At 49.2% G+C, this 143,688-nt stretch overlaps 3 protein-coding genes across 10 annotated transcripts in view; 2 read left to right on the forward strand and 1 right to left on the reverse strand.

Moving 5' to 3' along the window:
* The first annotated feature begins 30,424 nt into the window (after window positions 1–30,424).
* Window positions 30,425–74,168, forward strand: ANGPT4 (angiopoietin 4). The gene is given in 9 exon segments (NM_001076483.2): window positions 30,425–31,276; window positions 54,272–54,427; window positions 55,954–56,075; window positions 58,808–59,040; window positions 63,071–63,186; window positions 65,230–65,331; window positions 66,798–66,964; window positions 72,208–72,338; window positions 73,286–74,168. Coding segments are annotated over 9 exon segments (1,497 nt in total). The 5' UTR covers window positions 30,425–30,967; the 3' UTR covers window positions 73,447–74,168.
* A 24,807-nt stretch (window positions 74,169–98,975) lies between these two features.
* On the reverse strand, window positions 98,976–118,467 carry FAM110A (family with sequence similarity 110 member A). Of its 8 annotated transcripts, none has more exons than XM_025000771.2 (2): window positions 118,102–118,467; window positions 98,976–100,439 (listed from the first exon to the last, which is right to left on the reverse strand). In XM_025000771.2, the coding sequence occupies exon 2, from the start codon at window positions 100,400–100,402 to the stop codon at window positions 99,515–99,517; it is 888 nt and encodes a 295-aa protein (XP_024856539.1). In that variant the 5' UTR covers window positions 100,403–100,439; window positions 118,102–118,467; the 3' UTR covers window positions 98,976–99,514.
* An 11,782-nt stretch (window positions 118,468–130,249) lies between these two features.
* Window positions 130,250–143,688, forward strand: part of SLC52A3 (solute carrier family 52 member 3) — a 15,899-nt gene continuing 2,460 nt past the window's right edge. The window contains 3 exon segments of the mRNA NM_001014864.1: window positions 130,250–130,369; window positions 139,835–140,457; window positions 142,088–142,587. Coding sequence (NP_001014864.1) covers window positions 139,891–140,457; window positions 142,088–142,587 — 1,067 coding nt within the window. The 5' untranslated portion in view covers window positions 130,250–130,369; window positions 139,835–139,890.

Below are 143,688 nucleotides of genomic sequence, written 5' to 3' on the forward strand. Positions count from 1 at the left end.
GACAGGAAAGTCCAGCCTCTACAGTGGACGACATCTATCAGAATTACATTGTGCATGTCCCCTGACCTGGCAATTCACTTCTAGTGATTTATCCTCTAATTAGCCTTGTTCACGTGCAAAGGGACAAGCATACACGGTACTTGGCTATTCCTTGCAGGCTATGTGTGATCACAAAATATTGGAAACATCTGAACATATCTAAGAGATCTGTTTACACTACAATCGCATAGCTTGCAATGGAATGAACACTGTGCAGCTAGGAAACTTGAGGAAGCAGGCGATGTGCTGGCCCAGAGTGCTCCCGAGACCCACTGTTACCTGGGAAAGGCTACTTGCACAGCAGAGTGTGGTGTGCTTGGGCTGCGGTTAAAGGGCATGGAAAAGAGATTTGCTTTTCTCTTGTTCCCTTTAACTTTTAAGAGATAGAAATATATTACCAAGTCCAAAAAGTAAAAATGAAATACTTTGGAGACATTTTGCAAACTGGTCATTAAATAATATCCTTAATAAAAATTCAAAAGGCTTTGAAATAAATTCTGAAATGAAGCATTTTTCAGACAGTGTCTTAGAGACACATCCTTGAGTGCAGAGAGTGAGACCCCACCTTTGATCCCCAAGTGTGGGCACCCCAGTTGCCTGCCAAAGAGCAAGAAGCAGCTTCCGAGGTGAGGCCCTGCCGGCCATCCCACAGCGAGCTTCCCTCTCTCTCTGGGGGTTCCATTTCCATTACTTGTGCAAACCTGATGTGAAATTCTGCTAAAGGGTTGTTTGGATGCCAAGATTCAGGGGTAAACTGTGCCTGGGATCACTGGTTTCCTTGATCCACCCCAAAGTGAAAACGATTGAGCATACCAGCCAGTCCCCCAGACTGGGTGTGAATCCTTGGGTGTGTCACCTTGCTCCCTGAGTCTTCCTTTTCACAGCTGTCAGTGAGGCCAAAAGTGTTAACACTCATTCCCAGGGTGTTGGAGGATGAAATATCAGGAGTGTGAAGACGGGCACACAGCATGGCTTAGTCATGGCTGTTGTTCAGTCCATAAGTGGTGTCTGACTCTTTGTGACCCCATGGACTGCAGCACGCCAGGCTTCCCTGTCCTTCACTGTCTCCCGGAGTTTGCTCAAAGTCATGTCCATTGAGTTGCATCGAAAGATCTCATCACCCCCTTTTTTCATTGGAAAAGCATCAGGGTCTTTTCCAATGAGTCAGCTCTTGGCCAAAGGATTGGAGTTTCAGCTTCAACATCAGTCCTTCCAATGAATATTCAAGGTTGATTTCCTTTAGAATTGACTGGTTTGATCTCTTTGCTGTCCAAGGGACTCTCAAGAGTCTTCTCCAGAACCACAGCTCGAAAGCATTAATTCTTGCTTACTCAGCCTTCTTTATGGGCCAGCTCTCACATTCCTACACGAGTACTGGTAAAACAGCTTTGACAGTACAGATCTTTGTCAGCAAAGTAATGTCTCTGCTTTTTAATATGCTGTCTAGGTTTGTCAAAGCTTTCCTTCCAAGGAACAAGTGACTTTTAATTTCATGGCTGCAGTCACTGTCCACAGCGATCAGCTTTTGATAATATATTAATAACTCCACATTTTCTTTCATTAGCTCATCAATATCCCAGACTCCAGATAGTGTCTATCCTTCAGCATAAATGCTCCTCCAGGAAGCCTCACTTGATCCATATCTTTCCCAACCAGAAATCCCCTTCCTCTTATGACTCCATCCTCCTTCCTTCTTTCACACCCTTCATCTGATTCCCTGGTAGTGGCCTGAGTATGCTTTTGAATTTTGATGCTGGAGAAGACTCTTGAGACTCCCTTGGATTGCAATGAGATCAAACCAGTCACTCCTAAAGGAAATCAACCCTGAATATTCACTGGAAGGACTGATGTTGAAGCTGAACCTCCAATACTTTGGCCACCTAATGCGAAGAACTGACTCATTGGAAAAGACTCTGATGCTGGGAAAGATTGAAGGTGGGAGAAGGGGACGACAGAGGATGAGATGGTTGGATGGTATCAGCGACTCAATGGACATGAATTTGAGCAAACTCTGGGAGATAGAGGACAGGGAAACTTGGCATGCTGCAGTCCATGGGCTCTCAGTAAGCCTGGACAAGACTGAGCGATCTTATCACTGTTTTGGCCATGAGAGGGCAGCACTGCCTAGGAAGCTAGAGAAGGAAGACAAGCCACTGGCTGGAAGACTCACACCTCAGAAGCTTGACTGTGTGCCATGTCCGCGCTGAGTACTCTGCCCACTTTGGCTCATTGAGGAAAACATTGCTATGGCCACCCTTCCATCATACCCATTTTATCTTCATTTTGTTTTTACGGAGTGGATGCCAAGAAAGTTTAGTTAATGGTTCTCAGTTCCCATAAACCCCTCTCTTGCTGATTTCCCTCTTAATGTTCCTTGCTCTTCCGCTCTCACCCAGGCACCCACTCTTACGGGTCCAATCTGTGTGCTTGAATACTCGTGATCCTTGTGAACCATGTGGGAATGTTTTGTGGTGTCGTGGTCATTTATTTATAGAAATGGCCTCGTGCTACAGATTTCTATCTTCTTTTATCCCCCCACGCACCTGGTGTTTCTTAACTCCAGTTTGCGTTGCTCCCGCATCCCTGGGGCTCACTTACTGTGACATCAGACGTGGCTTATTGTTGACTGGTCCCTTCTTCACACCTCAGCACAGGCAGAGACCCATTACCTCTTAGGGTCCCCTCCCGGGCCTGCGGAAGAATCTCTCCGGGTTTTACACGCAGGAGAAGGGTGGCTGGATTGGCACCATGTCAGTCCAAACACCAGCAGGATGAAGAGCTCCCATCTCCCACATCCTTGCTAATACTTGGTAGCTCCTGGCTTCCTAATTTTCGCCAGTCCACTGTGTGTGTGTTTTTGCCATTCAGTCATGTGCGACTCTTTGTAACTCCGGGGATGGTAGCCTGGCTGTGCATGGAGTTCTCCAGGCAAGAATACTGGAGTGGGTAGCCATTTTCTTCTCCAAGGGATCTTTCTGACCCAGGGATCCCACACTGCAGGAAGATTTTTATCATCTGAACCACCGGTCCAGTAGGCGTAGGCAGAGGGGTTGTGCCTCTTACTGTATAACCCACATTTCTCCAGTTTCTGCTGAGGTTTACATGCATCTGTTCACACTCTTGTTGGCTACATTCCCTTGCATTTTACAGGTGATACAATTGAGGCTCAGGCCCCCAGGAAGTAGAAGGAGGAATACTCACCTTGGGCCACCTCCCTAACAATGGCAACAATGCATTCATCACCCACTCAGTCAATGAATGTTGCTGATTCCTTGATGATCTCAGGGGATGTGGTAGAGAGCAATGGCAATGTTAACCCAGCATTAAACAAGAGGACTGAGGATCCTATGAGAAGGGGGTTCAGGGAGGGTGGGCCTTACTCTTGGATGAGCCGGGGTGGGTGGAGGGGCACTGGGAGGGATCTAGGGATGGCCAACCTGCCCACTGACCTTGACAAGAACAGAGGAGGAAGCAGGGGGCCAGGAGCCACCAGGAACAAGGATCCGGAGGGCACCTTGCACTATGTCAGGGCTGGTACAAGCTCACGGTGACAACAAGGCCCAATCTAATCGGCCCCCATGCCCCCTCTGACCTTGGCTTCTGTCCTCTTGTCCTTGCCTGTTTCAACCACGCTGGCTTCCTTTGTTCTTAAACACACCAGTCTCATTCTGGCCCCAGGGTCTTTGCATTTGCTAACCTCTCTGCCTGGAATGCGCTCCCTCTAGATTTCACAAGCCTGGCTCCATCTCTTCTTCTGAGTCTCTCAGGTCAAATGCCACTTCTTCAGTGAGTCCTTCCTTTGTAATCTTATCTGAATAGCATGCACCTCCCTACAAGTCATTCTCTGCTTAGTATCTTTGAAATTTTTCTTCACAGCCTTTATCAAGATATAAAGGATCTTGCTTATCCAATTCTTGACCTTTTACATCTTCCCCCTCCCCTGGGTTCTGACCCAGTTTCAAAAGGCTACCACCAGACGTCCCCCTACTCCCCTTCAAGCCCCGAAATGTCCTTCTTCCTCCTCTTCCCCATGGTGCAGACCTAACTGTGCTTTGGTCACCTTACACATTCTCTTGAATCATCTTGCCCACTTTGAGAGGCCGGGTCATGGCACTCTTCCCGAAATGAGGAACTCGACTGCAAGTGAGAGTGAACCACCCGTGGCTGCAGAAGGTATGAACTATGTGACTCCCCTCTCCACCCCATCTTACCCCTCACCTCCTACACACAGCTGTGCTCTCCACCTGGAGCCCTCTCACCCTCCTCTTCACCTGGTTAACTCCATCATCCTGGAGGTTTCTGCTCTGACTCTGCCTCCTCCTGGAAGTCTTCCCCGATAGCCCCCCAGGCAGGACAAGTACTTCTCTCATTTGCTCTGCACCAACTAACTTCCCTGTGAGGTCCTGACTCTATGTGTCTGTCTCACCCCGAAACTGAGAGCCCCAAAAAGATCAGGCCTGGGTCTGACTCAGCTCTGAATCCCCAGAGCCCGTTTCCAGTCTGGTACAAGGGTGGGACCCGGGCACTGCTGAAGGGATGAGTGAATGAAAGTAACTCTGGGCAAGAGTGAGGTCTGGGGTGACCTGACAAGCAGCAGGCACTGCCTGTGCCATCCACAGGCCCCAGAAGATCCGCATCCAGTCATGGCCCTAAAGCCCCAAAACACAGGCTGGTCTGGTCACTGAAGCACCCCCATTCCCTACCCCCTGTGCTGTACTTAGTCATTCAGTCATGTCTGACTCTTTGCGACCCCATGGACTGTAGCTCACCAGACTCTTCTGTCCATTGGGATTCTCCAGGCAAGAATACTGGAGTGAGTGGGTTGCCCTTCTCCAGGGGATCTTCCCAACCCAGGGATTGAACCCAGACCTCTCACACTGCAGACGGATTCTTTACTGTCTGAGCCACCAGGGAAGCCCTGCTACCCTTCAAAGCCCTGCCCTCACTCACTCTAGGAGGGCAAACACACTGCCACAATCTCTATCTCTGTGGGGCATTTGGAAGTAGTTAAGTTTACAAATAAATGTATGGTTTCCTTAAATATTTTCCCATACTAAAATATTCAATATTGAATTTATTACTGTTTTGTTGAAATACAATTTACTCCAGGAAATAAAACAGCTAGTCACGCAGTCAGCACCACAGACATGATCTGGAACAGCTTCATACCCTAGAAAGTTCTTTCCTGCCCCTTTAAATTGATCTCCTCCACCCACCCCTCCTCCCCTACCTGCCCCTGGCAAACACTAATCAGACTGCTCTCTGTCCATTTGGTTTGCCTTTTCCAGAAGGTGGTGGAAGCGAAATCACACAGTATGTAACTTTTTGAGTCTGATTTCTATCACCTCACATCTTGCCTTTGAGATTCATCTGTATTTTTGCTAGGATCCATTCCTTTGTTTTGCCGAGTAGTATTCCATCTTGTATCCATCCACCACTGTTGCAGGACCACGTTGTTTCCAGTTTGGAGTGATTATGAGAAAATCCGCTATAACTGTTTGTGTCTGATTTTTTCGCAATTTTAATTTCTCTTGGATAGACATCAAGGAGTAGTATTGCTGGGTCATATAGTAACTGTAGGTTTAATTTTATAAGAAACTGCCAGATTGTTTTCCCAAGTTACAGTGGCTCTGTACCCTCATCAGCACTTGCATCAGCGTTACTTTTAATTTCAGCCATGCTAATAGGTGTGTAGTGGTATCTCACTTCCCTGGTTCAGTTCAGTTCAGTTCAATCGCTCAGTCGTGTCTGACTTTTTGCGACCCCATGGACTGCAGCATGCCAGGCCTCCCTGTCCATCACCAACTTCCAGAGTTTATTCAAACTCATGTCCATAGAGTCGGTAATGCCATCCAACCATCTCATCCTCTGTCGCCCCCTTCTCCTCCTGCCTTCAATCTTTCCCAGCATCACAGTCTTTTCCAATGAGTCAGTTCTTTGCATCAGGTGGCCAGAGTACTGGTGTTTCAGCTTCAGCATCAGTCCTTCCAATGAACATTCAGGATTGATTTCCTTTAGGATGGACTGGTTGAACCTCCTTGCAGTCCAAGGGACTTTCAAGAGTCTTCTCCAACACCACAGTTCAAAAGCATCAATTCTTCTGCGCTCAGCTTTCTTTATAGTCCAACTCTCACATCTATACATGACTACTGGAAAAACCATAGCCTTGACTAGACAGACATTTGCTGGCAAAGTAATGTCTCTGCTTTTTAATATGCTGTCTAGGTTGGTCATAACTTTTCTTCCAAGGAGCAAGTGGCTTTTAATTTCATGGCTGCAGTCACCATCTGCAGTGATTTGGAAGCCCCCCAAAAATAAAGTCTGTCACTGTTTCCACTGTTTCTCCATCTATTTGCTGTGAAGTGATGGGACCAGATGCCATGATCTTGGTTTTCTGAATGTTAAGCTTTAAGCCAACTTTTTCCACTCTCCTCTTTCACCTTCATCAAGAGGTTCTTTCGTTCTTTGCTTTCTGCCATAAGAGTGATGTCGTCTGCATATCTGAGATTATTGATATTTCTCCCAGCAATCTTGATTCCAGCTTGCGCTTCATCCAGCCCAGTGTTTCTCATGATATACTCTGCATATAAGTTAAATAAGCAGGGTGACAATATACAGCCTTGATGTACTCCTTTCTCTATTTAGAACGAGTCTGTTGTTCCATGTCCAGTTCTAATTTGCTTCCTAACCTGCATACAGATTTCTCATGAGGCAGGTCAGGTGGTCTATTATTCCCATCTCTTTAAGAATAGCTGGTAACTCAGCCGGTAAAGAATCCGCCTGCAGTGCAGGAGACCTGGGTTCAATTCCTGGGTGAATTGATCCCCTGGGGAAGAGATAGGCTACCCACTCCAGTATTCTTGGGCTTCCCTGGTGGCTCAGACTGTAAAAAATCTGTTCGCGATGTGGAAGACCTGGATTTGATCCCTGGGTTGGGAGGATCCCCTGGAGAAGGGCATGGCAACCCACTCCTGTATTCTTGCCTGTAGAATCCCCATGGACAGAGGAGCCTGGTGGGCTACAGTCCATGGGGTCACAAAGTGTCACACATGATTGAGTGACTAAGAACAACACAGCACAGTATCTCATTGTGGCTTTCATTTGCGTTTCACTGATGATTGATAATATTGAGTGTCTTTTCATGTGCTTATTTGCCATCAATATCTACATTTTGGTGAAGTATCTTTCTAAATCTTTTGCCCATTTTTATTGGATTATTTGTTTTCTCATTATTGAATTTTGCAAGCTCTTTTTTTTATTGAGTTGGCCAAAAAGTTCTTTTGGGTTTTTCCATATGATGTTGAGGAAAAATCCAAACAAACTTTTTGGCCAGTCCAATATATTCCAGATAACAAGTTTTTTTTATCAGATATAGTTTTTGCAAATATTTTCTCCCAATCTGTGGATTGTATTTTCACTTTATTAACAGTGTCATTAGAAAAAAAGAAGTTTCTAATTTAGATTAAGTCAAACATAATTTTTTTTTTCTTTTCTGACTCATGATTTTAGTGTCTTCTTGAAAAAATGTTTGTCTAACCCCAGTTGACAAAGATTTTCTCCTACTTTTTATCTGGATATTTTAGGAGATCCAGACCGCCGTGCGCTTGCTGCTACCTGGGGAGCTGGCCAAGCACGCCGTGCCTGAGGGCACTAAGGCTGTCACCAAGTATACCAGCTCCAAGTAAATATAATATGCCTAGCTGCTGTTAACGGAGAAGACAATGGCACCCCACTCCAATACTCTTGCCTGGAAAATCCCATGGACGGAGGGCCTGGTGGGCTGTAGTCCATGGGGTCGCTAAGAGTCGGACACGACTGAGCGACTTCCCTTTCACCTTTGACATTTAGATCTATGACCCATTTCAAGTTAATTCTTGTATATGGTGTGAGGTTAATTCTTGTGTATGCTTTGTAGGTTAAAATAATTTTATTTTACACATTGATGAAGAATGCAATTTCACTTCTAGAAAAATATCCTACTCATACCTTCCCACAAATGTATAAATTAGATACTCAGTGCAGTTGCAACCTAGATTGAAAATGGAAAATATTGGAAACCACTTAAGTGCCCATCACTTGAAGACTGGTTGAGTACATGTTGACACATCCATGCAGTGACAAAACTATGCAGACACAGAGCTGGCATCAGCCAGCTCTGCACAGGGATTGTGCACTGTTGGGATCCATTCTACTTTGTCAATGTCTGTACTGAATATATTTTGACTATCACCTTGGTCAGGCATCAAAAGGAAGGAGATACTCTTCGTGGAACATATAGAAAGATGTGTAAAGGGAGTTTTAGACAACAAAAGGATGGTGCAGAATAGTGTGTGGAGTCTGCCATCACTGGGTAAAAAAATTCCTGTGTATTTCCTTACAAGTGCATAAACATCTCTGGGCAGATTCACAAGAAATTGGTGACAGGGTTGCCTCAGGAAGGAGGGTCTGGGTGTTTGGAGGACGGGGTGGGAAAGAAATTCACTTTTCACTATGTCCCTTTCTTTTTTTACCTTCAAGATCTTGTACTATGGATATGAATTATACATTCAGAAAATGAAAGCCAAACACAAAGTCCCTACTTTTCCAGTGGCGGGTAGCCTGGAAGATTCTGCCCCTGGTGCACAGGCCCCCACGCTTGGGAAACACTCTCATGCTGCTCCTCAAGCTTCCCGGCGCACGACGGCCCTGCCAGGCCAGAGAGAAGGAGAATGCTCATTGCGGGACAATGTCTGCTTCTCAGAGGGGGAAACTAGGCTCTAGGCAGGACCAACATTCCTGAGGCCACCTTGCCCAAACCAAGGTACGCTCTTGGGTATCTACCAGGACCAGCGGGGCTGAGAGCCAGGGAGGAGGTCGGCAGTCTGGCCCCGCAGGGACCCAGACAAAGTCAAGTAAGGTACCGCTCAGAGCCGAGCCCATCTGGAAGCCATCGCCACCCCCATCCAGGGCTGCAGAGGAGGGTGGGCAGGGCCCGGACTCTGTGCATCTGTTCTTCATCAAGGCTTGTGCTCTGAACTGGGCTCCAGCCCTAGAAATCCCATTTCCCAGCTGGGCCAGGCCACCCTCACACCAGCCACCCTCCTCACTAGGACCTGCACAAAGGGAACAGCAGGCGGTGGCTTTCCAGTTCCAGACTGCACATTCCTTTACTTCTCAGAGCTTTGGGTTCCTGTCATTGTAAGGATTAAACAAGCCAGTTCATACACAGATCCCAGCACACCAGCATTCAACACACGGCTGTTGTTCAGTGGCTCAGTGGTGTCCGACTCTTTGCAACCCCATTGAATGCAGCACACCATGCTTCCCTGTCCTTCACCATCTCCCAGAGTTTGCTCAAGCTCATGTCTATTGAGTCAGGGATGCCATCCAGCCATATCATCCCCTGTCACCCCCTTCTCCTCCTGCCCTCAATCTTCCCCAGCATCAGGGTCTTTTCCAGTGAGTCGGTTCTTTTTATCAAGTGGCCAAAGTATTGGAGCTTCAGCTTCAGCATCAGTCCTCCCAATGAATATTCAGTGTTGATTTCCTTTAGGGTTGACTGGTTGGATCTCCTTGCAGTCCACGGGACTCTCGAGCTCTCCACACTGTTCCTGTCTCTGATACCCCTCCACATTTCATTCCTGTACTCTAGGTGCTCAAAGGTCAACAGCTAACATGCCCAGCGTTGTTGTAAGCACCGAGTATGTACTAACTCCTCACAACAACCATCAGAGCTGGATGCTCCTACTAACTTGGCTTTTCTGATGACCCAGCTGAAGCTCAGAGATGTTGAATAATTTTTCCAAAGGCACTCAGCCAGCAAGGGTCAGCCAGGATTCGAACCCCAGGCCTCTGGGCTCCAGAACCTCTACTCCAAAGTGCTCCCCACACCACTTCTGCAGACCCAAACCTCTTCCCCACTGACCTCTGATTCCTGTGGGTGCCTGTGACAGTGTCCCCTGAGATGGTGATGAACACTGGTCTCAAGTTGTGATGGCTGACTGAGAGACGAGCATCAACACACAGCAGGGAGAGGATGCTGGAACTCCAGTCACCTTGAAGCCAGCAAGCAAACCAGAGAGGCAGGGAGGCTGGGGCCTGCCAGGGTGGAGGGGTGGGAGCCACAGGCACCCACTGGGGGAGGGAGTATGCTAGTCTAGAGCAGCCTGCTGGGGAGCCGGGCCTTGATGGTACCCTGGCACGTAAGGAGCATGTCAGCCTCGGGTCCAGGGATCAGCCTTCGAGAAACTGGTGCCCATGTGGATGAAGAAGCACAAATGTGGGCTGACCCTACACCCTGTCACAAATGGAAGGTGCTGGACTGCAGCTCAGGGGTCTGCCTGGGACACTGGCCCCACGGACCGAGGCCCAGCCAGACTGTGGTGAACTATGTGAGGATGGAAAAGCCTGACGCAGGGGCCCTGCACTGCCAGGACACCATGCCCACTCCTCTGTGTGGCGGTCAAAGGGGCTGCAGGGCCGTGGGTGGGTGGAGGGGGCTGGTCTGTGTGCACAGAGGGGATGGTGAAGGGGGCGGAAGGGTGTGCAAGTGGACAGAGGGACGTGGTTTTAACTCTTACACCCTTCCAGAATGTCCTTCACTGAATCATCATCTCTCAGAGAGAGAGCAGCGGGCAGCACTGACCCTAACACATATGGAGCTCAGTTGAAATGGGCGGAGGTGTTCTGAGCCCTTGGCAGCCCCTTCCTGCACTGTGGCTCCAAGTACCTGACTGAGAACTGGATGGATGGAGGTGACAAGACGGTCAAGAGGAGGGGGCAGCGGGAGTCTGAGAACTGAAGTCTTAGGGAGGATTTATCATTGCTTGCAAGGGCTAGGCAAGGTTCTAAGCAAGAAATCTTACATTATCATCCCCATTCTGCAGATGGAGAAACTGAGGCTTGGGGGGTGACCCATGGGCTGCCCACCTCACCTTCCACTCAGGACTCCTCAGCTCACAGCCCTCTACTCAGAACTCTCTGCTCACAGACCTCCCGCCCAGCCTGAGCACTGGGCCAGGAGTCCGAAGCCCAGCTCATGACCCACTCTGGCCTCTGCTCCCTTGTCTATCAGCCCCTTCCAGTGCTGGGTGAGGGCAGCCAGAAGCCAGTGGCTGCTTAGCCAAGAAGGCTGGGAGCCATTAGACCCTAGCCTTATTTTTTGGACAGAAGTGCCTTCTGCATTTTAATCAAGCAGGGCATCAAGAGACCAGCCCAAGTTTCTGCTCTCCAGTGGGACTGAGGCAGGACTTAGGGTAGAGAAGGAGCATCTGCTCAGGAAAGGGGATGGAAGGGTGGGCAGAGAAGCCCAAAGAATGTGAAGCACCTGGTCCACTGGGCCGAGACCAGTCCTCCTAGAGGCAGAACTGGGCTTCACTTCCTCTCTACTCATCCTTGCTCCCTCCAGGCTCTCAAAAATTTTAGGCTTCAGGGCTGATTTGTGTTCCTGATTGCTCCTCAAGTTGGAAGCAATCTTGGGTCCCAGCAGAAGGGAGCTGGGCAAGGCTGGAGCAGGAAGGAAGGGGCTGGGTCCATTTCATGAGAGGAGGTCAAGCCCCTTTCCCCACCTCAACTCCACGCAGGGCATCTGTGAGGTAGGTGAGCGCTGTTCCTTGACACTGGCTGAGAAGAGGAGGCACAGGCAACAGCTGGGTCAGTCTGAAAGCTGGAAGGGGCCTCAGAAAGAGCCCGCATTAATGGTTACAGCAACAATAACAATAGCAATAGAATGGTCAGATGACACTAACTCCTAGCAGTTACTGAGTGCCAGTCACCGTACATTTAATCCTCACCATAACCCCAGGGACTTGGCCATCCCCAGTGCACAGATGAGGAGACTGAGGCACCGGGGGTTAAATAACTCACCCAAGAACAGACAGCCAGGAAAGAGTAGAGCCAGACCAGCCCCCTCTTCAAACAGAAGAGAGAAGGGAGGCCCAGAGACAGGCAGAGACCAGCCCCAGGTCACACAGTCAGAGGCAGAGCAGGGGCTATGAGAGCCGGACTTTCAGGGCTGTCTGAAAGTCAGACGATATAATAGGATGGGTTCAGGATGGTCACAGCCTGGTCCTGAGAGCAGACAGGACACTGTGAACATGGTGTTTGATGCAGTCCTTAAGGCTTGTGCTTTACTCCCAGGGAGACCCCCTATCTGGACAGTTCCCCTGAATTATCCTCCCTCCACCTCCCCAATGAAATGTCTGGAAGATAAATGAGCTGATATCTCCCTCCATGTTCCAGGAAATGATGGAGGGAAACTTGGGCCATTAGCAGGTGTCTATCGTCTCCATGGATCTTGGGGTGTAGGGAGGGCAGCCACCATCTCCCTCCTCTGCTGACAGCCCTCCGCTTGCCCACGGAGGAACCATTCCTGCCCACTATCAGCCTGTGTGGTGAAGGCAGCCACCAGGGCAGTCAGCTGGCATATTCCTTCCCTGAGGGCCTCCACAGTCGGTCCAGCAGTGGGACAGGACCCCGTCGGAGCCAGTGTGATGCCTTCCCAGAGATCTCACAAGGATTGGACAGAGAGGTACAACAGTCAAGAATGCTTTCCGCTCTAAGTAACTGGGAATAATGCAGTGGCTTAAACAGCAGAGGCTTATTTTTCTCTCTTAGGAAGAAGTCTGCAGGTAAGAATTCAGCAGATTAGCAATGTCAGGGCTAATACCATGATGATTTTTTTGGTGTTTCCCTCAAGGTTGCAAGATGGTCCATGGTCCAAGCATCATGCTTGTGTTTGTTGACCTGAAGTAAATAGACAGCCAGATATTTCTCCTGCAAGATGGGTTTATTCAGGATCCACAGAGGATTGTGATTTGGGTTTGGTAACCATGGTTGAGCCATGTGCAAGACCCTGCTTGGTAAGGAAAGGGGAATGCTTTCAGAGAGAAGAAATGAAAGTTGGAAGTTAGAGGGCTATAGTAAACAACGAGCCAATGGCTTTTCATTGGGTGGGTCCTTGCCAGGAGGGAAGCCTTTCTTCTTCCTGTTGCTCGGCTGTCATCGCAGACCGGGAGGCCTCCCTGTTCTGGTTTCTTGCCTCTTATTTAATTGAGGCTTCTGTTTATTAATTTTTTATATGTTCAACACAAGACAAAGTGAAGAAAGGCGGCTCCAGCCACTGCTGCCCTTGTTATCAAAGTAGCAAGAACTCTCTTCCTGCCAGCTGGCTTTGACTTATGTCTCACTGACCAGCACTATGCCGTGTGCACTCACAGCTGTAGAAGAGGCTGAATCGGTGGCTATTTGGCTACACAGCTCTTATGGTGGAAGGAAACTGATAGGAATTGGCACTTGATTAGCCACGTCCAAGGACTGTCTTTAGATATTCTTTCCCTTAAAGCTTGGTTTTTCAGGGACGTGAGGAAGGAATGGGAGGGCTGGCATTGCAGACAGCCTGCCTTCTTGCTATTATGATGTGAGAGGTCATCTGAGAATGGATGAGTCAATTTTGGTAATGCTGTTCAAGATTCTAGATCCAACCATGCCTGAAGACTGCCCCTTGTGAATATACTCATTACATAAGCAAAAATTAATAACAATGACATATTATTATATTTCATTTAATTTTTAAATTTTATTAAAATTTAAAAAATAAAAATATATAATCAAATAGTCTTTATTTTCTATATAATTGTTTTCATATAAAACAGTATGTGTGTGCATGCTCCATCACTTCAGTCATATACGACTCTTTGCCACCCTAAGGGCTGTAGCCCGCCAATCTCCTCTGTTCACGGGATTCTCCAGGCAAGAGTACTGGAGTGGGTTACCATGCCCTTCTCCAGGGGATCTTCCCAACCCAGGGACCGAACTGGAGTCTTTTAAGTCATTGGCCGGCGGGTTCGTTACTGCTAGCGCCACCTAGTGAGTGAAGTCGCTCAGTCGTGTCTTACTCTGTTACCCCAGGTACTGTAGCCTACCAGGCTCCTCCGTCCATGGAATTTTCCAGGCAAGAGTATTGGACTGGGTTGCCATTTCCTTCTCCAGAGGATCTCCCCGATCCTTTGCCTGCCTTTTTCAGTTCAGTTCAGTTCAGTCGCTCAGTCATGTCCAACTTTTTGCGACTCCATGGACTGTAGCACTCCAGGCTTCCCTGTCCATCACCAACTCCCAAAGCTTACTCAAACTCATGTCCATAGAGTCAGTGATGCCATCCAACCATCTCATCCTCTGTTGTCCCCTTCACTCCCACCTTCAATCTTTTGAGTCAGTTCTTTGCATCAGGTGGCCAAAGTACTGGAGTTTCAGCTTCAACATCAGTCTTTCCAATGAATATTCAGGACTGATTTCCTTTAGGATGGACTGGCTGGATTTCCTTGCAATCCAAGGGACTTTCAAGAGTCTTCTCCAACACCACAGTTCAAAAGCATCAATTCTCTGGTGCTCAGCTTTCTTTATAGTCCAACTCTCACATCCATACATGACTACTGGAAAAACCATAGCTTTGAGTAGACAGATCTTTGTTGGCAAAGTAATGTCTCTGCTTTTTAATATGCTGTCTAGGTTGGTCATAACTTTTCTTCCAAAGGAGCAAGTGACTTTTAATTTCATGGCTGCAGTCACCATCTGCAGTGATTTTGGAGCCCCCCGAAAATAAAGTCTGTCACTGTTTCCATGGTTTCCCCATCTATTCGCCATGAAGTGATGGGACTGGATGCCATGATCTTAGCTTTCTGAATGTTGAGTTTTAAGCCAACTTTTTCACTCTCGTCTTTCACTTTCATCAAGAGGCTCTTTAGTTCCTCTTCACTTTCTGCCATAAGGGTGGAGTCATCTGCATATCTGAGGTTATTGATATTTCTCCTGCCAATCTTGATTCCAGCTTGTGCTTTATCCAGCCCAGCATTTCTCATGATGTACTATGCATATAAGTTAAATAAGCAGGGTGACAATATACAGCTTTGACATACTCCTTTCCCGATTTGGAACCAGTCTTTTGTTCCACGTCCAGTTCTAGCTGTTGCTTCTTGACCTGGATACAGATCTTTTTTTCTGTTCTGCAAGAAAGGCCTCATTGGTAGATGAAATAGTATTCAGAGTTTATAGTCAGGCTACCCAGTTTCCAATGCTGGCTCTGCCTTGAGTTTGATTTTGGCCAAATCATTTCACTGGTATGGATTCCCAGTGCTTACACTCTGAAACAGGCTACTGTGTGAATTAAGCCTAACATGGTATGCGAGAGGTTCTGTCACAGGTGGGCCTCAGCCCATAGTAACTGCCTTCCTCCCTCCTATCATTCAGTTTGCAGAAACTGAAGATGAATTTTCTAGCTGTGTTTTGCAGTGGCATTTGTCCAACTTTTTCCTTTTCCTCCAAGTGCCCCTTGAGGCCAAGGACTGTGTCTGATTTATTTTCATATCCACAGCCCAGAGGCTATCAATGATACTCAGGAAATGCCTGGAGACTGCAATATTTCACTTATCCACTCAACGAATGTTTACTGAGCTCCTACTGTGTGCCAGGTGTACCGTGGGAAGACAGAGGTGAATGCCTTAGACACAGTCCATGCTATTGGGAGCCCACATTATAATGGAGGAGACAGACAACAGACAAATAAACTTAAAACATGATGTCAGATGGTTCGAGTACCATGAAGAAACTCCAGTGGGGAAAGGGATAAAGAGTTTGTTTGATAGGGTGCCCAAGGAAGGCTTGTCTATAAAGCTGAGCTCAAAATGATGGCTTCGTGCCATACTCTCTTCTCTCTGGCAGATGCATTTCTTCCCTACCTGAAGCATCCCAGGGGAGGTCATGCCACCAGCTCTCACACTCCCACACCAGTCTATGTTCCTGGTCCAGATCTGAACCCATCCCATACCCTGTCAGGCCTCCCTGAGGTCCCCAGCACCCCGAATACCTTCCTGAATCTGATTCCCCCTGCTCTTGCAGTAGGTGGGGATGGATGGGGAAGTTATTGGACAGAAAACTGGAGGCAGCCTCCCTGCCTGTCCAGATCCCAGCCCTGTGGGAAAATGAAGTGACAGAGGGACCATTCCACTCCCATTTGAAGCCCAGGTCTTCCTGATACACATACGAAGCAGGCCTTCCTTCTTCACACTTTCTTTCTTGTGTTGAGCCTTAGCCCCTACTCTGCCTTCTGCTGGAAGGTGCCCAACCACCCCTGACCACCCCTCCAACCCAGCTCAAATACTTCTTTACCAAAGCAGCATTTCCTAACCCTGACTAGGTTGAGACCCTATTACACTGATTCAGGGTTCCTTGGAGCCGCCTCCTTTCCAGCATTTGTCACAAATGGATTAATTTTCTATTTTTTGCTTGACATCACTTTCTTGCACTAAAATATGAACCAACAAGGATCACATTTCTTCTCATTTGTTCTTGAATCCACAGGGCCAAGCACAGTTCTGCACGTGTAGCAATTGCTCGATAGATATGTATCAGATGGATGTGTAAATGAATGGAGGCATGGATGGATGAATTCTTAGCAGATGCGGAGAATACCTTCACTCATCCTTATGTTGAAAATAAAGTGAAAGTGTTAGTCGCTCAGTCATGTCTGACTCTTTGTGACCCCAGAGACTGTAACCCACTTCATGGAATTCTCCAGGCAAGAATTCTGGAGTGGGTAGCCATTTACTTCTCCAGGGGATCTTCCCGACCCAGGGATCAAACCGGGGTCTCTTGCACTGCGGGCAGATTCTTTACCATCTGATCCACTAGGGAAGCCCACCCTTATGTTTATTAGGAGTAACAGTCATCACCATCACTTACTATGATCTTTCAGTATTGTTTTCTGCCTCATTTCCTGTCCTCACAGGCGATCGCACAATGAGGTGGGTGGTGATTCTCATTTGCTGATGAGGCACAGCGCCTTCTCCTTGGTAGTCCAACACCTTAATGATCACCAAGAGTCATGCTTCTTCTTCCTGACACTACCTGTTACTGTTTTAATCAGCTTCATTAAGGTATAATTTACATACCATAAAAGTCGTGCATTTATGTTTATAGTTCATTATATTTTAAAAATTCATACATCTGTGTGCCTACCACTCTGATCCAGAATAGAGCACCCCCATAACCCTCAAATGTTCCTTTGTTATGTTCTTCTCCAGTCAATCTCTACCTTTCAGTCCCCAGCCCAGGTACCCACTGACCTGCTTCCTGTCACTATAGATGAGCTCTGTCTTTGTTAGGGTTCTGTATGGATAGAATCACTCAGTATGAATTCTTTTGTGGTTTTGTCTTCTTTTACTTAGGATAATGCTTTTGAGATTCATCTTTGTTGTTCTACATGGTTCATTCCTTTTCATGGCTAAGTAGTACTCCATGGCGTGCGCATACCACAATTTATTTATCCAGTCACAAAATGGGACATTTGATTGTTTTCATTTGGGGGTAATTTTCACTTGAGGGCAATTTTTAATTTTGGATAATGCTATTTATAGGAACATATGTATACATATTTGTGGGCATATGTTTTCATTTCCTTTGGATAAATACCTAATAGGAGAATTGCTGAATTTTATGGTAAGTATATGTTTAACTTAAAAAAAAAAAAACAACTGCCAAATTGTTTTCCAAAGTGGCCGTACCATTTTGCCTTCCCACCAGAAATGAACGAGAGCACCATTTGCTCCACATGTTCAGTCTCTTTGACTGGAGTCATTAGGTGAAATATGTGGTAGTCTCTCACTGTGGCTTTAATTTGCATTACCTTAAGGACTAATGGGGTTCCTCCCTGTGGCTCAGACGGTAAAGAATCTGCCTGCAATGCAGGAGACTCAGATTCAATCCCTGGGTGGGGAAGAGCCCCTGGAGAAGGAAATGGCAACCCGTTCCAGGATTCTTGCCTGGAGAATCCAATGGACAGAGGAGCCAGGCAGATTCTTTACCACTGGGGGGTGGGGGGGCGTGGCTAGAATCCATGGGATCACAGAGAGTTGGACATGACTGAGTGACTAACACTTAATGACTAATGCTTCTGAAGACCTTTTCATGTGAGTATTTACCATTTGTATCTTTTCTTTCATTGAGAGTTTGTTCAAAACTTTGGCCATGTTTGTGAGGGGTTGTTTGTTTTCTTGTTCTTAAGTTTTGAGACTTTTTTCTATACTCGGATATTTCTCAGATATATATTTTGCACATATTTTCTCGTAGTCTGTGACTTGATTTCTCATTATTTTCATTGTGTCTTAGAAGCATAAAAACAATTAACTTTGATGACTTTCAGTTTATCAGTCTTTGAGGTATACCTCTGTTTTTTGTGCCAATACCACAGTTTTATCAATTTATCAAACTTTTCTCTTATGAGTCATGCTTTTAGCGTCCTTAGAAATCTTGGCTTAGGTTGCTTTTGTAAATTAATGTATCATGGATCTTTCCAGCAACCTCACTTTTAATAGCTCCTTGGTTTTCAGCCCATGAACTTGCTAAGGCTTCCTATTCCCCTTATGGAAGAAGAGTTCAGGCAAGGGCCCACTAAATCCCAAAAGCTGGACCAGTGGGGTCTCCTTCCCATCTCTACATATGCCACTTCCTCAGAAAATCCACACACACATCCACTTAGTTACCCTACTCAGCATCAACCCGTCTAGTCAGCCAGCTCTTGAGGAGGGGCCATTTTGTTCACAGTGCTTCCCCACTGCCTAGAGAGAAGTGCTGGGCACAGTATGCAAAAGGTAAATAAATAAAAATATAAATGATACAAAAGTGAATGAATGAATACTGTATGTGGAGCATTGAGCCCTGTGCCTGGTACACAGAAAATCTCACTGAACAGACACTATGATGACTACCAGAGGGAACCTTCACTGACTGTTACATTAGCCGGAGTATGTTGGTAGATTCATTTCCAGGGGCTGCCGTAACAAAGTACAGCAAACCACAAGGTTTTAAACACAGAAATGCATTCTCTCACAGCTCTGGAAGCTAGAAATCAAGGTGTCAGCAGGACCATGTTTCCTCAGAGAAATGTGTGGGTCCTTCCCAGCCTCTGGCTTCCAGTGATAGCCACCAATCCTTGGAGTTCCTTGGCTTGCAGCTGCCTTACTCCACAAGTATTCTGCCCTGGTAGTGGAACTGAGTAGGACCCTGTGGGATCTTCCCAGGTACAAAAGCCCCTCAGTGTTCCCCGTTTCTTACTTGTAGAGAAAAAGTTTTAGTCTCCTAGGCCTTCCCTGAGTTCCAAAGAGCAGACTCATACAGTTACTAATTAGGAAAGTGAGGGAACATAGAAACAAAGGAAAAGTAGGCAAGCAAGAAAACTGATGATAATGTGAACAATGGTGCAATGATAAAGCAAGGTCCTAGTTCCTCCCCAAGGGATATACATAACAATTACATATTCCCCAAGGGATATATAATAACAAGTGGAAGATGGTGACTATACACTGACCACAAGCAGGGAGACCCCAGACTGGTTGGAACCAGAAGATTGATGGTTAAGATTCCTGAAACATGACCCTGTTACTTCACCACCAACCAATCAGAAGAAAATACATGAGCTGCAACCCTCACCCCAAATGCTGCCTTTAAAAACCTTCCCTGGGAGCCAGTAGGGATTTCGGGCCTTTTGAGCATGCACTGCCCAGTCTCCTTGCTTTGTGCCCTGCAATAAACAGCGTACTTTCCTAGTAGAACCTAGTGTCAGTAGACTGACTTTGCTGCCTGGGGAGTGAGCGGACCTGAATTCCATTTGGTAACAGTATCTTCACATCATCTTCTTAAGAGGACACCAGGCATATTGGATTAAGGACCCGTTCTACTCCACTATGATCTTATCATAACTAATTACATCCTCAATGATCCCTTTTTCCAAATAAGCTCACATTTGGGAGGGTTAAGACTTCAGTATATATTTCGAGGGACTCAGGTCAGACCAAAATAGCATTTGTTATGCTGACCTAACAAACAGCACAATTCAACAATGGTTTCTTTCTTCTTTCTCATCCTTCTTGTCCCCACTGGGAATCACCAGGTGAGTTCATGGGAACCTCACTGGAACCAAAAATTTTGACCATTCTATGCTACTGCTGTCTCAACACAGGGTTTCAGGTTCTCTGCGGTAAGGAAAGGAAGCAGAGAATCACACAAAGATTCTTTAAAGTGTCCAGTGGTCAAAGCAAGTCACATGGCGATGCCTAACTTCAAGAGGAGTGTCCTGAGGGGAGGCAAGACCTGGAGATGTAGTGGTAGGGATGGGAGGTTAACTTAAGTGAACATTAAATACTTAAATTCTCACGTTTGCTTTTACATTTAAATGGTGATATCCTCCAGAAAACCTGGAAGAATGCAGAAGCTTTGGATAAAGAGCGGAAGCAGGGAGAACCAAGGGGACATGAGAAAATATGCAAGTCTAAGGCTACCGGAACCTGAAAGAGGACCTGCCGGGTACCAATGCCTCTCTGGGTGACACATGTGCCATCTTATTTATCCTCATAGTGACTTGGGGGATAGGTATTATCCCCCGTTCTACTGAGGAGGTACTGAGACTCAGCAACTTGCCTATGATACACAGCCTCAATGAGCTGAACAAAAGGAAGAGCTGACTGGAGCCACATCAGCTCTTGTGCTAATGTGTGCTAAATTGCTTCAGTCGTGTCTGACTCTCCCAAATTTGGTGGCTTAATAAAACAAATATCTACTATTGTCATCGTTCTGTGAGTCACCTGGACAATTTTTCTGGTCTGGACTGTGTTGTCTAGAATGTCTTTAGCTAGGTCTGGGTGGTCAGAAATGTCCTCAGTCATCTGGAGTTCAGTTTAATGTCAGCTGGGGTGATAGGATGACCTGACCACATGTCTCTCATCATCCAGTAGGCTAGCTGGGGCTTGCTCACACCACGGTTCCAGGGTTCCAGGTGAGCAAGAGAGACGGCCCCAGGGCACAACCTCTTTCAAGCCTCACGTTTGAAAGTGTTGCTCTGGCCAAAGCAAGTCACATGGCCAAGGCCAGCTTCAAGGGGTGGAGACATAGGCTCCATCTCTTAAAGGGAGGAGCTGGAAAGACACATTGCAAAGAAACATGCTTACAGGGGTGGAGATCTGTGGTCAGTATTGCAGTCTGCCCCAAAACAAAACCCAGTATCCAACAATAGGGAATGAATTAAGAAAACCTTGGCTGTACAAGTGGAGGCTCATGTCACCATTAAACATGTGCTTTGAGAACTTTCTTCTGCTGTAGAAAGTACTTCATAATACTTCAGTTCAGTTCAGTCACTCAGTCGTCTCTGACTCTCTGCAACCCCGTGGACTGCAGCACGCCTAGAGCATTAAATACATAGGAAGTGCGGGCTATGAAATTACATATACCATTTCATAGCCATCAGATTGCTACAGAAGTAAAGTGTGACAGTACCAAGGGATGGCAGGAGTGTAGAGAATGGAAACTTGTGCAGCCACTCCACTTGGAAGCACAGACTGGAAATCTACCCAGACTGGCCACACATGTCCCCCATGTCCCAGAAGGAGCACCCCTCCATTAATACCCTACATAAGCACTTGCTCATGGCACAAGGGCTAGTGTGTAAGAGCCACAGAAGCCTGGTTAGGAACTACTGAAGAATTGCATTCACCCCATGTCCATCCACGGAGGCTGAATAAATGGAAAGTAGTGTGATTACATGCTGCACAGCTGCACAGCCATGGAAAGACGAGGACTCCAGTCACAGGATCTATATGTGATATTTGTGTAGATCTGGAAAACACAGTGTGCCCGCAGGACACTGCTTACAGTTTAATAGCATACGTTTGAGTTTTGAAAACACAAAAATTGTATCACTATTTACGGATACGTGCATATGGACCTGTGGGCCTGGAGAAGAGAAAACAAGACTGGAGGAGGATGTCGGGGAGGCCGACTTAACCTGTAATAGTATTTCATGTCTTTAAAAAATCTGGGAAAACTTGCAAAATGTTGACAGATGCCCATTTGGAGTGATGGGTATAGGGGGTGGTATTATATTACCTTGTGCATTTTTTTAAGTTCCTGTGTCAAAAAAATAAACCCAGTGTAAGTAAAATGAAATTAAAAATGACTTAGAAAATGTTGCTTTGAGGTTTGGGGGAGGTTTGTTTATGGTTTCGTTTTTTTTTCCTACAAAACCACCCCAAAATATATGCATCTATTTGTAGAATGGTTGGGGGAAAGATACTCCAAAATGTTCGCTATGGTTTTTGCCCCTGGCTTGGGAGAGCTCAGGCACCATGTATTTTTTTCCCTTCTGGCTAGTATGTATCTTCTGATTCTTCTGCGAGGGACATGCTGTGCTTGTTTAATAAAAACAAACAAAATACAGAGGGGCCTGTTGGTTCTCTGGGTCACAGGCTCCCCTGGGCCTCCCGGGGATGCCAGGTTCCAAAATAGATCTGCCCTCCGACCTGGCAGCCTCACTCTTCAAGTCCTGCAGTGAGTGCCAGGCGTGGGCTCAGAGGCAGTGGGGCTCCCCAGGCCTGAGAAAGGACGGATATGGATGGTGGCCCAGCCTGAGCGGCACAGCCACGCGGTGCATGTACTCCATCCTGGTCCCCTCTGGGGTGGCAGAGCCCGCACACTGCCATCGTTCAGAGGGGAAACCAAGGCCCAAATGGAGACTCTGGGGAGAGGCAACTGTTGCTAACAGCAGAGGCAGCCATGTGAAGCTTGTCGGGTGGGCACTGGCCTGGGTGCTGATACGGTGGGTGACTTTGGACAAATCCCAGAGTATTTCTGGGCCAATTTCTCTGGCACTCCCAATGGAAATAATCTCACTTCCTCCTATACCTTTAGCCATCAGAAGGTCTGGAGGACACTTTGGTGCAAAGAGATGCTGGATCTTTCCCATAATAGCAGGGGTAGTAATAACAGCTACCAACGATTAAGCACTTCTGCACTAAACACTTAAATGGCATTTTCTCGTCCTGCCCTTCTGTGGCAGATTATATTTTTCCAAAAAAGGCCACATCTCCCATCCCACATGCTCTTCCAAAACCTGGCCACTCTCCATTAAGAGGTAGTCTGTTGCCCTGCTCCTTGACCTCGGATGGGACTTCGTGACTGCCTCTATGAATAGAGTGGAGAAGAGCTGGCCTTGCATGATTCATGAGGCTAGGTGGCAAAGGTCATGTGCCTTCTGCCTGATTCTCTTGAAATCATCCCCCCGATACCCAGGCCAATCGTGAACCACCCTCACCCCTGTAACATAGGAAGACCATACATAGCCATTAGTGCCGACAGCCCCATTTGAGGTCTCAGTTATATCAACGGATGAGCTTTCAGATGATTCCAGGCTCTAGCCTTCAGCTGCCCCAGCTGATGTTGAATGGAGTCACATCAAGCCATCCCCACTAAATCTGGCTTAAATTGCATGTTTATGAGTAAAATAGGTGTTGCCGTTGCTTTAAATCACCAAGCATTGGGTACTTTATTACATAGCCCTGGTAACCGGAAGCCCCACTCCAACACCTTGTTAATGAGGGACTGTTCTCCCATTATACAGATGAAGAAACCAAGTCTCACCTCCTAAAGCAGAATCAAGATTCAGTGTCATGAGTGGGGAGCTCTTAATCAATAGGTGTGGGTCACAGGAGTGACCTCAATATCCAACCTGGGTCCTTTCTGATCCATTGATTGTATTGTGGCTCTAGGTTTGGGTGGCAGAAAGGAGGGGCAGGAAATAGTTGACAGACTGCTGTCTTGAGGGGAAAGTATCATGGGGACACCATGACTTCTGAGCCACAAGATCCCTCTTGGCCTTCTGAGGACACTGACTGACCATCTCCAATGTGGTCAGTAGCTCTGAGCTTCCTGCCAGAACTTACCCCGTTGCCACCAGAGGCCCTTGGAGATGCCAGGTCAAGTTCTCAGGGAAGTGAAGAGTAGAGAACAAGAGGCTTGGGAAGCTGCAAGTTGCCCACTTGCAACCTTCAATTATCACCTTGGGTGTTGAAATGTAGGGAGCTTGAAAGGGAATGGGGGGGAAGTACTGGATTGTGGAGATGAGGCCAGGAGTGGGAGACTCAGACCTGTGACTTAATCCTCTTCTTTGGATCCAAAATCAGCAAGTGACTCTCCAAGAATGATCCCATTTTCTCTGCCTTTGTTCCCAGGAGCAGGAAGGGCCATGCTTCTAAAAAAATCAGTTCCAGTGTGTGACTTGGGGCAAGTTGCCTCATGAGATAAATGTAAGGTAGGAACTCACGGAATCCCCAGTTATGCTAAGGCTCCACTGGCTTGGTAGCAGGGGGACCAAGAAACCAGCTGATGAATGACTAGGATGGGGAGGCAGTGGGCAGGTGGTCTGCACCCATCAGTATGCATCTCCCTCCTGGTCTCTCTTTCCCAGGTCTCCTTGAGAACCACCATACCTTTCTATCCCTTTGGGTACTATGAGGTTGACCCATGAGAGGCACATAGCCCAGCCTGACCAACCAGAGTATTTCGTCCCTCTGGCTACAATAATTGATTCAGGAATGGCCATGGGACAAGCCAGAACTTTCCCAAGAGCTATCAGGAAAGAGGGACTCCACTTTTGGGGGGGTTGGGGGGTGTTGCTAAGTTGATAGCTTGGAGCTGCTGTCATCAACTGTGGAGGTAATGGTGGTGGGAACTGTCAGAGGATAAGCTAACAGAGAAAAACAAGAGCCTAGAGTTGGAGGAAAAGGGGGAGGGGGGAAGAATTCCTAATATCATTTGAGTACCTGGATCCAGCTATGCCTGAAGCTAAATAAATACACTTTTCAGTTTCATCAGCCAGTAAGTTCTCTTTTGCTCCAAGACATTTGAACAAAAGCCAAATTCTCCAGATGGATATGAGTATTTTCTCCAAACTCTGGCTCCATGGCAACAACAGGCCAGCAAAGGGAAAATCAAGTAGGGGTAGAGGGGTTGTTTTAAGTGTTTGGAGGCAAGATACTTGAAATATCCCAAACAAAGTTCCTGCAGCCCTTGCTCTGGAAAGGGTGATTTCCTGAGTTTCTACCTGGGGACTGCGGCTCCAACTGGCATCCCCAAGTGGAGACTGTAGGGCACAGGAGACCGCTCAACAAGCACTCTTGAGAACCTACTGTGAAGCTGACCTTTGAATAGGCAACACAGAAATCGAAAGTGTGGTTGATACTCTGCAAAGGTTTTCAAACTAGAGGGGGATAAAAGCCTGTAAACAAGGGAGAAAGCTGTGAGAAGCACAGGCAGGGGGCCTCGGGCTCCTAGAGAAAGAGGACCTGTGTGCACCGAAGGAGGGAGGTTGATGGAAAAGGCTTCCCAGAGATGGTGATACCAGAGGTTAAGACCCAGAAGACAGGTAGAAGGGACTCAGTAAATACAGGTGAAGAGGATTATCCAAGCAGAGGTTACTACAAACAAAGGTACTGAGCTGGAGAGAGCAGAGAGAGTGTTGGAAAGTAAAAGCAATACCTCATTATAAAGTACCAAGTCCTAGGATAAGAGCAATGAGGCTGAAGGCCAGATCCTGTGGGGATTTATAAATCATATAAATAATCTGGAGTTTCAAACTGAAGGATTTTAAGCAAAGGAGTTGGGAGCTGCATTTGTGTCTTAGAAAAATCACTGACTGCAGCATCAAAGATGGATTAAAAAGAAGAGTTCAGTTCCGAGGCTGTTATTCTCCCCTTGGCAAGGGATGAAGATGCTGGGCTAAAAGAGTGACGGTGGGGGAATGATGACAACGTTGGCTGCCATTGATTGACCACTTAGTATGTGCCAGGCATCAGTTTTTTAATCCTTTTAACAACCCTACTGGTAATGGCTAACATCAACCCCATTTGACAGAAGAGAAAACTGAGGCACAAACAGATGAAGCACATTGGCCTAGAACATACATTTGGGAGAAGGGAAGTCAGTATTCCAACTCAGACAGGCTGGCTCCGGTACGCCCCAAAGAGTGAAGAGGGGCACAGAGCGGAGAACTATTTAAAGGGTCATGTTGGCAGAACAGGTCTGATTGGATGACAGGCGGGGTGAAGTGGATGGTGGGACCTCAAGTCTCCCTGGCAAGACTGGCTACGTAATTTGAAAGGCCCAGTGCAGAACGAAAAGGGCCAGACCCTGTGTTCAGAACTTACTAAGAATCTTGAGATGATAACAGCAGAGCATTAAACCAAGCCATGGGAGCCTTCTTAAGAGTGGAGCCCTGTGTGACTACAGAGGTCATACACCCATGAAGCCAAGCCTGCTTCCAGGTTTCTGGCCCAGGTGCCTGGTGAGGTTGGGCAATTCCCAGAGATGGAAGAATCCAGAAGAAACTCATTTGGGGTAGAGTCAGAGGAGAAGAAAATGAGGAGTTCTGTTTGAGACCTAAGGGGTTTACCTCCAGAAACTGGGTCTGGTGCTCAGAAGGAAATTCAGGACTGGGAGTCCACAGCACACAGCACGCAGGTCACCAAAGCCCGTTCCAAGTCCAAAGTTCACTGCTGAGCTTGCTAACCGACCCCAGGTGGCATCTTTCCAGTTTCCTCTCCAGGTTCAGCCACTAGCTCCTCCTGCCTGCTGTCACCTAGGTACCTGCTGCTTCTCGTGGGAATGGCTGGCTCCCATTTCCCTGAAGTTCAAGAGGTCACTGTGTAAACCCTCCACCTCCCAGGCAGACCTATGCCCAAACCATCTCCAACACTGGCCCCGAGGCCCTGTGTTCAAAGATCCTGTGGCCTGACAGTGTGCAGACTTCCCCCCAGAGCTCTCCTCTACAAGATCTCAGAAGATGTGGTCAAGCCTGTTTATGTCGTCCGGCCAAGGAAGAGGAAGCTTCAGCCACAAATGCTGATCTGCCCGAGGCTTCCTAGCATCGTGCCAGCTGGGACTTGCCCTGGTGCCACAGCCCCATGGGAGCCCCACAGACTCCTGCCCCTCGTCAGTCTGACACAAAGCGCCCGGTTCAAACATTCATTCATTCATTCATTCGACAGATATTTATTTACTGAGAACATACTGTATATCAAATGCTGGGAACAGAGGGAGATGAGTAATTACACAAGTAATTAACCTCCGAGCACCTTGAGAAGGCTAAAGATAAAGGGGTGGGGCTCCAAGAGGAGCGATTCTGGCTTGGACAGGGATGAGCTGCCTAAGTCAGTTCTCTGACCTGTACTTTTCCCAGAGGCGGCTACTTCAATGCACTTTCCTGTCCTGCAAGCTCATTGTATGACAGTGAAACTCCTCCATTGAGGGATGAGGTCCTGCCCTGAACCTGGGCACACCCTGATCATATGGCAGAGCTTCCACTGAATGACTTCCCAGGCTAGGTCATAAAAGGTGATGTAGGGACTTCCCTGGTGGTTCAGTGGTTAAAACTCCGGGCTCCCAATGCAGGGGGCACAGGTTCAATCTCTGGTCAGCGAACTAGGTTCCACATGCTGTGTTGTGGCCAAAAAAAAAAAAATGATGTAACTTCCACCTGGCTCTCTGGGGACAATGCCTTTGTAGCCTTGAGGGACTAGGAAGGAAGGCCAGTTGCCCAAAGTCACCATGCTGGAGACATCATTGCAGGGAGTGAGGCGGGTGCTCACTCAGGTGCTGACAAGTGAGAGAAGCCTTCAAGATGACCCTGATTCAGCTACCAGTGAAGAACCGACCCATTGGAAAAGACCCTGATGACAGGAAAGATAGAAGGCAAGAGGAGAAGGGGGCGACAGAGGATGAGATGGTTGGATGGCATCATTGACTCAATGGACATGAGCTTGAGCAAGCTCCAGGAGATAGTGAAGGACAGGGAAGCCTGGTGTGCTCATTTCATGGGATTGCAAAGAGCTGGACACGACTGAGCGACAACAGTAGCCACCATCTGACTTCAACCTCATCAGAGACTGGAGCAGACTGCCCAGCTGAGCTGCTCCTGAATTCCTGACACACAGAAACCCCAAGATAATACATGGTTATTTTTTATTTAAACCACTAAAGTGTTGAGGTCCTTTTCTGGCAGCCACAGTAACTGGAATGCTGATGAAAGGTGGAGGAGGTGAGGACATGTGGACAGTCGTTTCTGGACAGAGAAAGCAGCATGTGCAAAGGGCCTGATGTGAGAAGGAGGTGCTGAAATGAAGGTGAGAAGGCTGGCAAGCTTTCCAAAACTCTTCTTTTGATTCTACCTGCATTTCTCCTGTGAGTAGGTAATCCTATTTCCTCTCTGTGCAGAGCGCCATTCTGTGTTCCTGCAATTATGGGGCCCATGTCTACTTAATTAAGTGGGGGGAGGGGGTAGTTAACATTCATTCATTCTTTTAACCAATAAGATTAAATGCATTACGTGTGCCAGGAGCTTCCCTTGTCATGTCGATTCATGTGTGCTAAGTCATTTCAGTCGTGTCCAGCTCTTTGGGACCCTATGGACTACAGCCCGCCAGGCTCCTCTGTCCATGTGATTCTCCAGGTGAGAATACTGGAGTGAGTTGCCATGCCCTCCTCCAGGGGATCTTCACGACCAGGGATCAAACCCACATCTCTTAGGTCTCCTGCAACGGCAGGTGGGTTCTTTACCACTAGCGCCTCCTGGGAAGCCCATCTTCCAGTGTTAACGCTCCCTCCAGTGTTCAGATGAGGAGGCCAAGGCTGAGAGGCGGTGTCCTCACGCACTGCCTTGACAGGTAAGTGGAGGGAAGTGGAATGGGTCCTGGGGCCAGCATGGCTGGCCAGTTCCTAGTTCCTAGTCAAGTCCCTCCAGAGTTTTTTCATTTGTTTTAGGGTTTTGTTGTTTTGTTTTTTGAATTGGGGTATAATTGCTTTACAATATTACATTATTTTCTTCTGTCCAATGAAGTGAATCAGCTATATGTATACATATGTTCCCTCCCTCTTGAATCTCCCCTCTAACCCCCCATCCCACTCCTCTAGGTCAACACAGAGCACTGAGCTCAGCTCCCTGTGCTGTACCGCAGCTTCCCATTAGCTATCTGTTTTACACATGGTAGTGAGTGTATGTCAGTCCTACTCTCTCAATTGCTACTACTCTCTCCTTCTGCTGTTGTGTCTATAAGTAAGTCCACCCTCTACCTCTACGTCTCTATTCCTGCCCTGCAAACAGGTTCATCTGTACCATTTTTCTAGATTCCATGTCTTGTGTGACTTTGGGCAAATCACTTTCTTCTCTGGGTTTCAGTTTTCTCCTCTGTAAAATGGGAAGGATAATACTGCTGGCCTTGCTGAGATTATCTTGAGTCTTAGCCGGCATAATCCTAATAGCAGTTGCCTTTACTCTGGGCTCATCTGTACAGGGCCCTGTGATAAACTCATGAGACTTGAATTAACACACTTCCTTGCAAGGTCGGAGGTGGTGTGGCCCCATTTACAGTGGAGACAGTGGAGGAAGTGGAGGCAGAGGTGGGCGAGCAGGGCCCCGTGAATGCTGGTGGCTGAGGACCAGCTGCCTTGCCTTTTCCTGCCAAAGGAAATCACACACCTGGTTTCATGTTCTTAGTCCCGGATGAGCCCCTAGTTTGCTGCCGTCCCAAGCTAGTCCAGTTCAAAATTTCATCAGGATTTGGGAAAACAAAGGGGGAAAAAAAAAAACAATACCAAACAGCCGGATAGGCCCCTACTCTGGGAAAACAGCAAAGAAAGGCAGCCCACAGAGGAGGGGCCCAACCAACTCCTGGGCATCTTCTGCCCAGCGACCAGGTCTCCCAAGGACAAATCTTTGCCCTCTTGGGGTTTATATTCCAGTAGGTTGGAGAAGGGGAGATAATAGTAACTATGACAACAACCAAAACCTCTGTTCTGCGCTCACCTTGTGCCAGCACTGCTTTGACTCATAATTTTCACACCCAGTGAAGTGGGTGGTTTTAATATTATTTCTCAGTTCACCAAGACGAAACAGAGGCACAGAGAGGTTAAGTGACTTGCCCAAACACACAGCTGATGAGTGGTGGAGCCCGGATTTGAATCAGTAAACATGTCAACAAGTAAATCAAAAATTCCTCTGTCCCCATGCTGAGAACTCATATACATTCCTCATGCACGAGACGAGGTTTCCGTCTCAGGGTATGGAGGTTGAGAGAGGTGAAGCTGCCCGCACAAAGTCTCAGGGTCAGTGGTTGGGGAGTAGGATTTAGAGCCCACTGCCTCTAACTTGGGGGTTGGTCAAGACACTGCTGTACCTCAGGCTCTTCTCCCCAAAATCTACTTGCCCGTTCCAGCCAAAGGCAGCCGCAGCGCTATCTGCCTCAAGACAAGAACACGCTCCCATTTCTATCACAGCACCGGAGCCCATCCAGGCCCCAAGAGAGAAGTGAGGATGGGAGCCTGGCTGGGGCGCCCACTTCCCTAGCCTTGCAAGGATTTTCTCTGTCTCTAGAAACAGATCGAACTGGCTGCCTCCTCCCCAGCCTCACCCCTCTGCCCCCCTCCCCGTTGCTCTGTTTAAGGTCACTCCGCTGTGTTCCAAGGCTAACACGAAATCAGAAGGGGTAGGTGGAGGGGGGAGAAAGAGAAGGCGCTGGGGGCTGAAATTTGAGATCTCAGCCTTGCGAGGAGAGGTTGGAGAGAGAGAGAGACGGAAAGACAGAGACAGAAAGAGAGAATTCAGTTGCCTTTGGTTTCCCGAAGCAGGAAGCTTGCGGGTTTGGTGTGTGTGTGTGTGTGTGCGCGTGTGTGTGTCTTGTTTTCTTTCCTCCCCTCTGGCAGGGAGGCCAGGCCTCCACTGGATCATAAAAGGACTCGGAGACGAGGCAGGCAGAGCAAGCCAGTGCAGGGACATAGAGGCAGCGTGCGGACACGCGCGAGGAGGCAGGAAGGGAAAGAGGGAAGAATAGAGGTGAGGGGGTGTCTGGGGGCGGGAGCGTGAGGCGGTGGGAGGAAGCGGAGCAGCTGTGGTATTTGGAGCAATTATAAATAGCCGCCTGGACAGAGCTTGGCCAAACAGGGCTTTGCAGCTGCGGCGGCTGTGCAGGCAAGCCTGGCCACTGTTGGCCAGCAGCGGGTGCAAACGGCACAGAGATAGGTGGTGGACAGGCCCAGCCCCAAGGCTCTGACTCAACACCCCTCGCCATCACCACATCTCTGGATGCCCTCCCCACCAGCCATGCTGCTGGGTGGCCTCCTTCTCATTGTGGCCTCTACAACTGTGGCCCAGCGGAGGGGGCAGGAGGCCGCTGGGCGCCGCCGGGCCCACCGAGTCCAGCACGGCCAATGCAGCTACACCTTCGTGCTGCCAGAGCCTGAGCCCTGCCCACCTGAGCCCGAGGCCTTTGGGGGCTCTAACAGTCTCCAGAGGGACTCCCCGGCGGCCACACTGAACCTAGGAGACTGGCCAAGCCAGCGGATGCGACAGCTGGAAAAAATGCTGGAGAACAACACGCAGTGGCTGCAGAAGGTAAGGACTGGGTCTGCAGGGGGGTGAGGGCAGCGAACAGCAGGTGGAGCATCTACCCCAGAGCCCTGCCCTGGACACAGATGGCCAGGCTAATAGGGCCCTTGTCTCTGAATTGTACATATTGGAATGATGAGGCCCAAAGAGGGGCAGAGATGAGCCTGAGGCCACACGACAAACTGGGAGAAGACAGAACTGGAAACCTAACTCCCCAACTGCCATTCATTCCTCCAGTGTGGACCAGTCCCGTCCTAGGAGCAGCAAATACAACAGTAAGCAGAAGAGTACATTCCCTTCCGGACCAGGATAGGAAAGAGACAATAAAGGGATGAACAATATGTACTCTGTCAGAGGTAAAGCAAAGTGAGAAAGAAAAAGGCAAGGGGTGGCCAGAGGTGGCTATTTGAAGTCAGATAATCAGAGAGGATTTCTCAGAGGAGGTGACGTTTGAGACCAGAGAACAAGTGAAGTGATGAAGCAACCTGGGAAGGTTTCTAGGGGGAAGCTATTTCCAGGGGGACCAGCAAGTGCAAAGGCTGTGTGGTGGGAATGTAGTTGGGGTGCCTGGGGAACAGCAGCATGGCTGGAGCAGAGAAGGAGGGCAATAGAGGGTTGAGGGACAAAATCCAAGAGGTGAGGGGAGGGCAGACCATGCCGGGCCTTGAGGGCCACCGGAAGAACTTTGGCTCGTCCTCTGAGCTTCACAGGAGCCATTGCAGGGTTTTGAGCAGGTGAGACACACCTGAGTTAGTTTTAACAGAATAGACTATAAGGGACAGATTTGATGCTGGGAGCCCAAGGTAGAGACCAGGCAATAAGTGATGGAGGCGTGACGTGAGACAGGACAGCAGGAGGGGGTGTGGCCAGTCAGATACTAGTATATTCTGAAGGGGAAGTTAATGGGCTCTGCTGATGAACTGGATATGGGGTGGCAGAGATGAGGGGGCTGAGGACCCCATTGCCATTTTGGCCCAATGCCAGGGCCACTCTAGGATCCCCTGCCCTCATTCTTTCAGCAGATATTCTGAGCATCTACTGCGTGCCAGGCTCTAGGCAAGAAACCGAGGTGAACAAAGCAGGTTCAGCCCTGGGTGGGGTGAGGAAAGCATCCTATGATGTCCAAGATGGGGAGCAGTCCCTCTTTATCCCATGGTTCAAATTGTTCAGATTGTTTGCCTGGTCAGCAGACAATGTTTCGCTCCCCCAGTACGTGCATATTTATTTAGTATTTGTGCACCTTATTAATATAATATGTACAAGGTATGACACAAATGAAAACTTTAAGAAGATAACATGAAATCACATAAATTAGAGTTCCAGTGGCTTCCTCCTGTTTTCTAAAGGATGACCTTCTGCATACCCTGGGTTGACCATCTCCCAAGTGGAGAGTTACACTTATCTAACCAAGCTGATTTGTGCACATACTCAAATACACACTTAAACTCCTGTTTCATTCCTGCCCTGACCATCTATCTCCTGAGCCTCCTATTCACCATCTTCTCATAGTCACTGTCTACTTGCCCCTCCTACCTTGCAACACTTACAGCCACCACCATCCCATGCTTAGGTCCCCCCTCAAGGGAGCTCTTGGCCTCATACACTGGATCCCAGAGGGCTCCATGCTGCCTTGAAATCTGTGTGTCTTCAGGCAGCTGTTTCCAGTCCTGTAAGGGTCATGCCAAGCCTCGTCTCCTCCTCAGCCTCCATTTTCACTTTGTGCCCATCCTCTCACCAGACCACGGATCTCCTACTTCAAAGAGACATGGGGCCTACCCCACACTTGCAGATTCACCTATGCACCCACCAGTCCCCAGGGCCTTTCTCTGACTCAGAGGAAGGGTTCCTCCATGGACCAAAGTCACTCTTTCACAACTGTGGGTCGAATCCCCTGCAACCCCTGAACTTCCTCAAACAAACCATTCCTCCAGTGTCTCTAACAACTCCTCCCTTTAGGCTGTTCCTTCCTCTCAGTCTTTAATTGCATTTCCCATGTTAAAGAAAGAAAGAAAGAGGAAGGGGAGAAGGAGGAGGAGACAGAACAAGACCCTTCTCCAGCCTATACCTTCTGACTTCTGGCCTGGCTCTCAGAAGTCTACAAGCTCTGCCTCTACTTCCTCCTTCATCCCATCCTTTTCCTAAGTAGCCTCCCACTTCCCATTTCCTACATCCAGTGGCCACGGCTCAGTCTTCATCTTACTTGACCTCTTGGCAAATTTAGTATCGCTAACCAATATCATCCTTCCAGAAACTGTCTCCATCAACCAGTCCTCATCTACCACTCTGACTGCTTTCCCTACCTCCATCCTGGACCAGCCACCTCCATCTCCTACTTGGATGGTCATCACAACTGCTGTCTTAAGCTCCATTTCCACCCAGACCCCAGTAGTCCATTCTGTATTCAGCAGACAGAGGGGTCCTGTTAAAACCTAAGCTAGGTTAGTTTCTCCTCAAAACCCTCCTGGGGCTCCCATTCTCTTTAGTTATTCTCTTATTGAGTGAAAATCCTTGCTAGCTGCAACACCCCTCACCCAGACATGTATGTGGCTCACTCCTGACGCACCTCAGGTCTGCTACTTAAACGTCACCTCCTCGGAAAGGCCATTCCTGTCCACCACATTTAAAATAGCCACCCTCCTTATGGTCCATTTACCCAGCTTTGGTTTCCTCCCTTAGCACCTACTACCACCTGTTCTTAAAAACATTTCTTTCGGTCTGTGAGCTCCAAGAAGACAGGGGCCAGTCTGTTTTGTTTGCTACTGGGTTCTCAGGGCCTAGAACAGTGCCTGGCACATAGTAGGCATGCAATGCATGTCTGTTGAATGGATGGATGCACAGTGATCCTCCCATCTCTCAGGCCAATCCTGCTCCTCCCCTTTTCCTGAAATGTTGCTGTTTCCCAGGGCAGAGTCTCTGTTTGTTGTTTCCTCTCATACTTTGTGGCACAACCCCCAGGGCTGCCCTCCCAGTACTCCCGCAGCACCATCTCCCCCCACCCCCATGATGATACCAAACCAACGTCTGAGGGGCTCCCGACCTCCCCTCTGAAGGCTCACAGTTTCTCAACTCCAAAGCCGCCTGAAATTGAGATCTTCCCTCCCCACCCCCCACCTATTCTGCTGAAGGTAGTACCACCCAGCCAACAGGTAATCTGTGGCCCTGGGATGTCCTTAACCCCACCCCACTCCCAGGCAGCAGATCCTATCCATCCTATCCCCTCAGCTTCTCAGCTCATCCTCCTGTCTTCCTCACTGCCCTGGCTCTTGTCACCTCTCTCCTGGACACTGCTCTCACCTTGCACCTGCTTTCTCTACCCCAAGCCTCACCTTCTCATCCATTTCAACTCCCCTGGGTGCCTCGTGCTTGAATAACATTGGTTGAGCCAGATGATGGATTTAAACCAGTGGGTTTCAGGTTAGGAGGTCGCTCAGCTCACCTCTTCATCTGGCAGTGGAGTGTCCTCCCCAGATATCTGTCCACATAGCCTGATAATCCCGGGCAGGGCTCACCATGGAGCACTGTGGGGCTAAAGAATTCCCATGTGGGAATCAGGTGGACCTGAGTTTACATCCCAGCCCCAGAACTTACTTGCCACGTGGTTGTGGATGAGCAAGGCTCAGTTTTCCCTTCCTCAAAGTGGATACAACAATAGTATGGTAGAGGGTTGGCTGCGAGGATCAGGGAGACCGCTAACTCACCCTTTCGGCTGCATGGGTAACTCACCTGGGCAGGGGTACAGTAGCTCAACTGGCTATTACTTAATTCAGCATCATCTCTATCGGAGCCCTGCACCGCTGGTCCTGGTCAATCCAAGGGTGGCAGGTAGCTTAGGGCAGGGAGAGTCACTTGTCCACGCTGGTGTTCTCTGCAGTTCCCAGTCTTACCCAGTCTCTATTGGGGTCCAAGCAGAGGTTTGTCCTGCCATCTCCTGAGTATGCTTGGGTTGAATGTTCCCTTCAGGCCCTTTAGTCTTTGGGTTACTTCCAGGTCACCCTGTGCCAGTGGAGCCTGCCCCAAGGTCAGACCCCATCAGCAGTCACTTTTCTCTGGGTCCCGTCCCCTCTTTAGGCAGCAGCACAGCCTGGAAGGTGAGAGCCCCAACTCTGGAGCCCAACTTTTTGAATTCGAGACTCATTCTGCCCTTTTCTAACTGTGTAACCTATGGCAAGTTGCTTCACCTCTCTGAATCTCCGTTTCCTCGCCGATAAAATAGTGACAACATTACCTACCTCTAAGAAGGTTTAATGAGATAACGCATATGAAGTCCTTGGCCCAGCACCTGTCATACAGTAAATTCTCAATCAATGTTGGCTGTTTCCATGAGGAACTCTCCCTGGAAAAAAAGACAAATCCTGAAATTCTTGAGTCCTTCCTTCTGAAATAAGACACAAGGCCCCTGGCTCAGGGGTATGAGGCACCTGGACAGTCATCTCTCTCACTCCAGTCAAGAATACTTGCTACCTTCTGTGACCGTGACCTTCTTCTGGCTCTTCTCTCAGGCATTCTCTTGGTCTGGGCTTATCTCAGGGTCTTTGAAACTTGAGGGCCTTTTTTTGGCTTCTGCTACAATCTCTTAGAAAAAAAAAAATGAGTTTTAAAATAGTCTCATCACCATTGCCATCGGGGATGCCTGGGGAAGACTGGCCTTCCAGACCAAACTCTCAGCAAGTCTCATTCATTTGGGAAGTTGCAGAGAAGAGCCTCCCTCCCTCGTGGCCCCAACCCCTCTCCCTGTTCCCAGTCCAGTGTACAGATGAGCAAACTGAGAGGCCAGAGAGGGGAAGGAACTTGCCAGAATGGCACAGCAGGGAGACCCAAAGTCCACTTCTCCAAAGTCTGTGTTCCTCCTACAACTCTGGAGGGTGTGAAGGAGGTAGGGGAGGCCAGATCTGAGACAATGGGGTGCTCCCTTCCAGAATCCCAAATTCCCTAATACCCACTCTCTTCTTCCAGCTATTCCGCCTGTGCTCAGGGTGCATGGGGATGCCCCATCCCTGCTCCCTTTCCCCCTTCCTCACTCCCTTCCACACACTGCTCCCCTTCCCTTCCTCCCACTGGTCTCCTTTTCCTCCCCCTCCCCCTCCTCCTGGAAGCCTCTGCCCCAGTGACTCATGTCTGGAGCCATCAGCTCGGTGGGCTGCACATCAGCTCTTGGCTCTGCTCCACTCCTTCATCTGGGTGAAGAGCTGCAGCAGGAATGTTGAGGGGAATGGGGGGTGGGGGGCAGAGCCAGCTGGAGAGCAGGCATCCCTTGCTGGGCTGTGCCTTCCAGTGGTTAGCGCCTGGCTCCTGAGTCCACCACAGACTCAGGAATACTTGCTGTGTGTGTGAGACAAGAGAGGGAAAGCACCTACTGACATTTGATGTGGGGTTAAGAGAGGCAGAGCCCGGAAAGCATCCGCCCAGAGCAGGTGCTTAATAAAGACCCTCTCCTGTCCTGTCATCCCCCAGCGGCCAGGGGCCTCTCAACCAGGAAGTGCCACACTTAGCCCTCATTGCATGAGAAGTGTGAGGAAACACAAGTCCCCAGGCTCCTGTCCCACCTTCAGCACCTGAGGGCAGCAGAGCTTCTGCTGGGTCTCCAGGGTCCCAGGAGTGGGGCAGACTCTGAACCCCCAAACCTGGGAGCCCTCTACTTTCTCGTCTGTACCAAGAACAGCTAGCCCTCTCTGCTTGTCTTCCTGTGCATCTCCGCCTCTCTCTCTCTCTCTCTCTCTCTCTCTCTGTCTCTCTGTCTCTTGTCCTGCGGCTCTCACGGTGGCTTGACTCACCTTCTCTAAGTCTGCGGGTGTCTGTCACTCTCATACTCTCTCCTGTCTGGCTGGCATCTCCTCAGCTTTCTCCCTGTCTCGCACTCAGGCTCGCCCTGGTCCGCCCACTCCTATGCCATCCATCTCTCCTGCCTTTACCTCCCAGGGTGTCTGCATGCTCCATCCACACTGGAGGACATACAGGCATTATGGCCAGCACCCCACTCCCAGCTAGGCTCAGCTGGGGCCTCCTTCTCTTCCCCTTCTGTGCCCAAAGCCAATCAGAGAAGGGTCAAGGGCTAGACAGGAGCCCCCCAGCCTCTGCTGTTCTCTCCAGGACCCTGACGTCAAACCTCAGAATAACTCAGCCCCTCGGCCCAGTGGTCGTAAGGCCTTGCCTGGCTGGATGTGGGTCAGAAGCGCATCCAGCGGGAGCACAGCGTGGGGTCCTGGCCCAGCCCAAGATCCTCCCAAACTGGCCAGGACTCCCAACTGCCCTGGCCTCCCCAGGCTGCCCGTAAATTCTTGGCATTTTCGGCCTTTGGTTATCCAAACAAGAAATGGATCTCGGTTGCCGAACAAAATGTCTTGGGGTTTGATTTCCTAACCTCACTGCTGGCTCCTCTAGACAGTTCGGGCCTGGGGAAGGGGGTGGGGAGAACAGCATCTGCTTCTTGGAAGAATGCTTCTCCCTTTTCCAAGAACGGAGCCTAGAAACAGCTGGCACAGATGCCCTGGGCCTAGGGATGATCAGGGAGCAGCGGCAGCACGGCCCCTCACGTGGGATTCCCCAGAGGAACCGGCCGGCCCTATACTTCTGACCCTCTCCTCCCAGTCTCCAGAGCTCAGTCTGGGCTGGAAGATACACAGATCCTCTCTCCCCTTTGCTCCTTGAGCGGGAAATGTGAGAAAACAGGCCCCAGGTCTGCCCTTAAGCCTGAACCTCTGCTTAGACTCTGGCCTCTGAGTGTTTGCTTAGCCCTGGAGTTGGCTCTGAAATGCCTAGTATGGAGCCTGAATCAGGGGCCATGTCCCAGGGGGGCTTGCCAACCAGCTGTGGGCCTGGGGGAAGCCACCTGCTTCAAGTAGTGCCTCTGCAAAGTGGAATTTAAAATGCTGCCTCCCAGCGAGAGGGTAGGATAAAGAAACAGACCAGGAGCTAGGGCTGGCGTTTATGAAGCCCTTCCTGTGTGCCAGACACTGTCCTTCGTGCCTTGTGAGAATGATTGCACTGAATTCTCACAATGAGTCTATAAAGGAAGATTGCTTGCCCATTCGCAGATGAAAAAACTGAGGCACCAAGAGGTGAGGTGACTTGCCCAAGGTCCCATGACCAGGAAAAGTGGGTCATGTTCACACTTAGACTGTCTAATGCCAGAAACCACACTCTCAGCACTTGGACCAGTTCCTGGCTAATTGACGAGACCCATCCATTGTGTCCTGGGTCCCTGGGTACCCAGCCTGGGGAACAGAGGCCCCTGGCCGCCAGAGGGGAAACTCACAGGGGCTAGATTTTCCCCTTCACCCAGGAGGCCCTCAGCCAAGGAGAGCTTCTGCCAGAGAAGATCCCCATAGCACCTCAGTCTTCAAGGACAGCCCTTGAGAACTGAGCGGACTGCAAACCTCCATCTAGGCATCCTCACTGTTACAACCTCTCTCCTTGTACCAGGGTAAATCCAACAGAAACCGAGCATGAGCCTTGGGGTCCCACTGACTCAATCTGAATCCCATCTCCGCTGCCTGCTGGCTGTGTGTTCTCCCTTTGCCAGTTTGTGCCTCAATTTTCTTGTCTGTGAAACAGGGACAATAGTAGAAGCCACTTTGCAGGTTGTCATGGAGATTAAATGAATTAATATACAGGCGGGGCTGAAGACAGTGTCTGACAGAGCCCAGGAAATCCAGCTATTGTAAACACACTGGGGGAACTTCCCCAGCAGTCCAGTGGTTAAGACTTCGCCTTTCAGCTAAGATCCCACATGCCTTGCTGCCAAAACACCACAACATAAAAGAGAAACTATATTGCAACAAGTTCAATAAAGACTAAAAATGGTCCACATTTTTCTTTAATCTTTAAAAAAAAAAAAAAAAGGAAGGAAGAAAGAAAGGAAAACTTACTGAGGATGCTCGGCCCAGGAAAGGAATCCATCTCGGAATCAGCACAGGAATGCCAACTTTTCTGCATCCTGCCTGTGTGATCTTGGGAAAGTCCCTTTTTCTTTTCCCTGGGCCTCGGTTTCCTCTTCTTCAAAGTGGTGGGGCGTGGAACCAAGCACCTCAGGTGAGGACAAAATGAAGTAAAGCATGCAGAGACCTGGTGGGGTAGGCAGGCAGGTGAGGAGATGCCTGGGGCTTGAGGCTGAAAGTGAAACTATGTCCCTTGGACAGAGAAACAGAGCCTCAGAAGCTTAGGATGGCGGAGACTTGTGGCCCTTCGATCCTGACTCCAGTCTAGCACTTGTTGGTCTGCTAAATGAGGCTGAAGGAAGGAAGGTGATTCCCAGGCAGCTGAGGGGAACCCCCACAGGAAATCTCTGCAAAAGCTGTAAGTGGGCCCCCCAGGCTAAGAGATGAGCTGGAGAGAGGCTGCAGATGAGGGGCTGGGGCCTCTTCCTCCAGAGTCACGCTGACCTGGGGTCCAATCCCAGCTCTACCTCTTGCCAACAGCCCTAGTTGTTTTCCTCAGGTTTTGACTAATTTTCAGAGTGCAAAAATTCAGAAATATGGAATTGTGTGAAGACGCAGAGGGAAAAAAAATCATTGTCATCACTATCCCCTGGTTATTTCCTTGCTGCTCATTCTGTGCATTCTAAATGGTTACTGAAATGTTTCAAACGGATGAAAAGGTATAGAGAAAGATCAGATGAAATTTCTTGTCCCTAAAACCCAGCTTAAGTAACAAAACTTTACCAATCCCTTTAAGCCCCCGCCCCACTCCTACCTCCCTCCCTGACCAGAGATAGCTACCGTGAATTCTGTGTTGCTGACCCCTTACTCCAGGTCCCTCTCACATTCTGTATAAGAGGTCACACGGTCCATCTCTTTCTACAATTTGCTTTTGTTCACCCAACCTTGTGTCTGTGAGATTTATAGCTCTGCAAATATGGGAAAAGCCTGAGTCTCAGGTTTTCCATCCGTGAGCTGGGGATGTGGTAAGCACGTGCCTGAGTTTGCTGTGAGGCCCAAATAGCCAGTGCCTGCTGAGTCTGGGAGTGTGTCTGTCACCACATCTGCTTGTAGGGAAATCAGAAATTCTGCTGTCGCTTCTTCTGTCTTCTGGAGCCCCTGCATTGTTGTAGAGACTCCACACACTGTACTGTCTCTGAGCCAGGCACTAGTACACGTGTTTTACAAACATGACTCATTAAATCTCACGACATCCTGAAAGGTGAGGATTGTTATGATCTCCACTTATTGTGGGGAAACTGAGGCCCAAAGAGTTTATACATCTGGGAGGTGAGGGAGGTGGGCTTGAAGCCAGGCAAGCTGGTTCCAGACCTCACACTCTTAATCACTACACAGACTGCCTCTCCCTACTACCCATTTTACAGATGGGTACACTCCCCTGGGCGGGGGGAGTGACTTGACTACATTCACCCTGGGGTCATTGTCAGGGACAACTTTACTTCTCCTCCCTAGTGGTTAGAGGACACACAGTCAGGTAACTCATGAAAAAGCCATGTGTCCTTACAGTTAGGAAACTCTGGGATTGTGTGCACACACTTGTGTGCACCGTTCTGAACTTAATTTGCCAGGTGGAGTGTTCATTCCTCCACGTGCTTAATCACCCGTTCCACTGATGGTAGGGCTTCCCTGGTGGCTCAGACAGTAAAGAATCTGCCTGCAGTGCGGGAGACCTGGGTTCTCTAACCCTGGGTTGGGAAGATCCTCTGGAGGAGGGCATGGCAACCTACTCTAGTATTCTTGCCCCGAGCATCCCATGGACAGAGGAGCCTGACAGGCTACAGTCCATGGGGTCACAAAGAGCCGGACACGACTGAGCGATTAAGCATAAGCAGTAGCCATTGATGTTTACCGTGAGCTTACATGCTAGTCACTTACATGCAGATGATGAAAATTCAACAGTAAGCAAGGAAGACTTGGTCTTTCGCCTCCAGAAGCAGCAGCAAAGACACTAACCTGGTAATTTCTCATGTATACTGATTATTCATGATATTAATACATGCTGTGAAGAAGGGGCTCACCTGTTCAAGGAGTAAGTAATAAGGGGCCCAACCTTGATGGAGGAATGGCTCCAGGAAGAAGAACAGAGCTGAGATCTGAAGAGTAGATTAGGAGTTCTTAGGCAAGGAAAAGAAGGGAAAAACATTTCAAGCACAGGGACCAGCAAGTGCAAAGGCCCTGAGGTAGAACAGAACAAAGGGATTTCGAGGAAGTGGAAAATGTTCACAGTGGCTGGAATGCAGAGAGTTAGGAGAATGTGGCCCAGATGAGACCAACCTCCCCAGATCTTGCCCTGCTCTTGAGGCTCTGGGGTGCCGGAAACTGACATGGCCACTTTTCTGTCCCACCCCCAGTGATGGGCAGTGGCTGTGGACATCTGGACCTGCTCCTCTCCTCCTTGCCTGACCTTGGTCCTATCCCTGTCACCCTGTCTTCAGGGTCAGCCTCGCCCACCAGTGATGAGTGAGCAGAAAGAGCTTAGCCATTGGATTCAGTTCCTTACTTACCAGCTGTGGGTAACGCTCGGCCTCTCTGGGTCTCGGTTTAAACTCATTTGTCAAGTGGAAAGCAATCGCTCTTTTCCTCCAGGCTGCAGAGGAAGATCAGATGAGGGCAGAGTTACCCACCAGAGTTCCTCAGACAGGAAAGTCTGGTGCTACCTGGCGGAGATACTCCAGTAAGGCTTCCCTCCATCTAGAGTGCACTTGACTCCCTTCCCCCAGGGGGAGCTGGGGTGGTGATGGAGGGGAAGTGCTGTCACGTGGTCACTTCAGTCATGCCAGCTTTGAAGTGTAGCCTAAGAGAATCATTCCCAGAGAGCCTGGACTTGCCCTTGGACAAGTTGCTTAACCTCTCTGTGCCTCATCTGTAAAATAGGTTGATAGTATCTCCTATCACAGAGGGTGGCAACAGGGATTTAACACACATAGTGGCTAGGACAGTGACAAGCACATAATAAGCACGAATTAGACATTTGCCAAGCAAAATGGACACACAGTCCCACTCCAGGTAAGGGCTGATGCCCAAGTGGCGGGGAGCAAGCAACTGCAAGAAACGTCACCCTGTTGTTTAAACTCCCGGCTCCTACACTTGGGAGAGTAAGAAGGACTCATGTGCTGGGCCTCACTGTTGACAGTCCTCTCAAGATCAAAGTTTGGACACAGACAACCATAAAGGGACAGCTGAGGCCAAGGCCCTGGCTGCCCCGCCCCAGCTGACGAGAAGCACCCACATCCAGGCGGCAGAGGGGCCCATGCCAGCCCCTCTGCAAGGAGGAATCAGTCAGCCCCATTTTCTGATGAGGCCACTGAGGCTCAGAGAAGCTCTGCCACTGGTCCAGAAAGGACACAGCAACGCAGTGGTGGAACCAGCGCCTGACAGTGCCGTGCGCCAGGCCCACGCCAGACTCAACACTGCAGCTGGAAGCGTGGCGGAGCCAGGCCTGTGCCGGGAATCCGGGAATTACAACTTACGCTAAGAGCTGAAAAGCGCATCCCTCCTCTACAGGCTGTTGGTGCAAGACATTCTCCAGCCCTGGCTCCCTGCCCACTCGCTCCACTGAGCCCTGACCTAGAAGGAAAGCAACAGAATCTTTTGCAGGGAGGAAAACAGCCGAGGAAGGCTGGGCCTGGCTGCTTGAAAAAAACAAGACAAATCCCCTCTGCCTTGAGCCCAGGGGTCAGGGCCTGTGTGGGCCCAAGGGGATGGGAGGGGCTGGAGATGGGCAGAGGAGGGGCCGACCTTGACCGTCAAGTCCACAGATACAACATTAGTTCCACTGGTAAAATGAAACTAGTTAGTTCCATTGGGAAACTATAGCCTGGAGGTGACGGTGGGATGCGATGTGCCCGGCAAGAAGGGTGGGCCGCCTGTGAGCAAGAGTGTCTGACCTCTGTGACCTCTGCGAAAGCAGGACAGTACTTATCTAGAACAAGACACCCTAAGGCATTCAGCAAGCTGGGCTTCCCTGGTGGCTCGGTAAAGAATCTGCCCGCAATGCAGGAGATCCAGGTTAGATCCCTGGGTTGGGAAGATCCCCTGGAGAAGGAAATGACAACCCACTCCAGTATTCTTGCCTGGAGAATCCCATGGACAGAGGAGCCTGGTGGGCTACAGTCCATGGGACCGCAAAGATTCGGACACAAACCAAACAACTAACACTTTCACACTTTCATTCCGCAAGTTAATTGAACCCACAAACATTTATTATCTCTCACGGTTTCTGGGAGTCAGGAATCGGGAGAAGTTTAATAAGGTAGTTCTGACTTGGGCCTTTTTTCTATGCAGTTATACTCGAGTGTCAGCTGAGGCCGTGGTCCCCTGAAGGCTCGACTGGGACTGAAGGATCAGCCTCTAAGGTGGCCCCAGCATAGGGCTGGGAGGGCAGTACTGGCCCGTGGTGGGAGGCCTCTGTTCCTCTCCAGATGGTTCTCAGGGCTGCTTGAGGGTCTTCAGGACATGGTGGTCAACTTCCTCCAGAGCAAGAGATTCAGGAGGGAGAAAGCGGAAGCCACGAAGTGATGTTGCCACAGTGTGATGATGTCAGCCCAGCTCACCACCACCATGTCTACAGTATCCTGTTGTTCACACTGGCCAGTCTGATGACACGGGGGCATGAGAACTGGGAGGGGAGGAGATCACTGGGGCTGCCTTGGAGTCCAGAGGCCACAAGCAGCCCACTGAACTGGTGGCAGCCGTGAAGGCCTGGTCCCCAGCCAGCCTCTGCCACTCACAAACTGTGAGTTTGTTTTTTTTTTTGGGCAACGGGCTCGTCTTCTCTGTGCTCCTTTTCCTTGGCCGTGAAATGGGGGCAATGAGACAGTCAAGATCTAAACAGACCAAATAAGGCCCTCAGGGCAATGCCTGGCACCACCTCTGGAGCAGGAACGAGCCTCCTCTAGTCACAGCTCACCCTCTAGTGCCCCGCATGGGTCCCAGCACTTCTGAATGAGTTAGCTCAACAGACAAATGAGCCCCAAGACTGTGTCAGGTTTCTAGAACTTTCTCCTTCAGATGCCCCAAGCTGGCTCTCTCCCTTGCTGTGAGCCTCCCTCTCTCCTCTCCCCTCCCTCCAGCTTCCCCTTTCCTTCCTGCCCTTGAACTAGTGGTCTCTCCAAACTCTCTGACCCCTCTGGCCATGCCTGTCACAGGGATCCAGGGGGCAGCTGGGCCTGAGTCAGAGTCTCCAAACTTATTTCTAGCCCCTAAACTAATATTCCATGGAAATCTGGTGCCCTTTACATGCTGCTGCTAAGTCACTTCAGTCGTGTCCGACTCTGTGTGACCCCATAGACGGCAGCCCACCAGGCTCCCCCGTCCCTGGGATTCTCCAAGCAAGAACACTGGAGTGGGCTGCCATTTCGTTCTCCAAAGCATGAAAGTGAAAAGTGAAAGTGAAGTCGATCAGTCGTGTCTGACTCTTAGCGACCCCATGGACTGCAGCCTACCAGGCTCCTCCGTCCATGGGATTTTCCAGGCAAGAGTACTGGAGTGGGGTGCCATTGCCTTCTCCATAGAACAGACCTATTTGATTTTTTAAAAAAATAGTTACTGAGCCCCTCTTATTTGTTACTGAGTTGGTATAGCTACTGGCACTGCTTGAGGCACAGAGGGTATAGCTATGAACAGGGCACGCCTGTCCTCCTGCAGCTGACATTCCCATGGGGGGAGAGAGGCGAATAGGAAACGACTGCAGTGATTTCAAACACGTGACATGCTGTGATGAAACCACAGTCATGGCAGGTGTCGTAGGGCTGGGGGTGCACTTACCTTTGATGGGGTGGCCATCAGAGGAGGTGACACTTGTGGGCAGACCTTAAAGTCAGAAGAGAGCTGACAGGAGAAGCTTTGGAAGCTCCTGAGATTGGGGTGTGTGGATGTGTGTTGGAGGATTTGAGTAGATAACACCCTGGCTCCATGGCCAGACCCTGGCATCCCTCTTCCAAACACAGTGTGCGAACCACAGACACAACCCTCTGCCCAGAGCAGTTCGTCCAAATCTCAAGTGTCCTTATCCTTTAAAGCAGCTGCTATGGTTTGAGGGATTTATCCCCAAGCAGCCTTGCAGAGGGATTTAGTGACAAGTGGGCAGGATGTTCCCGGCAGCCCTGATGTGATGGCAAAGGCCTGGAAATGAACCTGCAGACCCAGCGATAGGGGACCAGAGGAGCAAACGGTGGGGCACTTCAAACAGCAAGGCAAGTTCATCTGGATGAACATAGAGCAATCTCCAAATTACATTAAGAAAAAAGATGCAAGGTATGGAATGGTGAGCTGGTATTGGTATAGACTAGAAGCAGGGGAAAAGGAGCCTATTCATTGCTGGTATATGCTTAGAGTTTCTTTCTTGCTCACCGGACCTGACCTCCTGGCCTCTCAAATCAGCAGAACTGGATATGAATCCAGCAACTGCCAACTTGTTGGGTGACCTCAGGGAAGTGACTCTATGTGTCTGAGCCTCCATTTGCTCGGGCCCTTTTCTACGAGGTCCACATCTTCCCTCTTCAACAACCCCACATAGTGGTACTGTTACCACTCCATCTATTGATGGCGAAGTGGAGGCACAAAGGTGAAAAGTGGCAAGCCATGAAGCAGCTCAGGCTGGGGTTCCATGGTTTTATAAAAGCACTTCTCTCCTTTCCTGTTGTTCTGTTTGCCAGTGGCTATACCACAGATCTACATGGGGTGGTTTATTTCAGAGCTAACTCTTTCAGAAGGGGAGATGTCCAATCCATCCATTCATTCAGCTTAACAAATATTCATGGAACACCTAGAAACTGCCAGACATCCTCCAAGCTCCAGAAGAATTGCTAGCAAAGGCCCTGCACCCAGAGTTAGTGGCCCACTGAGTGTCCACTCGTGCAGAGATGTGTGTAGGAGGGGTTTTCAGAGTCTCAGCCTTTCCTGTGCCCTGGGTCCCTCTGGCATCTGATAAAGATCTACAGCCTCTCTCAGAAGAATGTCTTTAAACATATATAATTACATGCTTCAGGATTTCCCTGGTTGTCCAGGTACTAAGAATCCGCCTGCCAATGCCGGGGACTTGGGTTTGACCCTGGTTCAGGAAGATTCCACATGTCTTGGAGCAGCTAAGCCCTCGTGTCATAACTACTGAAGCCTGGGCGCCTAGAGCCTGTGTTGCACAAGAGAAGCCACTGCAATGAGAAGCCCACACACTGCAACTTGAGAGCAGCTCCTACTCACCGCAACTAGAAAAGCCTGCAAGCAGTAATGAAGATAGTGCAGCCAAAAAAAAAAAAAAAAAATTAAGTGTGTATGCGTAGATTTACAAAGGAAACAAATTGCCTTGAGATACAGATATCAAATATTTTTCAGAACAGATGTGTGATGAGAGAGTAGCACACACTACTGTGTGTAAAATAGATAGCTAGTGAGAAGCTGCTATATAGCGCAGGGAGCTCAGCTCGGTGCTCTGTGATGACCTAAAGGGGTGGAATGCAGGGGCGGGAGGAAGAGTAAGGACGGAAGGGATATATACATAGAGCTGATCTACATTGTTGTACAGCAGAAATTAACACAACATTCTAAAGCAATTATACTCCAATTAACAACTAAATTAAAAGAAAAAAGAGCAGATGTGTGATACAGTCATATAGTACTTCTGTATTAGTCTATTAAATAACAAGACCTCTGGTGGATCTAGTACTTGCTGTCTTTTTTTTTTTTTGTGTGGCTCTGCTGGGTCTTGCAGCGTGCAGGCTCTTCATTGCAGCGTTTGGGCTTCTCTAGCTGTGGGTCCAGAGCATGTGAGCTCAGAGGTTACACTGTGTGGGCTCAGTTGTCCCATGACATGTGGGATCTTAGTTCCCTGACCAGGGATCGAATCCACAACCGCTGTCTTAGAAGATGGATTCTTAACCACTGGACTGCCAGGAAGTCCCCCTTCCACCATTCTGAAGTTGTAATAAGTATAAACAGTATGTCATGAATGTCCACAACCCCTGGAGTGAGACAAGGGATTATCTGTGACGTCTGCTGGTAAAGTCACGCGCAGCACCACCGCTGCAGTAATTTGTGGCCTACATTCATCACTGTAGGAAAAGCGCCTTTCAATTAGAGATGAGCAAAATAAAAAAACAAACTGAACACAACTATTTCCCATCCAAGTCCACAGATTCCCTGAATTCTATTCACAGATCCCTCAGGGATCCAGGAATAGCTGTTAAGAATGCCTGGCTGACATACTGGCTTTTCAATATTACAGTAATTATATCTGTACAGGCAGACCTTGAAAATATTGAGAGTTTGGTTCCAAACTGCTGAAAATAAAGTGAATATTGCAATAAAGAGAATCATGAATTTTGTAGTTTCCCAGTGCATTGCAAAAGTTATTTTTACACTATATTGTAGTCCATTAAGTGTACAATAGCATTGTGTCTTTTTTTTTAAGTACAGGCCTTAATTAAAATATATTTCATTGCTAAAAAATGCTAACCATCATCTGAGCCTTCAGCGAGTCGTAATCTTTCATAGTAATTACATCAAAGATGCCTGATCACAGATCACTATAAAAATATAATAGTAATGAAAAAGAAATACTGTGAGAATTACCAAAATATGACACACGGATATGCAGTTAGTTAATGCTGTTGGGAAAATGGAACCAACAAACTTGCTTGGCACAGAGTTGCCACAAACCTTCAATTTGTTAAGAAAAAGAAAAAAGGCAATATCTGCAAAGCATGATAAAATGAAGCATGCCTGTATACAATCTCATTCTGGTTTTTTTAGAATAGAAACAATTTAGAGATACAGAATATAAAAAACCAAAACAAAACATTACCATCACCACCACTGTAATCGCCTTCCCTGAAGCAAAGCACCGCGGTCACCAGTTTGTGTCTCCTAGACCTTTGTCTGAGTTCACGTGGAAACACATCAGCTGGGATTTCTTACATGCAAAGGGGTCCACACTGTAGGTAATGTTCTGTATCCTGCTTTTTTCTCTCAAGAGTGTATCTGGGACATCTTTTCACGTCCACTCCTGATGAAGGTCGACCTCGTTCTTTTCAACAGCTGCTTGGTAACCCCTGATACAGACTTACAGACATACCAGAATTTTTCATGTGTCAATTACGTAATCATGCTCTAGGCCTTTTAAATGGATCATGCCTGGAATCTTCCCTACCGTCTGGAGATAGGAGCTACGATTATCTGCATTCTAGAGAAGTGGCCCAAAGAGGTAGAGGTCACATAGCCAGGTCACATAGCCCAAGGTCACAGAGCCATTAAGCTAAAGAGCTGTGATTCAAACCCAGGCTCACCATATATAAGGCACTACTCTTTCTTTCTGCCTTGGCTTTTATCTGTAGTTGACAAAACGCTTTTCCCCAAATCTGAACCGTTTCTACAAAAGAGACAGGCAGGACATATCGTTGTTATTGATCTTATTGATTCTCTGACACACCAGACACATTCCCACCTTAAGGCCTTTGTACTGCCTTTCCCGCCTGGAATTCCCTTCCTCCTGACTTTCCCATAGTTGGCTTCTTCACGTCGGCTCAGCTCAGATGACCCCCTCTGCTGAGCATTTCCCTGCCATTGTGGCTAAACAAGCCCCTGACCCCACTCACTACCCTGTCTTATTTTCTTTGTAGCGCTCATCACTATTGGAATTTAACTGATATAGTCAATGGAAGTGTCCTGGAATTAGAAAGCTTGCCAGTTTTGTTCATTCCTTATTCTTGAGTACCTAAAACAGGATCTAGCATATAATAGGTACTCAAAAATAATTTCTTGACTACATAAATGAAACTCAGAAGGTGAGGGATTAGTTTGAGGAAACACATTTATAACATACGTTTCCCATGGACTGTATCCTGCCAAGCTCCTCTGTCCATGAGATTCTCCAGACAAGAATACTGGAGTGGGCTGCCCTGCCCTTGTTCAGGGAATCTTTCCAACCTAGGGATCGAACCCAGGTCTCCTGCATTGCGGGCAGATTCTTTACCATCTGAGCCACCAGGGCAGCCCATATTTATATATAATACATATTATAACACATATTTTATATGGGACATTTTATAGAACCTTGTGTTGATGGATTTTATATTGAGATATAGTCTACATACAGTGAAATTCACCCTTTTAATGTACAGCTCTATGAGTCTGACAAATGTATATCATCATGTAACCACTGTCACACAATACAAAATATTGCCAACACCCCCCAAAAGTTCCCCTGTGTCCCTTTGCTGTGAATCCCCACCCCTGGGCCTCAGCCTCTAGCAACAAGTGATTCTGACTTTTCCAGAAAGTCATATGAAAGGAATCCTACAGTCTGTAGCCTTTTAAGTCTGGCTTTTTTCAATGCAGTCTAATTGGAGGTGCCTCCATGCTGTTGAATGCATCAGTAATTCATTCCTTTTTATTGCTGAGTAGAGTTTATTGGATGACTGGGCCACAATTGCTTATCCATTTACCAGATGAAGTCTTTTTCATTTAGATAATGCAGGAAAAAAGCAGACTTCAGCAAATCTCCTTGGCCACTGAGACTCTCCTGCCTATGTGCTCAGCTATATTCTATCCAGAATTCCTTCCTTTCTCCCCCAGGCTCTGCCTATCAAAACTTTTTCCTTTCCTTCAAGGCCCTTTTCAAATGCTCCCTCCCACAAAAGAAGCAGGGTTTACTGTCCCTGTGTCACAGGTTGGTAAAGTGAAGCTCAGGGAAAGGCAGCCTTCAACTGCTAAGAGGCCCACACTTGGGCGTAGCAGAGCCAGAACCAAACTCAGGGCCAAGGCGAGAAGTGGGCAGCTCAAGGGCCAAAGATCAGCCTCTTTGCAGGCCGGGGGTGGTGTGTGTTGGGGTGGGTGGTGTCAGGTGGCTGAGATGCAGGGCCCCTCTTTCCCATCTCAGGCCTGAGAGTTTACCAGCAGGAGGGTGACAGAGAATGGGCAGGTCCAATCCTGAGTGGGGCTGGGGGGCTGGGGCAGATCCCATCTGGGGTTTCCTCTCCATGAGGACTTTTCCCTTCCCACCCTTCCAGTTGGTGCCTGAGCCCTGGGCTGGACCCAACCCCTACACACAGGCTGACATTACTCATCAGAGCTGCAGGCTGGCTGAACTGAGGCCCTTCTTGCCCAGATTACCATCCTAGAGCCCACGAGTGGGCATGCAAGTTCGGTGATGGGTCCCAGCTGTGGGTGGCCTTCGCCCACCCAGCCATTTGTAGCCACAGAACAAATAGGGGACTAATAAGAGTGCTTAGGGGGTTCCCATTACTAGAGAGGACCCCAAGCTACCCTGAGGCCCCAGGCCTGCTGTGCAGACCTGAGAAGCCCCCTGGGGAGGGAGTCTTGGAACCCAGGCCATCAGCTGGTGACCTTAGGCAAGTTTTCTGGGTCTCAGTTTGGGGACTTGGGCTGCTGGTCCTGGGTGGAGCTTATGGATACTTTTTCAGAATATTACTTAAAAAATTTTTTTTAATTTACATACTTTTTGGTTGCACTGTGTCTTTGTGGCTGCCTGCAGGCTTTTCTTCTCTAGTTGTGAAGAGCAGGAGCTCCTTTCTAGTCGCAGTATGTGGGCTTCTCATTGTGGTAGTTTTTCTTGTTGCAGAGCACAGGCTCTAGGCGCACAGGCTTCAGTACTTGCAGCACGAGGGCTCAGTACTTGTGGCTTGTGGACCCTAGAGCTTGCAGGCTCAGTAGCTGGGGAACACGGGCTTAGTTGCTCCGCAGCGTGTGGAATCTTCCTGAGCCAGAGATTGAACCCATGTCCCCTTTAGTGGCAGGCGGATTCTTCCTCTTCCACTCTACCACCAGAGAAGTCCAGAATATTGCTTTCAAATGCATAAAATAAGAACACCTAGTGACATTGTGATTATAATGCGCTGTAGTTGTAACATTACCCAGTGGTGGGTTTGAGAATGTCCAATATTCTGAAGTCATGATTGGTATTTTATGACACTGTAATATCTATGCTGTGATAGGAAATACTTGTGATTTCTGTTGGTAATGAAGTTGCAGGATCAGCTAACAGTGTTATGATTTGGAATCTCTGCTCATAATTAAAAGTGAAAGCCGCTCAATTGTGTCCAACTCTTTGCGACCCCGTGGACTATACAGTCCTTGGAATTCTCCAGGCCAGAATACTGGAGTGGGTAGCCTTTCCTTTCTCCAGGGAATCTTCCCAACCCAGGGATCGAACCCAGGTCTCCCACATTGCAGGTGGACTCTTACCATCTGAGCTACCAGGGAAACCCAAGAATACTGAAATGAGTAGACTATTCCTTCTCCAGCAGATCTTCTCAACCCAGGAATTGAACTGGGGAGATCCTTCATTACAGGCAGATTCTTTACCAACTGAGCTATGGGGAAGCCCAGTTGTAGGATCAGCTAACAGTGTTATGATTTTGGACCTTGGCTTGTAATTGAAGGAAATGCCAAATTTTTATTACAGGTTAGTGAACAAAAAAGAAAAATGTAATTATTCTTTCACCCAAGTTCATGGACCCCCTGAATTCTCTTCACAGGTCCTGTGGTCCCCAGTTAGGCACCTGTGACCTACAGACAGAATACCCAGGATTAGGGCATGAGAGCCCCCCAAGAAGCCTGAAAAAGGAATCAGATAGAGGGTGATGGGAGGGGAAGGGGAAGGAATAGGGAGGGGAGAAGAAAAACTAGGGGAGGGTATACCTGGGAAGTTCTTCCAGAAAAAGGGAGTGGCCATATGGGTGACTGCTGCTGAGACGGAGAGTAAGCTGAGGACACAGAAGTGTCCTCTGACCACCCTTGTCAAAGACAGTTACAACGAGGTGTGTTAAAGAGTCTCTCCAGGGCTGGGGACAGGTCAGTGGTGCACAGGATTCAACCATATGGGTTGTATTTTTTTTCTTGAGTGTAGTAAAAACACAGATTTTATTATACTATTATTTATGCTGTGTGAATGTGTGTGTGTGAAGAACACCATAATAATATTATTTTTTTAAAAGTAAGCATGGAGAAGGCAGTGGCACCCCACTCCAGTACTCTTGCCTGGAGAATCCCATGGACGGAGGAGCCAGGTAGGCTGCAGTCCATGGGGTCACTAAGGGTCGGACACTACTGAGCGACTTCACTTTCACTTTTCACTTTCATGTATTGGAGAAGGAAATGGCAACCCACTCCAGTGTTCTTGCAGGGAGAATCCCAGGGACAGGGGAACCTGGTGGGCTGCCGTCTCTAGGGTCGCACAGAGTCGGACACGACTGAAGCGACTTAGCAGCAGCAAGCATGGAGAGGGAGGGAAAAATGGAGATAATTTGTCCAAGAAGTTATGTTGTTTGGGGGTGAGCAGAGAAATTGGAGACACAGATAGAGGGAATCTGTCAAGTCAAGGATATTTTTTTTCTTTAATTTTTAACTAGGGACCCTTGGACACATTTGCCTGATGCAGAGGCTGGGGCAGGAGAGGAAAGAAGGGGTCAAAGGGACAAAGGCTTGAGAAGTTCAGACACACTTATCTCCCTGGTCCTCAAGTCCCCTTTGTGACCTCTCCACTTGGGCAAGCATCAGTTGGCTGAGTCTCTCCCCAGAATTTCTGATTTTGTAGGTCTGGATCTGGAAACTTGGATTTCTCACAAGCTCCCTGGTGATGCTTGCCCCAAGGACGCACTTTAAGAAGCAAGGCTCTGATCGACACTACTTGCGCCCCCTTCAGGATTTGACATTGCACTACAACGAGCCATGCCCCCTTAGAAAGCACAGAGGTGAGGGAGGTATGGGAGCAGACAGTTGAGATGGAAGAGAGGTGAAGAACTCAGGAAGCAGCTGAAGCCTGACCCCCAGCCAAGGTCACCCCATCTCCCTGGGAAACACCAGTCTTCCCAGGGACCTTGGGAGCTGCCCTGTTGGACCTCCTGGAGGGCTGAGTGACAGGGGGTGGGAAGGAGCCAGAGCTGGGGGATCGAGATGGTGGCGAGAGGCCAGCAAATATGCCCAATGGAGAGCGAGTGGAGGAGAGGCACCGGCTTTCTGTCCTCAGGCACTGAGCCCTGAGAACAGGCCGTTCACCTTTGCAATTTGATCCTGGTCTCATGCCAGCTTCTCCTGCTCTTGGGAAAAAGCAGCCCTGTCAAAGAAATGAACATTAGCTTGTCAGATCCCAAGATATCTGAGCTGGGAGGACCCTTGGAGACTGGCCAGTTCAACTCCATTTCACAGATGGAGGGGGCCAGAAAATAAAAGTCCGGTTTGATGGATGGACTTGCAAACTCCGGTATAGGGAAAGATGCATCCCCTCTTCCCACTCTTGACTCAGTCCTACGAAGCTAAGTCATAGGCATGACGTTGGGGACTATGATGACAATTGTTGCTTCCCCTCTTAGTGACTCATTGAACACATTTTTTTTTTAACACCCACTGTATGTTAAGCACTGTGCTAGACATGGAGATAAAGTGGAGAGCAAGCCCAAGCTCCTGGCTTCATGGCATTGACATGTCAAGGGCAAGTTTTAAAAGGCAACAAACAAAAAATATGTAATACAAAGTTGGGGTGTGATAAGGGGTTGGAAGAGAACTGAAATGACATGAGGGAGTGAGCCTTGTAGATGGTGTGGGGTGGTAGGATCCAGACAAGAGGGAATAGCATGTGTAAAGGCCCTGAGGTGGGTCCATGCTTGCTGTGTTGGAAGGGTGTCACAGAGGCAAGGTGTCTGGAGTGGAGTGAGGGGGACTAGGAGAGGAAACCAGAGTGGTAGCAGGAGACCAGGTCGTAAAACCACCTGCAGTCACGGAGGACTGGCTTTTCCTCCCTGACTTTTCCAAGGAAGACTTTGGTGAGATAGGAACCCTGGGAGGGCTCTGAACGGAGGAGAAGTGTGATCTGACTTCAGTTTAACAGGATCCCTCTGACTGCTGAGTAGAGAATGGGCTGTGTATGGGACAAGGATGGAGGCAGAGAGGTTGAGGAGAAAGCAACAAATAGAGTAAGCAAGAGGTGATGGCAGCCTGACCTGGCATCAGGGCCTCCCCCAGTTGCGCTACATCCTTCCAGGGGACATGTGGAAGGGACAGGAAGCTCCCTTTAACCCTTACCCATGACCCCAGTGCACCGTCTATCTCCTCACAGCTGGAAAGGTACATCCAGATGAACCTGAGGTTGGAGCTGGCACAGGCCCAGCAGCACATGGTCCAGAACCAGACAGCCACCATGCTGGAGCTGGGCACCAGTCTCCTGACCCAGACCACCGCCCAGACCCGCAAGCTGACCGACGTGGAGGCTCAGGTACTAGAGGGTGAGGGGGTGGTACTGGGGGCACCGTGGTTGGCCAGGCTGGCTCATAACCCTGGTCATCTTGCTTTGACCCTTGTCCCTGGGGAAGGTCAGAGCCTCCTCTGACCTTGCAGCCCCCGGGACCCCTCCCTGATGACCCCATCACAGAACTGTCTCCCACCAGGCCACGAGCCCAGAGCAGGAAGTGGGGGACAGCAGACACTGGGTTTGGCTCTTCTGCCTCTGTGAGTCCCGTGTCCGGTCCGAGCTGGGATTCAGCAGCACAAACACACCTGCCCTCAGGGGGCTCACAACGCTTCAGGAAAATGTGGATAATAAATTAGACCTATTTATTAGACCTCAGGGGGACAACAACTCTGGAAGAGGAGGCCACAGGGAGCAGCAGAGAGGGAGGTAGGAAAGGGACAGGAATATAAGTGAGAGAGTGAGTAAATGAATGGCTGAAAAGACAGCTGACAAAGGGCCACGTGTTTCTTAAACCTTACTATGTGCCAAGCCCTGTTGGAGATGCCTGGTTCTAGTTTACAGCAGTAAATAAAATAGGTATGCATCCATACGCCCCTGGAGCTTCCTTCTCATGAGCACCAAGAAAACAAGCAGGATAAATAGCATGTGTATGAGACAGTGATAGTGCTAGGGAGACAACAGCAAGCACGAAATGACCGGTGGAGAGTGTGTGCCAGGAGTGGCGAGAGGGACAAGTTGCAAGCTTAGACAATACAGCCAGGAAGGCACTGCTGGGAAGGTAGGGTTGGGGCCAGGCTTACTAGAACAGCCTTCCCAACAGGGAGAGCAGTATGTGCAAAGGCCTGGAGGTGGAACAGAGCTGGCAAGCTCCAGGAACATCAAGGAGGCCAGTATGGCTGGAATGACCCAGGGAGACTTGTGGGCCAGCATCAGAGGTGATGGGGACAGGTGGCATTACAGGATTTTGCCAGCCACCACCATGTGCGGTGGGAGCCACAGGAGGATTTTGAGCAGAGGGTCCGCATTTTAAAAGTCTACCCCAGACTACCAACCAAACAGAGGCCTATAGAGGACAAGGTCGGGGACAGGGAGCCCTGTGAAGAGGCCAGTACAAGACACAGGGTGAGAGATGGAGGTCAGGGCCAAGCGGGTCATAGAGGAGACCAGGAGAGTGGCCATGTAGCCATTCGGGAGGTGGAGCAAATATCTAACTGCTGATGGATTAGATATTGGGGGGGAGGTCAAGGCTGATTCCTCCCACATACATGGCAGGAGGAATGGAACTCCATGTACAGGGATGGGGAAGAGCAAATTTAAGATAATCACAAGCCTAGCTAGGTGTCATGGTCTGTGCACGGGTTGGGAAAGAATTTCCAGAAACAAGGCAGAAGGAAAGAAAGGACCACGATATTAGGGTCTATGAGTGAGAGGGTGTAAATAGGTCAGCAAGTTTCTGGAATGGCAGGGCTTGAGGTCAAGTGTGTGGCTGCTGGGCAGGGCTCCTAAAGGGCTTACAAAGCCCCCTCTCCCCACCTCCCTTGTCGGGGCAGGTCCTGAACCAGACGTCACGAATGGAGATCCAGCTGCTGGAGACCTCACTGTCCACCAACAAGCTGGAGAAACAGCTGCTGCTGCAGGGCCATGAGCTCCACCGGCTGCAGGGCCACAACAGGTGGGCACTGGCACCCTGACACGGGACACCCTGGCAGGGATCAGGGCTGAGCTCCAGGGCTGGGCTGGGACCCAAGTGGGCTGGGGATCTGGGGTGAGCCCCAGAACCAGCCTGAGCTGGGCTCTGTCAGGGGGCAAAATGAAAAGGTGGACTTGAGCTAGTGCCCAGGATGGGGGCTAGGGCCAGAGGTAGAGGCCTGAAGACTGGAGTGAGGGGGCACTAGGGCTGGGGCTAGAGCTGGCACGTGGCCAGGGCTAGGGCAAGGCCTGAAACCAGGGTAGGAGATCAGACTAAAGTTGAGAGTGAAGGTGGACACTGGGGCTTGGCTGAGGCTGAGGCTAGGGGCTAGGCAGGCATGGGGCCTGACCACCCTGTCCTGAGTGGAGACAGGAGACAGGCATTTTCCTGGGACGTGGGAAACCCTGATTTTTCCTCTCTTCTTTCTCTCTCTCTCTCTTTCTTTCCTTCTTTTCTATCTTCCTTTATTTATTTTATAGATTTTAACAGCTTTTCTGAACCACCATTTGGATAACATACAATTCACCCTGTACATCTTAATTTGATCTACATATCTGTAAATAAATAAATATAATCTCACCTACCAACTCCTCTCCTTCCCAGAAACAACCACAGTGATATGTTTCTTGTCTGTATTAGCAGAGAGTCTCAGCATTTATAAGCAAATAAACACAAAGGGAACACCCTTTAAATTACAAAGAAAGAGTCCTGGGGTACAGATAAGGCAGAGACATGGACCTCTGAAGCTGATTTCATCTCAGTTTCGAGCTGAGTGGAGAAAAAACTGCCAAGCTCAGGCTGGTGGAGAAAGCAAACCCACACAGGTAAGCAGTCACAGGCCTGTGTACAGAATGAGACGTTATTGTTGCTCATATGCTGAGTCAAGATAAGGATACAAGCATCCTCAAGCTCCCTGTGATCTGGGGGCCATTAATGATAGTTTGTATACCTCCTTATTCTTACTCCCCATCCCAAGGGAAGGGGGAAGCACTGGGATACTACCAATGACTCTGAACTGAATTAAAGTGCCTAGAAACCAGTGAGCCACCAGTGGGCTTCCCTGGTGGCTCAAATGGTAAAGAGTTTGCCCACAATGTGGGAGACCCGGGTTCAATCCCTGGGTTGGGAAAATCCCCTGGAGAAGGAAATGTCAACCCACTCCAGTATTCTTGCCTGGAAAATCCCATGGACGGAGAAGCCCGACAGGTTACAGTCCATGGGGTCGCAAAGAGTTGGACACAACTGAGCGACCACCACACACAGAAACCAGTGAAGATGGAGGGTGTCATCAATACACGCTTGGCCCATGGAGACAGCTAAAATTCTAGAGTCCAGGTGGAATTGTCTCTTCCTGAGGCATAATCTGGGGTCCAGAGAAATTCCTCCGGCCCTGGTTGGACTCATTTTCTTAGACTGGAGAATGGTTGGCATAGCCTCATGCATAAGAAAATATCTCCTTCCTGCTTCATCTCTCAGCTACCCACCCACTGGCAGCAGAGGCAAATATGTATGCATAGTCCCCTTTTTAACCCTTTTTAAACCCAAGTGGAACATACTATTCTTTGGAAGATGATATTTTCTTTTTTTTTTCAATTATCCTGGAGATGGTTCCATAGCTACGTGACACACTTGTGAATTCTTTTCTCCAGCTGCATAATGTTCCACTGGACGCCTGTCCCCAGATATATTTCCCAGTGCCCAGTTAATGGGTACTGAGGTTGTTCCAGTCTCTTATGATTCCAACACGTGGTGCTATGAATATTGTTCCCATACCTTATTGAACACACATGTGAACAAATCTGTAGGACAAAATGCCAGAAGTGCAAAAGCTGAGTCAAAAATTTCTTTCTTTTTAAAAAAAACTCATTACAAAAATGCCTCATGCTTATTATATCCTCAGACAATAGACACTTGTACAAAATGAAAGGTAAAGTTGGCCCCCTCCACCCACCCCTTCCTTTTCATTTCCATCTGCTCAAACCTGATCCACAGAAGTACCAGCACTTAGTGGATTTTCTTTCACATTCTCTACAAACTCAGGTACCACAATGTCCTTCCATATGTCTATCCACGCCTCTTCCTATAAGCTCCCGAGTATCCCTCAACAATTTACATTAATACCATTTTCTTTCTCTTTTAATTTCTCACATGTGGGGTTAGACTGGAGGCAGTGATGTGCCACTCCAAGTCCCTGGCCTCTTTCCCTTCTGCACAACTGAGCTCAGCCTCCTTGCTCTTCAGAACTGCTCCAGATCATTTCCAGGGAAACCAGAACAGAAGAGCTTCAGCCACTCCTGGCTGTTGTGCATTTTGGCTGTTTTGTTTTTCCCCATTACAACCAACTCTCCCAAAGGACATTCTTGCCCATGCCCCCTGGAACTTGTCTCTGGTGAGTGGACTGCTATTTCAAAGGACACGCGTATTTGGGATTTGATCACGGCTAGCTGGTTGCTGGTGTGTCCCTCCCACCCCACCTGTTTCCTCTGCTGGACCCCAAGGCATTTTACTCCAGGGCCAAGTCTCTCTTTCCTCCATTCCTCACTCTGCTATCCGTGGGCACGGACCTCCCGGCTGTGGAACCCTAGGCAGGACGCTACCTCTCCGAGCCCCGGTGCGGTCTGAGCCTCACCCGAGGACCCAGGGGAAAGCCTTGAGTGTGACTGCACGGTGGGGGCGGCGGGTTCACTCCTGTGCGCTCCCTCCCCTCCCTGCAGCGCGCTGGAGACGCGGGTGCAAGCCCTGGAGACACAGCAGCAGGCGGAGCTGGCCAGCCTCCGCGGCGAGAAGGAGCGACTGCGGCGCCTGCTGGGCCGCCAGAGCGGCGCCCTCGCCGGCCTCGAGCGCACCCTGCGCGCCGCCAGCAGCAACTCCAGCCTCCTGCAGCGCCAGCAGCACCAGCTGCTCGAGTCGGTGCAGCGCCTGGTGCGCGTCATGGCCCAGGGCCCGGGTGAGCGCCCGGGGCGCCCGGGGTGTGGGAGGAGGGCAGCAGAGGGGAGGGAGACCCTGCTTACCCTCCTGCCCTTTCATGCTTGTTCTGGCAGCCACTGCAGGAAGGACCATCCCCGCCCCCAATCATGAAACAGAAACAACAAAGAGTAGTCATCATGGTGACAACAACCACAGTCCTAAGAGGAACCAATCCAGACTCCTCCTGACTCCCTGAGTGACCTTGAGCATGCCCCATCCCTCCCTTAGTCTCCCTTTCCCCATCTGTTCAATACGGGTGGTGATAAGAAGGACACCACCAGCCCAGACTGACAAGTTGGGGATTCCAGGATCCACCCTCCATCCCCGCTTGCTTGGGCTTGCCCCCTCATCCCCAAGCCTCAGTTTCCCTGTCTACAGAATGGAGAGGTTGGATTCAGCCCCACCCTACCCCCCAAGGACTTCTCTCCCCTCTAACCCAAGAGGACCAAACAGGAGAGGAGAGGCACCTCTGGATCAGTTTCCTAAGAAAGGACAATGGCTGGGCCTGCTCCCCAGCCCCCACTTCTAATGGGGCCGACTTCAATCACTCAGTTCCAGAGTCAGTCATTCAGTCAACAAGCACTTACTGAGCCACCCAGTGCTGGGTGCTGGGGGTACACCAGTGAACAGCATAGTTCCACACCTGTCTCCTGCAAAAAAAAAAAAAAACAAAACAAAAAAACATGGCTAGCCCCTCTCTGTGGGTCTCTGAGGGAAGGAGGAGGAATTGCATATTTGTTAAGTGCCTGGTATGTGCTAGGTGCCCTGCTAGCAGCGTCCCTGAAGTTTCCAGACTTGTTTAGTCGCTCAGCTGTGTCTGACTCTTTGCCACCCCATGGATTGCAGCATATCAGGCTTCCCTGTCCTTCACCATCCCTCAGAGTTTGCTCAAGTGCATATCCATTGGGTCACTGATGCCATCCAACCATCTCATCCTCTGTCATCTCTTCTCCTCCTGCCTTCAATCTTTCCCAGCTTCAGGGTCTTTTCCAGACAATGGAAGGCCTAAAAGGCTGTGTGCAGGAGAGGAGACTTTAATCTGAGGGCTGCAGGAAGGGACTAACTCATTTTCTAGGGACTAACATTTAGGAAGCGTGATTGGAACCAGGGAAGGGAGAATGGCTTGGTGAGAGAAAGACAGGGAAAGGGTTCCTACTGCTGCTGGGTCACCATAGGGGGAAGCTGGAAAGCCTTTAAGGCACAGGAGTCAAACAATAGTGATGGATTCCAGACGCTGTTGGCTGGCAGCATTGTGGAGACAGAGGACAGCACCATAGCGCCATCTAAGCTGGGCACCCCGAGGTGGAGGTTTGAAAAGGTCTGAGGTGGCCACAGGCAAGAGAAGTGGATGTCGTCCGTAATTAACAGTGACCCGAACCCATCACTGGCTTGTGCATAGTGGCAATGAGGCTGCCTAAATTCATCCTGTAGCTCAGCCAAAGGCATGGGGCCTGGGGCCAACACCTCACCCCACCGGCTCACTGCCAACCCAGTCTCCAGTTGTGGCCCAGTGTCTGCTTCCCTTCCCCAGGGACCAGGGGCCTGGCCAGTGAGACCATGGAGATCCTGTCCAGGGAACGTTTTTGCACAGACTGGGATGGATTTGGGGGCTTTTGTCTTTTCATTTGCGATCTGGGAATAATAGCCTCCTTTCAACAGTGCCTCAGCTCCAAGATCCAGGATCCAGGTTCAAGTATGAAGCCAAAAACAGGAAGTCACACACTTGGTAGCTTCCTGGTTTGTCCCTCGTCAGGATACCTATCCATCTGGAACTTTAGCCCTGTCCATGGATACCCACCTTAAACTTAGTGACTCAGACATTAAAGAATCTCCCCACAATGTGGGAGACCTGGGTTAGATCCCTGGGTCAGGAAGATTCCCCTGAGAAGGGAATGGCTACCCACTCCAGTATTCTTGCCTGGAGAATTCCATGGACAGAGGAGCCTGGCAGACTACTTGGGGTCCTTGGGGTGGCAAAGAGTCAGACAAGACTGAGTGACTAACATTATTAGTTATTGGATACCCACCTACCCAAGATTGGATTCTGGTGGATTCATAGCCCAAAGCTCTAATGGATTCCACGAAAGGAGCCAGAGAGGGGATTTGAATAGTTTATTTACCAATAGTCACTTTTTTCTTGCTAAGCCTGGAGGCCCCCAGAGCCCTGGTGGAATTTGGCCATTATATTCATATCCTCTCTTAAGGCCAATGGTCAGCTCCCAGGGAAAGCAGAATGTAGGGGAGGGGCCCACCTAGGAGATGCTGGTAGAGTGGACTGTGGAGGAGACTCTGGGCCACCCACCCCGAGGGAGCTCTAAGGACAGCTCCCCAGTGAGACCCAGAGAGAAGGCAAGCCCCGCTCATCCCTTCCCACCCGACCCAGCCGTGTGTCCTTGAGCCAGTTACCTCACTCCTGGGCCTCAGTTTTCTGGTCTATGAAATGGAGAAGTACCTCAGTGGAGTTGGAGCCCCAGTACCTGTCCTGAAAGACTGTAACAGCCGCATCTCTGGCCTTCCTGCTTTGAGTCTCATCCCTCCCAGTCTCTGTCCTAATCTCTGGCCAGAGCACTCTTCCTTGCCAGAGTCTGCGCTCCTCAGCCCCATGTTCAAGACTGAAATCTCAAGACTCCTCTCTCCTTCCTTGATGACACTTTCTAGTTCATTGAGCAGCTAGAGCTCCCTCTGGCCTCAGGTCTGAGATCAGGGTGTGAGTCATCTCCTCTCCGTGGCCTCAGGCAAATTTCCTGTGTGTGTGTGTGTGTGCGCGCGCGCATGCATGTGCAGGTGCGTGCATGCATGCTAAGTCAGTTCAGTCCTGTCCAACTCTTTGTAACCCCATGGACTGTAGCCTGCCAGGCTTCTCTGTCCATGGGATTCTCCAGGCAATAATACTGGAGATATTCCCACTCAGAGACTGAACTCATGTCTCTTAGATCCCCTGCTTTGGCGGGTGGGTTCTTTACCACTAACACCATCTGGGAAGCCCCAAATTCCCCTCACCATACCCCAACCCCAGCACACATCAGTCCTGTTCCCACGTTGGAGCCTGTGCCTGTGCTGTTCCCTCAGCCTGAGACAATCCTCCCTTCTACACCTGGGCAGTCCCTGCTCCTCGTCCAGGTCCCAACTCACTATCAGCTCCTCTAGGAAACCCTCCCGGGCCTGATACATTCTGTGTCCCCAACATCTCCCAGCCCAGAACCTGGCACAGAGCAGGCAGAAGTGCCCACCTGGCCCTTTCCCTCTCACCTTGTTATTTAGTTGATCAGTCACGTCTGACTCTTTGCAACCCCATGGACTGTAGCCCGCCAGGCTCTTCTGTATGGGATTTTCCAGGCAAGAATACTGGAGTGGGTTACTATTTCCTTCTTTTTTAAAAAAATGTTAATATATATATTTTATTGAAGTATAGTTGACTTACAGTGTTTTAGGTATACAGCAAGATGATTCAGTTATATATATACACATATATAATTTTTCAGATTATTTTCCATTATAGATTATTATAAGATATTGATTATAGTTCCCTGTGCTATACAGTAAACCTTTGTTGCTTGTTGTGTGTCCATTTCCTTTTAAATTAGAAATATACTGTTCTATTCATACTAAGTCAAAGAAGTAGAATCAAAATTTGTCATAAATTTTTAGCTAGGCAAAATTTCATAAGTTTTCTAAAGGGATCTTCCTGACCCAAGGATCGAACCCGCATCTCCTGCATTGGCAGGTGAATTATTTATCACTAAGCCACACCCATCTTCATCAATGTACATTCATGCTCAGTTGGGTCTGACTCTTCGTGACATCGTGGACTAGTCTGTAGGCTCCTCTGCCCATGGGATTTTCCAGGCAAGAATACTGAAGTAGGTTGCCATCCTCCAGGGAATCTTCCCAACCCAGGGGTCGAAACGGAATCTCCTGTGTCTCTGCATTGGCAGGTGGATTCTTTGCTACTGAGCCACCTGGGAAGCGTTTTGCTCTCTGCTAATTGTTTTCACCTTGTCCCATTGCAGCCTCCATGAGGGCAGCTGACCAGCTGTTCCAGGACTGTGCGGAGATCCAGCGCTTTGGGGCCAATGCCAGTGGCATCTACACCATCCATGTGGCCAATGTGACAGAGCCCAGAAAGGTTAGGGGGCTCCTTGGGGACTGAGGCTATCAGACGGTGCTGAGCCAAAGGACCCCTGCTCACCCCCACCTGCTCCCCACATTCACTTCAGGCCTTGTCCAACATCTGAGATCCCAGAGAAGGTAGGGGTGACCCAATCAGGGGTCAGATCATGTGGTTAAAGCAGATATTTTCTAGCTTGTTCCATGTGGGATATTAGGGACTGGGACTGATGGAGACCCTGAACTTTGAGGACCAGTTATCAAATGTGTGGAGGGAGCGCAGTCAAGGCAAAATGTGGATGTCAGGAGGGAGGGTTTGGGGGCCAAACCCAAAAGTGGAAGAGTTTGAGATATCCTTTTTAAGATGCATTCAGTCTGAGTATTTACTTAAGTGAAAAAAGACACCACTTTTAAAGTAAATATTTTATACGAAATTAAGTAAATTCAGCTATGGTGGGATTTTGGAAGTGTGAATAGCTAAAATTTGGGAACACTGATAGAGAGGGAAGAGCTGGCCTGGGAGGTAAGAGATCTGGGCTCAGACTTCAGCTTTACTTTGACCCATTCACCTTGAGCATATACTTTCCCCTTTCTGGACCTCAGTTTCCCTTCCTGCAACCTCTGCTACCCTCACAACATATACCACTGTCTTCTCTCCTGAACAGACCTTTAACATCTCAGAACCTCTATTCCAGCTACTCCCCTCCTCCACTGGAAATGCTATTTCCACTCATCTCTATCTGGCAGGCATGTCAACATCCAAAGCCTTGTTCCAATGCTACTCCCCTGGGAAGCCTTCCCGAGCTGTCCCTGACTCTTTCTTGGGAACTCATCTTGTAGCTGCCCAGATGTTCATATTCAGTAGTCTGCCAGCTGTATCAGACCTTCTAGCCATATCAGTCTGCTAGCTTCCTCCAGATCAAACCAGCCCTGGGGGTTTATTTATCTCTCATTTGTCTCTGATTTGTCTACTAATAATATGGGACTAGATACCAAGTATTTCCTCATCAAACATTGAAATCTACTGAACTGGCTGAAAAATTAATATGTAAACAAAAGTTAAACTGAAAGATGTGATTGCAATGGATGGTAAGCTCTTCAAAAGAATGAACTCTTTGTCTCATCCATATTGGCACTCTCTATGCCTTGGACTGCAAGATCCAACCAGTCCATTCTGAAGGAGATCAGCCCTGGGATTTCTTTGGAAGGAATGATGCTAAAGCTGAAACTCCAGTACTTTGGTCACCTCATGCGAAGGGTTGACTCACTGGAAAAGACTCTGATGCTGGGAGGGATTGGGGGCAAGAGGAGAAGGGGACGACAGAGGATGAGATGGCTGGATGGCATCACTGACTCGATGGACGTGAGTCTCAGTGAACTCCGGGAGTTGGTGATGGACAGGGAGGCCTGGCGTGCTGCGATTCATGGGGTCACAAAGAGTCGGACACGACTGAGCGACTGATCTGATCTGATCTGATCTGATGCCTTGAATGGAGCCTGCTACCTACTAAGTGCTCAGAAAACATTTGTCCACCAGATGTAATAACATTTTTTTTTTTTTTGGTATCTTGTCCCAACCCTGCGGCATGCAGAATAGTTCCCCGACCAGGGATTTAACCCAGGCCTCCATAATAAAAGCACTGAATCCTAACCACTAGGCCACCAGGGAACCCCTGTAATAACATTTCCTGAGTCTACACCATATATCAAGCACTTTACACCTCTTGGCATTTCATTTTTAAAGGAACCCTGCAATAATAGTGAATGAAAAGCCTCCGTTTACTGAGTTCTGTTCTTTAGATGGATGACTCATCTAGTTCTCACGACAATTCCATTGTGCAGATAAGAACCTAAGGCACAAAAAGATGAAGGTATTAGCATCCTTGTTTGACAAATGAAGAAAGGAAGGGTTTGGGCCTGGATCTGTGCGATGCCCTTGACCACCAAGCTCACTGTTTGCTTTGTGATGTTCTGTCAGTCAGATGACCCTCATGCTGGCCCAGACCTGGCTTCTGGCTGCCTCCAGGGGCTTCCAACTCCCCACCTTCTCAATTCTCTCCAGGTGTTCTGTGACATGGAGGCCAGTGGAGGTGGGTGGACCCTCATTCAGCGCCGTGAGAATGGTAGCGTGAATTTCCAACGGAACTGGAAGGATTACAAACAGGTAACATTGCTGCCCTGGGGAGGATCTTGTCAGTCCTGAAACCTGGGGCAGGATGTGGGGTGTGGGCAGGCATCTGGTTTGCCCTCAACCCTTCTCAGAAAAAAAAATCAGCCTGCCTAAACCAACTCCCTTCAAACAGGTTTGGCCAGCGCACATTCACTGTCAAGGACTCCAACACCCAAAATTGAACCTTCTTTTTGCAAGTCCTGACGTATATCCTAAAAATGAAAGTTTAGCTTTCATTTTATTTTAATTTTTGGAAAAGATACATGTTGATGGAAAAATTTTACCAAAAAATGGAACAGAAAAAAGTAACCTCTGCTGCCCACCCCGGGATGCACTGCTTAAATGAATGTCTTTGTCTTAACACACATACATGACTACATCTGTAGGAGAGATTTTTTAATGCAGAATTGCTGGCTCAAAGACCCCATGCATTTTACAAGATGAGGGATAATGCCTGATTGTCTTCCAATTTTTTAATTAAATTTTGAGTAAAGGATTTTTGGCAAGCTGACTTAAAAGCTCTTAAAGTTTTTAAGAGCAAAAGAAATAGAAAAAGATACTCAAACGGAAATATAACAATACTATTTTTTGTGTGTCTGTTTGCTGTCCATTTGATAAATACTTGAAAATAAATAGCAAATTAAGCTATGACTGTTCTTAAACCAATTGGGTTTTAAAGAATTATTCAAATGGCAAAAAGCAAGAGGGTGCTCAAAAGCAGAAATACACAAGAGTGCTGACTATAAACCATTAGGCTGATCAGTGGTACTAAAATGGGGAGTGGGGCTTAGGTGTGCCCTGTCCTTAGTGCTGAATTACTGTCCTGGCTAAGGGTGTTGGATACTTGTCACCCTGGGACACTTTCCACCTCAGTGCTCTTTGTTTTACATTTCTGTTACTGAAATTTTGCAGTGGCTGCCATGTCACTGAACAAAGTTTTCTCAGCCATGTATGCAGCGGATTTAAGTTTTTAGCTAGTTTTTAACTGAGATTTAATATACATGCATTTCTGTGCCCAAATCCTAAGTGTAAGTAAGATTCAGTGACCTTTCAGTGAATATGTATTCACCCATGTGACCACCTTTCAAAGATAGATATGCAACATTCCCAGCACCCCAGAAAACCTCCTTGTGTCTCCTCCAAGTCAAGACACCCCCAAAGTAGTGGTTATTCTGACTTCTACCACCACAGACTTTTTTTGACCTGTTCTTTAACTTCGTAGAAATGTGATTTCAATTGCTTTTAAAAGGTTTTTACATTTACAAAAGTCTTAGTCATTTTACTCTAGAAGTTGGGGAGCTCCACCCTTAGGCCTGCCCACACTATTCTTTATGAATTTGGTCATTTAGCAAAGTGGCTTTGGGTGAATGTCCCCAGAGCCGGGCCCAGCCCAGATCCTTAACCAAAGGCGTAGCCTCTGTCCTCCACATGCAACCCACCCGCATTCTCCCCTTCCCTAGGGCTTTGGCAACCCAGCCGGAGAGCACTGGCTAGGCAATGAAGTGGTGCACCAGCTCACCAGCAGGGCAACCTACTCTCTGCGAGTGGAGCTGCAAGATTGGGAAGGCAACGAGGCCTACGCCCAGTATGAGCACTTCCAGCTGGGCAGCGAGGCGCAGCTGTACAGGTGGTCTCGGGGCCCAGGCTGGTGGGTGGGCGGGGGACCCTGGGCTAGTGGCTACAGAGTCTGCGCCAGGGGTCAGTCCCTGGGCGTCTCCTGTTCCTGCCATCTTTCCCCCATCTGGGTGCGCGTCATGGGCTCTGGAGGCAGCTGGTTAGCACTCAGCACAGCCCGGCCACTGGGTGGGGTGGAAAGAATGCCACTGACGCTGCCATGCCGGGAGCAGGAAGGGGCCTTCCAAGGTCAGTCAGTCATTTTGCAGAGGCCTGGAACCGCGGGAGTGATGTTCCCAGTCTGTCCTATGCTATGAGGGGAAGTGGAAAGGTCTCCGGGCTGGGAAGTGAGAGACCTAGGCTCATTCTCACTCTCTCCAGCTTGCTGTGTGAACTCAGGCGAGTCAAGTCAGCTTCTCCGTAGCTCTGTAACACAGGATGGGCTTAAATATGAGCAACTTATAAAATCACCAAGGTCTCCCACCATCCCCCTCAGCCTGGGTTCTTGGTCCCATTCAGAAAAAGAAATGAGCATTTCTTGAGCACCTACTATGTTCCAGGCACATAGCTTCATTTAATCCTCCCCATAACGTTTTGAGGGCTTCCCTGGTGGCTCAGACGGTAAAGAATCTGCCTGCAATGCAGGAGACCTGGGTTTGATCCCTGGGGTCAGGAAGGTCCCTGGAGGAGGGCATGGCAACCCATTCTAGTATTCTTGCCTAGAGACTCCCCATGGGCAGAGGAGCCTGGCAGGATACAGTCCATAGGGTCACAAAGAGTCGGACACGACTGAGTGACTAAGCACACACACACATAACCTTCTGAGGTAAGTGTTGCTATACCTGCTTTAGTGATGTAGGAACTGCCCAGAGTTACAAGGTAGGGAAGGCATAGTTTTAAACTCATTTTTGCTGCCAAAACTCGTGTTTCTCCCCCATCATTTTATGCCTCTGAGAAACTCGAGGATATTAGGATAAGCTATCTTGGAACCAGGACAGAATTGAATTCACAGATTCATGTTCCAGGGCCACAAGGGACCTCACATGTCATCTGGTTTTTCACATGATGCTAGAACCTCCTCTACAGCCACAGTCAGCATCCAACCATGCTGGAATGCTCCCATTAATGGGAAGGCACTTCCTTCCAAAGAATCGCTCATGACTCTCTGGCTCCTTGCACTGTATGCATAGTTCCCTCTCTGATGGCCTCTCAGGGATGTGCCCCCAGCCCCTCTCTCTGTGAAATGTTCCTGGTTCATCCAGTTGGCTGCTTCTGACATCCCTCTTTATGGGACTCAACCCAATCTGATAATGCTCTTTCATAAAGTGTAAGGTCTAGAGCTAAATGAAACATCCCCAGGTCTGGGCTAGGCTGGCTGAGCTGAATGCCCCCTGACTCCTTGAGCTGACCAGTGAGTAGCCACAACACCTGGCTGACCTCTCTTTAAGCCACTGACCACCAAAGCCAAGACTTAAATCCTGGCTTTATCCTTATCTCCCTGAGGGACCCTGAGCAAGTTGCTCCCTCCACTGTCTCATCTGTGAAATGGGTGCCCAAAGTGTACCCACCTCAAAGTGCTGTGAAGCTTGAATGAAATACTACACATAGAGCATTAACACTAGCACTTAGTAAATATCCAACAAATAATATTATACTATTATATTACAATTACTGTTCCCAAGCCATCCTTTCACACACTTGGCTGGCCTGTTCTGTGCGAATTCACTGCTGTTCCCATCCCCAGTGCCTGGGACATAGTAAGTGCATAACAGGAAGTGGGGGTGCCTCCCTTTCCTACACATGTAACAGTTAAACTTCATTTCATCTCCATGACCCAGTCCTGGGGCAGCAGCTTCTGTGGCCCCAAGTCCATGATCTGCCATTTTTCTTAGGGAAGAAATATCAGGAAAGTATTATATCTCATTGTGCTAAAGAACATGGCCCTAGAGCCAGATTGCCCAGGGTATGAACCCTGACTCTTTGACTTGTTGGATTCATGACCTTAAACAAGTTACTTACCTCTGTGTGCTTCAGTAAAACACACTATCTATGTCATAACTGAGATAACCTGTGGGAAAATGCCTAGCATATGGTTAGTGTTAAGTAAATGTTAGAGATATATAAACAATATATCCAAAGACAGAAATACAATCTCTACATCTATGCACATCTCAGTTATTTATGTCCATTTATACGAACATATGCATTTATGTTAAATTTGGAACCACTTGCTGTGCTCTCCTATGTGAATTTGATGTGCTGCCTCTGACTTTTTATCTGAGATCTGGAGAAGCTCCCTGCCCATTACTCTCAGGTCTCAAAGGGCCCACATCTATTTGACCCTTAGCAGACCCCAAATAATAATAACAATATATTGAACATTTGCCCTGAGCTAAGTGTGGGCTGGCCTTGGTCATTTGGAGAAGAATCAGACCTACGCTCTACCCCTCAAAGTTGTTCACAGTCCAGTGCGTCATGTGTATCTTGGGGTGAGTGTGTCTTCCCACACCCCCAGGAGTACAGGAGTTGCCTAAGGGGACAGCACAGGAGCACAGAGACACTAGTGCTAACAAGGAGGGCTCCCTGGAGGAGGTGATGCCTATGAAGAGTAGGCATTCTCCAGACAAAGAGAGGATAGAGAGGACACCCCAGGCAGAGACAGAAGAGTTGCCATCTAGCTGGCCACGGAAACCCTAAACTTAAGCAACGCTCTTTCAAAGGCTTCTGGGATCCTAAAGAATAGGCCCTGCTCATTCAGGAACAGCTTGGAAGATCCTGGAAAACACAGAGGGGCCTGGAAACTGCCAGAGAAGGGCTAGGGGAAAGTGACAGAAACAGACGCTGGTCCCTGGGCCCCCACTGTCCAGAGTCAGCTGCCTGACAAGATGAGGAGGATCCTTTCAGGGACGCCCAGAGGCAGGGAAGCCTGGCAGTCAGCAGCTGGGGCATGGGCAGGAGGGACACGCTTATATGTCAGATACAATGATGGGGACCCTCTGGAGCCCAGCTGGGGTGCATGCAGAAGCCTGCAGAGAAGTAGCCATGGAGCGGGGTGAGGGAGGCACAGACAAGGCACAGCACACACTGACAGCAGGCACAGGCCTCCCCGAGGTGCCACCCACCCAGACCCGGCACGAGCACCAGATACACACAGAGGCACACAGGGACACGCACAGACACACATGTTCGTGTGGAGGGGCTCACCACACCCCTGGGTATATCGTGGGCCTTCAGAGCACAGAGACGCATACAAGTGCCATAGCTACCCAAACAAGCACAAGCACACAACCGGGCACGTGTGCAAACATGCCTCAGAGAAGCCCTTGCAGATAAACACATGCACAATCCAGCCACAAAGACAGATTGCAGAGCACACACCAGATCCACCATAGATAATGCCACACAAACTCAAAACACACACACACATACACACGCAGGCACAAAGACGCGTACCCAGATGCTCACGACCTCAGACACACAAACTCACACCCCTTCTGTATCTCACCTGGGGACGTCCAAGGACCCGTGTGTTTGTTTGGGTTCCCCAGGCCTCGGCCATGAACATGTTCAAAGTGTGTCTGAAAAATGGGTCAAGTGGGCTTTCCTGGCCCATGACTTGAGGGTCCCCTAGAGACTGCAGATCCCCCTTCTCGCTCCCAGAGGAGCAGGGAAGGGAGGCTGAGGACTTGGGTCCAGTAAGGGGCTGATGCTGCTGAATGACCTCATGAGATCATTTGGCTTTGTCCAACACTGATTTCATGCGGCCCCAGACTAAACATGACCCCCAACCTCAGCCTGAGCCCCAAGCCTGGCCTTGAAGTGACATGTCTGAGCCCTTAAGGGGAGCCGTCAACAGCCACAAGAAGCTGGGACCATATGAGCAAGTGGGCCGGCCAGCCTATTCCCACCCCAGGGAGGCCCTGGCTAGGTGGGCCTCTTGGAAGGGGGTTTGCAACACTAGTCATGCAAGCCCAGGGTGATGTATTTAAGGGCATTGTTGAGGCTTCAGGGCTGTCTGCCCTGAGCTGGCCCTGCCCTCTCCGCAGGCAGAGTCCATGGGTGGGAGGTACCGGGACTGAGCCAGGCCACATGCCCAGGCACCACCTTCCCTCTAGATCCCTCTGGGGGCATCTCATAGGCCCTGCCCTGGGGAACCAGAGCTCCCCTGAACTGCCCTGGCTGTACCTGGTGTCCCCTTGCCTCCACCCGGAAGACCTTGATTGCTCCCAAAGTGGCTCCCGCCGCAGCTGTCAGTGGAGCCCCTCCCCCACTACAAGCCCCCAGCACTGTCTTCAGCCAGGCTCAGTGGAAGCCTGTGCCAGCCGCGCGCCCCGGGCTGGGAACACACGGACAGGACAGGACAGATAACAACAAGCCCTGAACGTGCTGGGCACTTAGCACGCGCCAGCACCACTCCACACTCGTCACATGCTGAGGTCACCCCCTCACAATGACGGTTAATATGCTATCATTACCGTTTTTAAAAAGTGAAGAAACTGAAGCTGAGAGGTGAAGCAATCTGCCCAAGGGCACGCAGCTGGCGAGCAGCAGAGCTGGGATTTGAATCCAGGCATTTTGTCCCCAAAGCTCATGGTTGCAATCACCACACAGGCCTCAAGGTGTCTGCCAGGGTCTTGTAGCCTGATAAATAGAAACCCTCCCCACCTGGCTGCAAGGGTAGAAGTCACAGGTATTGGGGTGCCTCGGGGCCCCATCCATGTGGGCTGATGTGGTCACGGAAGTCTTCCTGGAAGTGGGGGCGGGGGGATGAGTATGAGGAGGAGTGACAGGGCTGGGGTTGCAGGATGGTCAGCTGGGGAGGGAAGGCACACAGCTCTCACACTCGGGGCAGGCTCCTTTGGCTCACAGGAGCTCTGTTTCCTCTTCTGTAAAACAGGAGTTTTAGGGTATGGTGAAGATTAAGCAAGAATGAGTTAACTCACGTTAAGTGCTTTAAACAATGCCTGGCACATAGTCCATGTTCAAAAAGTGTTAGCCATAGTCATTATTATTATTATTATTATCATGATCACTCTCACAACTGTCCAAGACTCAGGTCCAGCTGAGAGGGGCCTGGCACACATGGGGACTCTGTCCCTGGAGGCAGCAGGCAGGGAGGGCAATCCAGGAGGGAAGATGGCCCAGCATCCAGGATGGGGCTCCCTTCCCAGGACAACCAGAGGGGAGCCCCTTCCTCAACCAGCCCCAACCTGACTCTGTGCCTCTCTCCCATCACCACCTCCGGGTGGCCTCCAGGCTTTCTCTGAGTGGGTACAGTGGCTCAGCAGGGCGCCAGAGCAGCCTGGTCCTCCAGGGCACCAACTTCAGCACGCGCGACGCAGACAATGACAACTGCCTCTGCAAGTGCGCCCAGATGCTGTCTGGAGGTGGGTGCAAGATGGGGTGGACCCACGCCTCTGCACAGGCTCACCTGGCTGAACACCTTTATCGCCTCCCCACTTGGGTCTTTGTGCAGCCAGGTGCCATCAAGAAGTGGGTACAAGTCAGGGTCTCACTCACTTGCAGGCTGGCCTGGCTGTACCTCATCCAAACTTCCCTACTTCCACTGAGTCCTTAAGGTCCCCTCCAGGGTCTCACCGCCCCCTAAAGCTGGCACCTCCAGTTCTCCCCTGAGACCTCAGAGCAGCACTGATGCTGGGGACCAGGGTGCACCCTAGGGGGGTAAAATGCCTAATCTGCTCCAACCCCAGATTTGAGACTCCCCCGCAACCCTCCTCCAGGCCAAGCAGGATCAGGAGGAGGGAGACCTGGGTTGGGGGCAGAGGGGCAGCTGCCCACCAACTCTGACTCAGGCAGTGTTTTCTGCAGAGAGCGATGTCAGAGAGTGGGAGATGGGATGTGAGAGACAGAATGAGAGGGACAGAGATCAGAGGGGACCTCAGGAGACACAGAGACAGGGACAGACTGAAATGAGAGAAACACCAGGATGAACAGACAGAGAGGTGGACACAGAGCTGCATGGGGACAGGGGCAGGTACAGAGGGAAAGATGGAGAGAGAATCACAGATCACGTTTCATCCACGAAAGACGGATGGAAACGGGGTGAGAGGCAGAGAGACCCAGAAAGGCAGGGTCATAGGGAGCAAAGAGACAGAGACATCAGAGAGATAGACCCAAGCTCCCAGCCTCTGGAGGCCCCAGGCTGAGGAGAGGGTCTGGGAATCTCCCACCCATTCCCACCCAACCCCATCCTCAGCAAGCTGGCTTCTCTCAGGGGCCAGCAGCCCTGATTCACCTTTGGGGTAGGGGGCTGCCCTCACCCTATTAACTGCATCCCCACTTACCTAAAGCCTCTTTCTCTTGCCTCCACCAGGGTGGTGGTTTGACGCCTGTGGCCTCTCAAACCTCAATGGCATCTACTATCCAGCCCGTCACCATGTGCGCAAGCTCAACGGCATCCGCTGGCACTACTTCCAGGGCCCCAGCTACTCGCTGCGCACCACTCGCATGATGGTGCGCCCCTCGGGCATCTAAGGGGCAGCCACGCCTGGAGGCTGGTCCCAAGGGAGGACATGGCCATGGTATCCCCTGGACAAGCTGGACTCGAACACAGGACACAATGCCAGGACCTTGTCCCGGACAGCCTGGGGGTCCCCTGAGCCAGCCCTCCTTGCCCCAGGAGTCCAGAAGAGTCGCCTCTAGCCCTTTTCCCCTCAAGTTGTGAAATGGTGGACATTTGGGGGTTCCTGCCTCTTCAGTGTCCCTCTTCCTCTTCCCTCCTGCCTCCTGCAGGGGCCTCCTGCCCACCTGAGGGCTGCAGTATCCTGAACAAGCAGAGAGCAGATTTAACTGGGCTCTGCAAAGGAATATGCAGCTAGTGGTGGAATTTCAGGCAAGTGGGAAGGTATTTACAGGAGGAAACCACTCAGGTGGAGGCCCAGATTCTGTCCCCAGGTTGTTGGGAAGGCCATCTCTTATTTCAAGCTTTCTCACATCCTTGAACTTTCTGTTCAAGACTGAAGGAGCTGTGTCCCCCCTATAATGGGAATCGCCATTTGCACCCACACTGTCCATCACTCCTAGGCCCCAGCATCTAAAGCTCAGACATGGTTTCTCAGGGGCTCCAGGAGATCCAAGAGGTACTCCTTTACCCCTAGAATGTTCTAGAATATGTTCCAGAGAGAATAAAGGTACCTGTGGTCTAATGAGGGAGGGAAACACCAGGTTAAATCAATGTAGACGCATTGTCAGAGCCATCACTGTGGTCATGTGCTTTGTGACCACCCATGAAAGGGCTAGAGTGGACCACTTTCCCCAAATTTACTTATTTGAAAATGGGACCTGATTATCTCAGAGCATCTCCTGGGGCTGTGGATGCCCTTGGAGAAAATTGGTTCTCCCGAGTCATGAGTTAAACCCCAGGCCCCATCCCCATCCCCAGCTGTTTTCACCATTTTCAGCAATGAGGGCCACCATGACATTTTCAGACAGCCTCTAAAAACAACTGGAAAGAGGCTTTGGGTTGAAACAGACATGCTGTCACTGAAGAAGAGTCTAGAACTAAGTCTTTGGTCTTAGAACTAAGTACTTCAAGGCTTCTCTGACCCTAGGAAGCCAGTTTTCTGGCTGGGGCTGCCGTCCACCCTTCTTGTGTCCCCAGCTCACACCAGCTCTCAAGTTTAGGGACTCTTGGGGACTGCCCACTCTGTCTTGAGCAGGAAACCAGTCGCTGGGTCCAGATCCTTTCTGCCTCCAAACCAGAACTCCTAGTCTCCTCCTCTCTCAAACAAGAGCGATGCTGCAGTTATCCATGGAGACAGGGCTTTGCTGAGTCTGGGCAACCAGGGGCTCCTCATGAGCTTCTTTCAGAGGAGAGGAGCAGAGAGGGGCCATGGCCACTCTGCCACCCACTCCCATTACTGTGTCACTGGCCTCAATCCTGATGAGGCCACTGAAGCCCTGTCGTCCTCAGCCAACACCTGGGTCCAGCCAGGACCGACCTGCCCTCCCGCCCAGACACCCCTCTATCTTCAGAAGATTTTCTCCTGCATAAGGCTGTGGGGTGGAAACAGGGCACCTTCGTTTCGCCTGGCTCTGCCCCACCTCCTGAGTCCCACCTCTGCCAATCCCCTGAGTCAGTCCAGCACAGATTAGTGCTGATCTCCTTCTGGGAAACCAAAGGGTGTGGTTGCTAATGGTGGCATTTCAGGCAGGAGGGAAAAGTACCTAGGGGCAGGTTGCTGCCCAGAAGGCTGACAGCACCTTATCCAGCATTTGCTAGGCGAGCCTTCATTTAGCATCTAGTGTATGCAGCGTGGTGCCGTGGGCAGGACTTTGGACTCAGACAGACCTGCTGCGGCTCTTGAGCTTGAAACCAGTGGTCCTGCCTCTCAAGGTCGATCGTCTGGTCTGTGAGATGGAGATGGTGATTCTCCCTCCTCACTGTGCCGGGGCAGGAGGAAATGAGACTGTCTTTCAGCCTCTTAGCAGAGCCCAGCAGGAAGCAGGTGCCTAATAAATGTTAGTTCCCAAAGAAGTGAATGGGGTGGAGAAATCGGCCCTAGTAGTACATGCCACCCCTTCTCCTGGACCTAGGGAAGTTAAGTGCTTTATCTTAGTAGCTACAGCATTTTTTTTTTTTCACTGCAAGTGTATAGGAACTGCTGGGAGCCCCAAGAACAGAGCTCCTCTGGGTGGGGCGAAGGCTCCAATCTCTACCTGCATTCCAGTTGTCTAAAAACACCAAGAACCCAATTGGGGTAACCCTCACATATCTCTTCTTGAAAATGTCCATCCTTCCTTTTTAACTTTCCTTCCTTCTCTGTGCCAGGATTCTCAAGTGCAAGGGACAGAAAACTTATCCTGAGGAGTGGACTGACTCACATACAGGGAGTCTAGAGACAGATTCGGGTGTGGTTAGAGCTGGGTGCTCAAATGATGTCGCTCCTCACCTCTCAGGCCTGCCACCCATCATGCTGACCTCATTCTCCATCAGGTTCTCTCCTGACGATGGCTCCAGCAACCGCAGGCTCGTGTTCTGCCTGCTTAACATCCCTCAGCCAGAAAGCTCCCCTGTCCCAGTGATTCCAACAAGAGCAGAATTCTTTCCAGCCAGGACTCGTCCTATGTCCATCCTTGCGTTTACCACTGTGATTCTGATTGACCGGACCTGGGTCACATGATCATACCTAGAACCAGGGACTGAGGTCAGTCCCCTCCAAGGCGTTGGATTGGCCTTGGAGAAAATGAGGAGCCGCTTCAGGAAGCAGGGATGCTGGGCAGTCGAGAACAGGGGTTCACTTTTTCTCCTTCCCTCTTGCAGATTCCTGGCTCTCATCTCTATCCCTGCCCCTTCTCCTAGCCTCCGTGCCCCCAAGGCCTGTCCCTCGGGCTCTAGCTAATCCCTGGTTTGCCCCAGACTATCAAGGGCACTGCTGTGTCCTGCCCAGAGGTGTCACATCCTAACTCACAGTCCCGGCTCTGCCCCTGGAGCAGCACCCCTGGCCCTCTCTGAGCCTTTACAGTTCCCATCTGTGCTATAAGGAGAGAGCACCTGCGGAAGCCTAAAAGACAGCAACACTGACTCACCACAGCTGTAGACATGACCAGATAAAGGACTTGGAGTGCACAGGGCCCTAGGGCCTAGCTGGCATGTCCTTGGCCTTGGCTGGGTCTCCTGAAGCCACTGCTTGCAAAAACTGCAAGGATACCTATATCTGCAGGTACCTACTTAGAAGCCTTGTCACCTCTCTCTGCATCAGACCAGCACTCTCCCCACCTTAGCAATGAAGAAATTAGAGCTCAGAGAGGGGAAAGAGTTTCATCCAAGTAGCTGAGCCAACACCACCTCCAGTGCACTTGCATCTTTCAGTTGCCTCCCTCGTCGAGAGCTCTCTGGAGGCATCTTGGCATCAACCACAAAAAGGCTGGAGTGGTGTCCTCTCCACCTATATCAAGGGATGAACGAACCTTCTGGAAAGTTTTCCAAGACTACTCTGTATTTCCCACTGGTGTCTGATAAATCCCAGTGGAGCCAGGCAGGGAGAACACATTGTTCCTGAGATCTCTGGATGTTTCCAGCAAAAGCAGTTTCCACACCGGGGAAGAGAGTTCACTGTGCACAGCCCAGAGACAGCAACCATGGGTGGGGTACGAGGTGGCCCTTTGCAGGCGGCAGGGGAGCAGCCAGCATCAGGATGGTTTGTCTCAGTAGAAAAGGGTATTTGTCTCCTTTTTCCAGACTGTCCCCCCTCCACAGTGTCCATGTGGGCCTTCACCTCTCTCATGAAAGATGCTTTGGAAAGCTAACAGTGTTGCCTTGGCAACAGCAGCATCAGCATCTTTTGATGGAGCAGCCCTTCAGAGAATGGAGTCTGATTCAGGCCACAACCAGCATAAATGTGTTACTTCTTGTGTTAGATTAATGTGTAACGTATCCTATGAGCTGCTGTTGGATGTGTCCAGAGGGCAGGGAAGTCCAATGGCCTTTAGCATCCCACACTTTCCTACCCTCCCCTGTAAGACCTCTCTGAGCCTCACTTTCCTCATCTGTACAATGGAGAGACTGTGATCTAGTCACAGGGAAGTCGTGCAGGTTCAGGGCAGTGGTGAATGTCCAGGCTTGGCACGTTCACTCGGGAATTTATTCATTCATGCACGTATCCATTCATTCATATAGCGAGTATGTACTGAGGACCTGCCTGGGCCAGAGCCTGCCTCAGTGACGGGGAGGGAGCAGCAAACAAGACAGACAGACAGCCACAGTCCAGACATCATGGTGCTTAAGAGACTAAAGGGAAAGACTCACCAAAATCAAAATTTTTTAAATTTAAATTAACTGATTAGTTAATATATTATAAGTGAAGAAAATAAATAGGAGCCATAGGTAAAAGATTTCAGATGGTCCAACTGGGCAGGATGATCAGGGAAAGACTCTGAAGAAAGTCACTTAAGTCAAGGACCAAATGTGAGAAACGGCTGTCAGGTGAGGAGCTGTGGGAAGAGCTCTCCCACTAGAGGGCACAGCACGTGCCAAGGCCCTGGGGTGGTCATGAGGAACGGTAAAGAAGTTAGTGCGGAGGAGTGATGCCGCTGAGCCAGTGCTGCCACTCCCCAGTGAGCTGGGGAGAGGTGGGAGAAGGTGCCCCCAGCACCTTTATCAGAGATCAACTCCTTGCCCAGTGCCCACCAAAAGCTGGACTCAGCATCACTCTGAATGGACCTGCGGAGCTGAGGCAAAACCCTGCCCCTCTCTGGACCTCAGTTTCCCGATCTGTAAAATGCAGGAGAGGGATCACCTCTATCTGAAAGTCTTTCAGATCCTGGGTCAAGGGCCCTGGAGGGCCCTGTGTCCACTGCCCTGAGCCACCAAGGGAATCAGAAGGAGGCAGAGAAAATAAAAGGCTTGCCCTTGGGCTAAATGGGAGTTAGGGGGTCAGCCGGGGGGGCTTGTGTGGGAATGAGGGGCTTTAACCACGTGCCTCCTCCTTGTTAGTTCTACACGCGTCGTTTCTGACTCTTAGCAGGTTCTATTGTTGCCCCCAATTTACAAATGTGGAAATTGAGGCTCAGAGAAGTAAAGTTCCTTGCCTGAGGTCAAACAGTGAGTTCTGGTTCCGGCTAAGTGGCTGTAGCAGAAAGACTCTAAAACTCAGTGAGTTAAATGTTTCTCTTTTGTGTGAGTCTGGAGTTGAGTAGTCTGTGTCTAGTGGGCGGCTCTGCCATCCTCGACCACAGCTGCCTTCTCTGGGACCAGGGCAGCTGTACTCAAAGGTGACACTTCCCAGCTGGCAGGAAGGGAGGCAGGACATCCGGCACCGCTTCCCCTCCGGCACCTGCCCTCTCACCCCAGCCTCATGTTTTGCCTGGAAGATCCCAGCAGCCTCCTCACGGGGCCCCATCTCCAGGTGTGCTCCCTCCTGGCCTACAGTCATGGCACTTCCCCTGTCTAGAACCTTCAGTGGCTCCCGAGTACCCTGAGCTCAGCCTATAAGCAGGACTTTATCACTCAGCTTAACCCTTCCCCAGCTCCACCCCTGCTCCAGGGATTCTTAACACTGGAGTTCAGAGGCTTCCGGTAGAAAGCATTCCTCCTGAAGAAAGGGTCCCAGATGGCCACCAGGTATCCTGGAAGAATTGTCCATTTCCACTTGACCTTTATGTGCCTATTGCATGGAAGGCAGGACCCAACATGCAGCAGCTGCTCTCTCTAAGTAACACAGTTCATTGGTTCAGCCCTCTGATATCTGCAGAGAGCTGGGTCTCCATCCCACCTCTGCCCCTTTCAAGCATCATGCTGGAGCCTCCGAAATCCCCATGAAGTCTTAGTAAATTGCGGACCCCTATAACTGGGCCTGTACATAGTAAGTTCTCTGTGATGCTCTCTCCAATTATTTCTCTATACCAGGCACACCATGGAGAATTTCCCTTAGAATATCTGGGGAAGCCCTGTAATGACCATGGAAGATAGGTACAATTATCATCTTCCCCTTTTACAGGTGGGGGAACTGAGGCCCAGAGAAGCCAAGACACACAGTGAGGAGAGAGTTTTGGACCCCAATGACCTGCTCCAGAGCGTGTTCACCCTATGACCAAGGTTAAAGGAAAATAAATATATACATAAGCAATTGCTGAGTTCAAGCTGGCCAGTGCTTGAAACACACAGGAAGACAAAGGCCCACTGTCTCCGCTGGATCCCCCTGGGGCAGGGATGTGAGCTTCCTTCCTGCTTCTGACTTCCTGACTCCCCTGCCCTGGCTTCAGAACACATGACCACAGCCCTGCCACCCCCAGCTCTTCTGCGAGTAGGACTTAGCTTTTTTCCTTGTCAATTTCCTTGGCCTTCTCCCCATCCCCTCGCCCCCCTCCCCAACTTCCCCCTGCCCAGCACATCCTGGGCAAGAGGGGAGGCAGAGACAGGTCACACTTGCCAATTCTAAGCTGGAGAGCAGCGGAGGGTCATGGGAGGCTGGGAAGCCCCCTGGCTGGCTGAGGCCTTCCTCTCAGTCTGGGAGAGGTGTCAGGACCACGGTCACCCAGGCCTGGCTGGTCACAGGTCACAGTGGACTGGACCCCTTCCCTCACTGGGCCTCACTCTCCTCATCCATAGAATGAGAGTGAGCAGCCCAGCCCTGCTAGATTCACGGAATTGTTGTGAGACTCAAGTAAGATGGTTCCTTCCCTCAACAAATGCCTACTAAATACCAGCTGTGTGCCAACAACTAGGCAATGCCAACACAGCCATGAACAAGACAGACACACTTGCTCTAAAGTGCCTACAGTCTAGGGTGGGTGGGAGGAGACAGAAACACAATAACCAAACAGCAAAAACAGCACAGTGACTGTGACAGGTGAACTACACGGTACTCTTGGAGCAAGCATGGCAACCTAGGGAAGGCATCCTTGAAGGACAGGAGGTTAGGTGAAAGACAAGAAAGAGGGTTCCAGGCAGAAGGAACAGCATGTGCAAAGGCCCAGGGGCTGGTTCAGGGGAAAGCTTCAGAATATTCAGGAAGGGAAGGAAGAGGCTGGAACTCTGACAGAGGCAGAGATAGGTAGAGCCGTGGGTGCCAGACAGAGAAGACAGGAAGATGCGGTCTAAATAAAAGGAAGCCAGGGCTGTCAGGGAGCCCAGAGCCTCCAGCCTCTCCCATCCTTCAGTATGAGCAAGGAACCTTGACCAAGTTACTTCCCCACTCAGAGCTTCGGTTTTCACTCTCCGTGAAAGAGGGATCACAGTACCTATTTTACCAAGACTTTTGAAGATGAGAGAAAATCTATCTACTATACATAAAAGGGCTTCCCAGGTGGCGCTATTGGTAAAGAACCTGCATGCCAATGCAGGAGACATAAGAGACATGGGTTCAATCCCTGGGTTGGGAAGATCCCCTGGAGGTAGGCATGGCAACCCACTCCAGTATTCTTGCCTGGAGAATCCGATGGACAGAGGAGCCTGGAGGGCTACAGTCCATGGGGTGGCAAAGAGTCGGACACGAGTGAAGTGACTTAGCACACACATACATCGAAGTCCTGTCCCAGTGCAAATGACTTCTTCACAGAGGATGACCACTTTTATTCTCAGCGCAGCTCATGGCATCTCTAGGTTTCCCCCTGTTTCTTGAACAACTGTCATTGTTAACACTTGGTAGCAGACAAGTGGGAATGAACCGCAAATGTTTTAGGGAAATGTTTGCATGTAGAAGAGCCAATCCATGCATTTGTTCTTTTTCCTGTCATTTGAGAAAGGACCCCAGGGTTCCACAGGAACCTAGTTTGAGAACAATAACCCAACAGACTGGCAGAACCGTAGAGAAGGATCTAACAAAGCTGACATCTGTGTAACAGGTTTTGATGACTGTAATAAAAACCAAAGAGCATAACATGTATTAGCCCGTAACTGAAAACACCAAAAGGAAATCAGATACCATGGAAGGGAGCTGGGAAGGGGGACTAGGGTGGCTTTCAGAGGGCCAGGAATGTTTGTTTCTTGACCTGGGTGAGGATTACACGCATATGTTCAGTTTCACCGGGAATTTGAAAAGCTGTACCTCTATTTGTGCATTTTTCTCTATGTATGTTTCTCTGTAGTTATGTTGGAGAGGGAAATTATACATGTACAAATATATTGTAAGCACAAAGAAAGTTGTTTAGAGAGGAATTTGGCAATAGCTAACAAAATTGTGTATGCATTTTACCCTTTGACACAGTAATCCTCATTTCTAGGAATCTAAATATACACAAACTATGCACAAAGTTATTCATTGCAGCTTCATTTGTATTAACAAAAGATTGGAATCAACCCGAATGAATAAACAAGGATACATTTCCTTCTGCATATCAAATGACCCCAATCTGGTGAAACACAACCACCACAGGCTTTATTTTGCTCACGGATTCTGTAGGGCAGGAACTCAAGCAGGGTATTACAGGAATGATTTGCCTCTGTTCCATGAGGGGTGGGTGTCTGCTGGAAGACCCAGATGGACGGAGGTGTCTGGAAGTTAAGCTGGGGCCAGGGGAGTGTTAGGAGAGGTGGGAATGCAAACATCTGAAGGCTTTATTTCTGTCACCTGGGCTGAGACACCCCAAAGGCTAGGCTTGGGCAGGACTACTGACTGGAGAACCTAACATGCTCTTTCCATATTGCTTGGGGTTCCTCCCAACACAGCAACTGGGTTCTGAGAGGAAGAGTCCTGACAGAAGGCATTCCAAACAGGGCCAACAACATGATTTGCAGCGTGCTAAGTCACTTCAGTCGTGTTTGACTCTTTGCAACCCCATGGACTGCAGCCCACCAGGATCCTCTGTCCATGGAATTCTCCGGGCAAGAATACTAGAGTGGATTACCATGCCCTGCTCCAGATGACTTGCAGGGCTCAATGCAAAGTGAAAATGTGGGGTCCCTTGTTAAAAAACTAGAAAAAACGTGCCAGTAGGGGTACCAAAATATAAAATTTTTTCTTCTAGTCTCTCTCAACTTGTCATGATGTCTTTTATTTGCTACTAAATGTTGTTCCAAGTAAAGGAAAATTAAAATTTTATATTAGTAGCATAAATTTTACCATTCATCTTTACATTGTGCAATGACAGTAAAAAATCTGCCAGCAATACAGGAGACAGACTCAGGTTCAATCCCTGGGTCAGGAAGATCCGCTGGAGAAGGGAATGGCTACCCACTCCAGTGTTCTTGCCTGGAGAATCCCATGGACAGAAGAGCCAGGCAGGCGACAGTCCATGGGGTCATAAAGAATAGTACACATCTGTGCAGCTCACTTTCACTTTTCACTTAACAGAAAACTCAACACATTTTTAAAAGAAAGTGACTTGCATAGCAGTTAGCTTTTGCTGCATAATAAACTTCCCCACAAGCTAGTGGCTTAAACTGACCACTGCTGCGCTCATGACCCTGTGGGTGGGCAGTGTAGCCCGGGCTCAGGGGGGACAGCTTGCCTCTGGGTCTGTCATTCATCTGCAGTCAGCTGTGAATGAAGGCTTCCAGCACCTGGCTGTTACCTGGCTGTTGGCAAGGGTAGGGCAGGTGACTGGGCCACACCACTTCTCCTCCTCTGCAGGCTAGCGCCACTTTTTCACTTGGTGGTCTTAGGTCCTGAGTACAACAGCCCCAGTGCACAAGCCCCTTTCACACCTTGGTCTCTTCCCATTGGCCAAAGCAAGTCGCACGGCCCAGCCCAGACTCCAGGGATCCAGAGAGAGGGCCAGGTCTTTCTTGATGCCAGAAGCTATAATAAAGTCACATTGTGAAGGCATGAGATGGAGGAATGGGAGGAATTTGAAACCACTGTGAAAAATCTATCTCAGTTTGTTTTACTCGGGTGAAGAAGTGTGGGGAGCCAGCAGAGCAGGATCCCAAAGAGCAAAGATGGAACAATTTAAGCAAAAAAAATAAAATAAAATTGTACTGGATTATACCCCAAAGAATAAAATAAATATCCATGAGCCCATACAGATATAAATAAATAAATAGAAGAGATAACACTCCTAAGAATTCCAAATATGTATGTAGATACTCCACCCTTAAGGAGGGAAAGTAACTCCCACTTCTAGCCTGTGGGTTGTGCATAGTGACATTAATCCAAAGAACACAGCATGGAAAGAGAGGGAAAAGGGTAGCTTTGTAGAGAGAGCCTGACAGTGATCACATTCACCCGCACACCAGTAAGGAATATTGCCAGTGTCTACCCTTGACAGAAGTGAAGAGGCTGCCACTTCACCTCTGCGACCTCCCTCCCCAAACACATCGCCCGGTCCAACTATAAGAAAACCATCAGACAAATCCCAATCGAGGGACATTTTACAAAATACCTGACCAGAACTCTTCAAAATTGTCAAGGTCATTAAAAAAAAAAAAAAAGAAAGAAAAGTCTGAGAAACCGTCACAGCCAAGAGGAAGCCTCAGGAGACATGATGATAAATGTAATCTTGGTGTCCTGGGTGGGAACCTGGCATATAAAAGGGATATTTGGGGAAAACTGAGGAAATCTGAGTGGAGTGAACTTCTTAGTTAATAATAAGGTAACAATATTGGTTCATTAATTGTGACAAATGTACCATACTAATATAAGATGTTAATAATAAGGGAAACTGGGTCTGGAGTATATAGGAGCTCTCTGTATTATCTTTGTAATAGGCCTGTAAATCTAAAAGAATTATTTTTAAAAAGAAGTCTGAAAAGATCAACTTGAGCCGGAGCTGGTGCAGCCTCCACAGTGTTCGTCAATGTCTCAGGTTCCTTCCAGCTTCATGCTGCTCATACTGTTCGTGTTCGTCCTTACCACGTATGGTTTCATCCTCCAGGTCCTTTCTGACCCAAGATGGCTGCTGAGGCTCCTGCCTTAATGCCTGATTTCCATGTAGGAAGATGAAAGAGGACACATTGGTTTCCTTCTCAGGTGCATCCGAGTCTTCTAAGGATATTTCTCATAAACCTCACCTAACAACTTCCACTCATTGGCTACAGGTAGCTGTAAGAGAGGCTAGGTAGCATTTTGGCTGGGTACACTGGCACCAGAAATAAAATCAGGGTTTGGCCAACAAAGAAAAAGAAGAGAAGGGAATGGCATAGGAAACCAGCAGTCTATCAGGCACTATTATAGCTCCATTTTAGAGATGAGAACACTGAGGCTCAGAGAGGTTCAGTGACTTGCCCATAGTCTGAGGACAAGACAAGGAGGAAGATGGATTTGAACTCAGAAATCATGTCTCTTTAGCCCTAACCACTAAGTTATGCTGCCACAGCATCTATGTAACAATGTTAATTTCAGTGATATAGATGATACTGCTTTGCTAAACCTGGATTATCACTAGCAGTGTGCATGTGGGACACTCGTTACGCTGCCATTTCTTTTGGGTGTGTCACACACTTCCACCCACCCCTGTGTGCTGCTGACTCTTCTCCCACCACTTGGCTCTATTTTTCCCCTGGCGAAACCTCCTTCCCACTCTCTGCCTTTGCATCATGTAGCCTTTCGCTTAGCAGGAATTGATTATACATATCAAGGCTATATCTGCCCTTTTCTCAGCCCTACAAGCAAGTGATGGTGGTAAAGCGTTGTGGTCAAGATCACAGACTCTGAAGTCAGCCTGGGTTCAAATCTTGGCTGCACCCCATCACTCGCTGTTGATTATGTTGCAATTTACTTAACCTCTCTTTGCCTCAACATCCTCTGTGAAATGGGGATGATAATAATACCTATTGTGAGGGTTAAATGAATACTACGTGAAAAATACAAAGCACAGTGCCTGGCCCATGGTTAGTTCTCAATAAATGTTATTCTTTCTTTAAAAATATTTTTCATGAGGACCATTTTTAAAGCCTTTATTGAATTTGTTACAGTATTGCTTCTGTTGTTTATGTTCTGATTTTTTGGCCAGGAGGCATGTGGGATCTTAGCTGCATGACCTGGGATTGAGCCAGCACTCCCTTCCCAGTGGACTGTCAGGGAAGTCCCAAATGTTATTCTTTGATGCCAGTGTGACCCCAGATCCAAATACAATCCCAAGTAGACCTTATCTGTGGTGATGCAGATGGTTCAGAATATATTTGAGTTACTTTTTTAAGATTACCATCAGAATAAAAGCAAGCAACTTAACAAGTCTTATGGGGAGCTCATTGACCACTACCCTCAATGCATTCTCAAATACCAGCCTGGGAAACATTCACTTAGAACAAAAAGCCCAGATTTTTCAGATCTGGCTCAAACTGCAGTGAACTTGGGGTGTGACCGTCTTGGGGCTCGCTGGGGTTCATTTGCTCAATCTTTGAGGCAATGTTGATAATATTGCCAGGACAAATGTGACAACTGTTTGGGAAAGGAATTTGTGATCTTTGAAGTGCTTGGAGCCTAAGGGTCATCTAGGGAAAACCAGTCTCACCACTAATTAGAGACATACTCCATGCTCCAGCGACTGTTTCATCTCCAGAGCTGGGATTTTTAGCAGACACGAGAGCTCTCCAGGGTCTGTCCTAAACTTGCTGTGTGGCTTTAAGTAAAGCCCTCCTCTTTCTGGGCTTCATTTTCCCCATCAGCTGATTGAGGTCCCCTCTCGTCCCATCCCACTGGACCACACAGAAAGACTGAGTGATTTGCCGAAGGTCACACAGCCAGTATGTTTCTAGAGAACCAGAATTTGAGTCCAGTGCTCTTTCTGGCCAGAAGCATCCCCCAGCTGCCTGCGTGAACCAGAGGATCACTGCTCCATCCCACAGTTGGTCCTTAACTCCTCACAATGTTCTTTCCCCCCAGTCACCATGTCAGCTGAGGTGAAGTGGGTGGCAAACACCAGAAAGTGACTAACCAAGAGTCTGGCAGTGGATTTATGGGAGGGCCCCTCCATTCAAGTTTCAAATTCCCGGGAGAGACTCTGGCCTGGCCAGCCTGCAGTCAGGTATCTGGAAACACCTGCAGGTTAGCTGTGCTCAGAGGATGGACACCATAGAGATGCCCACCCATGTTTGTGTCTGTGATACACATCCCTGCCTCCGGGTGTTGGCACAAGCTACTGGCATCCCTCAAGAGAAAAGCAGGAGGCGGTTCTCAGAACTGGGAACAGAAATAAATGCATATTTTTGTTTCCCAAAGCCTGCCTGTAGGGTTATCGTTTATAAGCACTGTGATCCTGGCTCTAGATGAGTGCAGGACCTAATGGCTGGGGGAAAGTTTGGATTTCCCAGAAATGCTTGTAGGCCCAACCCACAAACATTATCTCCAAGGAAACTGAACTTACCCACCCTGGGAGGCTCTGCCCTATTGCCCTTGTCTGCTGGCACTACCTAATTCATATGTTCGGAACTATGATAATGATGACAGTAATAAAACTAGCTGACATGTTTTGAGACACTAGACTAGGTATCTGACCTGCATTTCTCATATAATGACAGGTACTGCTTTTTTTTAATTGGCGTATAGTTGATCTGCAATGTTGTGTCAATGCTGTACAGCAAAGTGACCCAGTTATACACATACATCCATCCTTTTTCATATTCTTTTCCATTATGGTTTATCGCAGGATAGTGAATATAGTTCCCTGTGCTATACAGTAGGACCTAGTTGTTTATCCTGTCTAAATGTAATCGTTTGCATCTACCAACCCCAAACTCCCAAGCTATCCCTCTCCCTACCTGCCTCCCCCTTGGCAACCACAAGCCTGTTCTCTATATCTGTGAGTCTGATTCTGGTTTGTAGATAGGGTCATTTGTGTCATATTTTAGACTTCACAAATAAGCGATATCATAGGATATTTGTTCTTTCTTTTCCTGACTTACTTCACTTAGTATGATGATCTGTAGTTACATGGTGCTGCAAATGGCATTATTTCGTTCTTTTTATGACTGAATAGTATTCCATTGTAAATATGTACCACATCTTCTTTATCCATTCATATGTCGATGTATGTTTCCATGTCCTGGTTATTTTGAAAAGTGCTGCTATGAACATAGGGGTGCACATATCTTTTTGAATTATAGTTTTCTTCCAGGTATATTCTTGGATCATATGGTATTTCTATTTTTAGTTTTATTAAGGAATCTCCACACTCTTTTCCATAGTGACTGTACCAACTTAAATTCCTACCAACAATATAGGAGGGTTCACTTTTCTCCACTTCTCCAGCACTTTTTATTTGTAGACTTTTTAATGATGGCCATTCTAAATGGTGTGATGTGGTACCTCACTGTCATTTTGATTTGTATTTCTGTAATAATTAGTGATGTTGAATATCTTTTCACGTGCCTACTTGCCACCTGTATGATTTTTTTGAAGAAATGTTTATTAAGGTCTTCTGCCCATTTTTCTTGGGTTGTTTGGTTTTTTGTTGTTGAGTTATATGAGCTGTTTGTATATTTTAGAAATTAAGCCCTGGTCTGATACATCATTTGCAAATATTTTCTCCCATTCTGCAGGTGGCCTTTTCATATTTTTTAATAGCTTCTTTTGCTGTGCAAATGTTTATAAGTTTGATTAGGTCCTACTTGTTTATTGCCTTGGGAGACTGACCTAAGAAAACATTGGTAGGATCTAATGTCAGAGAAAGTTTTTCCTATATGATAGGCATTATTAATAGCCCATTTTACAAGTTAAGAAATGTAGGCTCAGAGAGACTAAATTACTTATCCAAAGTCGCACAGCTGATAACAAGCAGAGCCGTAATCTGAACCCTAAAATGGTCAACTGTTAGAGCTAAAAGGACCCCCAAAGCATATCTAAAGCATGAGATCAATTAGCAGATGGGGAAACTGAGGCCCACATGAAGGAAAATGTTGGGGATGTGCATTCGTGCATTTACAGAACTCCCACCGGTAGTTTCATGTACCTGAGCTCACTGGCCACCTGGAGAACAGCAATCCTGCTCCCATTTCACAGATTGGACCCTGCAGCTCAGCAAAGGGTTGTCTCTTGGCCAGAGTCCTACAGCCAGTGAGCAGTACAGCTGGGATTCTAGGCACAGTCCCTCCCCGCTGGGCTTTCAGATTCAGGTGTGGCTCCTCTGCCCATGGGCCCTGCTCTGTTGTGGGGATGAGGATGCTACCTCCCTCCTGGTCACTGGGCCTGGCCTAGTGGGGAAACTGCCCAAGCTTGCTGGCCCGGGAGCTGAGGGTATTCAGTGGATACCCAGAAGCTGGATGTCTAGGGGACCAGTGCCCAGACGAAGGAGGGGTTGGCAGAGGAGCTGGTACTTCCTAGGAGATGAGGGGCTGGGCCTGGCAGGACGTCCAGCTTCTGCCTGATGCTGCCTACCTGTTGGGACCAGAGTTTGAGGCCTGTCTTCTCTCTGGACCCTAGTCTCTCCAGCTGTAGACGAGGAGGTTGGACTCGATAGTTGCCAAGGAACTCTTTAGTTCTGATGCTGTAGGATTCTAGGATGTCTGTATTAGTCACCTATTGCTGAGTAAAACATTATCACAAACTTAGTGACTGAAAACATCTGACAGTTACTATGGATCAGGCTCTGGGTGTGGCACAGCTAGGTTGTTTGTTCAGGGTCTCACCAGGCTGAATCAAGCTCTTAGCTTGGCTGTGTTCCTTTGGGGAGGTTCAGGGTTTTCTAAGTTCATTCAGGTGATTCGCAGAATCCAGTTCCTTGGGATTGCTGGCCTGAGGTACATGTTACCTTGCTAGCTGTTGGCTAGGAGTCACTCTCAGCTCCTAGAGGCCACCTCAGGTCCCGGCCATCCTTCATATCTCTTTCCCTCACCTCCCATATCCAATGCTTCCCCTCTGGCTCCACCTTCAGAGTAGACCCAGAATCTGACACTCCTCACCCTCCACCACCTCAACCCCAGTCAGCTAGCTCCTGCATCTCCCACCAGGATCGTTGTAGCAGCCTCCCTGCTCCCTGCCCAACAGCCCATTCTCCATTTAGCAATCCAGGAGGCGGCTGTTAAAATACAAGCTCAATCCTGTCCCAGCTCTTGATCAGAACCCTCCTGTGGCTTCTCAAAGTAAAAGCCAATGCCTTCACCATGACCTCAGGGCCGGACAGCATCCAGCCCTGTCACACACTGACCTCACCTCCTAGGCAGGCCTGTCCTGCTCACTCACCCTAATCCTGCCACATTGGCCTCCGTGCTGTTCTGCTGACACATGATCCCCCAATTCCCTCTGCCTAGAACACTCTTCCCCACAGACACTCCCCTTGCCTCTGTCTGGCCTCTGTTGAAATGTCACCTGGTAGGTGAAGCCTGCTCTCACCACCCTATTTAGGGGCACAGTTCTCCTTTCTAATAAAATTACACATATACTTCCTACTAGGCCCAGCAACTCCACTCCCAGGTATTTACCCAAGAGAAATGAAAATATATATGCACACAGAGGTGTACATGAATGTCCATAGTGGGTTTATCTGTAACAGCCAAAAAGCGGAAACCCCCACCCAGATGACCATCAACAGGTTGAATAAATAAACAACATGGAGAGCCATACCATGGGATGCAATTGAAAGGAACCAACACGCAACAGCATGCATGAATCACGAATGTATTTTGCTGAGTGAAAGAAGCCAGATTTCACTTGTAGGAACTCCAGAAAAGACAAATTCAATCCACAGTGGAAGGAGACTGATCAGCAGCTCTCTAGATGGGTAGTGGGGTGGGAGCAAGAAATTGACTACAAAGGTACACGTGGGAACTTTACAGGATGCATGGAAATGTCCATACCTTGTCTGGAGTGGTGGGTACGCAGATGTATACAACTTCAACTCACTGAACCATATACCTAAAACGGGTTGATTTTATTGTATATCAATTCTACATCCCTAGAGAAGGAAATGGCAACCCACTACAGTATTCTCACCTGGAATTCCATGGAGAATTCCATGGACAGAGGAGCCTGGTGGGCTACAGTCCATGGGGTCTCAAAGAGTCAGACACGACTAAGCAACTAACACAATTCTACATCAGTAAAAATGGACAAACCCGAGAGCCCCACTCCCTTCCCCTGCTTCTTCTTCCTCCACAGAACTTTCACTCCCTGGTAGGTATTACCTGTCCCTACACCAGAGGGCATGAGGGTTTTATTTGGTTTGTTCCCTGGTAGGTCAGTGGTAAAGAATCCACCTGCCAATGCAGGAGATGCAGGTGTGATCCCTGGATAGGGAAGATCCCCTGGTGGAGGAGACAGCAACCCACTCCAGTATTCTTGCCTGGAAAATACCATGGACAGAGAGGCTTGGTGGGCTGCAGTCCATAGCATCACATAATAGATGGACGTGGCTGAGCACACATGCACGCTGCTGTTTCTTTAGTGCCTAGGAGAGGATTTGGTACATGTTGTTGTTGTTTAGCCACTAAGTCATGCCCAACTTTTGGCCAACCCCAAACCCACCAGGCTCCCCTGTCCATGGGATTCTCCGGGCAAGAATACTGGAGTGGGTTGCCATTTCCTTCTCCAACTTGGCACATAGTAAGTGCTTAATGAATATTGGATGGGTGGATGAATTCAGTCCCTAAAGGCTCAGAGCTAGTTAATGGAGATGGTTGTTTTGATGTAACACACCCACCTAGACATTGCAAGACAAACCCCAGCCCAGCCCAGCCTGTGGGACTGTGGGAAGTGTTATCATTCCACGGGGGGCCACATCATCACTCAGGCACTTGGATGATGCCATTAACAGGGATGTGTCATGCCCACCACCAGGCGGTCCAGCCCAGAACCTGATGCCCATTGGCTGGGGTTTCCTGTGGGTGCTGTGCCTGTGGAAACCAAAATATTACTGTAGGGTGGAACCACAAAGCCAAGCTGGGCAGAGCCAGAATTTGCCCCTGGTTGCCTGCCACAGGGGAGGTTGGGAGCCGACTGGGCCTACAAACCTGATGTCTGTCTGTCTTTCTCTTTCAGGTTTCTTGCCATCTACTATGTGTTACTTTATTTTCCATTTATTTTTATTTTTTCTGCATAGGTAATGCATTCACAAGGTTCGACATTCAAACGGTACAAAGCGGAGGAAGTGAGTTCCCCCCTCACCGCTGGCTCCAGCCAGCCCGTATCCACAGGCCACCAGTGTGTCAGGTTCCCCGTGTAGCTCTCCGGGGAGACTGAAGGCCGGTACAAGAGGGTTTGGGCACAGGGCGCATGGTCTCACACCTTGCTCTGCTCACAGAACCAGGTGCCCTGCCAGTCCACACCAGTTGCCTGCAGGCCATTTTTCCAGGGCCGTGTGCGCTGTGGTGCAAGGCTGGACTGAGCTGATTTAACCACTTCTCATTAATGGACATTTTTAATTGTTTGCTATTACAAACTATGGTGTGATAAATACCTATAGCTTTTGTATGGGGTGTTTTTACATTTAAATAATACTTTTATGTTTAAGGTATTTTTACAGTAAGCCTACCTGATGCAACTCATTGAAAAAGACCCTGATGCTGGGAAGGATTGAAGGCAGGAGGAGAAGGGGACAGCAAAAGATGAAAGAGTTGGATCCATCAGCGACTCAATGGACATGAATTTGAGCAAACTCCAGGAGACGGCAAAGGACAGGAAAGCCTGGGGTGCTGCAGTCCATGGGGTCGTAAGGAGTCGGACACTACTAAGCAACTGAACAACAACAGCATTAAGCTCACATTTAAATCGCAAGAGAATAACATACTAAACATTTCTGAGGTCTCATTTTTTATGAGAACCCAGAAGCTTTGGGCCCGCCGAACTCCCGTTCTCAGGGAGGAGGCAAGGCTGGGCCAGACCTGTGTCTCACCAGTAATTGCACTAGGTCCTGGCTATGTAACCTCCAATGAGACAGCTGTCCTCTCTGAGGCTTTATGTTCCCCCTGGTAATGCAGCTACCCTGCAGAGTGAAATTAGACACAGACCAAGGAAGAGTTTTGCAAGCTGCAAAGGCTGCAGGCATGTAGGGGATTAAGGGATTTACCTTGCCAATGGAAACTGATAAAGGAGAGGGGAGTAGGGTGGGAAGTGGGGGGCATCCAACCAGCCCAGTTTGCCCTTAAGAACCTCCCAGGGCTGCCTGGCCCAGCTGTCAGGAGGCCCGATTCCAGCCCAACGCCAGGCTGGCAGGCTCCAGACAGAGCCCCCTGGCTCCAGCTGAATGCCATAGTGAGCGTAGGGGGCCAACCCTGGGGGCTGGGCTAGGCTATTTTCATCCCTAGGAAGGCCAGGGAGAGGGCCCCAGCTCCCTTTCCCTCCGACAAGCCCTAACCCTCCATAGCCTGGAGTCTTTCTTTCCAAACCCAGAACCAACCTAGAGGCCACAAATACCTCACAGCACAGCTAGGGAAACCAGGAACCAGAAGGTGAATGGTTTATCTAGCTCACCCAGCTGGGGGCTTAAAGCCAGACCTCCTAATATTCAGGAATCAGTTCTTTCCAGCATGCCATTCACTCACTTGTTTTCACTCATTCCTTCATCCAACAAATGGCTGAGATACCGCCTATTCCCCAGGGGATGGGGACTGAGCCTAAACAAAGCAAACCCCCCTGCCTCATGGAACTGCATTCTAGTGAGAGACACACACAGGAAACATAATGTGGCCTTTGTTTACTGTAAGTGGTGATAGGAGGTGGAGGATAGGAGTATTTTTCTAGTAAAATAAACCAGGGTAGAGAACTAATAGTTATTGGAAGCTGATGGTTTAGCAGGGAAAGGGCAGTGAGTGGGTGGGTCAGAGAAGGTCTCTCTGAGAAGGTGACATGTGGGCACAGACCTGAATGAAGAGAGGGAATGAGTCATGTGAATATCTGGGGTAGGATAGATACTGGCAGTGGAAATAGCGAATACAAAGCCCTGCGGTAGAAATGTGTCTAGTGTGTTTCTGGAATATCAAGGAAGCAGCAGGCTGTGTCAGGGGAGGTAAAGGGGAGGAGGAGGAGGAAGAAGGATCCTGGTCATGAGGGCTTGTAGAATACTGTGAGAACTTTGGTGTTTTTTGTTGTTGCTGTTGATTTTCTTTTTCAGGATGCCTGGCAAGATGGACCCTCACATTGTTCAAAGGCTCTGATAGCCTCACACAGTCAGGCCCTTGTGTTTCCGGTTCGGCCTCACCTACCCTCTTTGTTCCAATAATCTACTCCTCCCACCACAGGACCTTTGCACAGATCCTGGTCCTTCATTCTGGAATCCTTTTCCACTCCTAGGCCCACCTCTCCTGGTTAACTTCTACTTATCCTTCACATCTCAGCTCAAATATGTCAGGCTTCCCAGACCTCCTTGGTCAGGTCAAGAACCTCTCCTTCCTTTAGGATGTAATCTTGGTGATCATAAAATTATTGAGATGATCAAATAGTATCTAGACTAAGTCTCCCAATGGAGGTGTTTGGTTCATTTTGTTTGCTACAATCTCTCCAGGGTGTGCCTAGGACTTGGTATGCAGTAGACCCAAATAAATATATACTTTATGAATGAACACATGAGTGGAACAAGTACTTACAAAGACCACAGCATGTCATTCAGTTTTATCCAGTTTACAGAGCTCAGAGAGGTGAGGCAACTTGACTAAGATCAGACAACAGGTGGTAGCACCAAAAAGTCCAAGTTTTTCTGATTTCAAAGCTGGGAAAGTTTCCCAACACTTTACCTACCATACACACGTGTGTGAGTATGTTAGTCGCTCAGTCATATCCGACTCTGTGACCCCATGGACTGTAGCCTCCTGGGCTCCCCTGTCCATGGAATTCTCCAGGAAAGCATACTGGAGTGGGTTGCCTTTCTTTTCTCCAGGGGGTCTTCCCAACCCAATGATCGAACCCAGGTCTCCTGCATTACAGGCAGGTTCTTTACTGTCTGAGCCACCAGGGAAGCCCATCCAGCACACATAGGCTGTGATAAACTGAAAACTGACTGCAAAAATTCTCCATGCCTGTACTCATACCCTTTGCAATATGACTAAGAGATGGAGTCTATTTCTCTACCACTTAAATCTGACTTGACCACGTCAATTTGGCCAGTGGAACATTAGTAATCATAACCCAATAAGAGGCTTTAAAGAACACTTGTGCAACGGAGCTGAACACAAAACCTTAAGATCACCATGTGAATGAGCCTACACTAGCCTCATGGAGGTGAACTGAAGCACCCTAGTAAACAGCTTGCCAACTGCCAGATATGTGAGCAAGGCCCTCCAAGACCACCCAGCCCCAGCTTATTGCAGCCATGTGAGTGAGCCCAAGTAAGATCAGAACTGCCCAGCTGAGCCCAAACCAGATTTCCAGTTCACAGAATCATGAACTAATAATTTGTTGTTTAGGGTCTAGGGTGGCCTGTTACACAGCAAGGGCTTCCTGATGTGAACACAGTCACTAGTGACAATACACCTAGTGAACACACACTGTCAATGTCTATACACACAAGTACATGCACATAAATGCACACAGATGAGCTTTCATAGCAAGTTTGTTTGCAACCACATAAACACTCGCATGCCCCTACAGGTCTCACACACACACACGGCCATCATCTAACCCCACACACACTCTCCTGGCTGCCAATGCAATGTAATGTGCAGTGTAAATGCCAATCTGGGAACAGATGGGTTGACACTGCCCAAGCTCTATGTTGCTGGCACTGCCCAGTACAGTTCCAAGGTGAATAGAAGAAGACTTTGGTTAAATGAAGAAAGCCAAGGGCACAGGACAAGCCAGAGCTTTGCAGCAGTGAGCAGACATGTTCAGTGGATAAATGGAGAGGCCTTTTATTCCTCTTAGAGACCCACGTGAGTAGGGACAGAAAGTGGATGCTCACAAGTGCTTATCTTACAAATTGTATTTGTGCCTAAAATCGCATTAAAAAAAATTGGTTCCATTGTTGTTTTTAAAGGGCTGTGAGGATTGTTATAAAGCCCTCGAAGGGTTTCAGGAAGAAAATTGGAACCAATAAATTATCCTCTATGTGTAACTATGGGGAAATTGAAGATGTCAGAGAATCAAATATGAGTAAAGAGGAAATTAAGCAAATGGAAAACAAAGCAGGTAATAACTCCAGGAAGAACAGAGTTGCGCACAAAAAAAAGGAAATCTAACTGTAATATGCATCTTGGCAAGAAAATATTTATATGGTCACAATATAAATATTAATCATTTAATGAAAAATTGTGATGAATGTTGATTTTGAAAGAAAAGTGGGTAAGAAAAGTTGTCTTCCTTGATAATAATAACTACAAAAAGAAGCAGTTTTGACCACTTACTGGGTGATATGCCTTATTCTAGGCACTTCACATGCTGAATCCTCATAATAGTCCAATATCTTCAATATTCTTATTACTCATTTTACAAATGAGGAATCTAAGGCACAAGGTAGTTAAGTCTTAAGGTGGTTAAGTCTAAGAGGACTTGCCAGGTCATCTGGCCAGCAAAGGAAAGGGCTAGAATTCAAACACAGACAGTCAGGCTGCAGAAGCCACATGCTGGGGACATCAGACCTTAGGAAAGTCAACATTTGCCTAAAATTAATCAAGAAAATGGCAGGAAAAAAATGTTATTTAGAAATATGGAGGAAAATGTTAGAAGAAATAGTTTAAAAAGTTGAATGTGTTTACTTTGGGGAGCAGGGTTGGGAGTGGGAAGGGAAGGGCAAGGGAATGTTGTTTTTAGTAATATTTAATTTACATAGAATCATATACATCCATGAGCGGGGGACAAGAACTGACTGGGAAGGAATGTGAGGGAAGTGTTCATGGCTCTGTGTTCTGATTGGGGTTTGGGGTACATTATGTACTTGTCTAAATTCGGCAAATGGTACTTTTAAGATCTATGCATTTCAATGTATATAAATTTTACCTCCCACCCTCAAGAATAACCATAAACAAATATTTAATATGAAACTCTAGTTGATTATATACATGCTGAAGTGTCTTTGAGGGGAAGGGTACTGACGCTTGCAGTTTACTTTGCAAAGTTTCCAAAAATCCAATTGTCTTACTGGATGGATAGAGGAATGGATAGATGCCTGATAGAGCAAATATAGCAAAATATTAACAACTGTGCATCTAGTAGGTGATACATGTATTCACTGAATAATTCTATCAAATTTTAAGTTTGAACATTTTAATAAAGTTTGGGGGGAAATATATAAATGTATCATCTGAAAAATAATATTAAAATTTTTTTTAAACCTGGATGGGGCTTCTGTCTTGGGCCAGGATGGATCTGCAGACTCCCCTGGACACCGGATGTCAGACAGGATGGGGGGTCTCCTCCCCCCGGCCCCTTTCAGCAACTCATTAGCAAAGGCAGAACCATTTCATCAGGGTAGGGACAATACCCTCTCACTATATCCCTTCCTCTGTCAAGATAAACTGAGGTCCTGCAGGTGGGGATGGGTACTTTCCCAGGGGCCCATCACACCTTCATGGCAGAAGTGAGCAGCCAGGTTGCCACTCTCCCAAGCCCAAGTGTGTATAATTAGCTGGTGAGAAATAGATCAGGGAGCAAATCTCATCTTTGCCTAATTAGGGGCTAGGCAGCTGGGGCCAGTCTGGCCTGGGGAAGCTGCTATGGAGGCCCAGCAGCCCCAGGGGACAAGGCAGCAGCTGCAGGCCCTCACAAGGGCTGAAACACAGTGGCTGCCAATCACTGCCCCTCACACTCCAACTGGAGGCTAAACAATAGAGGGCCTGTTTCTGTGGATCCCCAAGGCTTGGTAGGCTGGGGGTAAGGGGAACGGCAGAAGCCTCCAGCCTCTCCATCCACAGAATCCTGGCTGAGGGGAACCCCTGTCAGAGAAGTCAAGGCTCAACCTGTCTCACCTTCCTCATTTCCAAGAATCCCTCCCTGCTCTCTTGCATCAGACCCTCCCAATGCCCCTCTTGGCTCCCCCCATCACAGTTTCTAAGAACAGCTCTGGTCTTAGGGCAGAAGTCCCTGAGTGCATTTGTTCCAAATTATATGACTAGTTTCTACTTAGCGGCTCCTTCCCTCCCCTGAGACCTGGAGGGGCCCATGGCTGTCTTGCCAACTGCTGGGCATCCAGTAGACGTTCAATAGTGACTAGGAGGAAAGGCTGCCAGGATGGGGAAGAGAGGTGAGGCATGTGTCAGGAGAATGGAGGAGCCAGAGAGCCGGTGACTGGGATGCCTAGGAGGCTGGGATGTGACCCCAGGCTGGAGTGCAGACCCACTCTGTGACAGCCCAAAAGCCACTACCCCTCCCTGCTCTAAGACAAGAGGTGATCTTCTCAGGTGACCCTCAAAAAGTCACCTTGAGGATTCAGTGACAGGTTTAGTATGAATGGTCTGAGTCCAGCACTTAAACTTCCTCCAGGAACAAGGGGTCTCCCAGATCATCACCAGCAGTCCTGTGACCCAAACCTTGATTTCTTCACATGTAAAATGCAACCAATGCTCCCTCCTTGTGTTTCTAGAGAACTGACAGCTCATGGCAAGGGGCAACCCTTAGCACAGAATTGAGGCTGAGTTGCCTTGGAGGTAAAGGTTTTGACACCTCAAAAGGCACCACCTCTGCAGAGCTGACACAGATTATCAGCCCAACCCCATCACTCCTTTAACATGGGGATTGGGGGGTCGGGGGGTGAGGGGGCCGGCTCCTGCATTGCCAAACCTGCTGGGAGCCTACAGCAGGTCATCCCCGGCTTGTGCCTCAGTCTCCCAATCTGTACCATGAGGGGTGAACTCCCCTCAATGATTTGAACACCATCCTCTTCTACAACCTGATTTCCCCTATTTCCCCAAATGGCTCAAGCCCAGTCAAGTCCCCTGGGGACTGTCAGACAGACAGCTGGGCTGACCTGGATGTTTGTCAACAGTCCAACGGAAATCTCCTCTTTATGCTTAAAATAAAACCTACATCAAACCTGTCACCAAGGGCCCCCATTAGAGCTTCCTGTTCCTGAGTGCTGTAGCCCAGGCAGCAAGTAGGAGAGGAAGTGCATCCCAGCCCTGCCCCCCTCCCTCGGGAAAGCAGGGATGCAGAGCCCATCCAGGTTCTCACCCTTTATGTGCCCAGCCCTAGTTGCTCTATCAGCCAAGGGTGGGGTCTCCTAGCAGGTAACTAACTTGGAGGGAGACAGGAAGGAGCCGAGATCTCAAACCCCGTGTCAGCCACCTCCTTCCCTTTCCCCAAGCCCAAATAAGACCATGCTGCCAACTCATCCACCAAGGCCCAAAGAGAGAGACTGGCCTGACCAGGGTCACTCAGAGTTAGAGGCAAGGCCACTCATTTTTCTCTATCCATCTCAAGTCCTGCTTCCTCTTAGAATTCCACTTCCAGTCTATGGACTGTGTGACCTCAAGTTCAGGGTTTGCCCTCTCTGAGCTTCCTGCCCTCTTGGGAACTGGGCTGGGATTGGAAAGGGCACATAACTTATGGTTGAGGAGGGTCCATATACCTGTCAGCCTTTCCCTGCAGGTCCCCTTCCCAGTGCTCTTCCCAGTTCTATCCCAAATTCTATGAAGAAGGCCCATCAGCGAGCCTCCCAGAGGGCTTTTGAGGATGCCCTGTGAGGCAAGTCTCAGGCCAGGCCAGCAGCCACTGAACTCATGTTCCCCCAGATCCTGGGGTGTCCACAATCACTGACTTCTGAAGGCCCCATCCCAAGACTTTCCACCCTTCCCTCTTGTAAACACAGAAGAATCTGATGACCCAGCCTTTGCAAAACAAGCATTTGTGTTTATTAACCAAAAGGAGGGAAGTCAGAGCAGTGCAGACTCCTACCAGTCCCTTCTGTAGTCTACCCACCTAGGCCCAGGCTGCCAAGGCCACTCTTCCCTGCCCCACCCCAGGGTGAGTTCCCAGGTAACCAAGGCCCATGGGCTGAAGAAGAGGAAGTCAGCAAAGGACAGAGGCCAAGGAAGGAAGAAAGAAACAGAGCTGCTGGGTAGACAGTTCTGGTGAGATCCCTTGGCCCTCCACTCTCAGTGGGGGGTGGGGGGTGGGGGTTAAGTGCCCCAAATCCAAACCCACAAGCAGGGGACATTCATGTCAAAACCCGACATGTGAGGGCCAGGCAGTGGTCCAAGGTCAAGAGCCAGCTCTCTCCAAGTCAGTCCTTGCCAGATGGTGCTCTGAGCCTTTGCCTCCACAGCAAGTTCACACAAGGCAGCAGCCTTGGGTCTGCTCCAAGCCAGGGAATGGATGCAGGAGAAGTCAAGAGGCCAACAGCCTAAGATCCCGACTCCAGTGGACACCTAGCATTCAGCTGCTGGAGTCTCTCGCGCCTGCCGCAACCCATACAGCCATTTGATTACGCGGGCGTTGCGCTCTATCACTGACACGCCATAGGGGACACGCTCCCGAGCCCGCTCCTCGACGGTGACAGAGCTGCGGCGGGAGCAGCCCCCCTCGGAGCTGGCTGGCCCAGCACTGGGCCCCGCCAGCGACACGATGTCTGAGCTGGCCCGAGCTAGGTGGGCCACACCCAATCCCCGCGCCTCCTCCGGGTCCAGGCCACAGAAGTTAAAGAATCGCTCCAGGTCAGCTGCTGCCCGTGAGAAGCGCTCACTCAGGTCCGACTTGGAGCGTTGCAAACCTGGGGGCCGGACTGGGCTAGAGGCAGCGGCAGGGCCTGGCGATGGGCAGGGCTGGATAGGTGATGCCGGCAGGGGCAGGACATCCACTCGTCGGACTGCAGCAATACTCGGTGGTGGGCGTGGAGGTGTGGCCAGGGGAGGCTGCCTGGCCCCCTCAGCCCGTCCAGGGGTACGGCTGGCCTCGGCAGGGGACACAGGACTATCACACAAGTTGATGAGGCTGCTAAGGATGTCCAAGTCCAGCTGGGGCCGGCAGCCGGGACCAGGCAGGGCTCGGCGGCTAGGTGTGAGCACGGTGCGGCGAGTTCCAGGGCTGAAGAGGGGCTGTTTGCACAGCAAGGGCTGCACAGGCTCCTGACGAGTGTTGGCCACATGCAGGCTCTTGACGTACTTGGCCTTGTCGGCCTCCAGGCGCTCAACAGCACTAGGTTTCCGGGCTCCACCGTCCGCTGGCCGCCGGAGCAGGTAGCCAGGAACCTTGGTCCGTAGGCGGATAGGTAGAGCAGGGGTGTCCCGGGCTCCCGGAGTCAGCGTGTCCACAGGCATGGCTGTTACATTCCCCGAGGGCTTCTGTCTGAGGAGACTGGAGAAATAAGAAGACAGAAATCCAAGCAGAAAGCTGGCAGCTGGACTCCACAACGGCTGCAGGGGTGGAAAGAAAGCGACAGAGCCCACTCAGACAAAGGCTCAGCAAAGACCAAGAGACCGAAGACTCCCTCCCTATTAAAAGGTAAAAGCCACGCCTCTGATTCACAGGGAGCCAATCAGCAGGCCGAAAGCCAGGCCTGTGGCCCCACCCACTCCCCCTCCTTCGAGGAGGGCCCGGCCCAGCTGAAGCAGAAAGAAAAAAGGTACCACAGACAGACACGGGCTGCCTGGGCATAAAGGATGGGGATGGCATATTTTAAAGGAAGCAAAGTTGGCTCCAGGCTGAGTGCTGGACATCAGCCAGCTCAACCTCAGTGGGTCCTCTTCTCAATTCCATTTTGCAGTTGGGGAAACTGAAGCCCAGGGAGGCAAGCTTGAGGAAGCTAACTCAACAAGTTGGTGGCTGTCCCTTGCCTCCCTTGTCCCTCTGCCGCGCAGGGGTCTTGGGGTTGAGTGGCCAAGGAAAAGGGCTCCAACCCCACACCCCACCTGGAATGCCCACAGGAAGCCTGGAACCACCTCCACCCCACACTCACCTAGGCAGGAAGCTGCCCTGTGCCATCCACCCGCCTGGACATGCCAGGCCCCAGGCACAGCAGCACAGCTTGCGGAGGAGGAGCGCAGAAAGTCCCTACCCCACCCCTGCCCCAGTGGAGTCCAGACACCCATTAGCTTCCAGTATGAAATTCCAATGCCAGGCCCACGGTGATCCATGGATGCTGTCAGGTGGAAACATCAGCCCTGAGCTATGCGGCCCCAGGAGAAGCTGGAAATGCCCAAGATCACAGCCCTGCTCAGGAGTATCCAGCCAACTCTGCATCTGTCAACAGCAGTAGTATGGACACCCACAGGCAGGAGGGCCTACATCTGGAGGCACATGATCACCTAATCTTCAGGGCCAGTACCCTGGCCATCAGGCCACCCCTGTCCCTTTTTCCAAGGAAGAAGGGCCAGAGTCCCAAAGTGCTCCCCGAAGTCCCCTGGAGATGGGCCGGAAGAAAACCCATAGACCAAGTCCTGAACCTTTTCATGTATAAAATGGGGGAAAGGGACTCCATCAAGATGATCTTCAAGAGGACCTTCAGGCCATCTAAACCAATATTGTCTAATTCAATAGCCACTAGCCACATATGGCTACTCAGCCTTAACTTTAAATTTATAGTAAATATAATTCAGTTCCTGAATCACATTGGCCACATTTTAAGTGCTCGATAGTCATATGTGGCCAGTGGTCACTCTACTAGACAGCACAGATTGGAGCATTTCCATCTGCAGCAAAAAGCTATACTGGACAGCCCCACCTCGACATCCAGAATACCATGAGGGAAGAGTCTGGACTGGGGAGGGAAGAGAGGAATCTGTCTTCTAGACATCTGACATCATCCTCTCCTGTAATCTCAAAACAAGTCTGTGACACAGGTCTCCGTCATCCCATTTTCACAGATGGAGAAACTGAGACTCAAAGAAGTTTCCAGAGCCAGTAAATAAGACACAAAGTCATATGAAGCCTAAAAAGAGTAGTTTTACTCATTATTATTCACATTCTCCTAAAACAGCTTGGGGGGAGGGCGGCAAGGGAGGGTCTGTTTTGTTCCCCTATCTCAGTTTCAAGATATTGCTCTTTACGCATAACCAACAGTCAATGGATTTTTACTAAGATAAAATACCTGTGAGGGCCAAATATAAGTAGGGAGACCAGGGATAAATTAGAGAGGGGACACACCCACCCTACTGTAGGCATATAGTCCAAGATGGTAGGTATAGAATGTTCTAGGAAGCTGGGAATCCAGAGTGCATGGAAACTGTAGATTGTTATTCTATTTGATAATATTAAAAACTGCACAGACAGGGCAAACAAAATGCCTGCAAACATATCTGAGCCCCTCCCCTCCCGCCCCAGTTTGAGACCTCTGCAACCAAGTTGACAACAGAAACTTGAGGGCTGTTGGCCCAGAGCCAGAGCTGCTCCAGAGGTAGAAGGGATGAAGTAGGTGGGAGAAGAAGGCTGCCCCACTCAGGACCAACCCCCAAGGAGACCTCAGGAGGGAAGGGTCACAAGAAAGGTAGCCATGCCAAGCCCTGTCAAGATAGGTAGGCTCTGCCCCACCCCCCGGCCGCCACCTCCCAAACCAGTCCAACCCGTTGGTGGCATGAGTTCCCTCCCGGGCATCATAGGGGAAACAGAGGGAGGAAGGAGGTCAAATGGGCAGGGCTAGGGCATAAGTTCTGCGACCCCCACCAGGCTCGGGCTTCCAACGCCTCCAGCGGACCAGGCGCCCCAGAGGCTCTTCTGGCCGTACCAGGGCAGATTCTAGGAGCCAAGCTTGGCTATGGGGCCGCTGGCCAGCCCGCACAGAACTCGCCCACTCGCCCGCTGTGCGCCTTTCGCAAGCCGCTGCACCTCTTCCAGACTTGGGGTTTCCTTATCCGTGAAATGCTGTTAAAAATAGACCTTCCTCATCCTCCAGGTCACCGTGAGGATGGAGAGACAAAAAACAAGTCGAGCACTTTCGTTCACTGCATGAACTGGGCTCCTTGTTTCTATTACGGAATTGGACCCAACTCCTGAGACCGCTCCTCTCGCAGGGGTCTCTAAGCCTTTTCCAGAAGGGTCTGTCTGAACCTAAGCCGCGGACAAAGGTTAATCCGTGAACAAGACTCATTCCACAGGCGGGTGAAGCCCAAACTGCTGCGGCTCCTCCGAGTTGAAGCCAGGGTCCCGGTCCCCAGGTGGGGCTCGTGCCTTTTCTGAGGCCTCCTCATCACCCAACGCCCCACCCACGGATTTCAAACACCCACAAACGACCCCACATACGCCGGCCCCAGGCCCTTCTCCTTGGCATCCTCGGGCACGTAGCCTCACCACGCTCCCTCCCCAGCGGTTTCCCGGGCATTAGCCTCAGGAGGCCGCGGTGGGGGGCCGCGGGGGTCGGAGTGGGTAGGGTCGTAGGGGAGCCCGGAGTCTAGCTTCTGCCCTTGCCCTCCTTAGCCGAGGGCAATCTTGGGGACTCCTAGCGGCGGAGGAGGCCCAGAGCCCGGCGGCACGCTGTGTGACTCCAGTCTGCTAGCCGCCCCTCTCCGAGCTCGGGTAGTCCCGGCTCTAAAATGAGGGAGCAGACGGCATGATTCCTACAGCCTCGTCCAGGCCTGAAGGTGAGTTTCGGCCCGGTCCCCGCCTACCCGAGGAGGAGGGAGAGGTGCCCAGGCAGCCCCGACCCCGGCCGGGCGCCCAGGCCCCGGTCCGCACATACCTGGCTGCGTCCTGGCCGCCGCTCTGCGCTCTCCAGCCCGGCCCACCTGAGCTCAGGTAACACAACGTTTGCGCAACTTCCGGCGGCCGGCCCCCGGCAAGTGAACCCGCCGGTCCAGGAATTACTCGAAAAGGGACAAGGAAAACCAGGCAGCGGATCGGAACCGAGCCCAGGCTTGCAGTCCGCCAACTCGGCGCCGGGACCTGGTCTCAGACGCCCTGCCTACCCCAGGAAGCCCTTCCGCGAGCGGGGCCCGCCCATCCCCAGCTGCCCTGGCCCACATGTGCGACCCAGTTAGGGTAAGGGCTCCCATCTTGCAGATGGAAAAACTGAGTCCCCCTTGTCACTGCCACAGTGATCGCCAGTTAATATATTAACTTCTCCTGGTGTTAATTAACCCATTTTAATCTTCCCAACAACCCCTATGAAGGGAGCTCTATTATTATCCCCATTTTACTAATGGAAAACTGAGGCTGGGACAGGCTGAGTCAGTTGCCAAAGTCGCCCTGCAGAGTCCAACTTGGGCTCTTTCTCCTCAGACCAAACCTTAATTAACACCACCCCCCTTTCTGGCTGTGTGTCCCTGAGTGGGTTGCTGAACCTCTCTGGTTTTCCATTCTGTCTAAAGGAGAGTTCCAGCTTCCAGGCCAGGTCAGTGTGAGTTCTTAGAGCTTGAGAGTGCCTACTGAAGCTTTGAGCAAGCTGTAAACATTAGTAATTGACAGTAATAATAGCAATAATAATAACTAGAATTTCAGATTGCAAGACACGGTCCTTGTTTAAATCTCTATACTACCCTGAGAGGGAGAAGCTATTTGATCCCCATTTTACAGATGAAGAGACAGTAGTAGCCCTGCCAGAAGGAACCCCTGGGAGGGAAGTGACCGTCTCTTCTGCCACCAAGCTCTATTACATCACTTAAGGTGGCACATTCGATGAAGCCAGTTTTCACTGGGAGCCTGCGGTCCAAAGAAGGAAGTGAGCACTGGCCTCAGACATGAGCCCCCAAGGAAGTGAAAGAGGACCCAGTTCCATGTCTGTGCCTGGTGGGGGCTGCACCAGCATTGAGGTGGCGGGCACAAGGGGACAGGAACTGATTCAAGGAACAACTCTCTTCCACCTGGGAGTGAATCAGCTCTGAGACCTCTTCTAGCCCCTGGGTCCTGATTTTAGGAGGATAAGGGAGGTGACAAGACCATCATTGTCCACAGCAGACTGCTGGGGCCCTTCCTAACCCTCAACAAAGGCAACAGTGGGGAAGGAAGCTGTGCTCTGTTAGGCTCCAACAGCAGTAAAAGCAAGGCAATGATGACAAGTTTTATAAAACAGGTAAGAACTTCTCCAAGTGCTTTCTTTGTACCTGGCATTTGTTCTCTTTCTAGGTATTAACTCATTTATTAATCCTCACACGTACACTGTAAGGTAGGTACTACTATTATGACCATTTTATAGTTGAGAAAACCAAGGCATGGAGAGTGAGGCCACATGTCTGAGGTCACATGGCTAATAAATGGCAGAGCCAGAACCTGAACCCAGGCCTGGGTCTGGGGGGCAGGGGTGAGGAGACAGTCCCTAGTCTCCTGCTAGTCTTTGGCCACTCACCAGGGGACTCCTAGGGACTCTCTAGCCTCCCTCTCTGGGCCCCAGAGAGAGAATTCAACTTGGCTATGGTTCTGGACCTGTTTCCTCAGCTGTGAGGGCAGAAATGGCAATGTTTTCCCAACAGAAATCAGATGTCATCACAGCTCTGCTTAAATCACCCCAGCCCCAGCCCCTGAGACTCCCTATCACCTGAGAACAAAATCCAAACTCTCCACTTGGCCCTCCTCTCAGTCCTCCTCCTCTCCAGCCTTCCCTGCTCCAGCCTCTGAGTCCTCCCTGCTGTTCCTGAGCACACCAAGGTTTCTCCTGCCTCAGGGCCTTTGCATCATCCTTTCTCTGCCTGGAACCTTCCATTTTCACTTCCTCAGAGAGGTTTCCCTGACCACCCTGGGGCTCCTGCCAACTCTCTCCTGCCAGTTAGTTCCCTTCCAAGCATTCATCGCACCCTGTCATTTTAGACATTTCACTACCACCTGAAAGTCCCTTGAACAGTATGGAGATCAGACCAATCAATCTTAAGGGAAATCAACCCTGAATACTCATGGGAGGGACTGGTGCTGAAGTTGAAGCTCCAGTATTTTGGTCATCTGATGCAAACAGCCAACTCACTGGAAAAGTCCCTGGTGCTGGGAAAGACTGAAGGCAGAAGAAGAAGGTGTCAGAGGATGAGATGGCTGGATGGTATCATCAATGCAATGGATATGAACTTGGGCAAACTTTGGGTGATGATGAGGGACAGAGAGGCCTGGTGTGCTGCAGTCCGTGGGGTCACAAAGAGTTGGACACTCCTGGGCAACTGAACATCAACAACAACCACCTGTTTCCTGTCTCTCCCGTGGGCTAAGAACTCCATCCTCCAGGGACAAAGCACAAAAGGGGACAACACAGACCAAGTGGCCAGGCCACCTGAAAGACCAAGGCCCCTCAGCACCGAGCCTCCTCCCAACCCCCTACTCTGCCCAGGCCTTCCTCCACCAGTCCCACTCCTGCTCCAGCCTCCAGGAGCCCCTACTCAAGCTGGGCTCCAAACACTTCTAACTGAATCCTATTTTCCCTCCTAAGATGCCACATCCAAGTCTCTGCACACACTGCGTCCTTTGCTGGCAGTGCCCTTTTCTACTCCCTCTCCCTGGACACCCCTGTAGCCTGGATTCTAGGACTAGCCTGACTGAGTTCAAACCTCAACTCCACCAGTGATCAGCTATAAAACTTGGATAAGATACTTAACTTCTCCATGCCTTGGTTTCCCCAACTGTAAAACAGGATGCCTAATAGTGCCTCCTTCCCAGCATGAGGCCCGTGCTTGACAAATGCCACCAAAATGTGAGCTGTGATAACTCTTCAACCAAATAGATGCTCCAGTGCCCAGCTCCCCTGTGAGGCCTTCATCAGCCCAGACAGAATGTTGACCACTTCTCTCAGAGGTTACAAATCTAAGAATGCGGTCACTTGAATAGATATTTCTCCAAAGAAGGTACACAAGTGGCCAGTAAGCACAAGAAAAGATGCTCAGCATCGCTTATGATTAGGGAAATGCAAACCAAAACCAGAATGAGATACCATACCACACCCATAAGATCGCCATTATCAGTCAAACAAAAACAGAAAATAATAAATGTGGATGGAGAATGAGGCGAAATTAGAAACTTTGTGCACTGTTGGGTTATAAAATGATACAGCCACTATGGAAAGAGTATGGCAGTTAAGCAAAAATTTTTAATAGACTTACTATGGAATCCAGCAAACCTACTTCAGGTATATGACCAAAAGAACTAAAGGCAGGGACTTGAACAGATACTTGTACATCGGTGTTTCAGTTCAGTTCAGTTGCTCAGTTGTGTCTGACTCTTTGCGACCCCATGAATTGCAGCACGCCAGGCCTCCTTGTCCATCACCAACTCCCGGAGTTCACTCAGACTCATGTCCATCGAGTAGGTGATGCCATCCAGCCATCTCATCCTCTATCGTCCCCTTCTCCTCCTGCCCCCAATCCCTCCCAGCATCAGAGTCTTTTCCAATGAGGCAACTCTTCGCATGAAGTGGCCAAAGTACTGGAGTTTCAGCTTTAGCATCATTCCTTCCAAAGAAATCCCAGGGCTGATCTCCTTCAGAATGGACTGGTTGGATCTCCTTGCAGTCCAAGGGACTCTCAAGAGTCTTTTCCAACACCACAGTTCAAAAGCATCAATACTTCGGTGCTCAACCTTTTTCACAGTCCAACTCTCACATCCATATATGACCACAAGAAAAACCATAGCCTTGACTAGATGGATCTTTGTTGGCAAAGTAATGTCTCTGATTTTGAATATGCTATCTAGGTTGGTCATAACTTTCCTTCCAAGGAGTAAGCGTCTTTTACTTTCATGGCTGCAGTCACCATCTGCAGTGATTTTGGAGCCCAAAAAAATAAAGTCTGACACTGTTTCCACTGTTTCCCCATCTATTTCCCATGAAGTGATGGGACCGGATGCCATGATCTTCGTTTTCTGAATGTTGAGCTTTAAGCCAATTTTTTCACTCTCCACTTTCACTTTCATCAAGAGGCATTTCAGTTGCTCTTCACTTTCTGCCATAAGGGTGGTGTCATCTGCATATCTGAGGTTATTAATATTTCTCCTGGCAATCTTGATTCCAGCTTGTATTTCTTCCAGTCCAGCGTTTCTCATGATGTACTCTGCATATAAATTAAATAAGTAGGGTGACAATATACAGCCCTGATGTACTCCTTTTCCTATTTGGAACCAGTCTGTTGTTCCATGTCCAGTTCTAACTGTTGCTTCCTGACCTGCATATAGATTTCTCAAGAGGCAGGTCAGGTGGTCTGGTATTCGCATCTCTTTCAGAATTTTCCACAGTTTATTGTGATCCACACAGTCAAAGGCCTTGGCATAGTCAATAAAGCATAAATAGATGTTTTTCTGGAACTCTCTGGCTTTTTCCATGATCCAGTGGATGTTGGCAATTTGATCTCTGGTTCCTCTGCCTTTTCTAAAACCAGCTTCAACATCTGGAAGTTCACGGTTCACGTATTGCTGAAGCCTGGCTTGGAGAATTTTGAGCATTACTTTACTAGCGTGTGAGATGAGTGCAATTGTGCAGTAGTTTGAGGATTCTTTGGCATTGCCTTTCTTTGGGATTGGAATGAAAACTGATCTTTTCCAGTCCTGTGGCCACTGCTGAGTTTTCCAAATTTGCTGGCATATTGAGTGCAGCACTTTCACAGCATCATCTTTCAGGATTTGAAAGAGCTCAACTGGAATTCCATCACCTCCACTAGCTTTGTTCGTAGTGATGCTTTCTAAGGCCCACTTGACTTCACAGTCCAGGATGTCTGGCTATAGGTCAGTGATCACACCATCATGATTATCTGGGTCATGAAGATCTTTTTTGTACAGTTCTTCTGTGTATTCTTGCCACCTCTTCTTAATATCTTCTGCTTCTGTTAGGTCCATACCATTTCTGTCCTTTATCAAGCCCATCTTTGCATGAAATGTTCCTTTGGTATCTCTGATTTTCTTGAAGAGATCTCTAGTCTTTCCCATTCTGTTGTTTTCCTCTATTTCTTTGCATTAATCGCTGCAGAAGGCTTTCTTATCTCTGCTTGCTATTCTTTGGAACTCTGCATTCAGATGCTTATATCTTTCCTTTTCTCCTTTGCTTTTGGCTTCTCTTCTTTTCACAGCTATTTGTAAGGCCTCCCCAGACAGCCATTTTGCTTTTTTGCATTTCTTTTCCATGGGGATGGTCTTGATCCCTGTCTTCTGTACAATGTCACAAACCTCAGTCCATAGTTCATCAGGCACTCTATCAGATCTAGTCCCTTAAATCTATTTCTCACTTCCACTGTATAATCATAAGGGATTTGATTTAGGTCATTCCTGAATGGTCTAGTGGTTTTCCCTACTTTCTTCAATTTAAGTCTGAATTTGGTAATAAGGAGTTCATGATCTGAGCCACAGTCAGCTCCTGGTCTTGTCTTTGTTGACTGTATAGAGCTTCTCCATTTAGCATCTTATAGCAGCATTATTCACAATAGCCAAAAGGTGGAAACAACCGAAGTGTCCCCTGACAGATAAATACTCAAAATGTGGGGTATATACACATAATGGAATGTCATTTAGCCTTAAAAAGGAAGGAAATTCTGACACATGCTATACAATACGGATGAATCTTGAAGTCATTATGCTAAGTGAAATAAGCCAGTCACAAAAGAACAAATACTGCCTGATTCCACTTATATGAGGTTCCTCAAGTAATCGGATTCATAGAGGCAGAAAGAAGAACGGTGACTGCTAGGGGCGGGAGAGAGAAGGGAACGAGGAGTTACTATTCACTGGGTATGGCGTTTCCATTAGCAATGGTTGCACAACACTGTAATGAACGTAATGCAACTAGACTGTATACTTAAAAATGATTCAAATGGTAAACTGCATTTTATTAATACACACATTAAAAAAGAATAAGAAGGTTTAGAGTCTGAAGCCAGACTCCTGGGATTCCAATCCCAGCTCTAGGTGCTAGTTATTAAACATCTCTTGTGCTCAGTTTCCCTTCGTAAGGAGGATATAACAGCAGTAACGACCTTACATCATAGAGACAGAATTGAAGGAGTTCACACTTGTAAATTACTTAGCACACAGTAAGGGATCAAGAGGTGTCAGAGATGTCTATTCTTTGCTGAGGGGGCAGGAGGTGTGGTTTCTGATGTTTATCATTTTTATGACATTGTGCACTTCCACCTCACCCCTCCCTTCCACCTGCTTCTCCTTTTCTTTAGCAGAAGTCCAACCCAGACTTGGGTGGAGACAGAGAGGCCCTCTCCTGCCCCAGCGGGAGCCAGGAAGGCTCCAGGCAGCAGAGACTGCCAGGCAGCAGGACAGCCCAGCTCCATTTCAGCACAGCTGCCAGGGCCAGGGACACCCAGCTGGGCATCCTCCGGGCCCACGCCAGGCCCCACACTATTCCTGGAGTTTTTCCAGACGTTCGTGCCCTGGCCTGCCTGCAGTCAGCCTTGCCCAGGGCAACCTTGCACAAACCTCAGGAAGGAAAAGGTAAACAGGCTGCAGAAGCGGTGTGGGTGCAGTTGCCTAAGGCAGCAATCTCCCGTTTGGCCCACCAACCTCACACCTCCACCAACTCAGTCCTCTGGGCCTCAGGTCTGCACTTGAGGTTGCCAAATGAGGACAAAGGGACTTGCAGTGCAGACTAAGAGAGATACTGCACGAAAAGCCTTAGGAAGGGCCTGGCACACAGGATGCGGAAGGTGGAGTTGGGACAGACCCACAACCAAGCCCACTTCCTGTCCCGGACTGCCCTCTGCCTGAGCCGAAGCTCACCATCATGGCTTCTTTTCTCGGCTCAGAGATGTCAAGAACCTTGTCCAAAGTCACAAGAAAGTTAATGACAGATCATAGACAGGGCAGTGGTCTCATTATTAGATAAATAATCTATAATACCTATATATTTTTTTCAACCAGGTGATACATGTGCACGGCTTAAAATTCATAAGCTATAAAGGAAATTAAAAAAAGAAAAACACCTCCCTCTACTCCTATCCCCAGCCACCCAGTTCCCCTCCCTGCAAGAATCATTATGATCAGATAGTTATATGTCCTTCCAGGGAGATTTCAGGCACATACAAGCAACAATGGACATATATTCTTTCTATTTTTTTTACATATAGCAACATGTTCTGTGCGTTGTTTTCATCTTACTCTTTCACTGAATAATATATGTTGTTCTTAATATATGTTATTAGCATGTTATTAATTATAGTGTTATTAATAAACTTAATAATATATGCTGTACTACATAAAGAGCCCATCAGTCCCAACCGATGGCCACTGAGCATGTGTCTAGTCTCTATTAAAAACCACACTGTGGCCTCACTGCACCTATATCATTCTGCCCAGAAGTGGGACAGCTAGGTCAGGGGGATGCATGTGTAATTGTGACAGAGATGAGGGACTGTGATCCATGGAGTTGATCTCCCACCAGCAGAACACACAATAAATGATCAATAAATGTTAGCATTAGTCATTTTGATTCCTAGGGTTTTGGGCACCCCTCAGTTTCACACTGGAGGCGATTACCTCATTTACCTCATTTACCTCACCCTCGCCCCTCCCTGCATCACATTCCAGTCCGGGAAGATAATAAACTCGCTAATAAGTGAAATTATAGGACATTGGATGGGCTAAATGCTACTGAGAAAAACAAAATAGACAAGGCAGAACATATAACATGAGTAAATATTTGTTGAAAGAATGAAGACTTGTTTTCTTTCTGAATTTCCAGAGCTCTTCTCCCTTTAAAGCCAGGAGACTGGTTTGGAGGAGAGAGGATAAATAATTCCCCTTGAAGAGATTCTAGACTCCCAGATGCTACAATTCTGAGTGTCTAGGATTCTAAGATGGAAGCCAGACAGATCGGGAACCAGCCCCAGAGTTGCCAAGTCTGACCATGTGGTTTGGGGCAAAGGGGCTTAACTTCTTAAAACTTCAGTTTGCCCACCTACAAAAGGAAACCAATAGCAACCAGCAGGTGGGGAGGGGGTTCCCCAGGAGGCAAGGCCTGGTGTAGGTCAGATGCTCTACCAGGAGGAGTCCTGGGCCCAGGACTAACTCCAGTGTCTCTGGTGACTAGTGTCTTTGGTTGAGGGCTGTGCCTACCCTTTTGCCCAACCCAGAGTAGATTCCCAAGAGTCCTACAGCAATTCCAGGGCCAAAGCATCTGCTGCCCACCTGGCACCTAGCTCGGAAATGTCAGTCCTGCCTGAACCACCCGTATCTTCTCTCTGAGAGGAAGAGCTATGCAATTCAGAGCCCTGCAAGCAGAAGGATCTCAAGTGAGCCCTAAGTCCACCCCTGGCTTTCTGGAGAAATGAAGACAGTTGGTGGGGAGAAGACCCCAGGCCGATGCTGGGGAGAGGCAGCCTGGAGCGGATCTGAAAGATCCGAATCAGATTCTCTGCCAGACTTCGTCTTTCTGAGCCTCAGCGTTCTCATCTGTGAAATGGGGTACCCTCACGTCTCCGCAGGTAGGACTCGGAGAGAACATGCACTGCAGGGGTGAATACAGCCCCCCCTTAGACCCAGGTTCGCGCCCCGGACCACCCGTGCCCTCACAAGGAGCCTCACCTAGGCGAGTCCCGCTCCTCCAGTGCGGGTCTTGAGGAGGCTGACAGCTCGGACCCAGGCAGGCGGGGAACTGCCGCACCCAACACGGCTCGGGAGGCCCAAGCCCCACGTGAGGACCCGCGGGGGCCTCTTCCGAGCTGTGCTCCGCACCCGAGATAAGCCGGGGAACCTGACTGTCCCAAGGACCCAGGCAGAGCGAAGGTCTGGGGGCACAGAGGGGAAGTGAAAGTCCCGGGGCACAGGGAGAAGGGGAAATGAGCGCATCGCTTCACCCCCCTCCCCGACACCAGAATGGTTTGCCCCGGACATCCTGATTGGTTTCTCGCTTCCGTTCGAACTCCGCGCCGCCCGCGTTGCCAGGCAACGGCTTAGCTTCGGCCTGGCGTGGGAGCGCCAGGTCTTCGCAGTTCCTTACCGCCCCTCACCTTCCCGGTGGTCTCAGGTTCTTTGGGCAGCCTCTTTAGCTCAAGCGGCTAGTTCTTTCTCTTGTTCACCCAGGACTTAGCTGATTCCTAGTCCTGACATCAGCTGACAGGTTATGTGAACCAGTGCAAGCCGGTTTCCCTCTCTGTTCCCCTAACTGAGCAAGTTAGTGTGAAGATGGGCATGCCCAGCAGTCCCGAAATTTACTAAGGATATGACCAAAGGTGTGAGTGAAAATTAATATAGCCCTGCGTTATTTATCATGGCAAAATAATGAAAATAACAAGTGCTCAGTGAAAGGAGATTGGCTATATAAATCCATCCTGCGGAAGAACTGAATTTAATGAGTTTTTTTAATACATACCAGGAGCTTTGCATGACAAAACTCTCATCACTGCTCATGGCATAACCCTCTGATAAGTACCTTTAAATGTCCTCACTTTTTTATGAGGAATATTATACAGTCATTAAAAATGATGTGATTAAAATATATTTAGCACTAAGAAAGATTGAATTTTTCAGAAGTATGTTTCAAAGCACTATATACAACATAAATATGCATTAAATATGTAATGGTAATATCACATGTACTATATTTATGTATTAGACTTCCCAGGTGGCTCTAGTGTTAAAGAATCTGCCTGCCAATGCAGGAGACACACGTTTGATCCCTGGGTCAGGAAGATCTCCTGGGGAAGGAGAAAGAATACTCCAGTATTCTTGCCTGAAAAATTCCATGGGCAGAGGAGCCTGAAGGGCTATAGTTCATGGTACTGCAAAGAGTCAGACAGGACTGAGCACAATGCACATATTTCAGTTCAGTTCAGTTGCTCAGTTGTGTCTGACTCTGCGACCCCATGAACTGCAGCACGCCAGACCTCCCTGTCTATCACCAACTCCCAGAGTCCACCCAAACCCATGTCCATTGAGTCAGTGATGCCATCCAATCATCTCATCCTCTGTCATCCCATTCTCCTCCTGCCCTCAATCTTTCCCAATGTCTTTTCAAATGAGTCAGCTCTTCGCATCAGGTGGCCAAAATTTTGGAGTTTCAGCTTCAACATCAGTCCTTCCAATGAACACCCAGGACTGATTTCCCTTAGGATGAACTGGTTGGATCTCCCTGCAGTCCAATGGACTCTCAAGAGTCTTCTCCAACACCACAATTCAAAAGCATCAATTCTTCTACACTCAGCTTTCTTTATAGTCCAACTCTCACATCCATATATGACTACTGGAAAAACCATAGCCTTGACTAGACGCACATATTTATGTATAAACATTTATAATAACAGAAGTTAATTTCTTCTTTCTGCTTCTTTCTTCCTTCTTTTTCTCCTTGACTGGTTTAACTGTTGGAAATTTGGAAACTTAAAATAAGTTACCAAATTGCCAACAGTTAAACCAGTCAGGGGGAAAAACAAAGACACATTTTTAAAAAGAGAATTAGAAAAATCAACTCTAACAGCCCTTCCAGATGAGAGAGTGAACTACTGTTTGGGTCTAGGACATTGCTCACTTTGGAGTCAGCCTCTTTCTATCCCAGATGGTGTTTTTCATTCTTTGATTGGATTATCAGTGATCGAGCACTACTGTGTACATACCTTGGAGAGGTGGGGGAGGAGAACTAATAGTATACCAATAGCTACCAATGATTGCACATTCTGGCATATGCACCAACCAGAAATATCAGAAAAGATACTGTCATAAACAGGGAGTCTATGACGATCAGCTAAATAACAGGCCTGGCACTAACTGTGCCCTCTGCTAGATTGTGCTCAAACATACACACATTTTCTCATTTGACTTCATTACTGTCTGAGGAGATTCTACTAATATTCCTATTTTATATTAGAAAACTAAGGTTTGTCTGGATCCAGCAGGAGTCCTCCGAACCATTCTGTTACATTCCCATGTGACTGCAGTTTGACAGTGGCAGTGAGGAGAGGCAAGGAGGGTCTCTGATCATGAAAGACACAGAGAAAACAGTAGGAGCAGGTCCAGACTTTGTACTTCCTGAGGCTTAAACAATTTAAGAAGTGTTAGGGAGTGTTGTTTCGGAGAAGGCAATGGCACCCCACTCCAGTACTCTTGCCTGGAAAATCCCACGGACGGAGGAGCCTGGAAGGCTGCAGTCCATGGGGTTGCTGAGGGTCGGACACGATTGAGCGACTTCACTTTCACTTTTCACTTTCATGCATTGGAGAAGGGAATGGCAACCCACTCCAGTGTTCTTGCCTGGAGAACCCCAGGGATGGGAGAGCCTGGTGGGCTGCCGTCTATGGGGTCGCACAGAGTCGGACACGACTAAAGCGACTTAGCAGCAGCAGCAGGGAATGTTGTTTAAGAAAAGGACTACAAAATTACAAATCAAGTAATACAGAGATGATTTAGTTAGAAAGATAAAAGAAACCTTAGCAAATTTCAATTTATACAGAGATTACAAAGTTCAGAAAAATAACATTCTTTTTGTGAATTACCTGTTCGACATATTTCCATACTTTCCACAAACAAGCTTCTGTATACTACATTTCCATGTATACACACATTTCAAACCTCTCCTCCTCACACTGTAGGACCCTCCATGCCTTCACTTTCATGTCACAGTACCAGGTGAGTCACCTCAGTGTGCCAGGTAGGGATATTCCTGGAAGACTTTCCTTTACTAGAGCAGCTGGAAATCACTGAAGTCAGCTGAAGTCAGGACTAGGAATCAGCTGGGTCCCCGGTGAGCAAGAGAAAAAAAAGTGACTGGAAACAACATAAATAAAACCACTAAACCCGAACTAAATGTCAAGGTCCTCTTAGCCAGATTCCCAAAATGCTCACACTCACTCCAACTTCATCTGACAAAAGGGGAAGTTGGAACAGAAGGAGATGGTGGTTTTAACAGAATGAGGTTAAATTACCTCACTTTGGAAAATTTTACACAAGCTTATGACCATGGGAACACATTGCTAGAGTGCTTCCCAGACCTCACCTTCCCTGTCATTAAAATGGGAATGACAACAATGGTGTCATGGTTGAATTCTTCTCTGAAATGTGTAGTTTCAATCACATGTTGGGAGATATTTGAGATGCCCGGATAAAGGCCCTGCTGACTCTTGCATCTTCAAAGCTGCCTCTGACTGCATGCCCTGGAGCTTCAAACAAGCAGCACAAAAACCCTGAGCCTCATTCCCAGATTAAGAAAGTGAGGAAAACAGAGGCAGAAGGAACTTCCCTGGGATTCCAAGTTAGGCCACACAAAGAGAGATTATTTGGACATGCTCAGATTCCAGGACTCTGAGCATCTTCATGTGTCAACAGCATACTGGGGATGACCTCTATTTTCTAGGGTTTGTTAAGCACCTGACGCCAGTTCAGAGTGATTGAAAACACCCTAGTTCTCCCTCTTCCCCACTGTGTGGGGCAGGAGGACCTGTAAGAATAAGAAGATGGCCAAGCTGTCCTTAGTGTGCCCAGATCAGAGGGAGCCGGAGGATCCTTGTGCCCCTTGTGTGCTTATCTTGACCCAGCACGTGTGCGAGAATAACATCTCACCCTGTACCCACGCCTGTGGCTGTGCCTCCCCCAGCAGTCTGACCTTGGCAGCATTTTCTTTACTCAGCTCAAAACCAAGATGAAGTCAGCCTCAGATGGCAGTTCCCAATCTCCTGTGCACCCTAGGGCTTATTTTGTTCTGTTTTATTCCATTCAAAGGGTGTTCTCACTGTACACATTTGCTTGCCTCTGAACTTCTCTGGAAGGACTCACCAGAAAAAGGTCCCAGTGGTGGCTACTGGGCTGACTGAGGAACAGGGGGAAGAGAAAAGCTTTTCAGAAAATATTTTTTAAACCTTATAAATGTGCGTGCGTGCTAAGTCGCTTCAGTCATGTCTGACTCTTTGCAACCCTATGGCCTGTAGCCTCTCAGGCTCTTCTGTCCATGGAATTCTCCAGGCAAGAATACTGGAGTGGGTGGCCATGCCCTCCTCCAGGGGATCTTCCCAACCCAGGGATAGAACCCGCATCTCCTGCATTGGCGGGTATGTTCTTTACCACTAACACCACCTGGGAAGCCCACCTTATAAATGTATTACCTACTAAAAAGTAAATAACATTTCTAAGGATACTCTATGAGAGAACAAAATAAGGTAGTGACTGAAAACTCAGCCCAAATATGTCCCTCCAAACATGATGGCTGAGAGGGTCAACTGAGATCGCTGAGATATTCTTTCTGGAGGGCAACAGAGTCATTTTTCTCAAAAATTTTTGAGAAATTTTGAGCTGTCTCATTGGTTCTATACTCTATTTCTAAACTGCTTCTAAAAAGAAACTGACTCTAACCAAAGAGATTCAGAAAGATTTAACAATAGGAATATTTCTAAATATTGTTTCTAAAAAGAAATTGACTCTAACCAAATAATTAAAGAGATTCAGAAACATTTAACAACAAGAATATTTACTATAGCATTGCTATTAATGCCCTCCACCACCAAAAAAAAACCTAATTTCCTGGCCACAGGACAATTCATGGTGAATGCGGCTGGAACAAATACCACACAGCCATTAAAAATGGTGCTTTTGAAGAATAAGCAATAGGAAAGATAGAAAAAATATCTTTGGAAAGATTTTTTTTTAAATACTGTCTCTCAATTCACTTATTTGTTCCAGAAATGTCTTTGAGCACCTTTTTCTAAATCTCCGTTTCCTCACGTGTAAGATGGGTGTTAACCATGCCTACCTCCCAGGCTTGCAAGAGGTACAGCACCCTGAGTACCCTCCACACTCTGTGGCTACTATTTCTGCTACTGCTCTTAAGAGGTTGTTTGATAGTACCAGCTCATGAGGCAGCATGGCCCAGGCATCACTCCCTGCCCAAACCCTCCAAGGGCTCCCCCAACAAGCTCTGAATGGCCTTGTTGGCCTCTGGTGGCCATTGGAGGCTGATCCCTGTCAACCCCATCTCCTACCACCTTCCCCCTCAGCCCACCTTGCTCCAGCCACCGGCTCCTCTTGCTTCTTAAATACACTAAGTACCCTTCCTGCCTCAGGGCCTTTGCACATGCTGTTCCCACTGCCTGGGCCTCTCTCCCCCCAGACACAGCTGTCCTCTCACCCCCTCCCTCACTTCCTTCCAGGCTCTGCTCAAATGTCATCCTCCCAGGGAACCCCCCCCCCCACCCCACCCATTATTTACATTTCTCTTCATAGTTCTCCAACCTCCTGATATTCGGTTTGTTCCTGTGTCTGGATCTCCTCCACCGACTGAGCTCCCAGAAGGCAGGGTCCACACTTCTTTGCTCACTTTTCCTGGAATTAGAGGTTGGCAATGCACTGAACTATGAGAAAGGCTTTGAGAAGGCCTGGAACAGAAACTCCTCTTTCTCTTTGCTTACTCCACTGTTTCCCAAACATTCTCAACCCTGGAGCCCTGTGTCCTCAAAACACTTCCTAAACAGCCTGTAGGAACAGTGAAAACACCATCTACAGAGGGTGGGTCTCCAGGATGTGACCAGGGGCCTTTCCTCCTCTGCCAGTGCCCCTCCTAAATTACAGACTTTCTCCCCCAGCACCAGACTTGCCAGACCCAGGAACTGTCCTCGATTTCCAGTCCCCTCAGCACATGCCTCTCACACCCCCTCCATGCCTCTAGGGGCCAGGTTCCACCTGCCAAAAACTCAGGTTCAGCTTCTGATGAGCATATTCCAAGACACACCCCGCTGGCTCAGCCAGGTCTCTGGTCCCTTTCTGTTGTGTCCAGGAGTGAGGGATGGGCGCAGAGTCTTGTTTTCAACCTCTCGCCCCAGCAAGGGCTGAGAGTAAAGCCAACATCTGCATAGAGACAGGAAACCCAGGACCCCCTGCTCTGACACTAAGGTGACCCTTCCCCCGGGACAGTCTCCTGACCTTTCAGGCTGCAGGCTTTTATCAGGAAAATGGAAGTATGATAGCTCTCAGGACATAGTTTCTGAGAAAGAACTCGGCAAGTATAGAAACAGAGCTGTCCATGTTGGTCTGCTATCACTGAGCCGCTGCTGGGGTTGAGCACACCTCTGCCTCTCCATCTTTCTGGGCCTCAGCTTTCTGTCTGGACCATTAGAAGATGGCAGCTACTGGTTTGGAGAGAGGATTTGGGCTCAAGCCTGACCGGTAGACCTTCCTCCTTGACCTCCCCTTGTCTTGTTTCAAGATGTATTCACACATTCAACAAATACTATCTGAGCCCCTGGTCCATGCCAGTTTCTAGGAAGAGAGATGAAAACACAAGGAATTGTGTTCTAGTGGGTGAGACACACCCACTCCAGTACTCTTCCCTGGAAAATCCCATGGACCAAGGAGCCTGGTAGGCTGCAGTTCATGGGGTCGCTAGGAGTCGGACATGACTGAGTGACTTCACTTTCACTTTTCATTTTCCTGCATTGGAGAAGGAAATGGCAACCCAGTCCAGTGTTCTTGCCTGGAGAATCCCAGTGACGGAGGAGCCTGGTGGGCTGCCATCTATGGGGTCGCACAGAGTCGGACACGACTGAAGCGACTTAGCAGCAGCAGCAGCAGGGTGAGACACAGCAATGAATAGCTGAACCAAGAAATGAGAAATGGTATAAATAAAAATGAAGCAGAGTAAAGAAGCAGGTGTGAAAAGAAAGGGGACCATGCTCACTCAGCATGGTCAGTGAGCCAAGCCCTCTCCCCTGAGGTGAGACATGAAGGGTAAGAAAGAGTCAGTCCCATGGAAACCTAGAGGAAGGAAGAGCAGAAGCAGTCTGTGCAAAGGTCCTGGGGCAAGAATGAGGTGACTCTATTTGAGCCCAAAGCTAGTGGCTGGACTGGAGGGAGAGGAAGAGACTGACATTAAATGGCTGAGAGTCTGTAGGCCACAAAAAAGAGTTTTGATTTTAAAGATTAAAACGTAGCAGTTTAACGTCAAGATTGGGAACTCTGGGATCAACCAGTCAAGGTTTCAAATCCAGCTCTACCACCTGCCAGCTGCCTGGGTTGGGGAAGTTCCTTAAAGTCTGAATTTTCAGTTTCCTCATCTATAATCAGAAGAATAATTTCACCTACATTGTAAGGTGTTACCCTAAGTACCCAAGATAATGCCAGCAAAACCCTGGCCAGAGCCTGGCTCAATAAAACTGTGCTATTCTAATGGAAGTTCAGACAGTAAAGAATCTGCCTGCAATGCGGGCGACCTGGGTTCGATCCCTGGGTTGGGAAGATTCCCCTGGAGGAGGGCATGGCAAGGCATTCCAGTATTCTTGCCTGGAGAATCCCCATGGTCAGAGGAGCCTGGAGGGCTACAGTCCATGGGGTCCCAGAGTCAGACACGACTGAGGTGACTTAGCACGTGCTAATGATGATATATAGAAATTATACACACAACCACAGCAGCTCCTGATAGATCTTCACAAATCCTGGCAGAGAGCACGCACACTTGGGCTCTGGAGCCAGGAAGCCAGCTGTGCCAGGTGCCAGCATGAACAGTGAGGGCATCCAACAGTCTTCGGAGGTTGGGGACAGGCCAGCAGCTGAGGGAAGGGAACAGACAAGCCTGAGGGTCAGGCTGGATTTGGCCCCGGCTGAGCCCCATCAGCTCAGCACTCCCAAATCCTTCAGGTTTCAGGAGGTGGGACACGTTTTAAACCTGAAAATCCCAGAATTTTAAAACCCTGAGGTCATCAAATCCTTAGAATCTCCTCAGTCTGAAGTCCTAGATGTGGACTTCCCTGGTGGCAGGAGTGGATAAGAATCTGCCTGCCGCTGCAGGAGACACCAGAGACGCAGTTTCGATCCCTGGGTCAGGAAGATCCCCTGGAGGAGGGCATAACAACCCACTCCAGCATCCTTGCCTGGAGAGCTCCATGGACAGAAGAGCCTGGTGGGCCACAGTCCGTGGGATTGCCAACAGTCGGACACGACTGAAGCGACTTAGCACACAGCACAGACTGGAATGTAATAGCATTGTTTTGTTCCTATTCCATTATTTTTTTCCCCAACATTTTTCTGACTGTGGCAAATGATACTCCACCCCATCCCACCTCTGCACGTGACACATGGGGAAACCGAGGCCCAGAAAGGGGAGGTGACTGGCCTGGGTCCCACTGAGCAGGCAGCTGAAGCGTGAGGACCCCAGTCCTGACCAGAACAGACGGTGGAGGCTGGGAGGGGCGCCTTGGGTCTCCTTGGGGCCTCTCCCCTCCCCCACCCTGCTGCCTGTGAGCCTGGAGGGTCAGGGCCTGACAGATGGGATTTTTCAGGGGAAAAGTGTTCTGAGAGTGAGGGGCCTTTGTCCTCTTAGCGTCCCAACCCCAGATGGCAGAGCCAGGCCAGAGTGCAGTGCAGGGGGCGTAAGGCCCCCTCTCAAACTGGAAGGTCGTGGCCCCAGAGACAGAATCTTTGTGGAAACTTAACACCCAAGACCCTCCACCCAAGGGCCTGGTGCAGGACTCTTCAGCTTTCAACTTGAGCTCCTCAGGCCCATCCCACATTCAGTAACTCTGATCCCAACCTGGACAGCCTGATTCCTTTCAGAGTCCTTTTCAGGTCTCCTTGCATGAGTGAGTCAGTCCTCTCTGCTGCTCTGTGTTTAATGCCAGTGCCCACTAAGCTCCAGCGTAACAAGTAGAGAGCCGGCCTCAGGTGCAGCCTGGCCACCGCATCGGCCTGGAGCACTGTCCTCATTTCCAGAAGTATCATCCCCATTTCTGGAGGCACATTCCATTTACGACAGAATATACTTGCTTTTCATTTCATGTATCAAGAAGTTTCCTCTTACAAGAAGTCCATGATCAACTGTAACACACATGTTCAGGATAACCAGGGAAGTCAGTTGTGGACTAAATATGAGATACCAGAGAACTATGAATATTATGAAGAGCAACAGTGATCCTGGAAATGGCCTTACTTTTTGGAAATGCAAACTAAAGTATTTGGGGACAAAAATTGAGGATATCTACAACTCACATTAAGATATTTCAGGAAGAAATAAAATAGGTGAAGCAAATGTGGAAAATGCCTGTGTTAAATCTGGGTATTGTCTATGTAGTTCATAATGTCAGTCTGTATTTTTCTCTGTCTAAAATTATTCTAATGCAATCTTTTCTGGTTGACTTAGAGAAAAAAAAATTAAGAACAATCATTATGACAGACCCTGGGTATAGCCAAAACTGTGAACGTGCCATGAGAGTGAAGGAAGCCGGGATAAGGCGGGAAGAACACTCTGGGTTGAGGAAAGCCAGCCCTGTGTCTGGGAAGCTCGGCCCTCCTTCCCCAGGACTCCCTGATTCTCCCCTCAGGGCTGGCTTCTGGTTCTCGGAGCAGCTCCGTGGGCCTCACCACTGACTGTCCCCTCCTTGGGACATCTGTTCTCAGGTTTGGGGCCAGGCAGGAAGCCAACAGCTTTACTGTCCCCGGGGGGCCCCCAGCCAGTCTGCCGGTGCCTGGGGTAGGGGAGGGGCAGGGGCACAGCCCCTTCACAGCAGACCATCCCCCACCTCGAGACCTGGGCCTGAGCCCCTTCCTCTCACTGTCTACCTCACTGGGCAGACAGGGAAACTGAGGCCCAGGCCTGACCCTGGCTCTTCCTAAAAGACCCAGGACACAGTCCTGCTGAGGAAGAGGTGGAGAGAAGGTCTGTGGGCACAGAAAGGGCCAGAAGCCGACCTCTGACCCCCAGCCAGTCAGGGTCATGGGTGGGGAACAGGACCCCAGACATGTGAGGAGGTGAGGGTGAGGGCTCAGTGCCCCCCTGACAGGAGAGGGTCCCGCCTCCAGCAGCGGCAGCCAGATTCCCCTCACCTGTCACTCACACAGGGCCCCGAAGCTCACTCTTACTCTGGGGCCCAGCTGTCCCTTCTCAAGGTCTCCTCTTTCACAGTCAACAGATATTTCCTGAGCTTATCTGTGTGTCAGGCACAAATTAGATACCAGGGCCTCAGCCAGGAACAAATCAGACACGGTCCCTACCCTGGTCAAGCTGAGGCTGGTGGGAGTCAGAAGCCAGGCAAGATACAATAAGAGGACAGGATGTAACCCGGCATCAAGGGCACAGTGAGGAAAGCGGGAGCATCGGGTGGAGGGAGACGGGACGGCGACCGGGCTGCCTCAATAAGGGGTCACCTCTGAAGGCTGGGATCGAGCAGAGACCTGAATAAAGGGAGGAAGGGGCCTGGGGTTGCCTAAGGAAAGAGCCCCGGGTTGAGGGAACAGCAAGGGCGAAGGCCCTAGGGCAGAGTCTGCGGGCGAGCGACAGCAGGGAGGCCGGTGTGGCTGGAGTGGAGAGTGGGCAGGGAGGAAGCCAAGCTCGGTGTGATGGGGGGCAGGACCGCACGTGGCGGGCCCACAAGAAGGAACGGGCCGGAGCCAGGCGGGGAGGGCAGGACAGGCTCTGAGTCATGACGTGAAGGGCAGGAGCAAGTGAAGTAGGATGGCCAGGGAGGAGACAACTGCAGAAGTCCAAGCACAACACAGAGGAAGCCAGAAGGAACGGTGGCAGTGGAAGGGACAGAGTGGCCGGACTCTATCCCGCAGGGTCCGCTGAGAGAGCAGATGTGGGGTGTGGGAAAAACAGGAGTCGAGAGGGGAGAGAGCAGCTGCATTTCAGAGACTGTTCCTTGCTGTATCCCTGGTGCAGGGGCAGAGTTAATCCCAATCAGCAGTCACGTGAAAGAGCAGATAAAGCGAGGAAAGAGACCCCTCAGTCTCAGGTTCCCCATCAGATCAGGCTGGTTTTGTTTCGGTTTGTTTTTTCCCCAAATCTGTCAGAAGGAGATCTCTGGTGGCTAACGATTGGAACTGCAAATCTTCAGGTTGAGGGCCATAAAGAATTGCCCTTGTTCAGTCACTCAGTCGTGTTCTACTCTTGACCCCATGGACTGCAGCACGCCAGGCTTCCCTATTCTCCACTATCTCCCAGAGTTTGTTCAAACTCATCTCCATTGAGTCAATGATGCCATCCAACCATCTCATCCTCTGTCGCCCTCTTCATTGAGTATGACCCCTGGAATATCACTGACTAGGAAAAAAAAAAAAAAATCAGAGACAGTGGAAGGTATAGAGTGGCCAGATTTCCACCTTTCACCCACTTTACAGATGAAGATACTGAGGCCCACCTACGGTTGAGGTCTCATCTCCATGTTGTTTTCCACTTGGGTATTACACGAAATTCCTGCAGCCTCCCTAGATGCAGGGAATCCATCCTTGGCATTACTACATTCTTAGGAGGCATCGTGCTGCCTCAGCTTTCATACATTTCAAATTAGTCCACACCTTCCCTACTTGGCTGGATAGAAAATCTCTATCCCATCTGGGCTGGAATTTCCACCTTCCTTCACTCCCGAAATCCTGCACCAGGGTGTCCAGTACAGGTCAGTCTGCAGTGACTCATTGGCCACGTGCGTGCTATGTCCCTTCAGCCATGTCCAAGTCTTTTTGGTCCCATGGACTGTAGCCCACCAGGCTCCTATGTCCATAGGATTCTGACACAAGACTACTGGAGTGGGTTGCCATGCCCTCCTCCAGAGATTGAACCTGCTTCTCTTAAGTCTCCTGCACTGTTCCCATTCCAGCTCAGTTCTTCCAACTTGAGCAAAGGATATGCTCCCCTATCTTTACCCCATTCAGATGGTGCCACAATTCCCCCCCACCTTTAACTTCTGGTCCACCTTGAGCTGTCATTGCTCCCTGCACAGGACAGAGTCAAGGAGAAGAAAGGAAGCCCTAGGGACACTCAGCAGAGCGGAGGAGGCTCTCACCTCCCCTGAGCTGTGTGGAAGACCTGTATTGCTGCACCACTAAGATGGCATTGGATGTTTCTTTTTTTTTTCTTCTTCTCCATTGTTTTCTTAAGTAATTTTTAATTTTAGGTTACACAACTAACAGGATTACAGATTCCCAGAAAAGTAAAATATTTCCATTAACTCTGAAAGTCCTCTTTGATCATTTCCCATTCCCCTTCCTATTCCTTGACACCCTCTACACACATACACACAATCCCAAAGATAAATCCTATTGTCAATTTATTTTTTTAATTTTATTATGTTTTTAAATTCTTGGCTGCTCCCATGGTATATGGGACCTTAGCTTGCCTACCAGGGATTGAACCCTAGCCTCCTGCATTGGAAGGTTGAGCCTTAACTCCTGGACCACCGAGGAAGTCCTCGCTGTTGTCAATTTAAAATTTATCTTTCCGGATTTTTTCCTATGGCTACATATGTGGTAAACACACACACAGCCCTAATAATATGTAGCTTTTATTTGTGGGGAATATATATATATACATATTAGCTTCCCTGGTAGCTCAGCTGGTAAAGAATTCAATTGCCATGCAGGAGACCCCAGTTCAATTTCTGGGCTTGGAAGATCCCCTGGAGAAGGGAGAGGCTTCCCTGGTGGCTCAGATGGTAAAGAATCTGCCTGCAACGTGGGAGATCAGGGTTCAATCCCTGGGTTGGGAAGATCCCCTAGAGGAGGGCATGGCAACCCACTCCAGTATTCTTGCCTGCAGAATCCCCATGGACAGAGGAGCCTGGTGGGCTACAGTTCATGGGGTCACAAAGAGTCAGACATTACTGAGCGACTAAGTACAGTATATATATATTACACAAACGGAATCATCATCCTGTACATATTTATCCTATGACTTTTTCTCCAGTCTGTTCTGCACTCCTGAGTTCAATTCAGGGCTATGCGATAGCATTCATTTTTATGAGGTCTGCACCTGGTCGGCTGAACCGGGAGCAAACAAATCCCTAACTGATCAGGAGACACCCTTGGAGGCCTCTTCCCCTAACCTTCTCCTCCTGTATCTCCTTTTCCTCTGATCTTTTTGCTTCTTTCCATCGAGCACCTTTTTCTCACCATGGCCTTTAAGCCCCTCCGGCCAACAACACACACACACACACACACACACACACACACACACACAGTGAGAAGATCCTAAACCATGGCATTTAAGCCCCGCCCCTCCCCGCCCAACAACTCCCCCCCCCCCCACCCCGCCCCGCCACTCCTCCGCCGCCAATAAGAAGATCCTAAACCTCAAGATGCCCTTTGCATCTTACAAGGTACAAGATGTACCTTTGCAACATACATCTCTGGAGTCTGGGGCTTCCTGCGCCCCCTCGTGGCTTTTCTGAGTAACGGCAGCGGCGCCTCCAACCCCTAATCCATTTGCCCGTCAATCCGTCCGGAAAGCAAGTCCACCCCGAAAGAAACTACGAGTGAAACTCTGGGCGATCCGCCGTGAATCAGCTGAAGTCTTCTCTGGAAACTCTCCCGGTGGAATGTGAGCGACCTCCTGGCCTGCCAGAAGAGTCTACCTGTTTGAGATCACCCAGGGCTGAGCTTTGCAGGGGATTCATGGTTCTGGCACAGCATCCTTGGAAAGCAACTGGGTGATTATTCTCAAGTATGTTGTAGTTAGCAGCCAGGGATTGAGTCTACAGATATTTCACACATGCGCAAACAGACAGATTGCCACATTGTCTGTTACAGCACTATTCTTGATGGTAAATGATAGGCAACAAGCAATGGGGCTAGCTAAATTCATCCCGATGCTTTTGGGTGATGGTACACCTCTAAGTTCTGCCAGTTCCCTGGACTGAGATTCCCTTGAAGTGGCTCTACAGGCTCCCTGCACTCTGCAACCTGCCCTGTGCTGGGTTCTTTCCCACTCCACCTTCCCCTCATCTGCTCTCTTTTTTCTACAGAGCATATCCTCTAACATACTGAATGATTCCCTTATTCCTTACTGTCCATCTTGCTCCATCAGAAGGAAAACCAGCTCTCCAAGGACAATGGCTTTATCTATTTTGTTCAATTTTATATCCCATGCATCTCTCACAGTGCCTGACATACAACTGACACTTAATAATTTGTTGAATGAATGAAGCCAATGAATGAAGGTCTGAATACTGGGGATATAGAAAGATCTCCAAGAGAGATTAATCCAAAAGAGCAAGCTTCAGAATGACGCTGATAATGTGCTCCATTATATAAAGAATATTTTCCCATAAACTTTAAATGGCTAAAAAAAATTTAATTAATTGAAGTCTATTATTTAAACAACAAAGGCTATAAAAATATCTGGAGATGACAAGGAAGGGGAGAACATTTTGGTTGGAGTTCATTCATTCACGTATGCAATGAATATTTAAGTTCCCAGTGTATGTATACTGGTTATGTTAGACACAGATGTCAAGAAAATTTCTTTGGAGGAGGTAGTATTTGAGATTGGCTTTGAAGTATGGACAGGATTGTGCCTCCAAAAGATGAGACAGAATATTGTTTTGTTTTGTTGTTTGCTGCCCTACACGACTTGTAGGGCCTTCGTTCCCCCACCCAGGGACAGGGACTGAACCTGAACCCTAAGCAGTGAAATAGCAGAGTCCTAATTACTAGATCACCAGGGAATTCCCAGAAAGGATAATCTGATAGAAGGATCAGTAGGGAAATTTTGGTGACTTAGATGTACTGTGACTACTCAGAACGGTGAGCAGTTCTGGTTGTAAGTAGCAAAGGCTACAGATGAGAAAGAGCACGTGATGGAGTTCTCATGGTCTATTAGTCCAGCTGAAAAAGGGCATAAACATGAAGCCCGGTCCTCATCTGGTGAGCCACAAGGCAGGTTGATAATAAAGATGTATTTTAAAATTAAAAAACATTACATGAAGAGCACCTGTGAGATGAGTGTGAGTCACACCTAAGACAGAACTGCCAGGGAGTCATGAGGGGCCATCACTGGGAAAGAGGACAGGCATTTCAGGCTCCTGCAGGGGCCAAATTCTTGTGTCTCTGCAACCCAGAGTTGGGTTGAACACTTCCTGAGCCCCTGCCAGCTGAGAGAAGGGTCCAGTCTCTTCCCCTGGGGTCTGCTCACCTCCCACCCCAAGCATTTCCTAGGGGAGTGATTACTTATCAAGTGATTATCTGTGTCAGAGAATAAGGCAGAAAGCAAGCCAGAATTATTCGTAGAAGTCTTCACGCAGTGAGCAGTTACTAGGTGCCAAGCCCTGTGAGATTTATTTCGCACTGGGCCAGTTTACATCTGGGCTCGAATCCTGACTCTGCACTTACTGGCCTTGAGTGAGTCACTTAACCTCTTTGAGCATCAGTTTCTCCATCTATAATGTAGGGAATAAAAGTAGCACCTGCCTCGGATTACTGAAAGGTTTAACTGGATGTGAACTATTACTGGTCTTTCCTGGTAGCTCAGTTGGTAAAGAATCCGCCTGCAATGCAGGAGACTCCAGTTCAATTCCTAGGTCCGGAAGATCCCGAGGAGAAGGGATAGAGTATCCACTCCAGTATTCTCGGGCTTCAAGAAGGGACAGGCTACCCACTCCAGTGTTCTTGGGCTTCCCTGGTGGGTCAGACAGCAAAAGAATCTGCCTGCAATGCGGGAGACCTGGGTTCAATCCCTGGGTTGGGAAGATTCTCCTGGAGGAGGGCATGGCAACCCACTCCAGTATTCTTGCCTGGATAATCCCCATGGACAGAGGAGCCTGGCAGGCTACAGTCCATGGGGTCGCAAAGAGTCAGACATGACTGAGCGACTAAGCACAGCACAGCACTCCTACTACTTGTCAGAGTAACATTTGTCAGAGAAGGCAATGGCACCCCACTCCAGTACTCTTGCCTGGAAAATCCTATGGACGGAGGAGCCTGGTAGGCTGCAGTCCATGGGGTCGCTAGGAGTCGGACATGACTGAGCGACTTCACTTTCACTTTTCACTTTCAGGCATTGGGGAAGGAAATGGCAACCCACTCCAGTGTTCTTGCCTGGAGAATCCCAGGGACGGGGGAGCCTGGTGGGCTGCTGTCTATGGGGTTGCACAGAGTCGGACACAACTGAAGCGACTTAGCAGCAGCAGCAGCAGCATTTGACAGTAGGCATCAGATCCCGGCTCAGCCAGACTCTTGACCTCTCTGGGCCTCTGTTGCCTTATCTCTAGAGGGAGAGTAGTCATATCTCCTCAAAGCCTGTGGTGGAAATCAAACATATTAACCCATGTCAAGCTCAGGGCCTGGCACAGAGTCCTCTCAGCACACCCTGGCTGTTAGGACTTCTGTTCCACAAGGAGGACACTATTATTATCCCCACTTTCCAGGTGTCATCCTTAAGCACTGGTATTTGAACCAGGAATTTCTGCTTCAGGGAGTGCTATTCCTGCTCGTAGGGAATTTGTTGTTGTTCAATCAGTCACTCAGTCGTGTCCGACTCTTTGCGACCCTGTGGACTGCAGCACGCCAGGCTTCTCTGTCCTTCACCATCTTCTGGAGTTTGCCCAAGTTCATGTCCATTGAGTCGATGACACCATCCAACCATCTCATCCTCTGTCTCCCTCTTCTCCTCCAGCTTCAATCTTTCCCAACATCAGGATCTTTTCTAATGAGTCGGCTCTTCACATCAGGTGGCCAAAATATTGGAGATTCAGCTTCAGCATCAGTCCTTCCAAAGAATATTCAGGGTTGATTTCCTTTAGGATTGACTGTTTTGATCTTCTTGCTATCCAAGGGACTCTCAAGAGTCTTCTCCAGCACCACAGCTGACCAGATGGTGAGGCCAGAGCCAATGCTTGGGCAGGTCTTTTGTCTTCTGGGGTCAAAACGCTGGCTAATGTGAGCCTTTTATCGTTAAATTGACTCATCAGGGTCATCAGAATCAGCTCATGGACAGGTTCCAGACACACAGTAGGCTCTTGGTGAGCCCCACCCACCATCCCCCCGCCTTTCCCCCTCCTTGGGGCGGGGACCGGTTAATACTAACCTGGCTGCCTCTGGCCCCTCCCATGCAGAGCCGCCTGAGAACAGGACCAGCAGGTAAGCCAGCAGAGCCTGGCAGGCAGCTCAGGTCTGCTAAGGGCAGAGCAGCAAGTACCAGGGGCCAGTCCCTGGCAAGGATCACTGGGCACCGAGGTGGGGGCACTAGTCTGGGGATGCGGGTGCCCCACGGCCTTTCCCCTAATTTCAGCTGCTGGCTCAGAGGCCAAGGGATAGGAGGGAAAAAGGGCCTCCTCCCCTGTTGGAGTTGGTCCGGTTGGAGTTGGGGCAACCTGAGCCGGCTGGGTGGACTCCAGACCCGCCCCCTCCCCAGGCCAAACGAGTGGGCCCCTACAGACCTCTGCCCGGCTGCATCTCCATGCCACTGGGACATCTAGACAGCTGCTCCTGCCAGGTGGGGGCCGGAGTCTCCCCTGCCTGGCACCAGGACCGGAGGTTGGGATGGGCATTGAGGGGAGGAGAACCCAGCCAAGGTCAGCCCCGTGGGAGGGCTGAAGCCCTTCCAGGGCTTGGGAGAGGGGTGAGGGAGGAAGGGAACTCATGGTCCACATTGGCTGGCTGCGCTCCCATTATCTTCTCGCTTCCTCCCTGAAGCAAAGCCCTAAAAGCCCAGGCATCTTTAGACCCTTTGGAGACTCCAAGACCCAGAGAGCGCGAGCAGCTGGCTTGACAACGCACAGCCGGTAAGCACAAGCCTGGCTGAGCAGGGGGTGGACAGGGGGCAGGCAAGCACTGCTTCCTCCCTGGGCCTGGTTCCTCCACGTCTGTGAGACAGGAATGCAGAGATGGGATGAGGCTCAGGGGAGCCGGTGGAGAGGACAAGTGAAGGCCTCTGGATGCACGTGGACACAGGGCGCCAGGGCGGTGGCTGACCCGGGCCAGGCCTCCAGCACACCCGGCCTCTCCCCTGCCTCCACCTCCTGCTCACTGCAACCTCTGCCTTTGGCCTGCCTCTGTCTTTCTTTCTGCCTGCTTCTGCTTCTAGCTTTTGATTCTTTCTTTCCTTCTATGTCTCAGTTTCTGTCTTTTTGTCTCCACCTCTTCCTCTAGGTTTTTTTTTAACTGTCTCTATCTCCCTGTTCTGTTCACTCAATACCATCTCACTCCTGCCCGGACCACATCCTCACCCCTCTAGTCTTATTAGGAGTCTGGAACCTGGGGTAATATTGACTCAGACCCTTGTCTGGGAGCGGTGTGTGGCCAGCGCCCATGCTGTCAGCTGGCACTGTCCGAGCTGCCCTGGCTGACTTAACCCCCACGGCTGAGGCAGGCAGGTTCGCAAACCAGGTGGCCATCTGGACACTGGGAGAGAGGACAGGGCCAGGCTCGCATGGGAGAAAGCAGCACTCGACAGATAGACACAGAAACTCCCGTCCTTGAGCTGATGCCCAGTGATGCCATAAAGAAGAGAGCAGAGAGCAGGTCAGTGCAAGCTTAGAGGCTTGGGCTCTGATGGTCAAGGCTGGACAAGGCCCTTCCTGCCAGTGGGGGTGTGCTGGCCCCTGACCCCTACTCCCTTCACTCCCTTGGGCCTGGGACACAGCTTTTCATGCAAGAATCTGAAGGAAAGAGACACCTTTGTCTGAGGCTGTCCTTCTGGCTTCACTGTGTTTGCCCACCTGCTGTAGGAGAAAGTCAAGGGTCTCATTTGAAGCCTTAGGTTTCTGGTTTCCCGCAGTCGCCAAAGGGCCTGGGAAACAGATGTGTTTGGAGTCTCTCCCAGGTTTGTCCAGGGCCTGGATCACATGTCTCTCCCTTTTCCAGCCCAAGTGCTTCGGGAGGCTAGAGGTGAGTGGAAAGGGATCCTGCTCAGCTTGGCCCCTGAAGCTGGTCTCTAACCCCCTCCCCTCCAGGGCCCTCCTCACGCTGCTTAAGAGGGCTGGGTCCACAGATATACCTGGGCTCAAACCTCAGCTCTCAGTTGACTAGCTGTGTGACCTCAGCAAATGACTTTCCCTCTCTGAGCCTCGGTTTCCTCATCTATTATATTAAATGTAGACAATTACCACGCTTCCTCCAGGATTGTTGAGAGGACTTGACAGATAATGTGTGTAAAGTGCTTAACGCTGGGCCTGGGGAGACAAGCAGTAAGAAATGGCGGCCATTGTTCTAGCTGTTACTCTTAGCACTGTTTTTATCTTTTCCCCCTTGACAACTGCACCAGCTTTCTAAGGGGTTAACAGGCTTCATCCCTGATTCCACCCTGGTTCTCCATTACTGTCCTCACAACAGCCAGCATGATTCTATCTAAAGTGAAATTAGAGCTGGCCCAGCAGGGGAGATTTTTGACTCAGAGGAAACCTCCAAACTCTTGCCTACAGGGCCCCATGTGACCTGGCCAGTTCCTCCCCCTGGGACCTGCGATAGCCACATCAGCCTCCTGGCTGTGCTTTCCACACCAAGACCTGTTTCTGGCTGAGCGGACAAGTGAGGCCCCACCCCAGGGCCTTTGCACTTGCTGTCCCCTCCCCCCACTACTCTTTCGCCTGACATGGCTCACTCCCAGGCTTCCTTCAGGTTCCCTCTGCCAGCTGCCCTCCCCGACTGCCTGCTCCCCCTGACAGCTCCTTCCCTCCACAGCCCTTATCACCAGCTGACTAGCTCGATGTTCCTACTTTGCTTAGCGACTGTTTCATCCCACACTTTCCTGAGAGCAGAGATTGTGTCCAGCACATAGCAAGTATCCAGTGAATACCGGGTAAATGAATGAACAAGAACTGCAAAGCCACTGTAAAACAGATAACAGAGATATGCACTTTTAAACAGTATCCCCAGCACTCTTTGAGCCACTCCTGAGATCTCTGAAGCCACCCAGCCTCGGCATTGGCAGGTACCTCTGCCCAGGACATCCGCCGTCCACTGCCATTGATGCTCCAGAAGCACATGGCACTTAGTGTGGCTCCTGGGAATAAGCCAAGGCAGGGGAGCCATAAAGGAGATGGGTCACGCTGGGCCATAACACCACCATGACTTTTTTCCAAATAGAGATTTGTAGAGCCAAATCACTTCCCTCAAAGTATACAGCTGCCTGCCTCAGGACCCAGAGAACTCATCTCTGTGGGCCATGGGGACTGGGGCTCTCAGTGCATGGGACCCATTGCACATAAATAAAATTCAGGCCCCTTACCTCCCCAGTCTGCCCTCTGCTCCCCATTAAGCCCACTGTTTCAGCCACACTGGCCTAGGCTGCCCCAGGACCTTTGCACAAGCTGTTCCTTCTGTGTATATGTTCTTTGGAGTATTTTTATGAGGTTTTTAATTTTAAAAAATATTCAAACATTTGGTACAGCTGAAATTGATTTTCTTTTGATGGAGCGGGGACTGGGTAAGAGATAAGAAAGAGATTCAGCTTTATTTATTTTCCCCAAATGACTACCCTATCTTATGTTCTTACTGGTTCTATGTAGGAAAACTACTTATTTGTAAATGTGTAACTGGCCAGGTTGCTGACCTCATAGTTTTATAGCTGTTCAGGTGATAAAAAGGTAACCATCTTCTGCCAATTCCCCTCCTCCCTTTAATTATTTACTTATTACTCCTTAATAGGCATACCACTTATTGCCTCCTCTATATCCTTGCTTATTTTACACCTTCTTCTGCTCTCAAGGCCTGAAACAGTGAGTCAGACCCCACCATTTACTATTCTTCTGTCCGTCTCTCCTAGCATGTCTGAGGCTTCTGGAGAAAGTTATTCAGAATACAGATATTCACTACTGTTTTGACTCGATTATGAATCAGTCTTTATCAATATAAACTGAGTCTCAGTTTACACTTTTGATTTTTGCTATCAGATTCCATAGTGAGAGTTACCGCTCCCTCCCTCCGTGTCCCTCTCTCTTTCCCTGCATTTTTTTCTGGAAGACCTTCGCCCCACACTTACTCCTAACCTGTTCCTTTTGGTATCTCTTTAAGGTGTGTCTCAACAACTCATTTCGTTTGATTTTGGGTTTTGATCAGATCCTAATTGAGGCAGGACCTGAGTTTCTGAGTCAGGGCATTAATAGTAAATGAGATCAATGTATTCATTAGTTTTTGCTTACCATCACTGGTCAGTGCACATTCTTGAACATATATCTCTGCCCAATTAGCCAGTGTTTTGCTATTTATAAAAAATAAGAGTGGCTTAAACAATGTAGAAGCTTATTGATAACAACACTAAACAAGCAAAATGGTATGAGCGAATGCTTTCACTGTTCACCTGAAATTGTCAAATCATTGTTAATCAGCTGTATCCCAGTACAAAATAAAAGTTAAAAAAAAAAAAAAAACAAGCAAAATAGCCCAGCAGGGGACAAAACAGGGCTGGTATGGCAGTTCTATGCCTGAGAGGGGGTCTAGTCTCTGTCTAGCCCCAACACCATCTCCCATTTGTGCAAAATGGCTGCTGGCATTCTGCCTATCACATCTAAATTCCAGACAGCAGGAGGAGGAAGAGCAAAAGAGCACATTTCCTTTAAGGAGATTTTTTCAAAGTCTCTTACACCCTCATTAGTGTTAGTGTTAGCCACTCAGTCGTGCCCAACTCTTTGCGACCCCATGGACTGCATCCCACCAGGCTCCTCTGTCCATGAGATTTTCCAGGCAAGGATACTGGAGTGGGTTGCCATTTCCTTCTCCAGGGCATCTTCCCACCCCAGGGATCGAACCCCGGTCTCCTGCACTGCAGGCAGATTCTTTACCGACTGAGCTACAAGGGAAGCCCCTACAACCTCATTGGCCTGGTCTTAATTCAAGAGCCATGTCCAGCTACAAAGGAAGTTGGAAAATGTAGTCCTTTAGCTCAGTGGCCATTTGTCCAGACAAAAATCTAGTCTTGGTAATAATGAAAGAAGGAAGAGTGGCTGGTGGGAAGCAGCTAGTAACCTTGGTCTTGGAGTATCAATGCTCCATCTTTTCTTTCCTTCCAAAGTGTTTCACTCATCCTAGGCAGAACTCTACCGGAGCTGATGGGGGTCAGCTTTTTTTCAATGAGATTCTGCCTGCTGTATAACAGGTTGTGGTCTCAGGTTGGAGTGAACAGCCAGCACCTATTTCTGGGTCTCCTTGGACAGTACAGTGAGCTGCTAAGAAGCTATGATGAACTGCTGGCTTTTGAAAGAGGTCTTTTCCCTCCTCCACTCCACTGATCCTCTGGGGCAACACTGCCTCTGTTTTGCAGCCCGTGAGTTACCTGCCTTGGCCAATGTAGGGCGGGAACCTTGCCTTTCCATCCAGCCCCAGCCACTGCTCCCTCCCCTCTACCTGTAGCTCTGCCTCTGCTTTGGCCCATGATGCATCTGGGTCCTGCCGCCCACCCACCTCTTCCTCACACTTTTCTCTGGGGATAGCCCCTGTGTCTTTTCTGCTTGCACCCCTCACAGCACTGGGCACAAAGCAGGTGACTAAAAATCCCTGCTTGTTGATTGTTTAGAGGGAAGTGATGACAAAATTCTGCCTTCAGAAATGACGTGTATTGTGGTATCAGGAAGTGTTCAGGATAACTGTGTTTTTAAATGCAATTGCCACATTTTTTGAAATGGTAATTGTGATCATTAACATGTACACATACGAAGTATCAGGCATCAGTGAGCATTTTGCAGGTTTCATAGTCATAACAACTCTGATGTTGGTACTGGGAGCCTCCCATTTTGTGTAAGAGAAATCAGACACCAGAAGTTAAGCCAATTAGTTCAAGGTTGAAGCCAGGATTTGAGGCCAGACGTCTGCCTCTAGACACTAGTGCAGCAAGAGCAGTAAGGTGGCTGGAGGCAGTGACCTGAGTCCAGATCTGAGAGAGAGGCCCAAGGTTGGATCCCAGCCCACACCTTGCCCCCTACTAGGACGGGATCCAGGGCAAGCCACATCTTGCTCTCAAAAATGAGGGCTAGGCTTGACCAGGGTTTGCAGTGTATCAGGCTTGGAGGGTCCCGGGTGGGTGCCCTAAGTTAAGGAGGGCCAAGGGTGATTGTTGCCATGTAGGCAAGCTGACCTGGTGTTGTCTTCCAGAATATTCAGGAGAAGCCAGAAATCCTGAGTTTTGTTTGCCAAATCCTTTCTGACTTGCAGACGTCAGTAACTAATTATTTACAACTCACCCCACGTCAAAATAACACATCTGCTGCTTGCCTGCAGCCAGTGAGTTACCAGTTCACAAACTGGAGCTAGGTCATCTGTAAAGGCTCTTCCACCACTGTCAGAATGCGAGATTCCAAAGCAGCCCCTGCCCTCCAGGGGTTTCAGTCTCCCTGGCAAATGTACCAGGACACACCCACTCCAGGAAAACCCTGAATGGAGGGGCCTGGGGCCTGGGGCCGGCAGCCAGTGGAGGTTTCCTGAGGGGCAGAGTCCTGCAGAAAGCTGAGATGCAGATGGGTGTGAAGATGGTGCCCCAGCCAGGCTAAGACAGAAGTTTGCCCTCTCTGTGTGGGTCCTCTGGGCACGCCCAGAGCCAGGGCTTGACCTGGGCTGTCAGTGGGGCCAGCTTGCTGGTGAGGAAACAGAGCTTTACTGACTCACCTAAGGCCCCCAGACAGGAGGTGGTGAAATGGGACTGAAAGCAGGTCTGGCTGCATTCCACCTCCCAGGGAGGATTGGGTTTCAGAGGAAGAGAGTCTGGGGTTGGAGAGTCAGCTCTATGTACGGGAACCTGGAGAGGAAGTTCCACCCCACAGGGGCTGCCCCAGCATGCTCTAGAAGAGAGACAAGGAGTTAAAGGCTGACCATGTGAGTTGAGCAGAACCAAGAGATCAGGGTCCTGGGGAGAGGTGAGTGGAGCCATCTGCTTCAGAGGACCCAGCCTCTGCAACACCAGCCTCCGGAGAGGCCCTCCACCCCCCCAGACCCCACCCCATTCCCCATCTGTAAAAAGGATGTGATTGGACCAGTCAACATTTCTCTCCAAAATGGTACCTATGCCAGCTGTGATTTCAGGCAGTACCTCCAGGGGAACTTTCTTTTTTTCCTTTAGTAATTTTAATATTCATATGTTAATTTTCGTGCAAATTAGAAAAAAGTAATAACTATAACAGCAAACCCTTAGTGAGCGCTTTCTATGCGCCAGGTACCGTTAAGACAATATATACTCCTTAACGTTGCATCTCATTACAAACCATGAGGTCGATTTACAGAGAGGGGAAATGAGGTAGAGGGAGGCAAACTCAGTCACCCCAAATCATTCAGTAAGCTCAGAGGCAGACCTGGCTTCAAGTTCAGGCAGCTGCCTCCAGTTACTCACTCAACTCTGTGAACAAAGAATGTTGCCTGACATCCCATCTCTACAAGGATTAAGTTGGAACCCACAGCAGTTGACCGTCAGTGCTTCCTGAGGGGCATTCAGGATGGAAAAGCATTCAGCATGAAGCATTCTGTTTCAGATATACAGCCCCCAGACAGTTAAGATGCAAACCAAAGAAAGAATTATTCCAGTGACCCAGACATCATGTATCTTCCCTTACATTGAAAAGCACTAAAATCATTAACTTGAGCTGAGTTTGTGTCTGTGTCTGTGGGTGTGTGACTGGCATTAATCTTTTACCTAGACTTATGTATGACCACATGTAACTCCCAACAACAAATTCATATATATCCTGGCTCCTCCCTTACCTCTCTGGAGCAGTTCCTCAGACCTGAGAGGCTGTCTTCCTGGCTATAATCTTCACATTGCTGTTGCTTAGCCGCTCAGTTGTTCCGACTCTGGGACTCTATGGACTGCAGCATGCCAGGCTTCCCAGTCCTTCATCTCCTAGAGTTTGCTCAAATGACTCATGTCCATTGAGTCATTGATGCCATTCAGCCATCTCATCCTCTGTCGCCCCCTTTTCTCCTGCTTTCAGTCTTTCCTAGCATCAGGGTCTTTTCCAGTGAGTTGGCTTTTTGCATCAGGTGACCAAAGTACTGGAGCTTCAGCTTAGCATCAGTCCTTCCAATGAATATCAGGACTGATTTCCTTTAAGATTGACTGGTTTAATCTCCTTGCTGTCCAAGGGATTCTCAAGAGTCTTCTCCAGCACCACAATTTGAAAGCATCAATTCTTCGGTGTTCAGCCTTCTTTATGGTCCAACTCTAATATCTGTACATGACTACTGGAAAACCATAGCTTTGACTAGATGGACCTTGGCTGGCAAAGTGGTCTCTCTACTCTTTAATATGCTGTCTATGTTGATCATAGCTTTCCTGCATAGGTCCCTGAATAAAGCTGAAACTCACTGCTCTTATGTTGTGAGATGCTGATTTTTTTTTTCAGTTGACAAACCCTCTCCACTGTTTTTTCTTAGACTGAGGGTAACAGCACAGGTGGTGTGACACAGGTAATTGGGAAGGTAGTAAAAAAAGGATAGGCTACCCACTCCAGTATTCTTGGGCTTCCCTAGCGGCTCAGTTGGTGAAGAATCAGCCTGCAATGCAGGAGACCTGGGTTTGACTCCTGGGTTGGGAAGATCCCCTGGAGAAGGGAACAGCTACCCACTCCAGTATTCTGGCCTGGAGAATCCCATGAACTGTATAGTCCATGGGGTTGCAAAGAGTCAGACACGACTGAGCGACTTTCACTTCACTTTACTTAAACAGGTCACAGCATGGCTCTAGAGGGCTACAGCCAGGCGGTCTCCAAGGGCCTGTCCAGAGATGGAGCTCTATAATTTGAGAAGAAGAACTCCAGACTGGAATTTTATATCAGATAACCACATTTTTGTAACAGATAGTGTGCTGTGTTTACATGGTTCACAAATCAAAATTATATAAAAAGATCTACACTGAGATGCTGCAAACATCCCAGCAGTTTCTATGTGTCCTTCAAAGTCTGCTTTGCGCAAATACAGAGAACATATTCTTCCTCCTCTTCCCCTAAGTCCAAAAGACCATACACTGTGCACCTACCTTGATGTTGTTCACTTATCCACTCAGCCTTGAGGCCTGTCACCATCCACCAACCAGTGAGCTCTCCCACCTCCCTCTCTTTGTAACAGGTGTGTGCTATTCCAACAGGCCATCATCTCTTCCACTAGCCTCTCTTCTGTGAATGGCACAAAGGTTGTCTCTTATGTTTTGCTGTTATCAACAAGACTGCAAGCAATAGTAACCTCGTGTATAACTCATGGCTTTGGAACAATCTCACAGTGAGAAATGGAGTCACTGTTGATTGACATTTCCCATGGTGAATGAAGGGGACGGTCTAAGACTTACTTGTATTTTTCCCTCTGAACTGTTCATATCCTATGTCGACTTCTCTGTTGGGTCTTTTTGTTCTTAATCTGCAAAAACTCTTGACATATTAGGAAGATGAACCTTTTGTCTGTGCTTTATATTGCAGTATTTTCGCCCCGGATATCATCTGTCTTTTGATCTTCTTTTTGGTATTTTTTTTTGTCATTGTTTGCAGAGGCTGTTTTATTTGCTTGCTTTTGTGTGTTCTAATATTTATGCAGTAGAATGTATTATTGTAGCCACGCATTCCAGGAAACAAACTCACTCAGAAGAACAATGCAGATAGTGGAGTGCAGTTTATTACACCAGCGGGCCCAAGGCAGAGTCTCCTCTTAGCCAAGGACCCCGATCAGTTTTTGTGAAAACCTTATGTACCCTAAATGTACGTGCCCAAACCCACCTCCCCAAATTCCCTGAAACTAGTCTGAACAAAGGAAAAGAAAGATACAATCAAAGTTAACCCATGATTCATATGCCTTAGGCCTAGGTAGTTAACAGTGGACAATTATCAATAGGCCTGTGATCATACCCCAGTAAGCATAATAAAATTTATGATTCTATTCGGTTATACAATTAGGGTATTCTTTTAGGTGAGGGAGAGTCTAGGTACGAGCCCTGGGGCTCTTCCATCTGGGGGGGGGGGGTCTGGTTTTCCAGTTGGTATGTCATTTCCATAGATACTAGGCATTTAGCTCAAAGTCCACAGTCAGGCCCAAGATGGAGCCTGTTCTGTTTCCTCCTTCAGTATCAAATTTTTCTTTTGTGGACTCTGGATTTAGGAGTCATGATTAGGAAATCTTTCCCTGCTGAAAGGTTAGTTATAAAGGGATTTGTCCATGTTTTCTGCTAATAAAAAGCCAACGTGTTCACGGAGAGGGGAATAATAAGAGAAAACCCTGGGCCCAGAAGCACCGTCTTTTGCTATATGACGCACCTGACATGGCTCACTGATACTCTTCTCTATCAGACACGCTGCAGGCTGATCTGCGGAGGGAGCTGCCTCCGGCCCAGGCGGACGTCACCATGGCCTTCCTGATACACCTGCTGGTCTGCACGTTCGGGATGGGCTCCTGGGTGGCCATCAACGGGCTTTGGGTGGAGCTGCCCCTGCTGGTGACAGAGCTACCGGAGGGCTGGTATCTGCCCTCCTACCTCACAGTGATCATCCAGCTGGCCAACGTCGGCCCCCTGCTGGTCACCCTGCTCCATCACTTCCGGCCCGGCTGCCTCTCCGAGGTGGCCGTTGTCTTCACCGTGCTGGGGGTGGGCACCATCGCCTGCACCCTCTTCGCCTTCCTCTGGAACGTCACTTCCTGGGTGCTAGGCAGCCGGCACAGCATTGCCTTCCTGGTCCTCACCTTCTTCCTGGCCCTGGTGGACTGCACCTCCTCTGTCACCTTCCTGCCCTTCATGAGCAGGCTGCCCACCTACTACCTCACCACCTTCTTTGTGGGCGAAGGACTCAGCGGCCTCCTGCCTGCACTGGTGGCTCTTGCCCAGGGCTCGGGTCTCACCACCTGCGTCAACGTCACAGAGATATCGGCCACCACCCTGAGCCCTGAGACCACCAGGAACATGGACAGCCCACAGGTATCTGGCATCTCTCAGGGTCGTTGCAGATCTGTCCTTGGTCACAAGAAAGATCTTACCAAGGGCTGGTGTTCCCTAGATGTTGGGTGGACCTGTATTCTTGACCCAACAGCACTTCTGATTACCTGGGGGCACTGCTGAGACACACACATATCTAGGGTGGGGCTCCTCTGAAATCCTTGCGGTCGGGTGTATTTTGAAATCTGGAGTTTCAGATCGTAGAACACACTTACCCCACGTCTAAGACAGGGCCTGTGACACGGCAATGGGCACAGCGATCCCCACAGCCCGCAGCCCAGGGCATTCATGCCCCATAGGCAGATGAGGGCTATAAACAGCTTCATATCCAGTTCAAATGTTGCTGTCAACCAAGTCACGAAAATATTCTGACTTTCAGAGCCTTTCGGATTTTAGAGTTGCAGATAAGGGATTGTGAACGTGTCTTTATTGAAAAGTCCCCAGGTGCCACTAATGTACAACCGAGCTTGAGAACCACAGACTTTAGACGTTGATAAACGTTTAGACGCTACCCCATGTGTTTACAGCTTCAAACTTTCTCACTGGATGTGGGACAATATATGTGTCTGATATGATCCAAACCGCAGCAGTGCAGCAATGATTGCAAACTGGTGGCCTGGGCCACCATAACAGGCAAGATTTTTTTTTTTTTGAGAGTTTGAATTAGTTAATAACATTCAAATGTTTTGAAATTTCACATAAATCTAGATGCATGATATCTCTTGAAAACAGTCACCACAGGGTGCCTTTGGGTGGGGCTGTTCTGTCTCAAGCCAGCCCCATCTCTGAATATGCATATTTTCGGTTGCCAGCCCTGGAGGGCATTGAGTGGGCGGAGCTGTAGCTTCTGTCCTGACACCTCCGCGCTCCTTAAAGTGGGGGCTGCACTGGCGCTGTCAGAGGACACGCACAGGCTGATACAGATCCAGTGCTGCTGCCCAGCGAGCGAGTCAGTGTGAGCATATATTATCCTCACCATAGTAGCTGTGCGTATATTATCCATCACTTACATAATAATGATAATGCCTAGTATTTCTTGTATACACACAGACCTCGAAGACAATTGCAGATTTGGTTCCAGACCACCACGATAAAGCAAATATCTCAATAAAAAAGTCACACAAACTTTTTGTGTGCCTATAAAAGTTATGTTTACGCTATATGTTGTCTATTGAGTGTATAATAGCACTGTGTCTAAAAAAACAATGTACATAGCATAATTTTAAAATATTTTATTAATAAAAAGTGCTAACTATCTAGGAATTTCCTGGTGATCCAGAGCTTAGAACTCAGCTTCCACTTTAGGGGATCTAGGTTCAATCCCTGGTTAGACAATGAAGAGCCCACAAGCTGTGTGGGGCAGCCAAAAAAAAAAAAAAAAGTCAACTATCATCTGAGCCTTCAGTGAGTCACAATTTTTTTGCTAGTGGAGGGTTTGAAATAATTCAAGAATTACCAAAATGTGACCCAGAGGCAGGAAGTGAGCAAATGCTGTTGGAAAAAATACGAATAGACTTGCTCAACATAGGGTTGCCACAAACCTTCAATTTGTAAAAAAAAAAAAAAAAAAATCACCCAGGGATCTGACTGGCCCTTGTTTTGTCTTTCCCAGGGAGCTAGCAGCACTTTGGTGTCCAAGCTCGCTGGGACAGCACCCTCCGGGATCCACCTGGAAAGCCGTTACCTGCCCGCCAACTTCTCGCCCTTGGTCTTCTTCCTTCTGCTCTCCTTCATGATGGCCTGCTGCTTCATCTCCTTCTTTTTCCTCCAGCGTCAACCCAAGCGCTGGGAAGCCTCCATAGAAGACCTCCTCACCTCTCAGGTCACCCTCAACTCCATCCGGCCACAGGAAGGGAAGGACCTGGGTCCCCCCGAGGAGAGCGGCAAGGCCCAGGACCCTCCGGAGGAGAAGACGGCCCCCCAGCACCTGGCCCACCTGACTTTCATCTACGTCCTGGTGGCCTTTGTGAACGCGCTCACCAATGGCGTGCTGCCCTCGGTGCAGACCTACTCCTGCCTATCCTACGGGCCTGTGGCCTACCACCTGTCCGCCACCCTCAGCTCCATGGCCAGCCCTCTCACCTGCTTCCTCTCCATTTTTCTGCCTAACAGGTCTGCCCTCACCTGGCCCTGGAGAGCTCGGGTTGGGGGTGCACTTCGTGTCAGAACCGAGAATCCACCGCGCCTACCTATCAGGCTGGAGGTGGGATAGTTAAGAACACGATGTCTGGGGCTCAACTGCCTGTGTTCAAGTCCCGGCTCTGCCACTTGCTAGCTCTGTGATACTGGACGCCTCTCTGGGCCTCAGGAGTCTAATCTGGAAAATGGGGAGAATAATAGCTCTTCTTAGGTTGCTGGGGGCTAATTTTGTAAAGCTTTTAGAGCAGTGAGTGCCTGGCGCATGTCAGGTCTACATTCACCACCACTGGCCCATGAGGAGGAATAAGCAGGCAAGAAGCGAGGCTCCTATTTACAAATGGAAACCCTGAGGCTCGAAGAAAGCGTTTGCTCATGTCTAATTCCCAGGATTTGAGTCCTGCCCTCCTGCCTCCGGCCCATACTGGCCCTCTTACAGCTGTAATTCTAGAAGAATGGCTGAGCAAATTGATAAAACACAAATTGAGTCAGCCTGGGGTTCCAAATTTTAATAAGCAACCTAAGTGGTTCTGATGCAGGGGCTTCAGACCCCCACAGGTGAAACACCCACCTTGGGGTCATGAAATTTTAGGTCCCCCTTGCCTCCCACCTTCTCCTCTGCCCTGCCTGTCCTTACTGCCTCTCAGCCCTGCCCATCCCCACCTGCCATCCCCACCTCCCCTAGTCCTGCCCACCCCACCCCCACCCCCTGCCAGGGAAGGAGGGATCATGAGGATGGGAGAGCTGGACAGATGTCCGTTTGCCAGAAAGCTGAGTTTTCTCCCTTGGGTTTGAAAATTGTGGAGCGAAGCTGGAGATCTCTGAGGGAACAGACCAGAGGCTGCAGATCTGTGGACTCTGAGATGCCCAGAATGTTAGAAATATAGAATCTGAGAGTCCCAGAATCCAAGAATCCTGAGACAGAAAGTGTCCTTAGAGGTAGGCAGCCCTCCACTCTAACCTGTCAGCGTGGATGGGGAGATCCCGGGGAAAAGGCCTCAAATGAAGGATGGTGTCCTCAGTGGTCAGACCGAGGGCTACACAGAAGGTCACCAGTGCCTCTGAGCCGGCTACCAG

This window comes from Bos taurus, chromosome 13 (assembly GCF_002263795.3).
Source record: "Bos taurus isolate L1 Dominette 01449 registration number 42190680 breed Hereford chromosome 13, ARS-UCD2.0, whole genome shotgun sequence".
Taxonomy (NCBI): Eukaryota; Metazoa; Chordata; class Mammalia; order Artiodactyla; family Bovidae; genus Bos; species Bos taurus.